The following is a 144179-nucleotide window of genomic DNA, read 5'->3' on the forward strand; positions in this document are numbered from 1 at the left end:
ATAGATACTTTGTTTGATCAGTTAGCTGGTGCCAAGGTGTTCTCGAAGATAGATCTCCGATCGGGCTACCATCAGATCAAGATCAGGCTACAGGATATACCAAGGACAGCTTTCTCTACTAGGTATGGGTTGTATGAGTACCTAGTGATGTCTTTCGGTCTCACCAATGCCCCGGCTTTCTTCATGTACCTGATGAACTCAGTCTTCATGTCGGAGTTGGATAAGTTTGTGGTAGTGTTCATTGATGACATTTTGATCTACTCCAAGAATGATGAAGAGCATACCTACCACCTCCGGATAGTCCTGACTCGACTCAAAGAGCACCAGTTGTATGCTAAATTCAGCAAGTGCGAGTTTTGGCTAGATCGAGTGCAGTTTTTGGGACATGTGTTGACACCTGAGGGCGTTTCTATAGATCCCAGCAAGGTGCAAGATGTGTTAGATTGGAAGTCTCCTAGGTCTGTGCACCAGATCCATCAGTTCCTTGGGCTAGCTGGATACTATCGACGTTTCATCCCCAATTTCTCAAAGATAGCCTAGCCCATGACTAAGCTGCTTTAGAAAGAAGCTAAGTTTGTTTGGGGTCCAGCTTGTGAAGAAGCTTTTCAGTCCCTGAAGACTTTTCTGACCACTGCTCCTGTATTGGCTCAACCTAATATTGAGAGGCCCTTTGATGTTTACTGTGATGCCTCGAAGACGAGATTGGGGTGTGTGCTTATGCAAGAGGGGCATGTGATAGCTTATGCTTCGCGCCAACTGAAGAAGCACGAGGTGAACTACCCTACCCATGATTTAGAGCTAGCTGCTGTAGTTCACTCTCTGAAGATTTGGAGGCATTATTTGTTGGGCAACAAAGTGCATATCTTCACTGACCACAAGAGCCTTAAGTATATTTTCACTCAGTCTGAGTTGAACATGAGGCAAAGGAGATGGTTAGAGTTGATCAAGGATTATAATTTGGAAGTCCACTATCATCCAGGAAAAGCCAATGTGGTAGCTGATGCCTTAAGTCGTAAGTCGCATCAGGTTGAGGATATACCCTTGTCACTTCACCACACAGAGGTGCTAGCTCAGATTGCTTTGACCATAGAGCTACTGGAGCAAATTATTCGGGAATAAAAGGAAGACCCCGAAGAGATTCCTCACGTCAAGAAGTTGCTAGCTGAAGGACGTGGACCTCATTTTAGCATTGATGAGCTGGGAGTCGTGAGATACAAGGATAGGCTGGTGGTTCCATCCAATGAAGAGCTGAAAAGAAAGATTTTAAAAGAAGCCCATCATTCCAAGCTGTCTATCCACCCTGGTAGCAACAAGATGTACCATGATCTACGCCAACTGTACTGGTGGTCTTACATGAAGCAAGATATCACCCAGTTCATTGCGGAGTGTGACACTTGTGGTAGAGTCAAGGCAGATCATATGCGTATTCCTAGATATCTACAGCCCTTGCGCATTCCTGTTTGGAAATGGGAGGATATTTCCCTGGATTTCATTGTGGGTTTACCCCGCACCTCCTCGGGCTTTGATTCTATTTAGGTCATTGTGGACCGTCTCACCAAATCTGCCCACTTCCTTCCGGTGGACACTAGATACAATGCCAAGAAGTATGCGGAGTTATACTTTGATCGGATTGTGACCCTACATGGAGTTCCTCTCACCATCATCTCTGATAGAGGGTCAGTTTTTGTCTCTCGTTTCTGGGAGAAACTCCAGGAGTGTTTGGGTACTCGTCTTCTCAGAAGCTCGGCATACCATCTCTAGACTGATGGTCAAACTAAAAGGGTGAACCAGGTGCTCGAGGATATGCTGCGGGCTTGTACCATCTCTTTTCCTGAGAAGTGGGATCAGTGTTTGAAGCTGGCTGAATTTTCTTATAATAACAGCTATCAGGAGAGTATCCGTATGGCACCATTTGAAGCTTTATATGGACAGAAGTGTAGGACGCCACTAAACTAGGTTGAGGTAGGAGACCGTGGGTACTTCAGGCCGGATTTCATAAAGGAGGCTCGAGAGAAAGTAAATATAATTCGTGAACACTTGAAGTCAGCTCAGAGTCGACAGAAGGCTTACGCCGACAAACGAAGAAGACCTTTAGAATTTGCAGCTGGAGATTATGTGTATCTCAAGGTATCTCCTATGAGAGGGGTACATTGGTTTGGTGTCCATGGCAAGTTAGCCCCTCGGTATGTGGGTCCATAAAAGGTGTTGCAGTAGTGTGGCTCCGTTGCTTATCGTCTCCAACTCCCTGAAATTCTCTCGGCAGTTCACAATGTATTTCACGTCTCGCAACTGAAGAAATGCCTACGAGTTCCTGAAGAATCTGTAGAAATAGAAGGACTCCCGCTCCAACCTGATCTGTCTTATGTGGAGCATCCTATAAAAAATTTGGATGAGAAGGAGAGAGTGACTAGGAACAGGGTGATAAAGTTTTACAAGGTACAATGGCAAAACCATTCAGAGGACGAAGCCACCTGGGAGCAAGAGAGCTACTTATCAAAGCATTACCCCCATCTCCTCTCTGGTTCTGATAGTTAGTTGCTGCATCAAAATGTATTTCCTACTTTATTCTCACACTAGGCACATGAAATCTCGGGTCGAGATTTTGTTTTAGGGGGTAGATTTGTAACACCCTCGGTGTTACGCCTTAATCAAAATACTAAACCATGTCATGAGCATCATGTTTATGTATTATTGCATGTGGTAAATGAGAAATTAAATTTTATTGTACTAATTCTCAAATTGAGCTCTAATTTATTCCTTGTCCAAGTTGTCCTTCCAGCACGTCATCTCTCTCCACGTGAGAGCTCCATAGCCACAAAGTCAAATGATAAATTATTGTCATTCACTAATTATTAGCATACCACTCAGCAAGATTTATATCTCCATCAATCTCACGACGCGCCACTGTCATCTCTCGTTGTTCTAATTATCCCGCCTTTACTTCGCTTGCTAATCACCTTACAAAATTATCAGTGCACGACGTGCTACCACTGCCATAGTGTGTCGCACACGCTACGCATTAATCTCACTCACAAGTTCGACCGACGAGCATGCCGCTCGCTCACTACTCTGCAAACACGGTGCACGCACCCTTTCCTCACGTCAGCTGTAGCAGCGAAGATTTTCCTCACGTCAGAACTGGAGCAGTGAAGATTTTCCATACGTCGACACTACAGCGGTGCAGGAAACACTGTTCACGCGTGGAAAGCACTGTTCACGCGCCGAAGCCACTGTTCACCCGCGGGAAATCACTGAAGCCCGTGGAAGATGCTGTTTATCCATGCAACACGTCGTTCCCCGCTTGACTTTCAGATGTCCATGCTGCATGTAGGCACTATGCATGGCCTGCCAAATACGTTGTGCAGTAGCACATAACTCGTGTGTCTGCGGAACCACGAATAGGACAAAGGCTAAATGCGTGATGCACGGTTGTGGGGATGTACGTGCTGGTAACTTTTCATTCGGAGTGTTTGCTATTCATGCATTTTGGACCATTATTTTGGAGTATTTTATGGTCCAAATAGATATAGCAAACATTACTGCTGCCACCGCACATCACTATTAAACTTTTCTCAGCGAGGCCTATTTTGTTGTCTAGCTTATATCCAGATCGACTTGTCATTTGTGCACAAGTAGCGTTTTGTTACTGGTAAGCAAGCTAGTTAGCCACTAACCTTACGACGCGTCGCTATCGCGCCTTCGCGTCTCCTGTCTTTAAAAGGATACGTCGAGCCGCCGAGCCATCTCGCTCCGCTGCTCACTTATTTCTTCCTCTTAAATCAAGTTCTTCTGTTCTTGCCCGAGAGAGCTGCGTCTATCGATTTCTCCCCGAGCTATAATCAGCTGAGGTAGCTAGTTTACAATTGATCTTCTTATTCTCTAATGTTTCCTTGACCTGTGGTCTCCTCCTCCATTAATTCCTTGACCTGCATGAATGAACCAGCACCCCACCGCCAAGCACGTTCAGCCCAAAGCCCACTCCAGTCCTGACGTGCTCGTAAGTCCAAGACCACTCAAAGTTCATCCTTGAATTAATTCTCTCATGACCAAAGACCACACCACCGCACACGGCACGGAGCCAGAGGACAACCCTGGCAACTCGTTTCGTGCTTCCAGACTACCTAGCTTGTCATAACCACCCACAACCAGTGCTATATATGGTTCTGCTCTGCTCCACGCAGGGCAAGCAATTGCTAAGCTCCCTGGTGTCTCTCATCTTGCATTGCCTCCGCACATCGATCACCGTAGGCGGCACTTCATTCAACTCCGAGGTAGCTAGCCTGCAAGAATTCCTTCATTCTTCTTCTTTATTATTTTCTTGACCCGCGGTCTCATCTAGTAATTCTAGACCCACAGTCATGTGCAAGTCAACAAGTTCAATTGCGTGATTAGCCTCCTCCAATAATATCATTTTCTTCATCTCTAGAGCTCATTTGAATTTATTTATTGATTGTGAAATAAATTTTGTTAGATTCCTAAATTCATGATCTATCTGTTAGTGTAATTAGTTCGTACAGTTTAGTGATACCTTTAGGGTTACTTTATTATTTTGAAATGCTTATTATTATTATGGTTGTTTAGAGAATGAATTTTTGTGATGCATGGTAGCTAGTGCACCTTGTTTTATTATATATATAGTAAATTGATATTAACAATAAGGATGCCTTTAGTTGCTAAGATAATACATGAAATGTTTCATACTTGTTTAGTGGGAATAATAGGTAACTTTGCGTATTAGTCATTAGAGTTAGCTTAGTAGCTTGGTAGATGTATTCTTATTTTAAGAGTTGCGGTTGCCTATATATTAATTATTGCATTATCATCACTGCATGCATATAGAGGACGAGCCACTGGAGATCGTGACCTTCGGCGAGCAGGAGTACGACGAAGTCGTCGAAGAGTACGAGGAGATCCTCGTGCAGGAGGACGTTCTGGAGCCACCCGTCACTGACTTTGCTGACACCGTGCCTGCCCAAGGCAAGCCCCGGTGCATAACCCCTATTTTTAAATGATCACTGAATATATTTATATGATATGCATTTACGTTACAGGCATTTTATGGAAGCTACATGCATAAATATATCCACCATGAGTCCTACTAGTACAGGTCGAGTAGCTGCTATGCTCAGGATGTCGGTAGCGTGAGTAACCTGTCGTTACTCGCAAATAGGTGATTAAACTATGATATCATGATGAAATAATGGAAAAGAAAATGGTGACCGGACAGGGATGTGGATTTGGTACTGGTGGGTGTGAGGGGTTGTGTCCTGCTACCAACAGGGCATAGCCCGGTTACACTTTTTCCCTGTCTGTGTCGATTAAGGACCGGTCGTTGCATATGACTCTAGGCAAGTCACAGATTATTGTCCCGAGCACATACTTGGGTATGGGCGCAGGGAAGGCTTCCTTCTCTCTTGTCGCGGATCCGGCTCTTTCCGGACCGACTAATGGGAAGAGGAGGTGGTGGAGGTCCTTGCACCGCACTGAGTCCGGGACTCAGAGGCGGGGGCTTGGAGTCCAAGTTTGGACGGGGACCTGGACACCCGGGACAGGAGAGTGGTGGGTTAGTCCTGCTTGTGCCTGGGGTACAAGCGGGGCGTGTGTCTTCGGGGCACCCAGCTGGGCACATTGATTCGCGAATCGCCGGGTTATCCGGTACGACTTGTCTGCGGTTTAGCACCGTAGTAAGAACTGGAAGTGGAAAAAGAGAAGGAACAGTATCGATTGCTCAACTCTTGCTTGAAAGTAGAACAAGTGCTTATATAGATTGACTAGATGAAAACTTAATACGGCTGATGATAATAATGTATTAATAAGGACTCACTATTAGTATTGCTTTTTGCTAAAAGAGAACCAGCAAACCATAAATCCTAGCATATTCCTTGGAGTCGGGAAAGTATTCCCACTATCGGATAAGTCTTGCGAGTACATTGTGTACTCAGGGTTTATTTACCCCTGTTGCAGGTGACGCTTGAGGAGTTCCTTGTGTTGAGGATCCATCTGGTGGGCTCAGACGGAATCCTCGTTATCTTATCGCTAGATGTTATCTTTTAATATTCCGTTGTTTATCATTCCACACTCTGTATTTGGTATTGTAATAATGTACTTTTCAAGAAACTCTAATGTATGAGATAGACTTGTGTTGTAACTCGTTTTCATTATTGGATCCTTGGGAAAAATGTGGATCTTTCGGGTTCTCCCTTGGGGTGTGCCCGACGGACACCGCTCGCTGTAGTTACTTTCGGGGTGCTTAGTGTCTGATGGAAGACGAGCGCCTTCGTAAGTACGCTATTTCGGGTGGTTCTGCCACACATATAAACCATAGAATGTTACACCAAATATGACATGAAGTGATCACAAAGGAGAATGAATATGAAATTCATGAAAATATGTAGGCAATGCTGAATCCATGAATCTATTCTGTGACGACACATTCAGTAATAATAATAAGTGCTAAAAATAGTTGACTTAACCACATTGATGCACAAACTCAGGAGGTTTCCTTCTATTAAGCAGCAGTTCCCAATCAATCAAACTACTAGTGTCTTTAGGATAGACTTACAGTGTTGAGGAGGCCTGGAGCTTTTTTCCCTCCCCGAATGAACTACTGAATGTGCTGTGATGCCAATATTTTCCCTACCCAATGAACTCCTAGCTTAGTTGTAGGATCAAATTTGCTTAATAATTAATTCAGAAGGGAGGAGTGGAAGGCCACGCAGATCTAGTAGCAGTACCTGAGCAAAAAAATAGAATACATTGATTTGTACCTCGCTCGTCGCCTCCATGCCATGGACCTGTGTAGAGAATAGACGATGCCATGAGAGAGGGGTAGTGGGAGGAAGGGGATCGGAGCTTGCCTTGCTAGATGCTGGGGATGTTGTGGTAGTGGCATCCGCGGCTCATCGACCTCGACGTCAACAATCCCCAGGGGAGGAGCGGGGTTGCGCAGCAGCGACAGGCACCGCCGAGAGCTGGGGGCCGCACATGCCACCGGGGGCTGGGGGAGTCATGCACGATGCCAGGGGGTAGGGGGCTCGAGATCCGCCTCTTCCGCCATCTCCTCCTGGAGCAGCCTCTGGATCTCGCCGTGGGTAGGCCCGTGCTCCCGATCTGATGGCGGGAAAGGAGGCAGCACGGACAACGTCACAGCCTGGCCGGGGAGTGGCTAGCCCAGCCAGGGCCTCTGTGGCGGAATGGGCAGCTACGGGCGTGTGGCGCATAGCTGCGGCCTGCCCGGCATCCCGACGGTGCGCCCATCCATCCTCAGCCATCGGCGGCGGTGGCTGGCATGGTCAGCGAAGCCGGCTAGGGCATGGCAGCCTGCCTAGTGCGAGGGCGCGCAATGCAGGGAGGAAGAGGAAGGGGTGCCGGTGCTGCACGAGGAGAAGCTGGGAGTAGGGGAGGTCGCCATGGTAGGAGCAGCAAGGAGTGGCGTTGGCGTCGAGAGAGAGGGATCCCGCGAGAGCGAAGACCGAGACTCCGAGAGAGACCATGGGGTATGCACTGTGGTCAAGAGAAACTAGGGTTTAGGAGGGAAACAATGTTCTTAACCATCGGATCGAGAGATGGACGACTGGTATCAACCGAAGTTGCAGCTGGGCCTATGGGAGGTATTGGGCCTATCTCTCATTTTGGCCTAGAATGGAGTCGTCTTTGCCCAAGACTATTTTTCTTTTTTTTCTTTTGTTGGTAGAAATGTATTAAATTCTAAGATATCAAAAATGATTTTAAATAAAAATGCTATCAACAGTAAAGTAGTAGAACTCATCAATATCCACAAGTTTGGTTTGGGTCCTTTTTCCATATGAGTTTGTTTGAACAATTCAAATTTTGAATTTCAAAATATGAGAACAATGACAGAATTTGTGGATAGCAAATGACTTCAGATGAAAAAGTCATAAACCACAAATTTGTAAAACTCATCAAGATCCACAACTTTTATTTTGGTCATTTCTCCGTCGAACTTTGTTTGAACAATTCAAATTTTGAATTTTAAAAAATGACAACTTCAAACAAGATTTTGAAATAGCAAATGATTCCAGCTGCAAAAGTCATAAGCAACAAAGTTGTACAACTAATCAAGGTCTACAACTTTTATTTTGGTCATTGTTTCATCCAACAAAGTGGTAGTAACATTGTTCACAAATTGACATATCTCTCATATAGTTTCATAAACTATGTGAGGGATTTATGGATTTATGAACAACATATACTACCACTTTGTCGGATGAAGAAATGACCAAAATAAAAGTTGTAGATCTTAATGAGTTCAACAACTTTTGTGTTCATAACTTTTTTAGCTGAAATCATTTACTATTTCAAAATGTTGTTTGAAGTTGTCATTTTTGGAAATTCAAATTTCGAATTGATAAAACAAAGTCACATGAAAAGATGACAAAAAATAATAGTTGTAAGAACACAATAAATTGATAGAGCATGATTTTAGAAAACTTTAGGAAAAAAATCATCAAATTTGAAGTTAGTATGAGGACGAAAGACTAGTTATAAGTTTTAGAGGGAGATTAAAAAGAAAAATTGTGCTTGTTCATATGAAGTTAGTATGAGGACGCTTGTTCTATTTTTCTGAGTGTGTTTACTTTTTTCTGTGCAATTTATAGAAACCCACAGAATAATTGTAATTTTCTATGTGTATTGGCACACACAGAAAAATCATGCAATTATTCTGTCGGTTTTTGTATTTTTCTGTCGGTATTTTTGGAACCCACAGAATAATTACTTGTTTTTCTGTGTATACTGGAAAAAACACACAGAAAATTTCATCACACACAGGAGTATTCGAGTTTCTAGTAGTGCATAATCTGAAAGCCAATGCAAACTTTGATTGTAATTATGCATCGGTACTAAATTTATCTGTAGTGCTAAGTTTCAGCCTGAGAAAACATCATTTCTGAATTCTATGTGTTTTTCTGATTATTCTCAATATTTTTTGTCGTCCGGGATTTGTATCCTCATGTTTCCCAAACGGTAACCGGTAATTTTTCCCCCAAGAAGATTCCGTCTCCTAGGGGGACAGGGGTGGCAAGTGCAGTAGAGAATTCCCCTTGGGGGCTTAAACACACGTGGTTTGAGGGGGCCTGCATCCAAAGGAGCCCTTAGAGTGCATCATAGTTCCTACTAGTTTGCACAATCTATATAATCGTTGGGTTTATCCCTGGGTCAATTCCAATGATATGAAGTTGTTTATTCTTTTTTATTTGGACAGTGAGAAACAAGATGGCAATTGAGCATAAGTTCCCTATTTACATAACGCCATCTCTTCTGCAAAAATGGGGCATACTGCTGAAGGGAGAGGACCAACAGAAGATGGCTGACTACATCAAGGAAATCGATCAAATATTGGACTGAAGACTAGCTTTGCCTAGAGTGGTTAACCCTTCTTTCCGTTTGCTCGGCTCTTGTAAACTGGTACCCTAACAGGATCTGTATCAAACCCTATTGTCTTTCTTTAAAATCTAGAAAAAAAAAATCCGTTAACTAAAAAAAAGGAATTAACTTCACTTCTAAAAAGTTGTATTGGTATACACATTAATTGTTCCATAGCATGTAACTGAGGCAAAGTAATATCTATGACCCATTAATCACAATCCAATCTTAGACAAAAACCATCGACTAAAAATGTAATTTCCTGAAGTGTTGGAGGTGCTAAGAAATAATGTAAGATACAAGGCATCAACCTTTTAAAAGGAATCGCTGGAGTGGCAATACTTTTTCAAAAGACCGAGCGCAAATTTTTGGATTGCACGGCGATACAAACCAAGTAGAAAAGATTATACATGCTTCCGATGACCAGCTCAAATTTCAACATTTGCTTGTAATCGGTACTCGTGATTCTCTGGTTAGTACTGAATTTCTGCTGGTAAATGATGGTATTTTTTCAGGTACCAGAAGTCATCGTTATCGGTGAACTGGACGACTGACAGCAGCTTTTTGGTGTTGATGTTGAGCTGAACCATCCATACCTTCTCGTCGTCCCTGGTGAAGTGATAATTGGAGACCAAAAAGCAGACGACGTTGGGTTTGTCCAAGCACACGACGGGCCACCCGGGAATTGCTTGCGGGAGGCCCTCGTATCCCGGAAGCTCCCAGATCTCCTCGCCATCGATCTCCCCGGCTTCCGCCCACTCCAATGGCTCGTCCATGCTGAGGTTCATCGTCCAGGTCTTGATGGTGAAGACGAAGCCGGAGTGCCAACGTGTCGTCCTGTCGGGAACACCGCACCAGCAGTCGGGGTCGTCACTGCTGCACCAGTCGGGGTCGTCACGGATGCAGCAGTGTGGGTGGATGCTGACGAACCTCACACTGCTGTCGCCGGAGGCGCCCATGCGTCCGACCTTCACGGGGTTGTCATTGCCGTGGCTGCAGCCGCTCACCTCCGGAGGCAGAGGTACATAGCGGACCTTGGGGGCTCGCCTCGTCCGCCATGTCGCACAGCAAGAAGTCGTACCCGTAGTTAACCCAGCATAGGAACCGGTCACCGACGCAGATGACGTCTTTGGGTGACCCCAGCATTATCCGCCAATGGCCTTTGCCACCTTCGTCTTCGTCGTGAAGAATTGGCACTGGCTCCATGAGCTCCCACTGGCGCATGCCTGGGCGGAGCACAAAAAACTCGGCCGTTTGCTGTCGCATGGTAATCGTTCTGCAGTATATTTTTCCATTTGGCACTAACGCGATGGGCCGGCCCAGGCACGTCCCGGCCCGGTCAGCATTGTGCCTGTGCCTGGCACGGCCCGGGCGTAGTGTCGTCCCTGGGTCGCCATTTTGGCCCAGGCACGGCACGGTTAACAGGCCGGCATGGCTCAAAGCTGTTGATCTGCCTCCCTTGCTCCTCTTGACCGTTGGATTTGCCGGTTGGAGGGGGAGTGGTATACAAACCGCCTCGCCCCCGTTGCCCCGTATCCCACCTAAACCCTAAATCATTTTCCCCGCTGCTCTCTCTCTCTCTCCTGTCTCACTCTCCTCTCTAGTTCTCTCCGTTGCGACGGTGACTCTCCTCTTCCGTCTCCAACCTCCTCTCTTCTTCTCCCCCTCTAGTGGCCTCTTGAGGCACCGGTGGCCGGCACGGGCACACGGCATGGCATAGTACCCCCCCCCCTCTTCTTGATCTCGAATCATCGATGTAGCCTCGTCCTCTCCTTGTCGTCCTCCTCTTCGTCTCCATCGACCTCACCAGATGCCGGCTGCTCTGGTGCTCTGGATTCGAATCCGTTGAGGAACCAGGAGGTTGGATCTGTGTTTCGTCGACGTCGCCGACGATTCTGGTGCTCTGGCTGCGAAGGTAACACTAACTCTAACCCTAACTTGCTAACCCTAACCCTAGATCTGTATTGACTCGGTGTTCTTGTGAAGCTGTTGAGGAACCGGGGCACCGGCGAGTGACGATGCCTGGCTCCGACGACGAAACGGTTGAGGTCGGCGCCAACGAAGAGAGGCGGTTGTGCGGGTTGGCTGGAGATGATGATGAGGACGACCTGCGCGGGGACGTCGAGGAGCTGTTCAGCCGTAGCGCTTAGGCTCCCATTGATGTCGTGATGATCAAGAAGGCAGGGTAGCAAACGACGAGGAAGATGAAGAGGACGAGAACAGCGCCAAGCGCTCTTGTCCCTCTACCTCGGCAGTGTAGCTGGATTTTAAGAAGCTCTTCAAAAAAGTCAATGGTAAGAAGGTCAGGTATGCCGCTAAGTGCATTCATTGCTCTAAGCAATATTCTGCTCTCTCTAGGGGTGGCACTGGTCACCTCATCCGACATAGGGATAAATGCCCCAGGAGGCGTGAAAAGAATCGCATGTCTCAGTCTCAGATCTCTTTTAATCCTGATGGTAGTATGCGTAATTGGGAGTACTATCCTATGATTGCACGTACTGAACTTGTTCGATTGCTTGCTAGGCTAGATGTTCCTATCAGTATGGGTGAAACTGATGCATTTGAAGAGTACATTAGAACTGCTCATAATCCTAAATATATTCCTGTCTCTAGGCAAACCACCACTAGAGACATGGTTAAATTTTTCACTGATCGCAAGGCTAAACTTGTTGAGAATCTTAGTTCTTCTGCTGTTAATTGTGTATGTGACCTCTGATATTTGGTATGGTAATGCCAAAGAGGACTACCTTAGTGTTGTTGCTCATTACATAAACTCTGATTGGCAACTAGAGAAGATGGTGCTTGATCTTGTGCTTATTGATGTGTCCCACAATGAACAAAACATTGTTGACCGTATTGTATCTATGCTTACTGATTATGGTTTGACTAAAAAGGTATTTGCTATTACTTTAGACAATGCATCATCTAATATTTCTGCCATGCATAAACTTAGACCTGTGCTGTCTAAATATCTTGGTATTGAGATTGTAGATGATCCTGTTGAATCATAATTAGACAATGCATCATCTCTTACTGCAGTTAATTCATTGTTCTTGCATCAGCGTTGTGCATGTCATATTATCAATCTGATTGTTAAGGAGACCTTTGAGGCTCTTAAGCCTTTGATTGGAACATTTAGAACTGCAATATTATTTTTAAACTCATCTAACCAGAGAATTGCTGCATATAAAAGTTACTGCATTACCACTGGTATTAGACCTAGAAAATTTCAGGTAGACATGGAGGTAAGGTGGAATTCTACATATCTGATGCTTAAACATTTGTTTCCTCATAAGGTGTCATTCACTACTTTCATGCATGCTCATTATCCTAGGATTGAAGGTGGTCCATTGCTTTTAACTGATGAACATTGGGCTATGGCAGAAAAAGTGCTTAAATTTCTTGAACTGTTTTATGATTCTATAGTTGCATTATCTGGTGTGTACTATCCTACATCTTCACTTATGATTCATTATCTTGTTAAGATTGCTATACACCTAAGGAATTATGCTAATGACAGTCACATGAGACGTGTGGTTCAACCTATGATAGACAAATACAATAAATACTGGAGGGACATACCCTTGCTTTATTCTTTTGCATTCATCCTGGACTCTAGAGCTAAAATGAAAGGTTTCAATAGAGTGCTTAAGAGTGAAAGCATCTAGGCCCCTAGTTGGGTTTCGGTGATTAATGACAATACGTGATTACTATGACTAACGTGTGTTTTGCAGAGGCAATTAAGTTAGGTCATGGTAATGGAGATCGATTGGGCTATCATGGTGGTCATGCCCCTACGATGGAAATCATTTCAGTTTTCAAAGGATGGACGACAAGGTTAAGGATGGACTAGTTCTAAGTGTCGTTTGATGTTGAAGAGACACTTAGAGTAGTTTAGGACTTTGTTTTTCCTTTGGCCGTACTATTAAGGGGGGTATGAACGGGTAGCATGACCTAGGTGAGTCTAGTGGGTTAGGTGTGGTGCACACTTGCTAAACCTAGCACTAGGTAGCTCCTAAAAAGCCCTTAGATCCATTGGAGCAAACTTTATTCACGTATGATCGAAAGTTGAAAGTGAATGAAGGGTCAAATGCTGACCGGACGCTGGCTTCGGTTTGACCGGACGCTGACGCAGAGTCCGGTCAGTTCATTTGATCAAGGTGAAGTCGTCTGGAAGTGACCGGACGCTGAGAGATGAAGTGACCGGACGTTGAGTCCCAGCATCCGGTCAACTACAGTAACGTTCCAGAGAGGGAAAATCAAGATCGGACGCGTCCGGTCAGTGTTGACCGGACGCTGAGTCCTAGTGTCCGGTCGACTCCAGTAAGGTTCCAGAGAGGGGAAATCACGACCGGACGCTGCCTAGCATCCGATCATCACTTAAACACTGGAGTTCGGGGAGAACTGACCGGTGCGTCCGGTCAATATGACCGGAGCGTCCGGTCACCCCATAGAGGCACATAACAGTTTGTTTTTTCAGCCATGCTTATAAATACTTTCTTTATTCGTGTGTGGGGGTACTTTTGCTTATTCCAACAGCTGAGAAACACCTTTGTGAGTGCCAAGAAGAGCAAGGTCCTAGTGAGGTGATTGAGATTTGAGAATCCCAAAGAGAGCCCTCATTAGTGAGATCAAGAGTAGCAAAATATGTATCCACCCTTCTCATTAGGCTTGTCGTGGTCAAGTGAGAGTTTGTGCTTGTTACTCTTGGCGATCGCCATCACCTAGACGGCTTGGTGGTGATTGGGAGTTTGGTGATCATCCGGCGGAGCTTGTGGATGACCCAACTCAAGTTGTGAGCGGTTGTGGGTGATTCACCGCGACGGAGTGTCAAAGAATTAACCCGTAGAGAGCACTTGATCCTTGCGCCGATCAAGGGGGAGCTACACCCTTGCACGGGTGCTCCAACGAGGACTAGTGGGGAGTGGCGACTCTCCGATACCTCAGCAAAACATCGCCGCGTTCCTCCTTCTCTCTTTACTTTGAGCATTTACTTTGAGCAATTCAATACTTATCTTTACATTCATAGAATTGCCATGCTAGAGTAGGATTGGAACTTAGGTTGCAAGACTTTTTGTGCGGTAGAACATTAGAAACACTTTCTAGGCACAAGGGGTTAATTGGGCTAACCGTAGGAGTTAATTATTGTAAAGAAATTTAGAATTAGCCCAATTCACCCCCCCCCTCTTGGGCATCTTGATCCTTTCAATTGGTATCAGAGCCTCGCGCTCATGTATTTAGGCTTAACCGCCTAGAGAAAGATGTCTCACGGGGATGGACCGCATCCTATCTTTGAGGGCGATGATTTTTCATATTGGAAAATTCGCATGGAGGCATACTTAGAAGCTCTAGATGTTGGAATACTTAGAGCCGCCTCACAAGGCTTCCCAAAACCTCGGGATGCTACAAACCTACAAGGTGATGAGGTGAATTACGAGAAATAAAATGCAAAGGCTGGAAACACCATCTTTAGATGCCTTTGCAAAGATGTGTTTAACCGGATGAGGAACCACAAAGACGCCCATGCACTATGGTCGAACGTTTGTGCGCTCCATGAGGGAACAAAGAGTGAGCGTGAGGAACGCTATCATCTTTTCATGAAAAAGCTTAACTCTTTTGAGATGCTTCCTAAAGAATGTGCTAATGAGATGTACTCACGTTTGAATGTTCTTGTAGAGGAAGTCAATGGGCTTGGACTCACTCAAATGCAACCATCCGATGTTGTAAGAAAGATTTTGAGTGTCCTCCCCATTGACAAATATGGGCATATTATGACCGTGCTTCATCAAGGTGATCTTTCCACTGCTACACCGACACAAATCTTGGGAAAGATCAATGCTCATGAGATGTATATGCACATCACGCTACAAGATGGCTCATCCTCTACCAAGAAGAAAGACAAGGACTTAGCATTCAAAGCTAGCCAAGAGAAGGGCAAAGCAAGACTTGAGTATGAGAGCTCAAGTGATGATGAAGTTGATGATGAAAGTCTTGCTCTCATGGTGAGAAAAACCGCCAAGATGCTAAAGAAGCTCAACAAGAGTGGCATCAAGTTCGATGGCAAGAAGAAGAAGTTCTTCACTAGCTCTAGAAGGAAGCCAATCTCTGAGATGGATTGCTACAATTGTGGAGAACTTGGTCATCTAGCACACCAATGCACCAAGCCCAAGAAAGATAAGTTCAAGAACAAGTACAAGGGCAAGAAAGATGACTCAAGTAATGAAGAAGAAAATGAGAAGAAGAAAAACAAGCCATACAAGAAGAGAGATGGCAAGAAGAAGGACTTCCACAAGAAGAAGAAGAGTGGAAAGGCATACATTATCGGTGATTGGCTCACGGACATTGATTCATCTAGTGGCTCATCAAATGATGATAGTGACAATAAGAAGGTGGCCGCCATTATTATTGACTCTTCATCATCTTCACTGCCACCACCGCCATTATTCTCTATACACCTATGCCTTATGGCCAAGGGTGAACGCAAGGTATCAAATGATGATGATAGTAGTGGTGATGAACATGCTAGTAATGATGATAGCGATAGTGATGATGATGAATATGAATCACCTTCTTATGATGATCTTGCTAGATTGCTAAAACAATACACTAAGATCATTATAAAGACTAGAGCTAAGAATGAAAAGCTAGAAGCTAAGAATGATTCACTTTTAGCAAAATGTGATATGACGAAAAAGGCTAGTATTGAGCTTAGAGAAGCAAATGATATTATATCATCCAAACTCAAGGAGCTCAAATCTTCTAAGAAAGAGCTTAAAGATAAACATAATAAACTTGAGGGGATGCGCAGAGAGCTCATCACTAGCCACAACAAGCTAAAAGAAGAATATACTACTCTTAAGATTAATCATGATAATTTTATCATTGCTCAAGAATTTCTATTCAATGAGCCACATGATGCTACTAACGATGTTGTTAAGATTGATATAGCTACATCATGTGATGATTTGAACATTGAGAGCATTGAGCAAAGTTCTAGTAGCAAGGGCAAGCAAGTGGTTGAGGCCGATGATTATGATGAGTTTGTCAAGCTCAAGAAAGATCTTGAAGAAATCAAAAGCCACAACACTATTGTGCTAGAAACTCTTAATCATGATGGTGATTTGATGCTTGAGAACGAGAAGCTAAAAGAAGAGAACAAAAAGCTTAAGGAAGAGAAAAACAATGATGCTCTCAAGGAAGAGAACAAGAAGCTTAAGTTGGAGAAAGAGCATCTCAAGATTGGTTTGAGCAAGTTCATAAGAGGCAAGCATCTTCAAAGTGAGCTACTAATGAACACCATCATGAAGATGGATAGAAGTGGCATTGGGTACTTGGCAAACCAAGAGAAGAAGGCTCAAGCTCAACAACAACACAAACCAAAGCCGAAGCCAAAGAGATGCTTTGAGTGTGGACAAGAAGGTCACTTTACCCATGAGTGCCAAACTCTACCACCACAACCCTTGCCCAAGCATGCTAGACCTTTTGCCTTCAATGCTCATTATATGCTTAGAAAGGATTCTAGTGGGAAGATGAAAGTCATGTTCTTAGGACCTCCCAACAAGAATAGGCCTAAGAAAATTTGGGTAGCAAAGTCACTTGTTGAGAAGGTGAAGGGCCCTCAATAAGTTTGGGTTTCTAAAGCTTGATCTCTTGTGTGTAGGTGAACTACAAGACCGGTGGAAGTCATTGGGTTATTGATAGTGGTTGCACACAACACATAACCGATGATCCTCGTATGTTCACCTCACTAGATGAAGAAGTAGATGGATAAGAAAGAATCACATTTGGAGATAATTCAAAGGGCAAGGTTAAAGGATTGGACAAAGTGGCAATATCAAATAATCATTCTATCTCAAATGTGTTATATGTTGCTTCATTAAGCTTCAACTTGCTATCCGTTGGACAATTGTGTGATCTTGGCTTCTAATGCTTGTTCACCAAGAAGGAAGTTGTTGTATCTAAGAAGAATGATGATCAAGTGATATTCAAAGGATTTAGATACAACAACCTATACTTAGTGGATTTCACCTCCGAAGATGCTAACTTGAAAACATGCCTATTCACCAAAACAACATTTAGGTGGCTATGGCATAGAAGACTTGCTCATATTGGGATGAGCTCACTCAAGAAGCTAATGAAGAATGATTTGGTGAGAGGGTTAAAGGGTGTGAAGTTTGAGAAGGACAAGCTTTGTAGTGCATGTTAAGCCGGCAAGCAAGTTGCAAATACTCATCCAACAAAAGTTTTTATGTCAACCACAAGAGTGCTAGAACTCCTTCATATGGACTTATTTGGATCAACAACATATAAGAGTTTGGGAGAAAATCTTTATTGTCTTGTGATTGTTGCTAACTATTTAAGATACACATGGGTATTCTTCCTTCATGACAAATCTGAAGTTGCATCTTGCTTTAAGAAGTTTGCTAAGAGAGCACAAAATGAATTTAAAGTGAAGCTCAAGAAGATTAGAAGTGACAATGGGAAAGAATTTGACAACACAAACATAGAAGCCTATTGTGATGAAGTTGGGATCAAGCATGAGGTCTCCGCAATATATACTACTCAACAAAATGGTGTAGTTGAGAGAAAGAATCGGACATTGATCACTCTTGCAAGAACGATGCTAGATGAGTACAACACCCCCGAAGCTCTATGGGTGGAAGCTATCAACACCGCATGCTATGCATCCAACCGCCTATTCCTTCAAAAGTTCCTTAGCAAGACACCTTATGAGTTGCTCAATGGGAAGAAGCCGGACATCTCCTTCTTTAGGGTGTTTGGATGCAAATGCTACATCTATAAGAAGCAGCAACACCTAGGGAAGTTTTAAAGACGTTGTGATATTGATTTTCTTGTTGGTTACTCATCAAAGTCCAAAGCATATAGAGTATTTAATCATGCCACCGGCTTGGTTGAAGAAACATATGATGTGGAATTTGATGAATCTAATGACTCCCAATGAGCACATAAGAATCTTGATGATGTAGGTGATGAACCATTGAGGAAGGCTATGAAGAACATTCCGGTTGGAGACATCAAGCCTAAAAATGATGAAGATGATGTACAAGTGATTGATCCACATTCTTCATCAAGTGTGCCACAAGATGGTGATAAAGATGGGAGAGTAGAAAATGAAGAGACTCATATCTCCCATGATCAAATGGTGGTACAAGCACAAGATGTTGATGCTCTACAACCTCCTCCTCAAGTGGTCAATAGAAGAAATACACCTCTACTATAAGATCATCCACAAGATCTCATCATAGGAAGTTTATCAAAGGGTGTAATGACTCGCTCACAAAAACTTGCTTCATTTATTGCTCATCACTCTTTTGTCTCTTGCTATGAGCCTACTAAGATAGAAGAAGCTCTTCAAGATTCGGATTGTATAAATGTCATGCATGAAGAGTTGAACAACTTCACCCACAATGAAGTTTGGACTCTTGAAGAGCGGCCAAAAGGTGCAAGAGTCATTAGAACAAAGTGGGTGTTCCGCAACAAGCAAGATGATCAAGGCGTAGTTGTGAGGAACAAGGCAAGACTAGTTGCAAAGGGGTCTCTCAAGTTGAAGGTTTAGATTTTAGAGAGACTTTTACACTGGTTGCAAGACTAGAAGCCATTCGTATCCTTCTTGTATATGCATCACATCATGACATGAAACTATATCAAATGGATGTGAAGAGTGCATTCTTAAATGGCTTTATTAATGAACTAGTCTATGTTGATCAACCTCCCGGGTTTGAAGACCCTAGATATCCTAATCATGTTTATAGGTTGTCCAAGGCGTTATATGGGCTTAAGCAAGCTCTAAGAGCTTGGTATGAGCGTCTTCGGGACTTCCTCATTAAGAAGGACTTCACCATTGGGAAGGTCGACACCATACTATTCACCAAGAAGCTTGATGGACATATCTTCATTTGTCAAGTGTATGTTGATGATATCAACTTTGGATCATCAAATGAAGATTCTTGCAAAGAGTTTGGTGAATTGATGTCGAAGGAGTTCGAGATGTCAATGATTGGAGAGCCTACATTCTTTCTTGGTTTTCAAGTCAAGCAAATGAGAGAAGGGATTTTCATCTCTCAAGAGAAATATACAAATGATCTTCTCAAAAGATTCAAGATGGATGAATGTAAGCCAATCAAGGCACCAATGCCAACTAATGGACATCTCGACCTAGATGAGGGAGGTAACATGGTTGATCAAACTCTCTACCACTCTATGATTGGTAGCTTGTTATATTTAACTACATCTACGCCCGACATCATGTTTAGTGTGTGTATGTGTGCTAGATTTCAAGCTAATCCTAAAGAAACTCATTTGATTGCCGTTAAAAGAATTATTAGGTATCTTAAGCACACACCAAGCATTGGCCTTTGGTATCCCAAAGGAGCTATATTTGAATTAGTTGGCTATTCCGATTCGGATTATGCCAGTTGCAAAGTTGATAGAAAAAACACATCCGGAGGGTGCCATTTGCTTGGTAGATCACTTGTGTCTTGGTCCTCCAAGAAATAAAATAGTGTGGCTTTGTCCACCGCCGAAGCGGAATACATTGCCGCGGGTGCTTGTTGTGCACAAATTCATTACATGAAACAAACTTTGCTAGACTATGGTGTAGTTCTAGAAAAGTACCTCTTTTGTGCGACAATGAAAGTGCGATAAAATTTATAAATAATCTGGTTCAACACTCTCACACCAAGCACATAGATATCTTTCATCACTTTTTTAGAGATCATGTTGCAAAGAATGATATTTCACTAGAAGGTGTAAGGACCGAAGATCAATTGACGAATATCTTCACTAAACCGCTAGATGAGGCGACTTTTTGTCGATTGCGGAATGAGCTCAATGTTCTTGATTTTAGTAACTTCACTAAAAAATGAGCTTGTGTTGTCCCTTGCATTGCATTATAATATACAACATGTTTAGTCTTTATGGTAATGCACATAGGGCTTGTCTAACATGGTTAAGATAACCGCCGTAAAGTGTGTGAAGAAGCTTAACCTTGGATCAAACTTGACAAGCAACTAGATTTACTTTCAAGTATTGCATTGCATATGCATGAATGCTGCTTTGTCGTTTATCTTCAATTGCCCTCTTATTGCCTATTTTCTTAAAAGGAATTATAGCCTAAGGCAAAATATTTTAAATTTTTTTTGAGGGTTTGAGAGAGGTCACTCACATCAGTCACAATTGGTGTTTATTTGGATCTTATTGAAGTTGGGACTTGATTGGGAACAGGCAGCACGAAGGACTTTGAAGATTTGCTGAAAAAAGAGTGACCGGACGCTGCATCGGACTCTAAAGTCTAGCGTCCAGTCAGTTCACAGGAGGTGAACTGCTGCTGAGAAGGAGTGACTGGACGCCGAAACAGTACTTTCCTAGCGTCCGGTCAGATGGTGGCCCAGCGTTTGGTCGATCAAAGACGAAGGAGATTGCTTGCACCGGACTCTGGCTATGTCCGGTCAGGGTTCACTGGACGTGTCCGATCACGATTCCAGGGGTTTTAGACCTATATGAAATCAACCGGACGCTGGGTGGCAGCGTCTGGTCGCTGCCACCGGAGCATCCGGTCAGTAGAAAACGTGCGGGATTCCAACTCTTCTTTATTTCCTTTCCCGTCACGTTGGGGGCCACCATAAATTGCGCCGTACCTTGACCTAATCATCTCATCATGCCGACATCGCCGTTCCCGAGCCTCCATGCTGCGCCAAAGCTCGCCCGTGCCCTAACCCTAGCACCGCCAAGCTCGCCTCCGTCACCGCACAGCCATGCCGCGCCGCTCCTGTGCGCCACTACGCCCACGCCTTCGCAGCTCGCCCGCGCTGCTCCTGCGCAAATAGGAAATTGCCACGATCTCTTAGAGCATCTTCAATGACAACTTGTAAATAGCTAGCTAGATGAAGCTCAAAAATAATAATAAAAAAGAACACTATAGTGGAGGGTTATGCGAGTTGCGAGAGAGTTATTTTTAGAAGTTCGTATTAGACTAACTATTTAGGAGTCGCTCCTTAATAGCCAATAAATTTTTTTAACTAGCTATTTGGGAACCAACTAAGGAAGACCTTAGAGGTTCAAAGATTGTTATTTTTTTTAGAATCTCAGAGATTGTTAATGACAGATGAATGCTGTTTAATTGTGGCCCATTATCCCCTCAAACAAAAATGTGGCCCATTTTGTTCGTTGGGCCCTTTCGGAGCCCATATGACTAGGCGAAGCAACCCGTTCAACTCGCCCCAATTTTGCGGCACGGGTCACTCCCCCCGATAAATCTTACGAATTCGTCTTCCTCCTGCAGTCCTGCCCCCCAGATCCGATCCCCCTCCCTTCCCTCCCTCGAGGAGGCCAGGCCAGATCCACGGGCCTCGCAGATCTGGCGGCCATGGAGAAGCCGTGCACATTCCTAGTGCACTTCGATAAGGGCTCGCCGTCAATGGCGAACGAGATCAAGGCGGAGCTCGAGTCCGGCGACGGGCCCGCCAAGGCCGACGCGATGCGGCGCGCCATCTCGCTGCTCCTCAACGGCGAGCCCCTCCCGCACCTCTTCATCACCGTCGTCCGCTACGTGCAGTCCTGCGACGACCACGCCGTCCAGAAGCTGCTCCTCCTCTACCTCGAGACCGTCGACAAGCGCGACGCCGCCACCGGGAAGGCCCTCCCGGAGATGATCCTCATCTGCCAGAACCTCCGCAACAGCCTGCAGAGCCCCAACGAGTACATCCGCGGCGTCACGCTGCGGTTCCTCTGCCGCCTCACCGAGTCCGAGCTGCTGGAGCCGCTCGTCCCCTCCGTCCTCGCCAACCTCGAGCACCGCCACCAGTTCGTGCGCCGCCACGCGCTCTCCGCGGTCTCCGCCATCTACAGCCTCCAGCACGGGGACCAGCTCATCCCGGACGCGCCGGAGCTCGTCGAGCGCGCGCTCGCCTCCGAGCAGGACCCCGCCGCGCGCAGGAACGCCTTCCTCATGCTCCTCGCGGCGGGGCAGGACCGCGCCGTCGCCTACCTTTTCAGCAACGCCGACCGCGTCGCGGAGTGGCCCGATCTGCTGCAGATGGCCGCCGTCGACCTCATCCGCAAGGTCTGCCGCTCCAAGGGCCGTGCCGACAAGGGCAGGTATATCACGGTCATCATCTCCCTCCTCTCAGCGTCCAGCGCGGCTGTCGTGTACGAGTGCGCGGGGGCGCTCGTGTCCCTCTCATCTGCGCCCACGGCTGTGCGGGCCGCCGCCAATACATACTGCCAGCTGCTATCCTCGCAGAGCGACAACAATGTGAAGCTCATCATCCTGGACCGCCTGCACGAGCTGCGCTCCTCTCACAGGGAGGTGATGGTGGATATGGTCATGGATGAGCTGCGTGCGCTGGCTAGCCCCAATGTGGATGTTAGGAGGAAGGTGCTGGATTTGGTCCTGGATCTGCTCACCCCCAGAAATGTTGAGGAGGTGGTGCTCTACCTCAAGAAGGAGGTGGTTAAGACACAGGCCACTGAGGTGGAGAAGGGTGGTGAATACCGCCAGATGCTAGTGCAGGCCATCCATAACTGTGCCAAGAAGTACCCGGAGGTGGCTGCATTGGTTGTACACCTTCTCATGGACTTCCTTGGGGATCCTAATGTTGCTGCAGCACTTGATGTCGTTCTATTTATGCGCGAGATTATAGAGACTAATCCCAAGCTCCGTGTGTCCATGATCCAGAGGCTGATCGACATATTCTATCAGATCCGGGCATCCCGTGTCTGCTCCTGTGCTCTCTGGATCCTTGGAGAGTATTCCCTGTCTCTCTCTGAGGTTGAGAGTGCCATTTCCACCATCAAGCAATGCCTTGGGGATCTTCCATTCTACACTGTCTCTGAGGGAGGTGAGACAACTGATTCCTCTAAGCCATCCCAGCCAGCGGTGAACTCTGTCACTGTGTCTTCGAGGAGGCCTGCTGTTCTTGCAGATGGAACTTATGCCACACAGAGTGCTGCCACTGAGACTGCTATTTGGGCTCCTGCTTCAGCTCTTGGGTCGTTGGCTTCCAGCCAGAATCTCAGATCTCTCATTCTGTCTGGTGATTTCTTCTTGGCTGCTGTTGTTGCCTGTAACCTGACCAAGCTTGTGTTGAGGCTGGAGGAGATTCAGCCAGCAAAGGTTGAAGTAAACAAGGCTAGTACTGAAGCCTTGTTGATCATGGTGTCCATCTTGCAGTTGGGACAGTCATCTTACCTCCCGCACCCTATTGACAATGACTCGTATGATCGTATTGTTCTCTGTGTGAGGCTGCTTTGCAATACTGGTGATGATGTTAGGAAGGTCTGGTTGCAGTCTTGCCGCCAGAGCTTTGTCAACATGCTTGCTGAGAAGCAATGTAGGGAGACTGAGGAGATGAAGGCCAAGGCACAGATAACTTATGCCCAACCAGATGATCTTATTGATTTCTATCACCTAAAGAGCAGGAAGGTGAGACTGATCTACTTTTCTCTTTTTTTTTTTAAAAAAATCTGAAACAATATTAGTTCTCTATGAGTACTGATTGCTAGTTCATATTTTTCTCCTGTTCCATTAGTTCTTAAATTTAGTCTCACTTAGTGAAGTCATGGACTCATGATTATAGAAGTATTGTGTTTGCTCTGTTTTTCTGGTTCATATGTTCTCTAGCCTATGTTGAAACATATTTCTATTGTATGAAGATAGTAAAGTTAAAAAAATGTCTTTATTGGGTCAAGGAATAACCAGATGTGCATATTTGAACAGAATTTCTATAGAAACTGAAATCAGTCAACATTTTTTTCCTTCCAATGGTCCATAATGTGTAAACGTTTTTTTATTAATTCATAAAGAAAAGTGTCATTGTCTTCAATTCGAGGCTAATTATTGGTAACATATTTTTCTTAAGGATAGCAAAGCTATATTTTTTAAACATAGTTATATTTTTTCATGTTTGTTGTTCAAAACTGCATTATTATCATAGAAAATGAACTGACTTGTGTTGACATAAAGATTTGAACTTCATCAATGTTTAATGACAGCAATTGCATAATCACCATCTTTTTGAAAGCATGATAATTTTCTGTTTTTTGTTTCTTCCATACTAGTAGTTCACTTCCCTACATCCAACCTTGCATGGGAGCTTTCAGCATTGGGCATGCCCTTTTTCTTTGTGTTTCTTTCATACACTGCTAAATTTGGCATTTTTCTCACAGGGAATGAGCCAGCTTGAGCTGGAAGATGCAGTTCAAGATGATTTGAAGGCTGCAACCGGTCAATTTACTAAGGATGCAGATGATACCAACAAGCTAAATCGTATTCTTCAATTGACAGGATTCAGTGACCCTGTGTATGCCGAAGCATTTGTAACTGTCCATCATTATGATATTGTACTTGATGTTACAGTCATAAACCGAACAAAAGAAACACTCCAGAACTTATGCTTGGAGTTAGCAACAATGGGCGACCTAAAACTTGTTGACCGTCCTCAAAACTATACATTAGCTCCTGAATCAAGCAAGCAAATTCGAGCCAATATCAAGGTCTCATCAACAGAGACTGGAGTCATATTTGGTAACATAGTTTATGAAACTTCAAATGTGATGGAACGATCTGTGGTGGTCCTAAATGACATTCACATTGATATCATGGATTACATCTCACCTGCTACATGTGCTGATGTTGCATTCCGGAACATGTGGGCAGAATTTGAGTGGGAAAATAAGGTAATAAAACTCTTCTGATTTTTTTTTTTTCTTTCAAGATGGTTTCTGTAGTTTATGCCACAGACACTATCGCTTACACTTCTATCATATAGTTGTAACCTATGCTGAAGTTGTGCCATATAGGTTTCCACAAATGAGTTAATATCCTCTACCGGTTTAGTTTTTATTCTTTTTAAAAGTTCTTGATTAATAACAAGCATCTACATGGTAAAAACTTCTGGGTGTTTTGGTGAGGGACTAAGAAATTTCAGGACAAGGAACTTCCCAATCATCTCCCCTCATCAGACATGTCATCAATGTTCAAGCTAACCAATTTCATTGGTAGCTTTACTCTGTTTATATATGGTTGACATCAAACAATGCACACATGTAGTCCTCCTGGGTTTTTATGACTCTTTTGTCTTATTGAGTAACTATTCTTATGACTATTGTTTCATTGTTTATCAGGTGGCGGTGAATACTGTGATTCAGGATGAGAAGGAATTCTTGAATCATATTATTAAGTCCACGAATATGAAGTGTCTAACACCACCGTAAGTTCCAACAAATCCAGACCATACACATTTATCTGCATACTGGAATTGTGTCTGCTTTTGTATATTAATGCTAGAGATATCTGTAGTGTCATTAGTCATTCAGACACATGTAGGGCTTGTTTGGATGTCCATGTATCCAAACCACTCCAACACACATGGATTGAGGTCATGGGCATCCAAACAAGGCCGTAAAGTACAAAACATTGAAATAGAGGCATAAATTTCTCTCAATAGTACAGTCTTGAGGCATGTGGAAATTTATGGCCTTTTTCTGTGTTCAAAATAAACTAGTGTAATGTCTATTTGTTCACATGTCTGTTCTACATCATACAGGAGTGATCTATTTAGGTCAATCTGGTTTTTACTCAGTTTCCTAGGTTGCAAGGCCAGTCATGTTTGCTTGAGTCATATGATTATATGTTAGAAAGATCAAATTTCCTTTCTTTGTTACAAGAGCTGAGCAGAAATTGCATAAAGTAGAAGAAATGTACCTAGTCCTTTACCAAGCCAACCATGCATGGACAGAGATCCAAATACCCCTTAATATTGATCATTCTACGTATAATTACTCCTTGTAGTGGAAGTACATGGCTGCTTAATTTGGTGTACCAAAACCGAGAACCCTCCCATTTGTTTTCACTTAGAAAAGCTCTGTTTAGTTATTAAATTGGTTGGAAAACTGGGGGAATTGTTACACTGACCATCGTGAATTGTTGAACGAGTGCTGGTTGGTATGTGGTATATTTGAAGTTCTATTAGGCTAGAAAGATGATAAATGCTTTGTTTGCTAACGCAATGCTCATTTTCTACTTACATCAGATCTGCACTCGATGGAGAATGTGGGTTCCTTGCTGCAAATCTCTATGCCAAGAGTGTGTTTGGTGAGGACGCTCTGGTGAATATCAGTGTTGAGAAGCAGGCTGATGGCAAGTTGAGTGGCTACATCAGGATAAGAAGCAAGACCCAAGGAATCGCGCTCAGCTTAGGAGATAAGATCACCTTCAAACAGAAGGGAGGCAACAGCTAGCTCAGCCATGAGTCGTTGATCACTGTGGCAGGCACATGTCACCCGTGTTGCCATAATGGCCTCACTGGAACTCAAAATTTGCTAGTTGCCCACCAATTTTCAGGATAGCCAATTATTTTTGGATGCGCGGGAGTCGTTTGGTAGGTGGTTGTAGAGATTTCCATCCTGTGTGTACAGGATTGTGTAGCCTTGTTGTTCTAGCTTACAGAATGAAGACTATATGAATCCTTGTACTGAACTGTCTTCCAAATTCATGCCATATTGCAAATAATAAAATTATCATAGATTCTTTTATCTCGTCCAAGCACTACATTCAGCGGCAAGGTATACACTCATGTGCTAGATTCTTTATCAGTTGACGACTGACAATATCAGGATACTAACTGTTACTGATTTACTGTGACCCTGTCGTTGCTGAAGTATAGTAGAAATGATGCCTTAAAATTTGTGAATCATACATAGAACATTTTCGAAGGGTAGGCTTGGTGCAGTGGTGAGAGCTGCCTTACTGAGTCACTAGGTCGCGGGTTCGAAGTAGTCTTTCCGTAGATTTTGTGGGGAGAAGGCTTGCCTCGGTTTTTCTCTTCCCAAGACCCCACTCATGTGGAAGCTTTTGGTACTGGGTCTGCCCTTTTTTTATACATAGAACATTTTCATTTGAAAAGACCAACAGAACTAGACATTGTACATGAGAATTGAGAAATGAAAATTCATTTATTGAGTTGTTCGTTCAGAACCTATGCTACTTAGCTCATCCATAAGTTTCGGCTAAGATATGCATCCCTGATCCCATGCAGCTTGGCAGCCACTTCCTGCATGCTGATGCGCTCGTTGGGGGACGTCTTGGTGCAGCAGAGTCCAATGTTGATTACAGACCGCAAGATCTGAGCTTCACTGTCCCTGTCCCTGATGGCCATTGGCGTCTCCATGCTGAGGTGCAGTCCTTGCAGCAGCAGTGGGTCAACAATCTGCAACACGTTGTCAGGGACGTTGATCTCTGCGAACTTTACAATGCTCATCCCATCCTTGAACATGTCGTCTGTTGGCCGCCTCCGGATGAATATCTCTAGGAGAACCACTCCGAAGCTGTAGACATCCGAGGAAGTTGAAACCTGACCACCTCCTGCACATTCTATAGATCACATGTAGAAAGATTTTAGCTAAAATAGATATAGTTATTATCAGGTTACCTAGAGAGAAATACAAGGTGGAAAGGGACAATATAATACCTGGAGCAACATATCCAATGGTTCCCTTGATGGCAACTGAAGAGGTCGAATTTATGTCACTAGTAGAAGCTGATGTTGTGGAATCAAATTTGAACATTGCTAGGCCAAAGTCTCCAACATGAGCTACCATGTCACCATCCAGAAGAATGCTGCTTGGTTTCAGATCACAGTGCACAATGGTTCCTTGGTGCTCGTGGTGCAGATACGCCAAAGCGTCTGATACATCCGCAACGATGCTTAACCTCTGAGCCAGTGAAACATTGTTCAAAACTGGAGAGTCCTCATCCTCACCGCCTCGAGCTGAGTACAATAAGTTATGCAGGTCTCCTCGTGGCATGAACTCATATACAAGGGCCTTGAAATCATTCCCAGTAGAATCGATGGTTGAGCATGCAGTTAAGATAGGAACCAGATTGTGGTGTCGCACATTTCTCAAAGAACTACATTCTGCAATAAAGCTCTTTTGTGCTCCTCTTGTCTCCAGAGTGAAGACCTTGATGGCAACCACATTTCTGTCACGGAACAACTGTCCTTTATAAACAGAACCGTATCTTCCCTGACCAATTAGATTGGATGCTGCAAAACCCCCTGCTGCTCTGACAATATCACTGTAAGAAATTATCTGGAATTCTCTCCCGATAGAGGAGAAATGGATTCTGTCTTCTGTTTTGGCCTCCGGAGGAAGAACAAAACAGAAATGACTACAGACAGTGCCACCACTATGGCTACTGGGATCACTACTTTCTGTACAACTGATAGCCTGTTCTTAGTTGCTGAATCTGAAGGCATGGCGTGGCATGCAAGCAAGTGTAGCTCCAGCGGTCCACCACAAAGCTCCTGATTTCCTTCAATCAGTATATCAGTTGCATTCTTGAAGATTCCTTCTGGTGGCACCTCACCGTTAAGATTATTGAATGATAGATCAAGTTGCTCAAGAAGCGGTAGGCTGCCAAGAGACACCGGTATTGGACCAGTCAAGTTATTGTGAGACATGTTGAGAATCTGTAGGCTTCTTATATTGCCTAGTGAAGTGGGGATACTTCCGCTGTAACACCCAAATTTTTTTTTTCATTCTTTTAAATAAGTAAATTTGATTTAATTATGTTATTAAGTGTGCATTCAATTATAGGAAATTAATAATTTTTGAGGAATTAAAATCAATTATAAGATTTGAAACTTTTGAATGCATACATGCTGCTGCAATATTTATTCATGTGATGATTGTTCTTGAATTAGAGTTCAAATGAATTCAAAAATTATTTGAAAATGCCTTTGGGAAAATTTGTTTGGAAAATAAAAAGGAAAAATGATTATCTCCTCCCCTCCCTCACTTTCGGCCCACATGGCCTTTTTCCCGCGCGGCCCGTTCACCCTCCTCTCCCCTTCCCCGCTCAGCCCGGCACCGCAGCCCAGCCGCGCGCCTCGGCGTCGCCAGCCCAGCATCCGCGCCAGGCAACCGCCCACGCCCCCGCGCCCAGCCGCTGACCGCCCGGGCCCGCTTGTCGGCGCCGTCTTCACCCCCGCGCTCCTCGGAACCGCCCGGCCTGGCCGCATGCCGCAACCGCCCCACTCCGCGCCGTGGGAGCGTGCCCCCCTCGCGCCCCGGCCGCTTTAAATCGGCACCGAGCCGTCTCCGCCTCTCCCTGCTGCCTCCACGCCCTATTTTTCTTTCACCCGCGCGCGAGGAAGCTTCAACCGCCGCCCCGAAGGTCGCCGGAAATCCGCCGCCCGCCCTTGCACGGACCGTCGCCGTCGGGCATCGCCGTCCCCTTTCTTCCCCGCGGTGAGCACCCCCCGGCCTCCCTCTATCTCCCGGTATCTTTATTTCTCGTTTTCTTGGCTTCCCGAGCCTTGGCCGCGAGCTCCGCGAGCCATGGTCGCCGGCCATGGTGGCCACCGTGCTAGCCGCCATTCCCGGCCGCCGAAACGGCATGGCCGCGACCCCCCATCTTTCCCCGCGCTCACTGGTGCCCTAGGTTTGGAAAACCGTGGCCGTAGGCCCCTAACCGAGCGCTCCGGCGAGTCCACTGCCGCCGGCCATGGAGCTTGCCGCCGGAAGCACTGTTCCGGCCGGCCTTCCCCCCCAGGCCGATCCTAGCCGCCCATCGCGAGATCAACGGCCAGGATTAGAAGTTACCCCTTCGCGGGTAATTTTGCTAAAGAGTCCCTGGACTTTTCTAAGTCCTAACCCGCAGCCCAAAGCGTATTTCCCGAATGTGCAATCCCGTTTGGAAAGCGTAAACTCCACGGCTTAAGTCAAAAATACGTTTTCAGTATTTACAGAAATGCCATTTGAACTGTTTCGCTTATAAAATTGTCGTTTTAGCTCCGAATTGATCCATTCAAATCGCGTTAGCTTCGTAATTTCATAAGCTACATGTTGGAGCTACTGTTAGTCAAGTTTAGAACTTTTTAATTTCATGATTAGATTTAATTAAATATATGGCTATAGGAAAACCCGTTTAAATCATAACTTTCGCATTTTAGCTCCGTTTTTTGTGAACTTCGCGTTGACGTGATCGTAGCGAGACGTAGATTAGTTTTACAAATATTTTATCTTGATTTCAATACTGTTGGTGTACTGTTCTAATGATAGGAATGTTTGCTTTGCATGAATGCTTTTGGAATGTTGTATGTTGCCGTGTTGGTCGCGTTCAGACGGTGAGGAAAACGTTGGAGACCAAGAACTCTTCGACGACCAGCAGGACCAGCACGAGTTTGTGAACCAAGGCAAGTATAACATGGGCCTTCCTTGATGTCCTATTTCACTTTAATCAATTACTCATTTGTATGTGTCTAATTTTGATACCCGTAAGGATATCCTAGTGATTGTTTATCCGGTTCCTTGTCTCCTATGGGTTAAATGCATATGGGTAGATTGCTAGTGCTCTAAGTGAACTTGATATACATGTCGATGAATGATACTATGGAACAAAGTGAGTAACATGACTTATAACAACTGTTCCATAGGGCGAAAGTGCAACTGACCTTTGTTCATGTTGCTCCCGGCCCTCCATAAGGACTTATCTGTCGGCAAAAGCTGGGACTGACAGTGCAACCGGGAGAGTCATATGGCTCTGACTTTAGCTCAGTAATAGGACCTTTCCTAGCTGGTTAGAGGTTACCTTTTTGGCGTAAATGGGGCTTGCCACTTTGGGTATAGGGATGCCTCTGTTCCTATGAGTATAGCCGCGATGGATTTGTGCTATAGGAAAGGGGGGTTCCTACATCTGCCTACCAAGGAAACCTAGCGGCCCTAACTTGTTAGGAAAACCTATGAAATGACTTCATAGTGTACCCTGCCTGCTCACCTTGGTAGTGACATGGGAGTAATTAACCCGGGCATATGGGGATCACGACTCACGGTGAATGTGCACCACCTCTGTAGAGGGTAACAAACTGTTATAACAGCTGTGCTCACGATTACGAGCGGCCCAGAAAACTCACAGAATAACTGGTTAATTGTTGCTGATCATTTAAAGTTGTTCAACGATGATATATGGTACACCTGACCCTGATATTTGTTCTTATGGGAATTAAATGGGAGCTTAAGCATAACTTGATAATACTTGAGAATAAAAGCTTGACCTATTAAAAATGCTAACTGCAGTAAACCAGAGTCTATCCTCTTTGAGCTTCATAACCCCATGTTAGCTTGCTAAGTACGGAATGTACTTACACTTGTTTATTTTTCTTTACTTGGATAAAAATCCCGGATGGGTAACAGATGACAACGGGTATGAGGATTTCCCAGAGGATTATTAGGCTTGTGGTCAACCAGTTGACCTTCCCTGTGATGATGGCCACGAGAGTTTTATTATCTTTTCATTATTCCGCTATGATGTATAAGACTAAGTTTTATTATAACTCTGATGTATGAGACACCGTGATGATACTATATATAATTTGTCAGCTTGTGTGTGTGATTGATTCCTAGGCACACACGAGTTTTGTGCATTCAATTTTATCCTTGAAATTGGGTGTGACAAATTGGTATCAGAGCCGTGTTGACTGTAGGACGCAAGCCTAGTTAGAAAATGGTCATTTTAGCATCTTTGCTCCTCTGGTTTCTTGCTTACTGACTTATTCTTGTTATTTTATTAAAACATTTATGCTTTTCATACCTTAATCTATTATTTAAAATTGCTGATTCTAATTTCTATCTCACTTTAAATCTATAGATGTCTCATAATCCGAAGACTGCTCGACTCAGCACCGCCGGATATCGTGCCATGTTCACCCCGCGTGCCCCACCGGCGGAGAGGGAGATTGTGATCATCTCCGACGACGAGGAGATGGCTACACCGACGCCTACACCTACTCCTACACCAGTCGCCGTGCCAGTCTATCCTGTTGTAGCTACACCTGAGGAGTCGACGGCTACTTCCCCTACACCTGCACCCTCCCCAGCTGTCCCCGTGGAGGACGAGGAGATTGGCTGGAAGTGCAAGTACTACTTCAAGCCAGCTCCAGAGACAGCCTACTACCACACTCTCCTCACCCACGTGCTGGACGACTACTTCCCCGACTTGCACGCCTCCATCAGCTACCACTGCGCCGAGTACAAGCACCCACTGGAGGCTACCTTCTGGAAGGTAGAGCTGGTGGTCACCGCATGGAACGATATCATTAATGGACATGATGTGGAGACTGTCCACTGTGCCCCTGCCAGGAGAGCCCATGCTTTGGATGGCATGGAGGATGCAGCACAGAATGCCTACATCCACTACCATGGTCGTCGCTTTGAGGCCATGAGGAAGGATCGCTTCAGGTTCCTTCCTCGAAATGATCATGAGGGTGTTTGGCAGGTTTTGGCTCCACCAGAGAATGACCCAACTCTGGAGGCAACGGTGCAGCATGTCCACGCTATGCAGGGAGTGGATGATGAGGTCAAAGGAGAACTGCGTGCATCTCAGAGGGCGCAGAGACGTCTTCAGAAACAAGTGGATGAACTTCGAGCGCAACTGGGACAACCTTCCATCTACAAGAAGAAGCGCCGTTCTTTCACCATGATTGACACCGCTCCATAGGTGTTAGGTGCCTTGATCTAGATTACCACGTCGATAGATTCGTGTTCTTAATTAGTCTTGTTGGTCTTGTGAACTTGGTTGATTAGATGTTTAATTTGTGAACTTGGTTGATTTGGTATTTTGCTTGATTGCTGGGAGTTTGTGGGCATGTCCACAACTTCCTTAGATTGGAACTTTTAGTTTAGAATGAAATCTTAATACAGATGTTTCGTTTTATCTTATCTCTGCTGTGCTGATTTCTGGAGCAGCCTGTGTTCTTTATCTGGTATCTCAAAATCTGGGATGATAAAAATTCTGAAATTTTTGTGGAGATAACTAGACCTCTGTATCTTTCAAGTGTCTTTGGAATCACGTCAATAGCTGTTCAGGTTTGGGAGATCTAGCTGATACAAGTTGATGTTCCTGCGCTGTCTGGAACTCAGAACAGTTTCGGTTTAGCTCTATTTTTGACTATGTGCGAGTTCGAATCTGTAAAAGTGGTCTAAATGAAAGTTGTAGCTGATGTCCTAAGCTTTCTAACGAATCTTGGTGCACCTCTGTTGGATCTCTGAAACTCGAGTTATAACAGTTTTACTGAACTGCTGAATTTGAACCTTGTCCAGAAAATTCTCAGCATTGTTTCTTATCTTTTGTAAGCTCTCTATAATTGGAAAAATCTCTAAATTTTGCACATTTGTCGGAAAACAGATGGCCACAAGAGGAGGAAGAGGCAGAGGCCGTGGTCATGGGCGTGATGCTCTTATAAATCCACCACCGCCACCTGTGACCATGGAACAGATATTGGGAATGCAAGCGCAGCTGATGCAAGCTATGATGCAGCGCTTGGACAATGAACCTGCAAGAGGGCCACCGCCTGTTCAGGTTAGAGATAAGCGTGGAGAGTTTATGAAAGGTCGTCCTCCAGTGTTCACCCATGCCACAGACCCTATGGAGGCCGATGATTGGTTGCATGCTGTGGAGAAACAACTAAACATAGCACAATGCAACGACCTTGAGAAGGTGTTGTACGCTTCCGGGCAACTCCAAGGAGCTGCTCAGGATTGGTGGGAATCATTCCAGTTTGGACGTCCCAACAATGCTCCTGCTATCACTTGGCAGGAATTCAAGGACAGTTTCCGGTCATACCATATTCCTGATGGACTAGTGGAACTGAAGCAGAAAGAATTCAGATCTCTCAAGCAAGGATCAATGACTGTGGCAGAGTATCGGGACAAGTTCGCACAACTATCACGCTACGCTCCTAATGATGTAGCGGATGACAAGGATAAGCAACGCCGTTTCCTCAAGGGACTCTATGATGGACTACAGCTCCAGCTGATGTCTAATACTTATCCTAACTTCCAGTCTTTGGTGAATCGCGCAATCGTGATTGATGATAAGCGTAAGGAGATGGAAGCTAAGAAGAGAAGGCTCCAAGGGCAAGCTTTTGGAAGCAACACTCGCCCACGTGCTTATCCCCAGCAAGGTTTCCAGCAGAGGAATCAAGGACCAACTCACCAGGGAAACCATGGTCAGTATCCCCAGTGGAACCAGTTCCAACAACGCCCTCAGTACCAGCAACAGTTTGGAAATCAGCGTCCCCCGCAACAGACTAGCAATCCTGCAACACGTCAGGGAGTGCCTAACAATGCTCCTGTGAAGAGTGGTGCACCCAACAATCCCAATGCCTGTTACCGATGTGGAGAAGTAGGTCACTATGCTCATCAGTGTCCTAAGAAGCAGAACCAACAAGCACCTCAGAACCAGACCAACAATCAGAAGTTCAACACCCGACCACCTCTCACAGCGAAGGTGAACTATGTGTCATCTGATGCAGCTCAGGAGAAGCCTGAGGTCATGTTGGGTACGTTCAGCGTCAACTCTATTTCTGCTACCGTACTTTTTGATTCTGGTGCTTTGCATTCTTTTATCTCCCAAGCTTTTGTTAGAATGCATAGCATACCTTTGTGTGCCATGAAAAATCCTATACTAGTGAATTCCCCGGGAGGTAGTATGCATGCTTCTTATTGGAGCCCCTCGACTAGCATTTCCTTAAGGGGGGTAGACTTTAAGGTGAAGCCTATTGTGTTGAGAACAGTGGGAATTGATCTTATCCTGGGAATGGATTGGATGAAACAACACCGGGCAGTGATTCAGTGTCAGGAGAAATCTGTGGTTGTGACATCACTCAATGGGGATAGAATCTGTGTAGAAGTAGTAGTGCAAGCTCAGCCTACAGCCACAGTGAACCAGCTAGATGGTGAAGTCAATGAACAAGATCGTGTCGTGGAGGAGTTCCCGGATGTCTTCCCCGATGACTTGCCAGGTATGCCACCTGACCGAGACATTGAATTCATTATTGAATTATTACCTGGAACTGCACCGAATAGCTAAACGTTCCATATAGAATGGGAGTTAATGAATTAGAAGAGCTTAAGAAACAACTAAAAGAGTTGCAAGAAAAAGGTTTCATATGCCCTAGTTCTTCCCCATGGGGGGCACCTGTGATCTTTGTGGATAAGAAGGATGGTAGTCAACAGATGTGTGTGGATTACCGCTCACTTAATGAGGTTACCATCAAGAATAAATACCCTTTGCCTAGGATTGATGATTTGTTTGATCAGTTGAGAGGAGCCCATGTGTTCTCCAAGATTGATCTCCGATCTGGTTATCATCAGCTTAAGATTCGGAACTCGAACATACCCAAGACAACATTCACTACACGGTATGGACTATATGAGTACACCGTTATGTCTTTTGGATTGACCAATGCACCTGCATACTTCATGTATCTGATGAATAAGGTGTTCATGGAGTTTCTGGATAAATTTGTGGTAGTATTCATAGATGACATACTAATATTCTCCAAGACTGAAGAAGAACATGCGGAACACATAAGGATGGTCTTGCAAAAGCTTAGAGAACATAAGTTGTACGCTAAGCGGAGCAAGTGTGAGTTTTGGTTAAAGGAAGTCTCTTTTCTGGGTCATGTTGTCTCCAATGGTGGAATAGCAGTGGATCCAGGCAAAGTGCAAGATGTACTGAATTGGAAACCACCAACTAACTGTAAGTGAGATTCGTAGCTTTTTGGGATTAGCTGGTTATTACCGAAGGTTCATTGAAGGTTTTTCCAAGCTAGCCAAGCCCATGACAGCTCTGTTGGAAAAGAGTGCTAAGTATGTATGGTCGGATAAATGCCAGGCAAACTTTGAAGAGTTAAAGAAGAGATTGACTACAGCTCCAGTATTAATTTTGCCCGATTTAAACAAGAACTTCTCTATATATTGTGATGCATCCCGTTTGGGTCTTGGATGTGTGCTTATGCAAGAAGGAAGAGTGGTTGCATATGCATCTAGACAACTAAGGAATCATGAGTTGAATTATCCTACTCATGACTTGGAATTGGCAGCTGTGGTTCATGCTTTGAAGATCTGGAGACATTATCTGATTGGACATAAGAGTGATATCTATACTTGATCATAAGAGTTTGAAAGTATATCTTTACCCAATCAGATCTGAATTTAAGACAACGTCGTTGGTTGGAATTGATCAAAGACTATGATTTGGAAGTGCATTATCACCCGGGAAAGGCAAACGTTGTAGCTGATGCACTTAGCAGAAAGAGCTATGCCAATGGAATTCAGATAACATCTATGTCAGCAGAGTTGTGTGCTGAAATGGAGTATCTCAACTTGAAGCCTGGTCACTAATGCAATGGAATTGGTGATAGAGCCTACATTGGAGCAGGAGATACGCAAAGGACAATTGGAGGATGAAAAACTTAAGGAGATAGCAGAGAATGTAGTGCTTGGAAAGGCACCCGGATTCAGAATGGATGAGAATAGAACTCTTTGGTTCGAAAAAAGGATATGTGTACCTGAAGTGAAAGCTATCCGAGATGCAATTCTGCAAGAGGCCCATGAGTCTACTTATTCTATACATCCCGGAAGTACCAAGATGTACTTGGATCTCAAAGAAAAGTATTGGTGGTATGGTTTGAAGAGAGATGTGGCAGAATATGTGGCTTTGTGTGACACTTGTCAAAGAGTGAAAGCTGAGCATCAAAGACCTGCAGGGTTACTACAACCAATGAAGATTCCTGAATGGAAATGGGAAGAAGTTGGTATGGATTTTATTGTAGGACTGCCCCGCACTCAAAGAGGTTATGATTCAATATGGGTAATAGTGGATCGACTCACCAAGGTTGCTCACTTTTTACCAGTCAAGACTACCTATAATGGTGCAAGATTAGCAGAGTTGTACATGGAAAGAATAGTGTGCTTATATGGAGTTCCCAAAAAAATTGTGTCGGATAGAGGCACCCAATTTACATTGCAATTCTGGCATAAAGTACATAGATCTTTGGGAACAAAGTTGAATTTCAGTTCTGCTTACCACCCGCAAACTGATGGACAGACGGAAAGGATCAACCAGATTTTGGAAGATATGTTGAGAGCCTGTGCACTTCAGTATGGTGATAGTTGGGATAAGAGTCTGCCTTACACAGAGTTCTCGTACAACAACAGTTATCAAAAGAGCCTCAAGATGGCACCTTTCGAGGCATTGTATGGACGTAAGTGTAGAACACCTTTGTTCTGGAATCAGACTGGAGAAACTCAAGTGTTTGGTCCCGATGTCCTTAGAGACGCGGAAGAACAAGTGAGAATGATTAGAGACAATTTGAGAGTAGCTCAGTCCCGACAGAAGAGTTACGCTGATACCCGCAGAAGAGAGCTGACTTTCGAGATTGGTGATTATGTGTACCTGAAAGTGTCACCAATGAGAAGTGTGAGAAGATTCATTATGAAGGGAAAATTAGCACCAAGGTATATAGGACCTTTTAAGATCCTAGAGAGACGTGGAGAAGTAGCTTATCAGTTGGAACTGCCTGAGAGCTTGTCCGGTGTGCACGACGTGTTCCATGGTTCCCAGTTGAAAAAGTGTCTGAGGGTACCAGAAGAACAAATTCCTTTGGAAGAACTTGTTGTCAAGGAAGATCTTACTTATGAAGAGTATCCGATAAAGATTTTGGAAACTGTCCGAAAGAGTTACGAGAAGCCGAACAGTAAAGATATGCAAGGTGCAGTGGAATCGTTATATAGAGGATGAGGCTACTTGGGAAAGAGAAGATGATCTGAGAAAGACTTATCCCCAACTGTTTGAGTAAGCAATCACCCGAATCTTGAGGACGAGATTCATCTTAAGGGGGGTAGAATTGTAACACCCAAATTTTTTTTCATTCTTTTAAATAAGTAAATTTGATTTAATTATGTTATTAAGTGTGCATTCAATTATAGGAAATTAATAATTTTTGGGGAATTAAAATCAATTATAAGATTTGAAACTTTTGAATGCATACATGCTGCTGCAATATTTATTCATGTGATGATTGTTCTTGAATTAGAGTTCAAATGAATTCAAAAATTATTTGAAAATGCCTTTGGGAAAATTTGTTTGGAAAATAAAAAGGAAAAATGATTATCTCCTCCCCTCCTTCACTTTCGGCCCACATGGCCTTTTTCCCGCGCGGCCCGTTCACCCTCCTCTCCCCTTCCCCGCTCAGCCCGGCACCGCAGCCCAGCCGCGCGCCTCGGCGTCGCCAGCCCAGCAGCCGCGCCAGGCAACCGCCCACGCCCCCGTGCCCAGCCGCTGACCGCCCGAGCCCACTTGTCGGCGCCGTCTTCACCCCCGCGCTCCTCGGAACCGCCCGGCCTGGCCGCATGCCGCAACCGCCCCACTCCGCGCTGTGGGAGCGTGCCCCCCTCGCGCCCCGGCCGCTTTAAATCGGCACCGAGCCGTCTCCGCCTCTCCCTGCTGCCTCCACGCCCTATTTTTCTTTCACCCGCGCGCGAGGAAGCTTCAACCGCCGCCCCGAAGGTCGCCGGAAATCCGCCGCCCGCCCTTGCACGGACCGTCGCCGTCGGGCATCGCCGTCCCCTTTCTTCCCCGCGGTGAGCACCCCCCGGCCTCCCTCTATCTCCCGGTATCTTTATTTCTCATTTTCTTGGCTTCCCGAGCCTTGGCCGCGAGCTCCGTGAGCCATGGTCGCCGGCCATGGCGGCCACCGTGCTAGCCGCCGTTCCCGACCGCCGAAACGGCATGGCCGTGACCCCCCATCTTTCCCCGCGCTCACTGGTGCCCTAGGTTTGGAAAACCATGGCCGTAGGCCCCTAACCGAGCGCTCTGGCGAGTCCACTGCCGCCGGCCATGGAGCTTGCTGCCGGAAGCACTGTTCCGGCCGGCCGTCCCCCCCAGGCCGATCCTAGCCGCCCATCGCGAGATCAACGGCCAGGATTAGAAGTTACCCCTTCGCAGGTAATTTTGCTAAAGAGTCCCTGGACTTTTCTAAGTCCTAACCCGCAGCCCAAAGCGTATTTCCCGAATGCGCAATCCCGTTTGGAAAGCGTAAACTCCACGGCTTAAGTCAAAAATACGTTTTCAGTATTTACAGAAATGCCATTTGAACTGTTTCGCTTATAAAATTGTCGTTTTAGCTCCGAATTGATCCATTCAAATCGCGTTAGCTTCGTAATTTCATAAGCTACATGTTGGAGCTACTGTTAGTCAAGTTTAGAACTTTTTAATTTCAAGATTAGATTTAATTAAATATATGGCTATAGGAAAACCCGTTTAAATCATAACTTTCACATTTTAGCTCCGTTTTTCGTGAACTTCGCGTTGACGTGATCGTAGCGAGACGTAGATTAGTTTTACAAATATTTTATCTTGATTTCAATACTATTGGTGTACTGTTCTAATGATAGGAATGTTTGCTTTGCATGAATGCTTTTGGAATGTTGTATGTTGCCGTGTTGGTCGCGTTCAGACGGTGAGGAAAACGTTGGAGACCAAGAACTCTTCGACGACCAGCAGGACCAGCATGAGTTTGTGAACCAAGGCAAGTATAACATGGGCCTTCCTTGATGTCCTATTTCACTTTAATCAATTACTCATTTGCATGTGTCTAATTTTGATACCCGTAAGGACATCCTAGTGATTGTTTATCCGGTTCCTTGTCTCCTATGGGTTAAATGCATATGGGTAGATTGCTAGTGCTCTAACTGAACTTGATATACATGTCGATGAATGATACTATGGAACAAAGTGAGTAACATAACTTATAACAACTGTTCCATAGGGCGAAAGTGCAACTAACCTTTGTTCATGTTGCTCCCGGCCCTCCATAAGGACTTATCTGTCGGCAAAAGCTGGGACTGACAATGCAACTGGGAGAGTCATATGGCTCTGACTTTAGCTCAGTAATAGGACCTTTCCTAGCTGGTTAGAGGTTACCTTTTTGGCGCAAATGGGGCTTGCCACTTTGGGTATAGGGCTGCCTCTGTTCCTATGAGTATAGCCGCGATGGATTTGTGCCATAGGAAAGGGGGGGTCCCTACATCTGCCTGCCAAGGAAACCTAGCGGCCCTAACTTGTTAGGGAAACCTATGAAATGGCTTCATAGTGTACCCTGCCCGCTCACCTTGGTAGTGACATGGGAGTAATTAACCCGGGCATATGGGGATCACGACTCGCGGTGAATGTGCACCACCTCTGCAGAGGGTAACAAACTGTTATAACAGCCGTGCTCACGGTTACGAGCGGCCCGGAAAACTCACAGAATAACTGGTTAATTGTTGCTGATCATTTAAAGTTGTTCAACGATGATATATGGTACACCTGACCCTGATATTTGTTCTTATGGGAATTAAATGGGAGCTTAAGCATAACTTGATAATACTTGAGAATAAAAGCTTGACCTATTAAAAATGCTAACTGCAGTAAACCAGAGTCTATCCTCTTTGAGCTTCATAACCCCATGTTAGCTTGCTAAGTACGGAATGTACTTACACTTGTTTATTTTTCTTTACTTGGATAAAAATCCCGGATGGGTAACAGATGACAACGGGTATGAGGATTTCCCGGAGGATTATTAGGCTTGTGGTCATCTAGTTGACCTTCCCTGTGATGACGGCCACGAGAGTTTTATTATCTTTTCATTATTCCGCTGTGATGTATAAGACTAAGTTTTATTATAACTCTGATGTATGAGACACCGTGATGATACTATATGTAATTTGTCAGCTTGTGTGTGTGATTGATTCCTGGGCACACACGAGTTTTGTGCATTCAATTTTATCCTTGAAATTGGGTGTGACATCCGCTGAAAGCATTATGTCCCATCTCGATATCTTCTAAACTTTCACAATTACCAAGAGTGCTAGGAATGTTTCCAGATAGATTATTTGATGAAATATCCAAATATGTGAGTTGTTTTGCATTGCCGATGTCAGCATGTATGGTGCATAATTATTTTTCCCATCTATTTCGGTCTGAATTGCAGGAGTTTGATGAGTCGGTTTTGGACTCAGTGAAGGTTAAGGTGACGCCTGATATGAACCAGAGTTTGTTACCTCTGTTTTCTGCAGAAGAGGTAAAAAAGGATTTGTTTGATATTGGAGATTTGAAAGCCCCAGGACCGGATGGATTGCACGCAATTTTGTTCAAACGGTTCTGGCCGATGTTAGGGGATGATTTGACAAAGGAAGTTTTGGAGGCAGTTAATATAACAACTATTCCGGAGGGATGGAAGGACACCACTATTGTTATGATTCCAAAGGTGGACAACCAAGACAAAGTGGCTCAATTTCGCCCTATCAACCTCTTTAATGTGGGTTACAAGGTTATTTCTAAAATGCTCTCTCATAGGATGAAGAGCATTCTGCCTAAAATTATCATAGTGCTTTTGTGCCAGGCAAACTTATCACAGATAGACCTCTCGCCCCCGCGTCGCTCCCCCACGTGGGCGACACGGGCGGCCGCGCCCCCCCAAACCCTAGCAGCCGCCCCTTCCCTCCCCTCCCCCTGCCACGCCGCCACCGGAGCTGGCCGCTGGCATGGCCACGCGGCTCGCCGGGATGGCGGTGGCGGGGCTCCTCTCCTCGCAATTTGGTGGCGCAGGTGACAGCGAGCCGGCGGCTCTCCTCCCACATGGGCTACATGGAGCCCGGCGGGGGCATCCACCGCGGCTGTTGGCGGCGCCGGCTGGTGCTCGGCTAGCGCGTGGGGACGGCGGCGGATCCCCTTCTCCCTCGCCCGTCCCTTCCTCCAGTCTTGGCGGCAGCGGCAGCGTTGGCTCAGATCGCTGGATCTAGTCCTAGGCGGCTGGATCTAGTGTCCACGCGGCCGGATCTAGAGCTTCGGTACCTAGACCCGGCACTCTCTCAGAGGGCTGGCGAGGGCGGTGGTTGGCCAAGGCGGAGGCGGCGGCGACAGCAAAGGGTGTCGGCACCGGCGCTCTACTGCCGGTTCTGACGCCTCTGGGCAGGGGGCAGCGCCCACGGGGGTGGGGCGTGTGTCTGGTGATGGTTGACGTTGGGTCGCAGCGTCGGCAGCACGTGCCATGAGTCGGCGACAGCGGCCGGCTAGGGCGTTGGTCGTGTGGCGGTGTTTCGCGAGCAGCGGAGTTAGGTCCAGCTCCACGTTGCCTGGCCGGAGGGGGTGACGGCTTACGCAGCTATGCGGCTGCTGCGTGCAGCCGGTGCGTCGAGGCCCCTCTGAAGGGGTTACTGTGGAGCGGCAGGACAACGGCGAATGCAGTGACGGATGGCAAGGGGCCTTGCTTCTTGGCCCGACAATCGTGCTTGAGGACTCCTTGGGCGAAAGCCTAGCGACGGCGACACCTGTGGGTGCCGCTTTCCCTATTGGGGGCGTTGTGTATCCCCTCTAGCACTTTCATCCAAGGGTGAAAGCCCGGTCCACTTTGGACGTGCGACGGTGGCACCATCGGCGTCGCTACCTACCTGAAGGCGTCGCGTTTGGATTTCGTCGTGGCCTCGATGTCTCCTCGGTGATTGTTCTTCACTTCTTAGCGCCTCGATGACGCGTGGAGGTGTGTCTTGCTGCGAGAAATCGAAGCTGCTGCGTCAGGGACGTGGCTCGGCAATGATGACACGCGGTGAGCCCCCACCTTCATCGTTGGCTGGGGTCTGCTAGGGGTCGACAAGCGCTGGAGGCGAGGCGTGTGGCTGTGATTGGAAGTCGGAGTTGCTCTTTGCGGGGTGCTTGAGCTTGGCAACGATGACCAGTTGCGGCCGCTTGCTTCGGGCTCATTGGTGGGTGGCTTGTGTGTGGACTACCATGTGAAGTCGGAGCTACTGCAGCCATGCTCGGCAACGATAACCCATGGTAGTATGCCGTGTTAGTGTTCAGCTGCGTCGTGTGGGTTGGTTAGCCTATCAGGTGCCCTTTTCGACATCCCGTTGGCTAGCCCTCTTGTACATAAATTCTTTCGTCTTAATTGAGCGGCAGAGCTCCTGCCTTTGTTTCAAAAAAAAACTTATCACAGATAATATATTAATTTCCTATGAATGTATCCATGCTATCAAGAAGAAACAAGGGAAGTGTGGTCTATGTGCAGTGAAATTGGACATGCATAAGGCATATGATAGGTTGAATTGGTGTTTCTGGAAAAGATGATGTTAAAGATGGGTTTTGATGGTCAGTGGGTGGTCCTTATTATGTCTTGTGTGACCTATGTCAGGTATACAGCTCGGTTTAATTCAATGGAGATAGACATATTTTCACCTACCAGGCAGGGGGATTAGACAAGGGGATCCCTTGTCCCCTTATCTTTTCCGTTTTGTTGCAGAGGGCTTATCATGTATGATCAATCGGGCTGAGGAAAGTGGAGAGCTGCAAGGGATCAGAGTATGTAAAGATGCACCAATGGTTTCTCATCTTTTATTTGCTGATGATTCCTTAATCCTTATGCATGCTGATAAAAGTAATGCTGATTCCCTGAGGAATTTGTTAGACAGATATTGTCAAAATTCTGGTCAATTGTTGAGCGAGAACAAGTCAAGTATTTTTTTGTCTGGAAACACAGAAACTGATGTGAATTTAGAGGTATGTGAAACACTGAATATTATGAGTGAATCACTTAATGACAAATATCTAGGCTTACCTGCATTGGTAGGAGCAGACAGAAGTGATTGTTTTCGCCGTCTCATCGATAGAATTGTTCAGAGTTGGCAGATGGAAGGAGAAACTGCTAAGTATGGGTGGAAAGGAGGTTTTAATTAAATCTATCGCCCAAGCCGTGCCAACATATGCGATGATGGTCTTCAAAATCACGAAAAAAATATGAAAAGGGATGACGGATGCTGTATCGCATTTTTGGTGGGGTGATGACGATGAAAAGAGAAGGATTCATTGGCAAGCTTGGTGGAAATTATGTGTTCCGAAGGGTAAAGGAGGCATGGGCTTTAGGGATTTCCATAGCTTCAATTTAGCCATGCTTGCGAAACAAGTCTGGAGATTGTTGTGTGATCTAGACTCCCTATGTGCAAGGGTCTTGAGAGCAAAATACTACCCGGATGGTAAATTTCTTCAAGCAAGGATGAGGAGTGGGAGTTCGTTTACATGGCAAAGTATATTAGCAGGCCTAGAATGCTTCAAACTTGGATATATTTGGCGAGTCGGAGATGGTACACAAATAAACATATGGAACGATAACTAGATTCCAAGTAGCCACAACATGAAAGTGTTGACTCCTAGAGGCAACATTTTACTCTCCACAGTGGATGAACTTATTAATCAGATTGATGGTCGGTGGGATGAAGAGCTTATCATATCTCTTTTCTGGTCTGTGGATGTGCATCGTATCCTCCAAATACCAATTGCCCCTGGGCGTGAGGATTTGATTGCATGGCACTTCAACTGGAACGGCTTATTTTCAATGAAATCAGCCTATCATTGTCAATGGAATCATAGTTTTGGAAATAATATCCAGCAGGTGGATCGGGGGTGACACCAGTTTGGAGGCAGCTATGGAACCTAGTGCTACCTAGTAAAATCAAAATCTTTGCCTAGCCTGTGCTTCATGGGTGTATCTCGTGCTTTGTTACTTTGTCAAACAAGCATATCATGAATTCAGGAACATGTCCTATGTGTCAATAGGAAGCTGAAGACATATAAGGCATGTGCTGTTTGCTTGTCCTCGGGCTAGAGAGGTGTGGAGTGCACTTGGTATTGGTCAACAAATTCAAGCGCTAATGGCAGAGGATAGATCTAGCTCGGTTGTGTTACAAGAAGCAATCAGAAGGGGAGGACGAGCTATGCAGTGGAGTAATGTTGGCCTGTCCGAGATTATTTTGATAGGATGCTAGTATATCTGGTGGCAGCGAAGACAAGTAGTTCATGGAGAAGATATTCAATCGCCGCCAAGGTTAGCCCTGTCCATCGTAGCGATCACGTCAAACTATAACTTGGCGACCAAACAAAGTGTTGTGATTAACAAGCACTACTATAGATTGATATTTCACTGTTGCCACTTTCACTGCCGTAGCGATAGAAGCGATTGTGTCATACTTACACCGCCGGTTGGAATGATAGGGAGGCCTCTTTGGACTGAAACCGACAGTTCAGACTTCTACCACCGACGGGTTAACGATAGATGCGGCAGTGGTATTGGGGTTGCATTTCCTCCATCACATGAAAAGCCAGGCCGACTGGGATACGCATTTTGCCTGCCGGCCCTAAAGTAGTGTTTGGTCAACTAGCGGTAAATTCAGCATGAGTGTTGAATTGCCTCAACTTCCAAGACCGTCAAATCACCATTACTTCCACCGCCTGAAGCCTAAGAGCCGCGTACCCACTGCTCTACATATACTTCAAGCCCGGTGCCCTCTGAAATGACTCCTCTTCTTCATCCATCATCCCCTTCTCTTTCAATCTACAAAGAAAATGTGGGATAGCTCCATCAAGTTTCCAAGCAACCTGTCGTCCAACGAGGACAAATTGCCTTCCCACCACTCCTCCGAGGAGAACGTCTCCTCCGACGATGGGATGTCTGATTATAGTCCTCTGTGGAGCTCCAAGAAGGAGGACCCGGAGGAGCATGATGACGAGGACGAGGACGAGAACGATGCTAACGCCAACGCCGACGACAACAATGATGACTCTGATGACTTCGACTTCGACTTGCCTGCTCCCAAGCGAGCGAGGCTTAAGTAGTTTATAGGTAGTATAAGTAGTTTTAATAGTTTAGGTTAGTTATTATGCTTTCAGACGAGTACAATCATATACTCGTACAAATTATATCTATATGTTAGATATATATAATGAATCAATGAAAAAAATTCTATTCGCGCAGATTTGATCTCTTTAATGCCACCTATTTTATATAAAATGCAAAGCAAGTTCTTTCCAATACTACTTCCAAAATGACAGTGCACATATTTGATATCTCGACGAATGTTTTTTGATTTTCTGAATATATATGAATGAATGAAAAGAAAAAACTATCATGTACGGTTGCGGTTGTTTCTAGGAGAATCTAAAAGCAGTTTAACCGCTTACAATCGCTGTATTATAGCGTTGGATTACTATGGCAATGGTCGGCTCAATACGGACACTGTTTAACTTATCTCGTGCCGTCCGTTCTCGCTGTCGATCAATCTGGATCGCCCATTTGGCAACAAACCTAGAAGCGCCCGATCCGTTCCCAACTCCCCACGGGCCCTGTAGGCGCCTTGGCGGTGGTTCGACCAACTAAAATACCCCAATACGAATCCATTAGTTCTCCCCACCCGTTGTTGCTTCATCTTCATTCTCCCCACCTATTGCTTCATCTTCATTTTGACCCGTCGCCTGTACTTGCCATGCCTTGACCACCTTGCATTGTCGTTGTGGACAACGCCCCGTGAAGGTTAGATGGATTCGGTCAACCCCTGTTTGCATTTGGTTCCAATTGGTTTTGGGTTCGGTATCAGTTTTGTTCATATTAGGAATTTCTTCATTGCAATAGATGTCTTACTTTGGAAGAAGCCATTTCAATGCGAGCAACCTTGCGTTTCGGCGGCTAGGGGTGGCACCAGGACCCCAGATGATGTTGTTTGCTACTTGGGGACAGAGCATTCACCCAGACCGACTGTTGATTGTTGAAGCCGTTGTTCGTCACCTTTGCGGACCACAAAATTTGACAAGAATCGTTCAAGACCCAGTTTGTGAAGAGATTTTTATGCTTTGCATGAGTGGACAGAAAGTTGACATACTTTATAGATACAATGTTAACGTGGATGGAGATGCTATCATCTTCGCTACGGTTCACTACCTCTGGCTTCCAGGACCGCATCAACCAATTGAGTACCTTAGCAACTGCCTACCCATCCGACATTAAGTCTTAAAATTTGTGAAACTTTTATATTAACTAGTATAGTGCCCGTGCTAATGCTACGGCTTCATTTCAAGGATGGGTGATATTTTTTTTCCAGAGTCAACTTTGACACAATTGTATATGACCATGTCCACCCGTAGTATGATTGATCCTATCCACCTCCAGACGAATGTGTCTGCATCACGCGTACCTATTTTTTGACTCAAATATATTAACTGAAGATATGATTTTCCTCTGCATTAGCAACCCAGGAGAAAGAACAGAGGACACTTGTTCCACCATAAACAGAGTATGCCATTGCCATGTATCAGATCATCTGTCTTATAATATTATTATGTTGAGAAGGCTTCACAAGCAAAATACACAAGATCAGTTCCCACAAATTAGCATCTCATTTCACAGTGAACGACAGAAGCAAAGGATATATTTATATATAAAAAATAAAATATGAATTCCAAAAATAAAATAAGACAGGGCTGGAATAGCATACTTATATTTTTATTTAAAAAATTTGTACCTAGTATTGTTTTGATTGGTCCGTTATAATAGAGATGCAAACGAAATAAAATAAAATATGAAGCCCAAAAAACAAAATGGTTCGGCAATATGGCCAAAAAAATATCAAGTTCCTGCCCAGCGATATATGTTCACATGAGGACTAATGAAATGGTTTGAGTATACCTACCGCTATTCACCAGTTCAGGACGTCTTTGTAAACAATATACTTGGTACTCTTCCCTATAGGATTCAATTCGTCTTTTGGTTTAGCCAAAATTCTTGTTGTTGATCTTGATACCCCCTTGATAAACCAACATAAAGCTCAACATTTTCGTTGTTGCCGGTTCCTTTCCTCCCTTTACTGCGCTGCCTCGTCTAAAGTGGGCATTTGGGCATATATATAGGAAATCAGTAAGCTATCGTGAGAAGTGTTGCATACATCTCGATAATTAAAAACATAACTGTGATGTTGGTGATATCACTTAGCACATCGTGTATCTCTCGGCGTAGACATTGTCAACTACCTGCGACGACATTTATCATTTTTGCTGAATGTTTTTTTATGAAACAAAGATTTATGACACTGCTAATGCTACAGGCCACATCAAAAGTCCAAAGCTAATTAACTATACTGAACAACTTGCAAGAGGCATGTAATACTAACAAATTAATTAATTAATAATACAAAAGCATCTGTAACAAAGACCAAATCACTGGTTTCTTTTTTGCTTCTTCTTTGTACAGTCCTTTGCAAATATTTCTGTACAGCTTTGGTCTCTAGACAGCTTTGGTCTCTATATAAATAAATTTCCTATCCTGTTTGTCAACAGAAAAAAATAAGAACAAATCAGCTGACAAATGAAGTGCCAAATCATATTCTTTCAAGCTGAATATTGGTATTCCAAGCACAAATTACTGAGTTTACACTCATGGCAAACATTTCGCGGTCTCTGTGGGCTTCATATTTTAGGACTCTGCATATTGATTATCATTATTTCATCATGGGATTTCAGGGAAACTCTTACTGAACCAACATGCACTATGTAGGTGATGCCTCTGCTGACGGAGGCTGGAGCCATTGCCGGTTTTACTCACAACTAACCATCACTGCTTGACATGTGTGTTACCATTCCCGTGCTTAAAATAAAGATTGTATGTATGTGCATTTTCGACGAAATTGCATAGTTTGCATTAGTTGTAGGTTTGAAATGCATTGCAGGAATAAGTTGGATTTTATGTTTTATCTCTGAACCCGCCTGACTTAGTTCAATAAGATAGTTATGTTCCTGTCAAATATATTTAATTTATGGATCTTTTGGTTGTAATATCCAAAATAAATTTAATAGGTGTATGAGCCGTCAATGAAGATAGAAGCAGAGCTCCGGGCAGTACATGAAATGAGAGTGGAGCTTGCACAAGTTCGTCTAGTCTCAACTGAAATTCATGTCGTCGTCAGGCAACTAAATTCAGAAGTTTGAAATCCATGTATATGCATGGCTCGAAATTAAAAGCTAGAAAGTGACCCGACCTGGAACCGGAAGAGTCTCGCACTGAGCGATACCTGTGGTGGCATCACATGATGAAGAAGATTGTGCTGGATATCGCCTGGGTCGGTTGAGCATGACGGCAGCGCTGCGGAGGGGTTGAGCATGACGGCAGCGCTACGGAGGTTGTGCTCGCTCCTGGCCTAGTTGCAGTCACCGATCGAGTGCTGACGGCGCCGCCGCCGAGGGCGCTACGATTGCGGCGCGGGGGCTTTGGATTGCGATCATCACGGTGCCCGTCGCTTGAGGCCCGGTGCCGGACTACCAGCGATGTGCGCGCGGAGATCGTGGCTTGCACGCGGAGATCGTGGTGGCGCGAAGAAAGAGGTCTCGTTGGCGGCGTCGACGGCAGTGTCCTCTGCGGTGGGTACGACAGCGACTCTGTCGCCGCGGCGGAGGCAGCAGCCGAGCAAGTGGAGGGCGCAGGGCCTGTGGCCTGCGCACAGAGATCATGGAGGGCGCGGAGATCATGGAATCGCGACGATAGCGGCCAGTGTCCTCGGCGGTTTCCTTTTTTTTCTTCGGCGATACCAGGCTATGGTGTTTTCTCTTTTTTCGGCAACACCAGGTCTCGAACGCGGCTAGTTTTGGGTTGACCGCGCTCAAGCCTATGCGACGCGCGCGTTGAAGCCTCATTGCTGTTGATACGATCAACCATGGCCGTAGGATTGTGATGAAGCCTGTAAGGTGTGGATCTTAGCCCTTGATTTTAATGAAGATGATTTTCTTGGTACAATATGGTTGGTGTATAGTGGTTGGGCTCCTCAACGGTGGACGCTTTTTTGGGTGTACCTAGAATAGTTTGGATTGTTCCCTTATAGTAGAGATGAAGTTTATATGTACTGATGAAGCCTCTAGATTAGTATGTATGAGTACTGCATAATCATTGAACTATTACTTCGGTTGAAATGTTAATTGAATTAGTTGGTCTTGATTGTGATCCACGTGTACACCTCTATGTAAGCACAGATGATCCAAAATAGATCTTCTTCTACAGGAGAATAGTACCCTAATCCATCAGTGACACAACATTTCATCTTGGCGGGAATGCGAGGGTTTTCAAAGATGTTTTGGCGCCTTGGTGGGAGGCAAAAACATACACAAAAGACCTAGGCTGACCTCTTCACTCAGAGTGTGCAACACTTTGAACCCTGACTGCTACATGGCTGCATCTAGCTCCAACTCCTCTAAGTGGTCGGCACCATCCCAGGGCGTCGTCGCGAGAAGAACACCGGCTTCCAGCGGAGGAGACTATAATGGGAGGGGGCTGCCCATCCCATGCCGTGTTGAGAACCACCCCTACGCATACCAGCCACCACTTTTGTGTCGCTACGGCTTGAAGACGCCTCAATGGATTTCGTGGAGTGATGGAAACCCAGGACGTCGGTATCACATATGCTGCAGGGCAAATAATGTAACTCGATTTCTTTCTTGTTCATTCTGTTTTTGCAATGCAAATGCTAAAATCCCGTTGTACTTATGGTAATTTGGTTTTTTCGTAGTCCGACTTAGATTGTGGGTTTTATGAGTGGTATGATCCCCTATATGGAAAATATCTGAGGACTTTGAATTTGGATTTACGTAACAAGATTTGGGAGCTGAAGGCAGAGGCCAATGTTAGAACAAATGAAGAATAGCTGCAGGAGGTGGAAGAGATTATGGCATAGATTGAAGTAATGGCCAGGGTTTCAACGAAGATGATAGAAGATTTTGTACCTTTGAGAAAGAAATGTGATTCCTGTTCTTCTTTCACCTATTTTGTACTTACCTTAGTTCTTAGCATGTTCATTAGCAAGTTGCTTAGTTCATCACTGCAATAGATTCAAGTATCAATTTATGTATCGGACTGAAATCTATCACTTTTGTACAACTATTGTTGAACTAAATGCAAGGTGATTAACCAAGTGTTCAATTTATTGAACTGTAAATGCTAGTACATCTAAGTATCAATGGATGTGTTGGAAGCATCCTACTTCCCTAGACGCTGGGCCCTGGTATAGGGGCAACCAATTTATCGAACTGTATATACACTCTCCTATGGTCCTACCACACCTTCCTCCCATCCATTCCCCACTCTGCTCCCTTGCTCTGTTTCACCCTGCTAGCATTGAACGAAAGGCAACCTCTCTTGCTCACTACTCCTTCACCTCCACCCTCGCCGGTGCACAAATCTTCACCGCGCCATCCCTGCTTCTCTGCTCCATCTGGATCTAAGGTAACTGCACTGGATCTGCTCCTTCACCGGATTCTGTTCCTCTATATTGCTCTCCCGTGCTCTCTACTCCTTCACCTCCAACCTAGCTATAGTAATTTTCTTGGATCTACAGATGAAAATACATCTTATCATTCTGGAGTTTGTGGCCTTTTATCTCCGTGGAGTGCAGCTTATGAGCCTTATTGTCCTAAGTATTGGTTCACCGAATCAGTGCTTTGTGAACAAAGTCGATGAGCTAAATGAAAATGTACCAATGGATGTGGATAGGGTTGTAGTGTTCAAGGCTTGGGATGACATGGAGATTAACAACGATCCCGTGGGGGCCGACAACGATCTTATGGAGATTCACAATGATCCCATGGAGGTCGACTAGGATCTGCATGGAGAATGATTAATTATGCAACCAATGATGTACATATGAAGGCCTTTTAACTTTTGCATAGTGTTAGCCTAATTAGTATCTGCATTTTAGCTTTTAGCAAGCTTGTTAGCTTGGTAGTGTCGACCTACTTATTCTGTATGAATGTATGGAACTCAAGTTGGATTCCTTTCAATCCGAGAGTACTAGCATTGTGCTTTCCTTAAGTTTTCTAAGTGCATAGTTTGGCTATCTTTCAATGTAAATCTATGTGCCTTATTATTCACCATCAAACTCAAGTTGGCTTTCTTTCAATCTAAGTACTAGAATTGTGCTTTTCTTAGTTTTATAAGTGCGCAGTTTCGCTTTGTTTCAATGCCAAATGTAAAAATTGTGTGCCTTACTATTCATCACTGTATCATACGGAGGTCTCCGGGTGGTACTAGGAACCAACCACCGGTGATGGTACTGTGCATTTACCATCACTTAGTTGCAAAATTTCCAATCCCATGTTTGAAGCCTCCCATGCGGAACTGATGAAAGTTCGATTCCCGCGTGTTGTAGAAGTTACGCAGAGAGCAAACAACCCCTACCCCAACATCCCCCCCCCCCGCCACCCCCTCCCCCCCACATAAATAGTTTTTCTTGTGCTCATTGCTGCTCTTCGTCATCGCCGCTCCTGCTCATCACCACTGCTCAGCTCTTGCTCTGCGCCGGTGCACATCGCCGGCTTGCCCTCACAGATCCATCGGTGAACGAGTTGCTACTATCACCGGCGTTGCCACTCGTGCTCACCGTCGCTAAATCCAAAGGCAAGTGTAATTAGGCCTTGCATCACCGTCCCTTCTCCTCGGAACTCATCTCCTTAGGCCTTGTTTGGATGCATGTGTATCCACTTCAATCCACATGTATTGGAGTGGATTGGAATGAAACTTAGTTTAATTCCACTTCAACACATGTGGATTGAGATGGATACATGTGCATCCAAACAAGGCCTTACTAATGTTATTGATGCAATTCCACGGCAGGAGGCCTCATCTCTTCGGCTGGTGGTGTCCTTCCAGATGAAGGAGGCCCCCAACATGAGGAACTCTTCTGCTACCTCCTGCCCGGTCCCTGTGCTGCTGTAAGTGTGTCTGTCACTCCTGGAAGCATGTCATCTCTGACTCCTATCACCATAAGAAGCTTTCATAGACTGTCGTTGGCTTCTTCTATGGTAGCTGGTGGAAGGGCAATCGCCAGTTCACCAGCTTCACCGGTGAACAGCCCTCCTTGTCCTTCTTGTCTTTCCCCTTCAAAAAGTCCTAGTCTCAGATTGTTGCGCAGCGGCCTTGTCCTTTGCTGGTATGCTAGGCCTGATGGATTACGGCGCTATGTTGTTTGCAATCCGGCGACCCACAAATGGCATGTACTACCACGTAGCATCCGTTCTGTTGGTCAGGCTCGCTTAGGTTTCGACCCAACGTCCTCGCACTTCCATGTGATTGAATTTGTTGAGGTGGAGGGTCCGTGCGTAGGTGTGGAGATCTACTCATCTAAAACTGTAGCATGGATCTTTAAGGAATCTAAATGGGGCGAGGGTATTGTTCTACGTTCAAAATCGAGAAGTGTTTTTCTTAATGGTTTTATGCACATGCTTGAGTACTCTATGATAGTTGCTATGGATATGGAGGGAAAGACATGGAGGACAATTCGTAAACCACGTGGTGCTGAAATGTCCATCCATCAAGCTCAGGGTCACCTGTGTGTGCTGTGCTGATTTTCACAATATGTCTTGGCTTTTAGTGTGGATACTTGAAGACTATGGTACTGATAACTAGAGATTGAAGCATGTTGTGGACACAGAGGAACTGTTTGGACACATGAATATTAAAGTTGGTTCTAAACTTTGTGATGAGAAGTACAGAGTGATTACAGTCCACCCAGAATGGAATTTCATTTTCCTTGTTGGGAAGGATAGAACACTGATTGCATATAACATGGACCGTAGAAAGTTTCATGTCATCCATGCCCATGTCATCCGCTTTTGTAGATCAAGAGGGTGTTTCCATACGAACAGGCCTTACTATCTTCCTTATATTCCCTTGTTCATGAAGTCATTAGCAGAGCAATAAAGGTGCATTTGTTGTATTTCGTCATCATGACAGTCTTTGTTTAGGTTGGGAGTTATTTTCATTCTATGTATGTATAGGCCAATTTTGACTTGTTAACTAAAGGAATGGTATGTTTAATATTATTAATTTTGCTGCTTTGTTCATGTTGTGGATCAGAGATGAACAAGAGGGGTTCCATGGTGCATTGGCTATCAATCCGAATGATGCACTAATTATATTCATTTGTGCCTAGCAAGCAGGAGTGCCACATGGGAGGAGCATAGCTACATCGTTTCGTTATGTAAGTCTGTAGAGAGCAGTACCGCTAGTTTGCAATCTATAAACCGCTTGTGTTAGGACATCAGTGGAGAAAGATATTATGGTAAGCATCCAGTGTTATTGCAAGAATATGGTTTATGGATGCAATGATTATATCTGTACGCTTTGTGTTCAGTAAGCAATTAAGGGTCATTTATTGTTTTGTTATCACCGCCGCGTTGGTGGTGCAAACGTCCAACACCGTCGCTATACGTATTATGCGGCAAGGATCAAAAGTGCATCATCACTGAATCGTTTAGTAACCCAACACCGAATAAATGATCATCAAAGGCGGATCATGGTGCAAGGTGACAGTGACCATGACCTTTGTACTGGCGGTTCATGCGCTGAAGCGATGGTGGTGTTAACCTCTACACAGATGTCTCGGTCGTCGAAGCGACAGCGAAGCTACACCGTAGACAGTTGGGTTGAAGTACAAGGCGACGGTGCTGGTGACCACTACACAGGCGGTTGATGTGCCCACACGACGGTGATGATAGCCTTGACATAGGCGGATCGTTTGCTAATGTGGCGGTGTTAGTGTATACCCACAGACGGGTCATACTCCATTGCGACGGAAGTAAGGACCTTATCACGAACGGATGATAAGCCAATACGACGGTGTAGTCTACACCACAGTCAGTCTCAGATGACGACGGTGATGGTTATGACTATCACTGTCGACAGCTTACTGCCGAGGCCAAAATTGAACTGCGATGGGGTTACGACGCGGCTGTGATAGGTCTGAGTGTAGTAGTGAAGGGCTGGCATAAACCCCTGAGGGTATCTTGATGATCAATGTCGATGCTGGTCATGATGAGATCTCAGGATCGGGAAGCACGGGTGCTGTAATTAGAGACTCCATAGGTGGTTTTATCGCTGCTTTACATAGCTACAGTGCACATGTCGTGGATGCGGCCACGGCGGAAGCTGCAGCTCGGAGAGATGGAATCCTATTGGCGCAACAGATTGGTTGTAGTCGCGTGGAGTTACAATCAGATTGTATGGAAGTCGTCACAACAATGCAAGAGGGAGGTTTCTCGGCCACGGCAGTAGGGACAATATATGATGAATGCGAGCAATATTGGAAGGATTTTAATGTTATCTCTATTAGTCATTGTATTAGAGAGTGTAATTCTGTTGCTCATGAGTTAGCTAGCCAAGCTTTGGCTGGCAAAAGCTCTCTTGTTTGGATAGATGATCCCCCTACCTTCATTCTGCAAATGCTTGTAAGAGAGTAACCATTTTGTCGAATGAATAAAGCTGGCCGTAAGAATTTTTAAAAAAAGAGCAAACTGGTTTACTAATTACGTAGACGACCACACTACTAGAAATACTCCTCTATAGTGACACTTTATTTATATGTTGGGCACGTTTTATTTTGTCTCTACAAGGTTGTAGGCACATTTTTATAAAGCGTGTTCAAAGCGTCTTTGCAATGACCGTGTCAGGACTTGTAGAGACGAGTTCTCTAAGCGTGTCAAGGTGATAAAGAGACGTTTTGTAGAGACGTTACTTGCATGCCTACACGTATTGATACACTTTTATAGATACATTTATATAACGTGTCTTTTTGTGTAGTTATGTGATGTAGCAATGCCTTGTTACGTGTTAAGAAATGTAGACGTGTTCTCATAGATACATTCATATTATGTGTATACTAATGTAGTGACATTGTGTAATGACGTTGTACTATACTGCATGCTAAGAAGTATAGAGACGTTCTCATAGATACATTTATATATATTATGTGTGTACTAATGTAGTCACGTTGTGTAATGATGTCGTATTGTGTATTAAGAAGTATAAAAATGTTTCAGTAGATATATTTATATTCCATGTCTAACAATATAGATACATTATCTAGTAACAATATAGATACATGCATTTATTTCGTGTCTTTAAATAGTAATGTTTTATAACATCATATAAAAAATAGGGATATTTATGCATCTATATAGTGTGTCTATTAATATAGGCACATTATAGTAATGCCTTCTTACTTACCAGAAGTAAAGAGACATCTTTACAAATTTGGACACAAATTAAATGACACTACTACACAAAACTTAACTGAGGCGGGCATTTTTTATTTACCGAGGCGGGCATCACAACCGCCTCGCACCAAAGGTCATGGTAAATCAATCTTTACCGAGACGGTTGAAATGCCCGCCTCGATAAATCAAACAAAAAAACAAAAAAAGGAAAACCCATGGACAAACCCAGCGAGCCCACCCACGGGCCCACTGAGCCCATACACGGGCCGCCGCCATCATTGCTCGCCGGATTGGGGCGCCGTCATCATTGTCGTCAGATCCGCCGTCAGGAGGCGCTTCTGCTGCAAGGGCCACACCGAATCCGCACGGATCTGCGTGAAGTAGCCGCCGCCGCTCAGGGTCCCGCCGCCACTGGCGAAGCCGCCACCGCGCGCGGAGAAGGCCAGATCCGGGAGGAGGGGGCCGAATCTGGGCCACTGCCGTCGGATCTGCCCACCGCCACCATGGATCTGAGCACCGACGAGGGAGAGAGGCCGCGAGCACCAGCCGCTCCCACAGCAGGCGCCGGCAATGTCGGTGTACCCCGACATCCCCCGGGTCGGCGAAGAAGTGGCCCGAGCGTGTCGATCGTCGAAGCCGGCAGCAAGCTGGTTGAGGCTGTTGGTGCACACGCCCGCCGCGTCCAGCACCCACACCGCTGGCACGCACCCGACAAGCCTCACGTCCAGCACCAGCACTGCACCGCCATGCCGCACCCCGCCCACGAGGCATGGCGACTGCCCCGTCGTGCCCGTGAGGGTGAGAACTGAGGGAGAGAAGAGTGTGAGAGAGGTGAGGAAGAGAACTGAGGGAGAGAAGAGAGTGAGAGAGGTGAGGGAGAGGAGAGAGGGGAGGGAGGGAGTTGCGGCCGCACGCCTAGGAGACGCGATGGCGCGAGGGACGGTGCGAGGGAGAAGTGAGAGGGGGAGAGAAGTGAGGCACGAAACCCTAAGTGTTGGTTTTATATGTGACTGAGGTAATGGCCCTTCTGGGTTTATTTGGGGTTTGGGCCAATTTTCCGAGGCGGTCAGGAAAATAACTGCATCCGTAAATCGACTTATGGAGGCAGGCAACTTAAAATGACCTCCTCCGAAAATGGCCATTTTTGAGCCCGTTGTCTTAAGATGATCGCCTCGGTTAATAGATTTTACAAGACGGTTATTTTTTGACCGCCTCCGTAAATCTATTTTGCGAGGCGGTTGAATGTGACCGCCTCGGTTAATAAAAATGACCGCGTTCGTTAATCAAAGGCATTAACGGAGGCAATTAAAATGCCCGCCCGCCTCCGAGCCCCTTTGCCAAACGCCTCGGTTAAGTTTTATTGTAGTAGTGTGAATTTGGATGATTAGATAATGAGAAAGTGAATCATGAAGAAGGCATTGCATTGAAAACTATATTGTCTTTACAAAAACAAGATACTTAATAACTCATTAAAGTGCACTCTCAAAGACAAACCATATTCGTAAACAAGCATAGGAAAAGTGACAATATCATACAAATATTTATATTTTTTCACTAACATCTAAAATCTATCTTGTTTACTCCGAAACTTGTAGCTTGTCTTTCCACCCACATCAGGTTATATGTTGCCGTCATCCTACAAAGTAAGAGGAGATTAAGTGGACAGACATGAATTCTAATCAAACGGATCTAGCAAGAACAAAACATACCAAGGTTTGAGTTGAACTATCAAGTCTTTTAACCTACAATGAGACATATGTTTAGAGGGACAGTATAATTCTAGGAAATTACAAAATTGTAAAGCATTTGTTAATATAAGAGAAAACTTACATGTGAATAGGGCCAAGCAACAACAAAGCCAATAGCATCTCTCATAGTTTTTGATAGAATAAATGGTCTAGGTAATATCTCATTTCCATTGTTTCCATTGCCATTATTTTCAAGGGCATCAACTTGAACCCCAACTCAGAGAATATAAGGAACTTGATATCGTGGAATAGGACACCATTTGAGGCCAAATCTAGCGCAGAGGAAGTCATCGCCATTTTTAGCATAGAGGCATAGGATTTTCTAGAGCTGTAGGTGATCAGCTCTAGGAAATCCAAAGCTAGAGCTCTGCCAAACTATATATGGCAAACTTCTCTTGTTTAGCTCAAGTTTTCAAGAAAAATATATATTGACATGTGTACAAACAAAAATAGATACAATGTCAAGACACGTTTTGTAGAATTGTCGATGGTGGTGTATTTATTGCTGTATATACTACATGGCGCTATGGCCCTGTTCTCTTGTCTTATAATCCGTACTTTTCAGCTTGTTTTTTTAGTCAGAACAATATTTCTCTCTCATAACAAATCAACACACAGTACTTTCAGCCAAACGAACAGGGCCTATGTCGGAAATTTCTTCCTGTTTAAGGCATTGGTCAAGACTCAAAGACCTGACTCCACCTTCAAATACAAAACTTCATTAGGCCCACAATGACCATCGGTAGTCTTCTGCTGCATCTTTCCAGTGAGCCCCATGTCATGTGGCATCCGTCAAGCTTCTGTTGCTCCTCTAGATCTGCCTTCGTCCGCTGCATGCGGCGCTTCTATTCTGGTCAAGCTGCCGTGTCTGCTGGATTATCCGTAAGGGCTCAGGGAAATGTCGCGTGTCAAGTCAATGTCCTATGTCCTATACATGGTCAAGCCAGGACAAGGTACAGAGGAGAGGAGACCACAAATATATGCAGTAAATGCTATCAATTTACAAAATATAAATGCTATCATTTTTTTCCCAAAACTTGTTAGTTTACACAGATTTAAAATATATGCAGTAAATTGTGTTAAATTTTTCTGCCAAAATCCTTGTCAAATCTGCAAAAATAATATCTAAGCCTTTGAATCTAAAACAGGGTTAAAATCACAAAGAACCAACAAAAGCGAGGGCAAATTCGCATGGGCAAAATTGTCATTTTATCTCAGAATTAACACAATTACAATGACTTAATACAGTAGGGGCAAAGCCTCCTTTCGATTTGAAATAGCAGGGGCGAAAAAACAAAGTTAAAAAAATAAGGGCAAAATCATCGTAAGCCCTGAAAGTAGGGATATACATGCAAAGCCCTCTAATTGTTGCTAGATGTGTAATTTTCTAGACTGAATATTCCTCTGCGTAATTTTCTGGACTGAATATTCCTCTAGACTGAAAGTACGTGTAGAGGCGAGCCCAAATGGCAAGGAGGCCTTCTTCCCCATCGCACGTGACCTTAGGGGCCGGGAAGGTGAACCGAGAGCGGAGCTTGGCTGAGATGGGTTGTCGCTAGTTGGAGCGATAGTGGCGGGAGATGTGGCCAGAGCCCTTGCACCGGAGGTAGCGAACAAGGTCCCTGCATTATGCAACTTGGTGGTCAATGCCGAGGCACCGGAAGCAGCCCCCAGCGAGGCGCTTTTTAAAAAAACTCCCAGCTGTTCCATGCATGGTTTCCGAGGCCGAAATCTCATGATATTTTCGATATATTCTATTTATCCGTAGGTGTCGATAAAAAAATATTTATTTTTTTCGTACAAATTTTATTTAATTTTATTTAAATTTACTTAAATTCAAATTAAATTTTATTTAAATTTGGTCCGATATATCCTGTTTATCTTTTTTATCTGTGACCCTCGACGAATTTTAATTTCTGAAAATAAAAACCTTGGTTCCATGGTGGGCCCCAGGGCAGCATCCTGCGCAGCTCGGCTAGCTAGTCTTGCCAGAGCCATCCTCCTGTCGAGATCCGCACTTGCGCCACCAGTACTTCTTCCTTGCTGTTTGCCATCTCGGCAAAGGCGGAGGCTCCAGGTGAGCATTAGCTCCCGAAGACTCCCCGAGCTCCCAGCAGCCGGCAGGCGGAGTGCTGGAAAGCTGCTTGGAACTTTGATTCTTTTGCTCTGGCAGCCACGCAGCGGAGTCTTCCGTCAGCTTCAGTCTCATCCACACCGTCTTGCGACGGCAAGCGACCGCAGCAGAGGACGTCGGCACGCGCGTTGGCCTGACTATAATGGATTTCAGCCTGGCCGGTGCCGGAGCTCTAGGAGGTGCAGACGGGATGGACCCCCGCCAGTCGCTGTCCACAGATCAGCCTAGCTCCGGAGGGTGGGCAGATGGCACACCAGGGCTCAGCCATGGCTGCGGCTTCAACGAGGATGGTATGGTCGGAGCCCTCGAGCTGCTCGCCCCAGCCGCGTCATGGGCATCCGCTCGCGCAGGGCCGCCCCGCACCAGGGATCTGCCAGATCTTGGGGTGCAGGGGGCAGGGGCCGATGGAGCTTCGGAGGGAGGCGCGTCGAGCCCGGACACCAGGTCCGCCAGCAGCACCTCATCCTCGTCCGCGTCGTCGTCGTCGCCCCAGTCCACCAGTTCCACTTCATCAGCTTCGTCATGCGACTTCACTTACAGTGTCCTTTAACGAATTTTTCTCTTTCACATTCGAACACATATGTAAACGCCGTTTGGATTCTTTCATTTTGGAGAATTAGAATCTACTTAATGGACTAAGCTATTTGGTTTGGAATTTGATATTCCACAAATTTCTAAAGTTCAGGAATAAGTCTGTCTTAGATTCATAGGGTGGGAGATGAAAATTGATTCTACAGATCAACTTTTAGGACGCTCTTCGACGCGCTTCCCTACAGCACAAATGCAGCACAAAATTATCTCCCTCATATGGCCAATAGTACTATACAAATATAATCCACGTACAAACATACTAGCTTAATTCATGTGTCTAAATTATAATTATTAGAATAGATTTTAACTCTAAGATCCAAAAGGGACCTAAAAGAAATTACTAACATTTATGACACAAAATATATGTTACATAATACCATTTTATAGTGAAGATATTCGGAGGAATATTTTCTATGAATTCAGTTAAGTTTCATAAAATTTGCCTTATTTCAAAGAATGGGGTCTTTTTTTTTTTGGACGCGGTCCGGCAATCTGATTTTCTTTCTTGGGCTATTCTGGTGATGAAAGGCGCTCATCACCAGAGCCAGCCCAGGCCAGTCCGCGTGCGGGGGCGTATCCTATTTTACTCGCCACGGCGCATGAGGCCCAACACTGACGGCCCACGGTGTGCCCTTCGAATTTCTCGGCCCACTAGAGAGAGATGCACACGCCGCTTCCAATTAGTGCCCACGGACCTGAAGGTTCCACAATCCAAATCCGCTGCCCGGCTCCAACGATTTTTTTTAATTTTAACCTTTTTTAATATAATTTTAAATCTAACTCTGGCAGTTTTTTTTTTTTAACTAACACTTTTAGCCGCGCCTATTGCTCTGGCGCGGCCAAATGCCTATGCCGCGTCATGCATGGTGGCGTGGCACAGGGCTGACGTGGCGTGGGCCGGCTTGGGGGTCGATGACGTGGCGGGTCCTGCCGCGCCACCGACCCTGGCGCGGCAGTGTCGCGCCCTGTTGCGTGGCGTGGCTAGACAAAATATACCGCACGAGCAGCCACACCACCTGGCCGCTGCACCTGCCGCCGGCCAGGGCTACCTGGATGGTAGAATCGAAACACGTTGCGCCCGTATTTTGTTGAGTTTTTTTCACGGCCGAATAGAAAATTTGATAAGCCAATGATTAGTTTTTCGTCTTTCATAATACGGTTATGCACCATTTTAACTAATCAATTACGAAAAATTACCACCGGTGTCCAGATACGCCGAGACTGCCGGTTCCCGAACGCAGGGTACTTAATCTCGCCAGCAGTGCTACCGCGACTCAAAGAAACGAATAAGAAGCAAGTTGACAAGCTGCCACATAATATATTCATTGTTTTGACATAAGTTTGAGATAACATAACCAAATAACCCCACAAGTTTCGGATGCCAATATTCGTTTGACCTAACAAACTAAGACTCAGGAGTGTAAGGATCACTCAAACGCCTCTATCTCTTCGGATTTGTTGGCAACACATTGGGAGTGTAGCCAACGTCGGTATATAATACGCACGATTACTTATAATTCTTTATGATCGTTAGTTCATGGAGCATACGTATTGAAACAAACTATCTTTGTTAGTACCTGTGAGGCTTCTTGGGTGCCAAACGGGGCACCACCTAGCTGAGACATGCCGATCTCGTCCTGCGGCCATTCATCCCACTGGTCGTGCTGTCCGCGGAAGCCCGGGGGTTCGTCGTCGTCGTCATCGTCCTCCTCCTCGTCCTTGGTTGTAGGGTCCTTCCCAGCGCTATGATATGGTGGTGTACGCACCGCGGAAGTGGCACCCTACGTCATCGGCTGAGAAGAGTCGGCTGGTGTCCTCAAAGAGGCTGAAGACGTGCCACCTGACCGCGCGGGGAGTGGCGGTTCCTCATAAGGAGTGTCCATGCAGCTCAACTTCTGAGCTAGCTTCCTGCAGCTCTTCTTTACCTTCTGCATAAATAGATGTTAAAGTTAGTTCATTACCCAAACGCATATTTTCGAAACGTACAAGTTTATGTTTACCTCCACAAAAGCCGCGAAAACGCCTGGCCCCTGCCCTCTAGACTCGTGAAGCCGGAACGCTGCTTCGTTGGACAGCCTAGACAATTGTGTCGCTTGGGTACAGAAACACGGTTAGACAGTTTTAGTACACATACTTAATACCAAAAGGATAACAAATTATACTATTCAAGTATCTTACCACGTATCTTTGAAGCGGGGCTCTCTGTAGCTGTGTGTCCTCCCTAGTGGTAACGTCGTACACATCCTCGATGACATCTTCCTCTGAGTCCTCGTCAATCGCCACGTCAGTGTACGGGGGCTTGATGTGTGTCCTCGTAGACCTGTGAAGCCACCGTAGGTACTCGTCGAAGATGTGCTATTCGTGTGGAGGACCCGCAAGGACCGCATGTGGTACCCTAGTCTGCCACAAATGGATGTACGAGCTGTGTGTCACGCGCCAATCCTTGGTCTTGTACCTCTTCCTGCGGTCAAACCTACAACAAAATGATGTTAGTTGTACCAAACACACCACTGAATTATAGCATTGTTATTAATCGATAACGCACCCGTGGAATGCTTGATTGGTGGTGTAAAGCGGTGGTGGGCAGCCTGTCATTCTTCCAAACTGTTTGTAGACTCGGATAGGCAAGTGAATCTCGACCACATAGAAGAAAATAAGAGGGACATCGCAGCGATACTCGTGTGACTCGTCCCTAGTGACAGGACTCAGATAGCCCTAGAGCTTCGAAGAATCCTAAGGACACCAAAACACCTGAAATTTCATAATTGTGTTAGGTTGTGATATAGTGTACATCGAAGAAGACACTGCTATGATAGTATAGAGAGCGTAACCTGGTGCTGTGTCAGGACGTCGAGACTGTCCATATACTCCCTGTACTTGCGCCACGCATTCCCTCTAACTAACTGTGCTTCCGTCCAGATATACAGAGCTGTAGGGAGTGTATCATGCATGTTCCATTGCTGCATTGAACACGATAACGAATTAGTAACAAATAATCTCATCATATCTAACTACCTGGAAGAATATAATGAACCAAAATACTTACCGGTAAACTATTATTAAAGGGCCTCCCAACGGGCAATCGTTCCCAATACCAAACCTGGAGTAGGTAGGAGCGACCCCCAAGGTTCGCATGTCCTGAGGTGCGACGGCAAGCAACGCATAGCTGTCGATACATCCATGCCAGGACTACGTTGCCCCAGCTGTACCCCGCTACGTTCTCCCACAGCTGGTGAAGTATGTCAAGGAAGATCCAGCTGATGGTGTTGCCCGAGGCGTCTGGGAAAAGGAAAGCATCAAGAAAGTGCCAAAGCCACACTCGAGCGAACCTGTCGATCTGTGCCTCCTCAACTTGTGGGTCCAAGTACTTAAAGCGCTCTGTGATCCAGGACGACGAAACACCAGAACTTTTTCTGTAATTGATCAAAGAAAATGAGACCCGATGCCAGCTATAAAGCAATACAAGTATTAAATATGCTTGAATTACTCACTTATTTTTCTTGGAAGCATCGTCGTCCGGTGGAAGAAAACCAGTAAACTGAGCCACCAGCCCCCTCCAGTGATCGTTGTCAACTATCCCTGTCACTGGAAGTCCCCCAACCGAAGGCCTAAAATAGCCTTCACGTTCTGCAATGTCAAGGTCATCTCGCCACAAGGTAGGTGGAACGTGTGGGTCTCAGGCCTCCACTTGTTATAAGAATAGAACGACTGTTAGTTGCCTCCAATTTGTTACAAGAAAGTTTACGTACAAAGAATGCACTCGCACATATCTACAGCTGCAGTAAGTAGTACTGGGTCAAGGGACGGAAGACCGTGGTTGACAACACAGATAAGCTCGAGGAAGCCGGCACGCCGTATGTACGGCGTATAACGCTCGTCCCACTGATGCGCCCTGGTGTGAGTGCGGGGCCTCAAAGGAGGCAAGGACACCTCTGCGTCGTTGTCACTCAAGATGTGTCCTCGGTGCTGGTCATCGTACCCCACCTCAAGAATGGGGTACAACGGGTGCTGCGTGGGAGGGACCATCCTGTTACAAATTGATAAACAAAGCGTTAGAGTATTCAAATTAACAAAATTCAAATTAACATTAGTAAGTTCACAAACAAATTCACTAACCTAACTAGCCTAAATCCCTAAACCCAAAATGCTAACTATACTAGATAATACATAAATAATCAATCCATATAAAACTTTGGTTCTAAAATTACAAGTAATCTCTCCGTCTCAAAATAAATACACATCTTGCTTCTCGAGTAGTCAAATATGTTTAAGTTTGATCAAAACTAAAAAAAACGGTATCAATATTTGTATCTCCTAATAAGTTTATTACGAAAGTATATTCCATGCTTAACATAATAGTACCTATTATGTATTATAAATATTAGTACGCTATTATATAAATTTGGTTAAATTTTTTAAAAAAATTAACTTCAGGAAGCGAGATGTGCATTTATTTAAGACGGAAGGGGTACGTCCTCCGTCACATAACAATAGTCGTTCTAAGATATCGCAAAGACACTAATACTCAATGAAAATAGCCTCGATGCCCCTACATGCTCCTAGAAATGCTAGCACTAGCAGACCATCATCAACTCTTTTGCTTCTGCGCCGACCGCTTGAGGATTGCGAGGGCACGTGGGGGTACCGTAGGGATACAAAAAATACTAACTATACTAGATAATAAAAATATATAAAATCGAGAGGGATGTACCTTAGGAGCGGGCGGCCTTGACGCGCCGGCGTTCGTGGCGCGGCCGGCTAGGGCGCTGCGCGGCGGGCGTGGCCGGGCGCGGCGTGGGCGAGCGGTCGAGGCCGGGCCGTGTGGCCGTAGGCAGGGGCGCTGGCGGTGGGGCGCGTGCGGCTGGCGGCGTTCGGGCGGGCGGGCAGGGCAGGGTGCGTGCGGGCGGCCGGGCTCACACGTGGTAAATATCTGGTCCAGCCGCGCCACGGATCAGGGTGCGGCACTGCCGCGCCAAGGTCGGTAGCGCGGCAGGACCCGCCACGTCATCGGCCCCCCAGGCCGGCCCACGCCATGTCAGCCCTGTGCCGCGTCACCTTGCATGGCGCGGCACAGGCATTTGGCCACGCCAGGGCAATAGGCGCGGCCAAAAGTGTTAGTTTAAAAAAAACGCCAGCGTTAGATTTAAAATTATATTAAAAAAAAGGTTAAAATTAAAAAAAAAATCGCTCCAACCCACCCCAGCATCAGCCGCTTCCACCTCCATCTACGGTGCCGACGTCGACAGAGACTCATCACCGCCAGCGACCTCGACACCGGCCGCTCTGTTTCCTTTCCCCCCTTCCTTTGCATCCGCGTGTTGACCTCGTGATCCCCGTGCGTGGCTCGATGAATCCGATTCCGCACACTGGGCTGGTCTGTAGTCTTCGTTTCAATTGAGTCGTGCTCGTTCATTTGATGAAGTGCACGGGACATGGGTGTCGGGGTGACGGATGCCACCCAACACGCCGGTGGATCTGGCCACCGGTGACGGTGAGATGGACGATCTGCTGTATATGCCATCGCTGCCTGAGGAGCCCCATGCTTAGGTAGCAACTACTTAATTCTCCTTTATATGCTCGTAGAAAAAACTTTCTTGTTGTTTTGGCACTAGCTGTTGATTCCTTGTCGTCTAAATGTTTGATAAAATGCGCAGGAAGTCAGGACCTCAACAGCCAGTTAGTGCCCGGGCACAGGGATTCAGTGGATATCGAGATCCATCAGGTTTGTTTCACAGCAAATCTGTATTACTGAGTACCGGACACATTGTATGAAATGCTTATCAGTATCTTTAGATCTACAATCCATGTTTATTGATTTGGTAGCCTGAAACTGCATATGGTTGAAACAGTGTATGAACCTACTTAACGGTCACCCACTTTAAACCTGCAGCTCCACATGTGGGCATTTTCCTTGCATGCCAAAGCGAGTCACTTGTACGAGGGGTTCATCGTCGACAAGGACCAGGAGTCAGCAGTGATGGGAGCTCTGCAACACCAATACAAAGGTTATTTTCATCAAAACCTATATAAACTACCATCAGAAATCAACTTGGCACTGAACTGTCTAGTGTTACCTCAGGTTCCTCTCAGATAAGCCTCCTTTATTCCGTGCAGCCTTGCAGCCACTCCCTGCATGTCCATGCGCTCATTTGGGGATGGGTTGGCGCAGCAAAGTCCAATCTGAAGCAGTGAGAGTAAACACTCCAAGCTTTTCTCTTTCATGGCTACTGAAGTTTCTTGTGAGACATCATGCTCATCTTCTAGTAGGTCAGGATCTATAATCCTTAATATACTTTCAGGAACGTTCGTCTCGACAAATTTAACAATATTCAGTCCATCCTTGAACATGTCATCCGTTGGCCTCCTCCGTAAGATTATTTCAAGGATAACAATTCCAAAGCTGTAAACATCCCGAGCGATTGTAACTTCTGTGCCTGTTGCACACTCTGCAGATTGCATATTGTCAGAGAAACAAGCATGTGAAAGCAACTATTTAATCTCGCAACCATTGTTAGAACAGATGATACATTGATTATTTTTAACCATTGTTGGAACAGATAATATTTTCTTCCAAGTGAACATAGACAATATAATTAAGAATTCCATGGCCTGTAGAAAGTATAACCTCAATGAAATGTGGTACTGTAATCTCCTTTTAATTGTCGGTGTTAAACTATTCTGGGTAATTTTGGACTTTATGATGTTTGCAAGATGTTATTAGTCTGCTCAACATATTGTTCTTTCCCTTATCAAAACAAAACATATTGTTCTTTCTATATATTGGCTCTTATACTCATGCTATTAAGAAGAACATATACAAAGATAGACCAGCCTAGCCTTGAATATGGCCATATGGGAACCACCACTATTCTTCCCCCTATGAATCTATCCCTAAGACGTCACGGTTACAATGTTAGACATGCTCATATTTATGAGAAGCATAGTTACATGGGTCCAACACAAACTCTGCACCCTATTGGTTATACAGCTCTAGGTCCAAACTTAATCAACAAGTTCACAATTGAAGATGCAGTATATATATCGGAGTAACATTACCTGGAGCAACGTAGCCAATTGTTCCCTTTATAACCATTGAAGAAGCCGAAAGTGAATCGCCAAAAGACGGACACTGCAGAATCAACTTTAAACATTGCAAGACCAAAGTCTCCAACATGTGCTATCATATTGTCATCCAAAAGAATGTTGCTAGGCTTCAGATCACAATGAACAATAGTTCCTTGGTTGTTATGATGGAGATATTCCATTGCATCTGCGATATCCACTACAATGCTTAACCTTTGAGCCAATGTAATGTGGCTCAGAGTTGAAGTGCTCCCATCACCAGGAACCGAGTGCAACAAAGTATACAAATCACCTTGTGGCATGAACTTATAAACTAAAGCTTTGAAATCATTTCCCTTTGAATCAATACTCGAGCATGCAGTTAGGATAGGGACTAGATTGCGATGCCGTACATTTCTTAAAGCGTTACATTCTGCAATGAAGCTCTTTTGTGCTCCTTTTATCTCTAGGCTGAAAACTTTGACAGCAACAACGATTCTGTCTTCAAACAAACTTCCTTGGTATACAGAAGAATATCTTCCTTTGCCAATTAATTTGGATGTGGAGAACCCCTCTGTTGATCTTGCAAGATCATTGTAAGAAACTTTGGGGAACTTTCTATCAAATGAGGGCAAAGGTACATTTTCTTTCTTTCGTTTTCCTCTCCAGAACAACATTACAGATATGACTATCACAAGTGATGCAATGCTGGTTAATGGGATCAAGACTTTCAGAACAATAAAATGCTTGTGCTTTGCTGAATTCAAATGCATTGCAGGACACGGGCGTAGGTGCATGGCCGGTTCCCCTCCACAGAGGCCTATGTTTCCATCAATCCACAGTGAAGTTAAATTGCTGAATATTCCAGCTGTTGGGACCTCACCCTCTAGTTGGTTGAATGACAAATCTAGTTGCTGAAGAAATTTTAGGCTTCCAAAAGACACTGGTATTGATCCAACCAGGTGGTTGTGAGACAAGTTGAGAATTTGTAGGTTATTTATATTGCCTAATGAAGTGGGTATGCTTCCACTGAAAGCATTATCGTCCATCTTGATATCTTCCAAACTTTCACAGTTACCCAAAGTGTTAGGGATTTCTCCAGATAGACTGTTTGATGAAATATCCAAATATGTGAGCTGTTTGGCATTGCCAATATCAGGATGAAGTGGTCCATCTAGGTTGTTGGAATATAATTTAATCTTCAGCAAGGTTGGAATTCTGAAGAGCTCCTTTGGCATGGTGCCATGAAGATTATTGTTGGAAATATACAACTTTTCAAGTGTTTGGAGGTTTCCCAGGCTTGAGGGTATGTGCCCATCCAGCTGGTTCGATGCTAGTTGGAGTAAATTTAAATTGGACAAATTAGAAAGCGATGCTGGAATGGGTCCTGTAAAGATGTTGTAACCTAATGTTAATCTCTGCAAGTATTTCAGGGATCCAAGCCATTCTGGAATCACACCTGTAAATCGATTCACACCCAATTCTATACTGACCAGATGACGAAACTTTGCTACACCAGAAGGAAAATCTCCTGACAGTTGGTTTTTCGACAAGTACAGGAACCGGAGTTGGCTGGAAAGGTTAGCTAATGAATTTGGCACATTGCCTTCGAGATGATTACTCAGAACTGTGAATACTTGTAGCTCGGTGGAATTAGCCAAGCTGTCCATAAACTTCCAGTCTTCCTTGTTCCTTGCTTGGAGTTTGTTGAACTCGAGACTTAGTGCATACAGCTTCTGAAGTTTGCCGATTGAGCTAGGAATCACCCCAGTGAGCTTATTCCTTGACATATCAAGAATGATCAGCTCGGAAGCATTTGTTATTGATGGTGGAATGTGCCCATGAAAGAAGTTGCCGCCTAGAGACATATATTTCAGGTTGGGCAGAGAGAGACCGAGGTTTGCTGGTAAATCTCCGCTTAGGCTGTTGGAAGCAACGCTAAACACAACTAGTTTAGAGAGATTCAGAACGATCTGTGGGAAATCACCTGACAACTTATTGTCGCCGAGCTGCAGCTGTTGCAGCCCACTTAGGCTTGCAAACTCATTTGGGATGTTTCCCTCGATATTATTATTCATGCAAGTAAAATTCTTTAGCATTGTGATATTGGCAAAAGAAGCAGGGATGGTTCCAGTAAGATTATTAGCAGCGAGAATCACCTTTTGGAGGCTATTAGGCAAGTCTGCAGGAATCTGTCCAGCTAGTTTGTTCTTACTCAGCCATAGCTCCTTGAGTTTTGAACAATTTGCAAGGCTGGGCACCCCTCCCTGTAGCGTGTTGTCATTCAGTTTGAGAATTTGGAGGTGATGAAGGTGACCAAGGTATTCAGGGATCTCCCCAAAAAATGAATTCCCCGACAATATTAGGACTTTTAGGAATGTTAGGTTTCCAAGTGATGGAGATATTTGCCCAATCAAATTTTTGTTTGTGAGATTCAGAGAACTGACACGATGTGGGTGCTTGACACTGCATAAGACACCTTCCCAGCTACAGAAGTTGGTGCTGTCATTCCAAGAAATTAAGGCTTCGTTTGGATCACTGATTGTCCTTTTGAACTCCAGTAGTGACAGCCTATCTGTGTAGTTTCCGCTGATTGAACACATGGCAATATGTGTACAACAAGCCATCAGCACTAAGAGAAACTGTACTTGGATTGCAGGAACCATCATATTCATAGGTAGTCTTGTTACGCCGCTTGAATATGGATCCTGATTATATGCACCAATAAAAAGTGCAAGAAGCTCAGATAAGTGTTACTGTTATTAATACTGACTAGTCTATCAACCTGTGCGTGCTCTTGCATAAGCTAAAATCATATGAGAAATAAGTATAAATGTTCGTAGATAAATTTAAATACACACAATTAATCAAAATCCTTTATCTTTGTTTATATTTGTTTGTTCATTTTTCTGACATCATATATCCATATATATTTTATAATCTCTATCTCGTTATGATAAATTGTTTACAGTTCCCCCCTGTGTATTGCACCTTTATGCGTCTTCGATATGTTTTAGTTGAAACATTAACTTAAATTATGTCTGTGTTGTTTGCATACCATGTGTTGTAATGTCATAAATCCTATAAATTCTTAAATAACATATTGCCAATAATTCGGTAGACAGTAATTAATATTAACAATAATGGAAGTTTGATCTAGTTATTCCAAAATACCCACATCAGGCATTGTCTAAAACAAACAAAATTAACGTCCCAAATTTTCATCCAACTTAACGACATTTTCTATTATGACACATAATCTGTAGTGACTCCCAAAATTTACATCTAAATTGCTCATTTCTATCATTAGGAAAGGTTATGTAAAGTTCATATTTTAATTACCACCTCTTCCATTATTAGAAATAAACTAAAAGAGCCCTTTAAATTTTACAACTAAATTATCCACATAAGATATTTTGGAGTATGCATACAAATTGTGTGGCAACATGCATGCCAAGCAATTATACATGCACGAGATATAAGTATATATTTTTCTTAGTACACAAATCATTAAAGTGCTTCCTTAACCAATCACAAGCAATGACACTAACAATATACTTTAATTGAATTATATTAATACTCTATCACATCTAATTTTAAGTTGTACAATAAATTACTTAAGTTGTACCTTTAAGTAAATTTGTACATTTTAAATGAAACGGTTATAACATTTTTTTATAGTTTAATCTACTATTCATATTTTTTGATAGGAGAAAGTTAACATCTTGTGCATTGTGGTATAGGTTGAAATTCATGGTTACGCCATGAAGTAATCAAAGTGTGGTCTAGGATCTAGAATTCATGTTTTACGAAAATTCTAAAAGAAAGTTTCAACTTAACACAACAAAGAGTAAAAAAGTGCAATACCTAAAAAGATCAGAACTAGAAAGCTAAAATATAGATTCATGAAGTCATAGCACATGGGCTGCAACAAGAGCTAAGTTTACTAAAGCTGAAGTTTCAACTAAATACATATTGCAGACACGCGATGGGGTCATGCTAAAGGGGAAACAACAAAGTTTATCATAACAAGATAGGATTACACAATACCTATATGGACACTAACTTTAGTTGAAAGATAGCCTAGCTAATTTTGGTTAGTTGTCTTATAATATTCTAGTCCACTCAGTATCAAGAGTTGATAGTAGTTAACTATCATAAGTTAAAAAATAGAATATTCTAGTCGACTCATCTATCAAAAAATATAACTCTAGCTTTATTATAAATTAAACTATCTTATGTTTAGCAAACTTTATAGAGAAACGTATCAACATTTATCGTAGCAATAGGTATGCAACAAAATATATTTCATGATGAATCTAATGATGCTTATTTGGTGGCATAAATATTGATATGTTTTATATGATGTTGTTAAACTTAAGATGGTTTGACTTAGGACAAAGCTAATTGTTTTTTTCACAAATAGACTAATTTACTTTTGAGAGTGACACAATTTTCGCAATATGCCATAATAATTATTTCACATTTAAAAAATTCTAGATCTTGTTAAGCTCTACAATTTTGATAAAGGTGTGTCTGCATCCAACATAGTTTGAAATTTTCAAAAAAAATGAATCTCAAAATCTGAGAATTTTGAAACCAATATTTGGGACTAATGTTTTCAAATCAAAAATTTGTCAACTGCAAAGATGTAGATTGAGTCGACAAGTACAACTTTGGTATAGATCATGTCAAGGTTCAATGTCGTTTGAAATTTAAATTTCAATAACTTACAACATAAAACAAATATTTAGAAATTTAATACAAATAAAAAACTTCTTAACTAAAGAAAGTGGTAAATCATTTTGTGAAGGATTAAGTCCATTTTTGGCCCCTAAACTCTTGCTTTTGTCTAATTTGGACCTCTTAACTCTTGCTTTTGTCTAATTTTGACCTCTTAACTCTTGCTTTTGCCTAATTTGACCCCTAACTACAAAACCGTTCAACTTTGGCACCTCAAATACAATTTTTGTTTAGATCATATCAACATCTGAGGTTGTTTTAAAATTTTAATTTTTAAATTTCAAAATCTAAGAGCTAAACATGAATTTTTGGGACTTTAAACGATTCCAAGTCAAAAATTTTATCAACCACAAAGGTGTAGATCACATCAATCTCTACAATTTGAATATAAAGTTTGCCTTCATTTGAGTTCATACTAAAAACTTATGAATTTTTTGGAGACAACTATTTAGAGCCCATAGAGGCGGACACTTAGAATGCCTGCCTCGATTTATTATAATTATTATCAGATATGGACATCTTAAGAGCCCCATATATGTAATCGACTGACAGAAACGGACGTCTTTGGCCGCCTACCTCTGTTAATAGTCGATTAATAGATGCGATCATCTTAGAATGTTGGTCTATGAAAATAATTAACAAAGACGAGCATTTATCTAGAGGTTGAAAAAAAATCTGTGGGGATGGTTCTCACGGTGCATCCATGGGCACTACCACGACTTGATGACACGTGTGCATACAAAATCAACCAACACATGTGAGAGAGTAGCTTTTGGAAAGAAAAACTATATCTCTCGTACTCTGGATAATTTTACATGCACACGTGTCATAATTTCCGTGGTAGGTCAGTAGGTGACTACGGATGCCCTATGAGAACCATTCTTATTCTTACTGATTTTTTTTTTCTGTCTAGAGGGCGCCTGACTATTTTCAGAGGCAGCACCACAAAATACCTGTTAATCAGGGGCTGTCTCCTAAAATTCTTTGTGTTGTAATGCAACCAAGGGAACAAGCAGGCGAAGTCGAGAGCTTGAAGAAGAGATGCTTACTGATCGATGGCGCTCGAAGCTGTCCGGTGGGGTTTCTTGGTGGACCACGGGAAGCGCAGCCAGTTGGCCGGCGGCCTAGAGCAGAGATGTATGAGCACGAGACATGTATGAGCACCCTTCCTCAGTTTATACTGCTCTCCACGTCTTGTTCAAACAGTTCTGTTTTAGATGGAGTTCAAAGGTCGACGTTGAACAACAGAATGTCTTGGAGTATACGAGGGGCAGGGCATGGATCCGACCAGTCCCGTCTCTTTCACCATGGTCGCTACTTACATGGGACACTTATATATTGCTCTCTTGGTTACAAATTCCATTTACCAGTTTGTCATTTGCCACTTTATGCAAACGTCACTTATGTACTGCTCTCTTGGTTCCAAATTATAGTATTTTATACTATTGGCCCTTCTTCTTCTTTTTTGCGAATGAATTACACAGACGCAGACGCTCACAACATGCACTCACACTCATCCCTATGAACACACGTATGCAAATCATACCCTTATGAGTACCTTCGAAAGACTGTGCCGACACATCTCGAGATTGACAAAGTCACCGCAGACACTTCACTGTCGACGGGAACGTTGCCTACCGTTTTAAATTATAGTATTTTATACTATTGGCCCATTTGGCACAGCTCTAGTGCCGAGATCTTTGCTAGGTGTGTAGTTTGTAAACTAAATTAAAGTGATTTAAATATTTTTATTTAATAAAATGAGTCATGTCTATGCACATAACATGCCTGCAGGTTCAGATATAGGATTTCCTAGAGCTACAGGTGATTAGCTCTGAGAGCCTGTACAATGCAGGGCACCTAAGGGCCGTTTTGGGCCGTTATTCTGTTTTCCCTCCACGGTGGACACCACCGTGGCTAGATTGGGGCGCTCATGAACAGAGTTGCTGCTCCGCGAGGTAGTGACGCCGGGACCGACGATCGTGCGGTTCCTAGAGCCAGGCGCTCAGAGAAATGGTCTGCGCCTGACAGTTTAAGCGCCCATAAAATAAAATTTCCATTGTAGGTTGAGCTCCCGTAGAGATGCTTGCTGACAAAAAAAAAAGCTCCCTCTCCCTTTAAGCGTCTCTATAGTAGCCCGCCCATTGTACATGACCTAAGAAATCCATAGCTAGAGCTCTGCTAAGCAGAGCCTATTTATGGCAAACTTCTCGTGTCTATCTCAAGTTTTCAAGAAAAATATATATTGACATCTACACACACAAAAATCAAATAGATACAATGTCAAGATGTATTCCGTGTAAAAAACTACACGGCGCTAGGTCAGAAATTTCTTCCTGTTTAAGGCAATTATTGGTCAAGACTCCAAGACCTGGCTCCACCTTCAAACACAAAACTTCACTGTGCCCAGAATATAATGCCCGTTAGTCTTCTGCGGCATCTTTCTCGGCCGTCCTCCTATTCTGGTCAAGCTGCCGTGTCTGCTCTGCTGGATTATCGCGTAGGCGCTCACCGCTCAGGGAAACGTCGCCTGTCAAGTCATGCATCTTGTTCAACCGGTCAGTCAAGCCAGCGCATGACCCCAACCCCAAGTAAACGCCACGGCAGGGGCACTGCATATACGAAGGAAATCAGGAAAGGAACCCAACCCACCGTTCGAATGTTCGATTTGTCAAGTATTCTAGGATTCTATATGTTCAATTTGAACACGCAAACAGGCAGACGTCTCAACAATTCTAAAATCTCAAATTAGAAATTGCTTTTGTATTTTCAATAAGGTGTTAATTTTTTTTATTCAATAAGTACTGGCTATATTGGACATTTGAATTTTCAAATCATATTTTGAATTCTTTTTTGCAAGCTTGAGGCAAATGGAGAATCGATACTATTCATGAATAGTTTAATGCAAGGCACATGGTCCTCAGGTCCGTAATGCTTCATAATCAATTGATCAGAGCTACTAAACTTCCCACTTTCAACAAAAGAAAATCCATGCAACATTGTAGAATTGTAATCCTACGATACTAATTAATTGAAAAGGATCGAACAGCCAAATGAGGGTGGAGGGTGAATGGGAGAGATGGTTTTTTTTTCTCTCAACAAGCAAACAACTTAATTATAGGCTATGCCGCAGTTATCAATCTGGTCCTCTCTTCTAGCAACCTCAACGTTGAGGATGCACAAAATGGGCAACTAATCGAACAACGTAGTTTTTGTTGTGTATTTAGATGTACACTATATCTAGATATATAATAAAAATAATATATTTCGAAAAAAAACCAAAATGTCTTATAATTTGAATCGAATAGAGTACAAAACACAGGCACAACACGAATGTGACAAGTGAGAAACACAAGAAGGTAACTCAATAAAACTTCATCGGATAAAATAGTGAAATATGAAGGAAAACAATAATACTATAGGTGAACGGTCCTATCTATCCAGAGAGCCACTTAGTGAGACTTTTTGTCATTGGATTGGATAGTTAGCTGGTGGAAGAGGACATCACTAGATCAAACGGTTAAAAGCATCAATGAAACCAACGAACAACTAAATGGGAACCAAGCTTCACTAAAAGTTCAGATGCGATGAGCTTGGGACACAAAACAGTGAAGATGTGTGTAGTTTCTAGAAAGCACCCTAGATAAAAACTAGAAGCACCGATGACCCGTTGTTCAAAATGGCATTCAAAGTCAAACAATTTCAAATTAGCTACATCTATAAAAAGTACTAACATTTATGACCATGAATAAGTATCCTAAAATTCATTATAGAATATACTTTTATACATAAACATATTTGGAGACATAAATATTGTGCTATATGAATTTTATCAAATTTAATAAATTGTCTTAAACAAAAAAAAATTCCAATCTTTTGGGAATAGGGAGTATCCAACAATCTATTTTACCTCTCTGAACTATCGTCGTACTTTGATTTACCTCCTCGAACTCCAAAATTAGACATCTTACTGTCTGTACTCTCATAGTCATCTAAATTAATACCTCCATGTCCTAGTTTAGTGTGGTTTTAAAGGGTGTTTTTGTATTTTTAATTAAAAAAATAAATAAATACTTGATAAGGTTCTTAAACCGCAACAAATGTCTCTAAGCTTCAAAAAATTTGAAATCAATTCTATAAATATACTGGGATATGACAAGTCCAAATAAAACATTTAAACCTCATGAAAATATCTCTAGATGCTTGAATGCATCGGTGTTGGTTTCATTTTATGCTTTTTCTTGCAAAATGTTTTCAGAACACATTTACATAACAATTATAATGTTTTAGGAATGTTTTAGATTTTCTCTAGATATTTTTTCATTTTCCTAGAGCTAGATCTATTTGTTTTAAGCATCTACATTTATTTTATGATCTATTAATAATTTATTTTGAATTACCGTATTCTAATCTATTTCTTGATTTATTTTGGAAATTTTAAAAGCTTAGAGACATTTTTTGTGGTTTAAAAACCTTATCAATCATTTACAAAAAAAATTTAAACTTAAAAGGTACATAAACCACCTTTAAAACCACTCCAAAACAAGACAAGGAGATAATATGAATTTTTTTATAAGATTTAAGAGGATATTTGGTTTTAAAGTCTAAAAAAATAATCAGACTATACCAATAATTTAAGAGGTAGAATAGATTTTTCTTCTTCTTCTTTCTCATCACCAAAGCCAGGTCAGCCCAGTCCACGTGCGGGGGCGATCCTCTCTTACTCGCCACGGCACATGAGGCCCAATACTGACGGCCCACGCTGATCATGCCCTTCCAATTCCTTGGCCCACTGGACACACGCTCACACCATCACGCGGCACACGCCAGTTCCAATTCTAGCCATTACGACCCCAAAGCTTCAAAAATCCATGGCGGCGGCGAAACGTGGAAGTCCCGATCGCGGTGGCCAAAGGCCGGCGTCATGCTCAAGCACATCTTCCTCAACGAGCCCCCGCCAGATTCGACGCGTGGAGGCGGAGGAGGAGGATCTCGACGAGATCTACAACATTCTAGTTTTGAGTTTTTTCATTTAAAGTCGTTAAGATGCTAAAAAAAATTAATAACATATTTAAACTTAAGAGCATTTTCGTCTTTTCACACCTGCAGTTTGACGGCGTTAGAGCCTAAACTGACGGAAGTGGCATGGAGGACACGAAAAAGTTGAGTAGTGGCGCTGAAGACCGCTGAATTTTTTCAGGGGCACAAGGAATTGCGAACTTTTATAATGGCACACAGGGAAAAGTCTCTTCCATTTTCCCCCTTCCTCTGCATCCACGTGTTGAGCTCGTGATCGCGGCGCTGACTCGATTGATCCGATTCCGCGGACTGGTCTTGTCTATTAGTCTTTGTTTCAATTGATTCACGCTCGTTCATTTGATTGAGTGCACAGGAATGGGTGTCGGGGTCGGGGTGACGGATCCCACCCAACACGCCGGTGGATCTGGCACGGTGAGATGGACGATCTGTTGTATATGCCGTCGCTGCCTGATGAGGACAAAGAGGAGCCCCATGCTTATTAGGTAGCAACTACCTAATTCTCCTTTATATGCTCGTATAAAACCTTTCTTGTTGTTTTGGCACTAGCTGTTGATTCCTTGTCGTCTAAGTGTTTGATAAAATGCGCAGGAACCCAACAGACAGTTAGTGCCTGGGCACAGGGATTTAGTGGACATGGAGATCCATCAGGTTTGTTCACAGCAATTCAGTATTACTGAGTACCGGACACATTGTATGAAATGCTTATCAGTATCTTTAGATCAACAATCCATGTTTATTGATTTGGTTGCCTGAAACTGCATACGGTGGAAACAGTGTATGAACCTACTTATCGGTCACCCACTTTAAACCTGCAGCTCCACATGTGGGCATTTTCCTTGCATGCCAAAGCGAGTCACTTGTAGGAGGGGTTCATCGTCGACAAGGACTGGGAGTCAGCAGTGATGGGAGCTCTGCAACACCGACATAAAGGTTATTTTCATAAAACCTATATAAACTACATTACTACAATCAGATGTCAACTTGACACTGAACTGTCTAGTGTTACCTCAGGTTCCTCTCAGATAAGCCTCCTTTATTCCGTGCAGCCTTGCAGCCACTCCCTGCATGTCCATGCGCTCATTTGGGGATGGGTTGGCGCAGCAAAGTCCAATCTGAAGCAGTGAGAGTAAACACTCCAAGCTTTTCTCCTTCGTGGCTACTGAAGTTTCTTGTGAGACATCACGCTCATCTTCTAGCACTAGGTCAGGATCCGTAATATGTAATACCCTGTCAGGAAAGTTCATCTCAACAAATCTTACAATATTCAGTCCATCCTTGAACATGTCATCTGTTGGCCTCTTCCTTATAAATAGTTCCAGGACAATGATTCCAAAACTGTAAACATCTCCAGCGGTTGAAACTTTGCCTCCTGCTGCACACTCTGTAGATTGCACAGAAGAGTTGTTTAGTCCAAAGATAACACAGCACACGATGACACAAATAACAACACAGTATGAAAATTGGCATTACCAGGAGCAATATATCCTATTGTCCCCTTGATAGCAGTTGAAGAAGTTGAGATCGAATCAGCAAAATATGATGCGGCAGAATCAAATTTGAACCTTGTAAGGCCAAAGTCTCCAATATGTGCTGTCATGTTGTCATTCAAAAGAATGTTGCTGGGCTTTAGATCACAATGAATAATAGTTCCTTGGTTATTATGGTGGAGGTATTCCAAAGCATCTGTGACATCCACCACAATGCATAACTGTTAGAATAGGCGCCCTAATGGGTTGGCCTTGGGCCTGGCGCCTAGCCTGTTAGGCTGGCTGCCTTAGGGGTTAAGATAGATAGATTACTTTGATAAGGCAAGGATCACCGTTGATTGGGTGTTTCTATAAACCCTACTGATCCTTGCCTATATATTGTACCCTGTACTACTGCTAATCTATCATTCAATTCCCGAGACATATTCGCTCTCATGGTATCAGCCGCCTAGGTTTAGGTCTCCTCTTCCGCTGCCCACTCCACGGGCGCCGGCCCCTCGCCGCGCTGCGCCCCTCCGCGCGCAGGTCCACACCGTGCTGCGCCACCATGCCCTCCACCCCTCCAGCAACCCCCAGGGCTGGGGCTGCTCTGGAAGCCTCCTCTGCCACCATCCAGGCAGACGCCGTCACTCAACGCCTTGCCGCGGAGAAGGCCAACGACGCGGCTGTCGCTGCTCAGCGTCTCGAGCGCGAGCGTCAGGATGCGCGTGATACTGCCCTAGCACGCGCCCTACAGGCCGAGGAGGAGGCTGCAGCAGCGACTAAGGATCGTGACGCTGCCGCCCAGCGCGCTACCGAGGCCCTGGCGCGCGCTGCCCAGGAGCGGGCGGCCTCTGCCGCCGCCATTGCTCCGGAATCCTCTGGCGCCGCACCTGGAGGCCCTTCAGCGCCACCACCCGATCTTCGGGCCTCCATGCTGCATCACGAGGCCGTTGCCCTCCTGCAGCTCCATGCTCAGGCTGTTGCGGTCAGCAACATCCGGAACCACGTCACTACCATCCTCGACGTTGATTCCGGTAACTTCAACCGTTGGCGTGATCAGTTTCTTCTCATCCTCGGCAAGTTCTCTCTCCAGGACCACGTTCGAGAGGACCCTCCAGCCCCAATTTCTCCTGATTGGGCCCGGATGGACTGCGTCGTCAAGTCCTGGATCGTCACCACGCTCACCGACGACCTTGGCGAGATCATCTCTGCCCAGGGCTCCACCGCTCGGCATGCCTGGCTCGCCGTCGAGTCGCAGTTCCTTGGCAACCGCGAGGCCCGCTCCATCCACCTCGAGACGCGGCTTCGCAACTTCGTCCAGGGCGACCTCTCCGTCACCGACTACTGCCGCAAGCTGAAAAAGATGGCCGATGATCTCACGGCCCTTGGCGAGGTTGTCACCGACCGCACACTTGTCCTCAACGTGATTCGTGGCCTCAACGAGCGCTTCAGCCACGTCGGGACGCTCCTTCGTCGCGCTCGACCGTTCCCCACCTTCCTGGAGGCTCGTGACGACCTCATCCTCGAGGAACTCACCATGGAGACCCGCAAGGACGCACCTGCCACTGCACTCACCGCCTCCACCACTCCCAGCCCTGCCCCTGCGTCCTCCGGCACGGGCGCTGGTGGGAACTCCAAGCCGCCCAACAACCGTCGCAGCAAACGCGGTGGGGGCGGCAAAGGCACCAACGGCGGTGGCCCTCCTGGACAGGGGCCACGCCACCACCAACAACAGTCGACCGGCGGGCGGCCATGGCCCAGCGTCTACAACCCCTGGACCGGGACCATTCAGATGTGGCCAGGGGGACCTCGTCCACCGCTGGCACCCATCCCGGTGCCTCCTCACTTGCAAGCGCAGCAGCAGGCACAGCAGCAGGCCCAACAACAAGCGCAGCAGCAGGCGCAGCAGCAGGCCTTCCTCGCCCAACAGCAGCAGCACGCCCTCGCTGCTCACCAGCAGGGCGCTGCCCTCCCTGCTCCTGATGGCACTGGACAGTGGGTCGCCCCCGGGTATTATAACCCGGTGGCTGGCCTCACCTCTTGGGACCCGACGGCCCTCGCCTCCGCTTTCAGTACCACGTCGCTGACCTCTCCTACGTCCAACGACTGGTACTTCGACTCAGGTGCTACTTCACATATGACATCTCAGTCCTCTTCTCTTTCACATGTTCTTCTTCCGCGGTACCCCTCTCCCTCATCCATTGTTGTCGGTAATGGCTCTCTTCTTCCTGTCACTGCCACTGGCTCTACAGACTTGTCCCGTAATTTACGTCTTAATAATGTCCTTGTGTCGCCACAAATTATTAAGAATCTTATCTCTGTTCGCCAATTTACTACCGACAATAATTGTTCTATTGAGTTTGACCCCGCTGGTTGTTCTGTGAAGGTTCTTCCATCTCGGACCGAGATCGTCAGGTGCAATAGCTCTGGGCCGCTATACCCTCTACGCCTACCACCAGCACACTCCCTTGTCGCCCAGGCTTCCTCCCCGCTGTGGCATCGGCGTCTTGGCCACCCCGGTCATGAGGCGTTGTCGAAGCTCGTGTCTAGTGTCTCCTGTCATATTCTGGATTGCTCCGAGTTATGTCATGCTTGTCAGTTAGGGCGTCATGTTCGATTACCCTTTCATGAGTCCACCTCTCGTGCGTCTATCAAGTTTGATCTTATACATTGTGATTTATGGACCTCTCCAGTTGTCAGCATTTCTGGTTATAAATACTACTTGGTCATCCTTGATGATTGCACTCATTATTTGTGGACGTTTCCTTTGCGACTCAAATCTGACACTTTCAGCACGCTTGCTCACTTCATCGCTCACGTCTCCACCCAGTTTGGCGCCCGGGTCAAGGCTGTTCAGTGCGACAACGGGAAAGAGTTTGACAACTCTAGCTCCCGTCAGTTTTTTCTCGCTCAGGGCATCCACCTTCGCATGTCCTGTCTCTACACATCGTCTCAAAACGGTAAAGCTGAACGCATTATTCGCTTCATCAATAATGTTGTTCGCTCACTCCTCTTTCAGGCGTCCATGCCTCCATCCTACTGGGTAGAGGCCCTCTCTACAGCCACTGTTCTGCTTAACATACTGCCCACCAAGACTCTCCAGTTTTCCACGCCGCACATTGCCCTATTCGGCAAGCCACCAGCATATGATCATCTACGAGTCTTCGGTTGCAAATGTTACCCAAACACGTCGGCTACTGCACCCCACAAACTTGCTCCTAGGTCTGTCCTGTGTGTCTTCCTCGGCTATTCCGCTCATCACAAAGGGTACCGCTGCCTTGACCTCTCCTCTAATAGAGTCATCGTCTCTCGGCACGTCATCTTCGATGAAACGGTCTTTCCCTTTGCTGAGCGCCATGGTCCTAGTGCTCCAGCGGACCTACAGTTCCTTGATGACGATACCTCTGACCGTGTGCTCCCTCCTATTGGATCGATGCACAAGTTTTTGTCTGTAGGAACACCGCCCAGCACCGCCGATGTCTCCAGCGCCCCTGCCGGTCCCACTACGACTGTGCCTGGGGCGCCCCTCCCTGCTCTGCTCGAGTGGTCTGGCAGGGCCGACCACGACCAGTGGTCGGACAGGACCGACCACAGGGCCGACCACGACCAGTGGTCTGGCAGGGCCGACCACGACCAGTGGTCTGGCAGGGCCGACCACGACCAGTGGTCGGGCAGGGCCGACCACAACCAGTGGTCTGGCAGGGCCGACCACTCCCATTGCCCACGTGACCACGACATCGCAACTGGATGAGCTGCTCCAGGGCTTCTCCGACCTCCAGGACCCCTACCCGGGTTCCCACCTCTCCGATCGGATCGGGCCTTCATGAACCACTACACGCGTCGACCCCAACCGCTGACTTCTCCTGCACCAGCCGCACCGACACCGCCTGCTCCGGCTGCTCCTGCACCGGCCACCCTGCTACCTAAGGGCGCCGTTGCTGTCCCTCCGGTGACGAACTAGCATGCTATGGCCACGCGGTCGAAGAGTGGCTATCGGATGCCTGCCGCCTACCATGCCGCCCCCCTCTCTACAATGCCAAAGACCTTTCGTAGCGCTCTCGCTGACCCCAATTGGCGAGCGGCTATGGAAGACGAACACCGTGCTCTCTTGCAGAATCACACTTGGGACCTCATGCCTTGACCTTCTCGGGCCAACGTCGTCACTGGCAAGTGGATTTTCAAGCACAAGTTTCAGTCCGATGGCTCCCTTGAGCGGTACAAGGCCCGCTGGGTTCTTCGCGGCTTTACCCAGCGGCCTGGTGTTGACTTCGATGAAACGTTCAGTCCTGTGGTGAAGCCCGCTACTGTCCGCACGGTGCTCTCCTTGGCGCTCTCTCGCACCTGGCCTATCCACCAGCTAGATGTGAAGAACGCCTTTCTTCATGGCCATCTGTCTGAGACTGTGTATTGTCAGCAACCGTCTGGGTTCGAAGATCCAGCTCACCCGGATTTTGTCTGCCTTCTGCGGAAATCCTTATACGGCCTGAAGCAGGCTCCTCGCGCATGGTACAACCGGATGGCCTCATTCCTGCTGACTATTGGGTTTGTTGAAGCCAAGTCAGACACTTCCCTTTTCATTTACCACCGTGGATCAGATACAGCATACCTGTTGCTCTATGTGGATGACATTGTCCTCACAGCTTCCTCACCTGGTCTCCTTCGACGGATTATCTCTGCACTTCAGCAGGAGTTTGCCATGAAGGACCTCGGTGCATTGCATCACTTCCTTGGTATGCAGGTTCAGCGAAGTGGTGATGGCCTCCTCCTCTCACAGCGACAGTATATGTTGGACATTCTGGACCGTGCAGGGATGACAGAGTGCAAGCCGTGCTCCACTCCAGTTGACACCAATCCAAAGGTTGCTGCAGCTGATGGGGCCCCTGTGTCTGATGCTACAGACTTCCGCAGCCTTGCCGGAGCTCTCCAGTACCTGACGTTCACCCGACCAGACATTGCATATGCAGTTCAGCAGGTCTGCCTCCACATGCATGATCCTCGAGAGCCTCACCTTGCTGCCCTGAAAAGGATTCTTCGCTACGTTCGAGGCACTCTTCACCTTGGTCTCCTGCTGCGACCGTCTACTTCGACTGATCTTGTCGTCTACACTGACGCTGACTGGGCTAGTTGTCCGGACACTCGCAGGTCCACCTCAGGCTATGCGGTGTTCCTTGGCGACAACCTTGTTTCCTGGTCCTCGAAGCGCCAAAACACAGTGTCAAGATCCAATGCTGAAGCCGAGTATCGCGCGGTGGCCAACGGAGTTGTAGAGGCTACTTGGCTCCGCCAGCTACTTCTAGAGCTGCATGCCCCTCTACGACGCGCCACACTGGTGTATTGTGACAACATCAGTGCCGTCTACATGACCTCCAACCCGGTTCAGCATCAGCGCACCAAGCACATTGAGATCGATCTTCACTTCGTCCGGGAGCGAGTCGCCGTTGGTGATCTTCGTGTTCTGCATGTTCCCACCTCTTCACAATATGCAGATATCTTCACCAAAGGGCTGCCTACTTCAGTTTTCACGGAGTTTAGGTCCAGTCTAAACGTGCAGAGTGGCTGACGATTCGACTGCGGGGGCGTGTTAGAATAGGCGCCCTAATGGGCTGGCCTTGGGCCTGGCGCCTAGCCTGTTAGGCTGGCTGCCTTAGGGGTTAAGATAGATAGATTACTTTGATAAGGCAAGGATCACCGTTGATTGGGTGTTTCTATAAACCCTACTGATCCTTGCCTATATATTGTACCCTGTACTACTGCTAATCTATCAATCAATTCCCGAGACCTATTCGCTCTCAATAACCTTTGAGCAAGCGGAATGCTGCTAGGAGTTGGAGTGCTTGCGTCATTTTGAGTTGAGTATAGTAATGCATGCAAGTCACCTCGTGGCATGAACTTGTAGACTAAGGCTTTGAAATCATTTCCCTTTGGGTCACTACTTGAGCATGCAGTCAGTATAGGGACTAGATTGCGATGCCGCAAGTTTCTTAGAGCATTACATTCTGCAATGAAGCTCTTTTGTGCTCCACTTGTCTCTAGACTGAACACTTTGACAGCAACCATGGTTCTGTCTTGAAACAATTTTCCTTGATATACAGAAGAATATCTTCCTCTACCAATCAAATTGGATTCTGAGAATCCCTCTGTTGCTCTGGCAAGATCAGTGTAAGAAACTTTGGCGAATTTGCTATCGAATGAGGGCGAAGATGGAATATTTGCCTTTTGTTTTCCCCTCCAGAACACCACTACAGATACGACTACAACAAGTGACACAATGGAGGCTAACAATGGAACCACCACTTTTGTTACAAAAGAATGCTTCTGCTGCTTGCTAGATTTTACAGGCATGACAGGACATGCAAGTAGGTGTAACTCTAATGCCCCACCACACAGCTCCTGATTTCCATCAATCCTCATGGCTGTTACATTTCTGAAGATTCCTTTTGTGGGGACCTGACCCATAAGGTGGTTGTATGACAAATCGAGTTGGTCAAGATGTTGTAGGCTGCCAAGAGACACAGGTATTGGTCCGGTCAAGTTATTGTGAGACAAGTTAAGAACTTGCAGAGCACTTATGTTGCCTAGGGAAACAGGAATGCTTCCATTGAAACTATTCTGATCCAACTGTACATATTCTAAACTTTCACAGTCACCCAGAGTGTTTGGGATATCTCCAGATAGTTTATTGGATGACAGTAGAAAATTTACAAGTTGTTTGGCTTTGCCAACTTCTCTAGGGAGTTGCCCCTCTAGATTGTTTGAAGATAAACCAATTTGTCTTATTGTTGGAATTTCAAAAATCTCCTTTGGTATCATACCGCTGATAAGATTATTGGAAATGCTAAATGTATCGAGCATCCGAAGGTTTCCCAAACTTGCATGTAAATGACCATAAAATTGGTTAGAATCAAGAAAGAGAGTGCCCAATTGGGACAGGTTAGAAAGAGATTCTGGAATAAAGCCTGAAAAGTTGTTGTCGTGCAAAGCTATAATCTGTAAACTTTTCAGAGACCCAAGCCATTCTGGAACTCCACCTGTAAATCGATTGTCATGGAGACCTAATCCGATCAGGTTGGGGAGGTTTGATATGCCCGAAGGAAAAACCCCTGATAAATGATTGAATCCCAGAAATAATTTGTGAAGCTGCACCGAAAGGTTACCTAATGAGTCCGGCACATTGCCCTCCAGATCGTTCACAGCCATTGACAAAACCTGTAGCTCAGTGCAATTGGCTAAGCTGTACACAAACTCCCAATCTTTCTTGTTGACAGCTTTGAGTTTATTGGATTCAAGATTCAATTCCACGAGTTTGGTAAGTTTACCAATGGAGCTCGGTACAAACCCAGTGAAATTGTTCCACGACATGTCGAGACGGAGTAAGCCAGAAGCATTAGAAAATATTGAAGATGGAATATGTCCGTCAAAGAAGTTTCCGCCTAAAAGGAGTTGCTGGAGATTAGGTAGAGAAATACCAAGATAGGATGGTATCTCTCCCCATAGATCATTGAGACCAAGGGACAGGCCAGTAATTGAAGAAATATTCAATAAGGCATTTGGAAAACTACCTGCCAACTTATTGCCAGCCATACTAAAGGAATGCATCATGGATAACTTCCCTAATTCATTCGGGATGGTTCCCTTGATGCTATTAAACATATACAATCAAGCAATCTTAGCATTGTGATATTGGCAAGAGAAGAAGGGACAGTTCCAGTAAAATTGTTGTAAAAAAGTGACAATTTTTGAAGGCCATAAGGCAAATCTTTAGGGATTTGTCCACTTAGATGATTTTTATCCAGCTGTAGTACCATGAGATTGGATAAATTTGCAAAATCAGGTATAATTCCATGTAGCTTGTTGTTACTCAGCTGGAGGGATTCGAGGTGATGCAAGTGATCACCAAGGGACTGAGGGATGTGACCAGTGAATGCATTTCCTGATAGGACCAAATGTTTCAGGAATGTAAGGTTCCCGAGCGAAGGACAGATTTGCCCTTCCAAACCTCGATCTGTAAGATTAAGAGAAGTGACACGAGGAGGAGCCTTCCGTCGGCACAGGACACCGACCCAATTGCAGAAATGGTTGCTATCATTCCAAGAAATCAAGGCTTGCTGTGGATCGAGACTGATTGCCTTCTTGAATTCAAGCAGCGACAAGTGGTCAGTCTCATTCCCGTAAATGTTGCTGCAGAGAATGAGTTGTGCACCAAAAGCCACGAGTGCCAAGAAACGAAATTGCCAAGCCACAGTAGTAGCCTTCATGGTTTCTTAGCTACCTTCAACAAAACAAGTGATTTTTTTTTTTGGGGGGGGGGGGGGGGGGGGGGGGGGTTTAAATCGTAAATGCTAATAAATTTACATTTAGAAAACCAAAGAAAAAAAGAAATCCCTGCGAAGTACCTGGATGACTTGATTTTCAGACCTTCTGCTCGATTGTTCAGCCAACCGCACAATTGCAGTACACAAGGATCACAATGCGGTCAAAAGTCTACTTCTCGCGTAGAACGAACAGGCCTGCACATAGAAACTGTCTTACACTTTCACCATTGCTTTGAGTAAAAAATTTAAACTAAAGTTGTTCACCAACCACCTAAACTTAATTATAAGATGGTACTAAACACACCAACTACAACCACATACTATTTTGGGACGGAGGGAGTATGGCTCAACTGCACAACTATTATAGGCTTCTTACAGACCGAGGTATTACATTAGTTTCCTTGTGTTGAATTCAGATCAAACTGATGAAAACAATCTATGTAAAAAGTTTCAGATAAATATTCAACAACTATTGCCATCAAGCACATATATTCAGATTATTTGGATGTGGAAGTACCCAGCGACATTTCTTTTATCTTCTGCTACTTGAGATTTTCCTTGTCTGAAGACGTTTTCGTTCAACAAGAATAAACAAGCATAGACGGGTTTTTTTTTTTTGTGTTAGCATAGACGTTTTATCTTCTGCTGATGGTCGACATCTTTAATTCTAGATCTAGTAATTTTGGCGTATATGCAAATATCACCGATGAAAAATAATAGGTTAAAGCTAGATGAACAAAAAGATTAGCCAGAGAGCGAAATCGACAAAGCCGTGTTATCTCCTCAACAAATGAAAAAGGCCGGGTACAAGGAGTAAACAAGAGGTGCATACTTACATCTAGTACACAGCTGGAGTATGCAACGGCGATCTGTGGCGCCGTGGCTCCGGCAAAGGCACCAGCGGAGTCACGGAGAGTGAAGGTGTTCGACAAGGCACCGTGCCGGGAATGAGGCAGTTGCGCATTAGTAGCACCTGGTTGTTAAAGAACAAAATCAGATACACACTATATGTGAGTCTAGAAAATCAAATTTTACATATAGCTACAAATAAGGGTAATATCAATAGACAATGCTCAATATATAACATACTTAGTATAGAGCATATAACCTTAGATAGCAAATAGCGGAAAGACAACTCCGATCTTCGGGTGAAGACTTCAATCCACAGGGACAACATCACAAGGCTAACTCCTCAAGACTAGCAATCTGATACTCATCCAGGATTTTTATCCAAATCATTGAAAAATAAAGCAAGCGTAAGTACATGTCATACTCAACAAATATAACATAGGGTTCATGAGGCTTAAAAGGCTGACACTGATTTAACTGCGATTAACTTTTAATTATCACAATTTTAGCATAGGAGTAGCAACAAGTTTATCACAAGCCCACATAAACACATGATCAGGTAAACATGAATAATGAATAGCATAAACAGTAATCATTAATGGGCATCTTTATCATTAGTAGCATCAGTGTTCATCATCTATTCCGTAAATGTTCCAAGGCCGCTCGTGACTGTGAGCACGACTGATATACCAATTTTACACTCTGCAGAGGTTGTACACTTTCACTGTGAGTCGTGATTTACCCTTTCGTCCGAGGTGATCGGCCTCTTGACCCACAACCAAGGAAGGTCGGCAGGGTTCACTATAAAGCCTTTCAAAGATTCGTCTAATAAGTTAGGGTCATTAGATGCACTCGACAAACAGATGTAGAGCCCCCTCTTCTCGATGGCACAATGATGCGCAACCTATACATAAGGGGACAGAGGCCGCACTATATCCGATTCAACAAGCCATTCTTACGCCAATAAAGGTAACCTCTAACAAACTAGAAAATGTCCTCATACTGAGCTAAAGCCAGAGCTATGTAGCCCTCACAGCTGTACTGTAAGTTTCGGATGATCACTTACAGATAAGTCCTTAGGGAGAGAAATCTAGAGCACCTTAAAAACAGTCCAATGCTCTAGCCCCTTGTTCCATGTTGCTAAAAAGCATCTTTTAGTGTTTATTGCATATACCATTAGTCAAGTTACAATATTATAGTTTCAGTTGAGCACTAGCATCATACTACCAAATGCAATACCTCATAGATATCAAGGCACAAGGTATAAAGCACTAGAAAATCCTTAGTGGCAGTCAAGATACACTCATGCAGTATGAATTAAATGATTAAAGATGTATAGGACAATAAGGAAGATCATATGCTATACTTGTCTTAAACTTAGATCCTTCTTCTAGTCCAAACCTTTAATAGAACTCCTTGATCAACACGTAAAGCTCACCGACTGGACATGATCATAAAGCACCACACAAGCATCCATGCAATCATACACGAAGCAAACAATAGAACTAAATTAGAACAATACACCAAACATAATAAACAGCAAGTAAAAAGGTTTTAAAGATGTTCTAGATGTCGCTACGAACACACAGACACGAAAAGCACGCTAATCAGAACTACGGTTGTAAAAAACGACTACAGAATTTTATATTATAAAAGAAAAGTGAAGTCTATAAGCTTGATTTATGTTAATTAGGAAAAACTATGAGTAGAATTAATTTAGATTAAACAAATCATATTTATACTTAAAAACTGAGTTGAAGCTAATCATATTTTATTTATAAATATTTTGATATCATTTATGTCAATTCAACTTTAACTTGCAAATACAAACTGACATATGAGAACATCTAATCAAATTTGATACGTGTGTTTAGAATAAACATATTGGCCCTGTTCGGCTTGCTGAATTTTGACTGAAACTGGCTGAAAACATTGTTCTGGCTGAATTATTGTGAGAGAAAAACATTGTTCCGGCTGAAAAAAGAAGCCAAATAAGCCGGATATGGGGTAAGCCGAACGGGGCAATTATAATTTAGAAACATATTTATGTTAGCAACTAGTCATGTTAAAACTTCTTTACAAAAGAGCATTGTATATAATTATGTTGCTTTTATTTATAAAAACTAGTTGCATGCATATTAATCAAATTAATATTTAAGCATATATATAAAAGTCACTTGACATGAAAAACGATGACACTAGCATGTAGATCACATCGATACGCAATTGGAACGACTCGAAACGGACTTAAAATGAATATACGACGACGATATTACGAACTGGTGGTAATTTTGTAATTACCTCGTCTTCATCCTTTGGTCTCCTGTACAGCCACCACACGGTCATGACAACAGCAGCTGCGCAGGGGTGGGCTTGACTTGTTGCACGAAGGAGAGGATGGTCGGGCTAGGCAGCACGGCGGCGACGGCGATGGCCAGAGGAGGGAAAAAATCTAATTTACTACACGAGGGATTTTTCAAACTAGGGGCTCTTCTTACGGTAGTTTTGGTGTGTTTTACCCAAGGAGTTGGTACATATTTATAGGGAGAAAGACTCCCTACATCTACATCAACTAGCAATATGGTACTAATTGATGTTGCACCCTCCATATTTACTAATGGGCCTAAATAATCATTAAAGCCCATTAGTAAATAAATGCATAGGCCTTTAGAATTTATTAGGATTATTGCACGTGGGCTTTGAGAGTTGGTTGGAAAATGAGATATATTATTTATTTTCGGAATTAATTAATTTCGCAAATAAAATAATTCTAGAAAAATCCAGAATTGATATTTAAGCCACGAAAAATACTCCGAGACCTCTGAAAATTTGAGAAAAAATTCAGAGACACTTTGGAACATGATGAATCCAAATAAAGTATTTGAAGCTCATGAAAAATTGTTGGGAACTTAGAACATAAAGATTAAGGTGAAGGATGTAGGAATTAAATTCTAGAAAGAAGCTGAAAATTCCTAGAGATATATATTTGTCTCATAAACGTATTTAAAAAAACATATTTTGCACATAGAAACATAAGGTGCGATCGGCATTGAATGCAACAAACACGTTTCTACCTTAAAATAAATTTTAATCTAATGAAAATTTATTATTTCCCTATGTTTTTTAGCATAAAAATACAAAATTAAATCATTTTAGCTCTATTTCAAGAGAAGCAAATTTTAGAGTGTTACAGCATAAATGATATGTATGTAGGAAGCCAGTATTTCTTTACTTTAACTCCTTTGCATACAACTGGTCAAAGATGGATGCGTTGGTGGCCGCATGTTCTTGCATAAATGATATGTATGTAGGAAGTCAGTGGCCCTGTTCGTTTCTCTTATAATCCGTCTTTTTCAGTTTATTATTTTAGGTGAAATAATATTTTTCTCTCACAACAAATCAGTCGGAACAATGTTTTGACTTATTTTTTCAGCGAAGCGAACGGGGCCCGTATTTCTTTACTTTAACTCCTTTGCATACAACTGGTCAAAGATGGCTGCGTTGGTGGCCGCATGTTCAGGAAGAAAAGAGAGAAAGTGCCATCCCATGAAGAAAAGGTGAAAGCGGCATCCATAAGTTAACCCTGTTACACTTGTACTAGTCCAGTAACCCGCTCTATCGCATGAGATAGAATTTTAGAAGTCATAAGCATCAGATGATGTTAATGTTTAATGTCTCTGGCTAATGATAATTACTTATACTAATCTTTATGTTTTTTCTCTCTCTTTGTTCATTTTATAACCCAATACGCGTATAGACGCTCTTTAATCTTTATATAGTTGTAAGAATCTTACCGATTACTAATCTATATGTTCTGTCATCCATATCAAAAAAAATTCCTCTTTGTATAGCATCTCTATGTATTTTCAATATACATTTAGTTAAAACCTTAATTTAAATTATGGTGACTCTTGTTGCAGCCCATATCACAGGATATCATGAACCTAGACTTCAATTTTTCGAATATCAATTATATTAGTTGCTATGAAATTTTTATCCTCAAGTTGACTCAATACTTTTGGACTTACTGTATATTTTATTAACTCTCATTTTTTTATTTTATTAAAAATAAGGATTTTATGTCTAGACTTCACTTTTAAGTATTGCATTGTCATAAACGATCATTTAAACTGGCACCACGATGTTGCTAGAGCTTGAAATGAGACTTCACTTTTAAGTATTGCATTGCCATAAACGATCATTTAAACTAGCACCACGATGTTGCTAGAGCTTGAAATAAGATCTAAGATGGGGGTGAGATGCTAGAATCAAGATGGTATCAATACGCCTTTTAATCATTGTTTACTCCAAAGAAAACTCAAAACTAGGAAGATATAGTCACCTTTGCTCTACATTAACCTCACTACTTTTTAAGATATTTGAATTTCTTATCAAAGAATTATATGTGTAGTAATATTGCTTCATTATAAAAAAGGTTCCTATGATTATAAATAGAGATATATGTTTGTGCTTTGTATGCTGTGTTTAATTTGCAAACATAGAATTCAAATTCAAATTCAAATTCGAAAAAGTATTTTTTTAATCTGAAAATCATTAACCGAGGCGAGCAAGTAATAAAAGCCGCCTCTGTTAATACTTTAATGGAGGCGGGCTACTTTAAACACCCGCCTGTGTTAATCCATTAATGGAGGCAGACGGGTAAGGGTGACCGCCTCGGTTAATATGTATTAACCGAAGCGGACGAACCAACTGCCTTCGTAGGTCTGGATTAACCATGACCTTTGGATGGAGGCGGTTCCGTTGCCGCCTCCATTAATCCAAAACGCCCGTTGTCGGTGTTTTATAAACAGGACAAGTAAATTTATACGATTACCGCGTTGCTCTAGGAAGACAATGGTAGCATCCAAAAGACACGAGGAGTTATACTGGTTCAGGCCGGCGCCCTACGTCCAGTCTCAGAGATGATCGAGTGCGTGTTCCTCGCTTGAATGCTCTGAAGTTCTTACAATGGGGGATGCAAGAATAGTGAAAGAGGTTGGAAAGCTAGAGCTAGGAGATGGACTGCCTAAAGAGAAGCTCCAGGAGCCCTACTACGATGGAGAATGAGTGAAATGGAAGAGGATGATCGGAGATGGTGCGCTGGTAGCCTTATATAGAGTTTGGGGCCAGGGCATGTACAAAGATGAAGGTTCTCTTGACCGAAGGGTCGTGAGCCTGAGGGAAGTCCTAGCTAACTTGGCTTGCAAGCTACGCCGTCTTGTAGAGCACGTCTGGGCATGATTGTCGTCATGGTCTTGTGGCCACGTCGCAGCATGGTATGATGTGGTGCTACTATGTGGTGGCACTGTAGGCACGGTGGTGGTTTGCCAGCCATCCTGTGCAACGTGGTCCTTGCCATGGTCTTCATCATCGCCTCTTGGTTTCCTAGGGCATCGTATAGGAGTTGGTAGCTGCCCCCGAGTCGTTGGTCGTCCTGTTAGCTGGAGGAGCTGAGGGCCACCATCCCGATCATTAGGGTCATAGCTCTCATCGGTCTAGGTGTCCTCTAAGTCAAGGCCTTCGTCATGGATCTCATCCCGTAGTGGGTGGAGTCATACATGCATCTTGTTTGGCCGTATTTGGCCGGTGGTTAATGTACCGGTCGTCACCGCCGTGTAATGTTGTCTTGTTTGAACTGCGTGGTGCAGGGGTGATGTCTGACCGGGCTGAGGTGACCACTGTCCCCCTCGGTCCTTACGGGGTTAGTGTGGCATGGTTGTTCTCGTCAGAGCAGGCATGCCCGGCTGTGCTCAACCTCTCCCCGTTCCTCCCAGGGGTCGGAACATTGAAGAGGTCATGAGTTTCGATCGCGTCATGTGGATAAGGCAGAGGGAGAGCTCATGGCCGACACTGGCCTTATCATTGGGCCTATTCTGCTTAGCTTAGCTAGGCCTCAGTCGTTTGGGCCTTCGCTGATTAATGCGTTCGTGCGCCGCTTGGCCTACTAACTAGTCGGTGCCTTGAGACACCCCGGTGTTATAACCGTGACAGTAGCCCCCGAGCATTTTTGCGATCATGGAGTGATCGTGAAAACGCTGTGTTGCCTGCATATCAAATGTGGGTTCGTAGTTCGCGGCTTATTCGAGCTTTACCACTCGACCCCTCGCGGGCTGGTTTGTTCAATGCGGTAGGTGGCCATTGTGTCCTACCCCATCAGGGCGCCCTGATGTAGTATGTGGCCGCCGAGCCCTATTATGTGTCGTGTCAGTGTGCTGCGTGTTGGGGCTTATGACCCAGGCAGGACCGAGTAGTCTCGTTGATGTCGTACCAGTCCGCCTTTGTGAGGGTCTCGATTTTCCTGACCTTAAGCGAGCATCTGACGATGGCTGCGACCTCCCATGGTTCGCCATGCAGCGTGGGGGTTTCGAGCTATTTGGTCTGCCCTTCGGCTTATAAATATGGGCTTCCCTTCCGTTTGAGCCACTCATGGCTGTAACTACAAACCATCCCCTTCCTTCCTGCTGAGAGAGTGTGGAAATGGGAGGAATTTGTAGAGCACCGAGGCCGATGGTCGGCAGCGTCCTTCCCAACGGCTGGTGCTAGAAGGTGACTTGCGAGCAGGGGAGGACGAGATGTCGTGGAGGCTAGCTCCGTGATCATGCGGCCTTGGTTTTACCGGTGCCTGAGTGGCACAGGTATTCGTGATGGCCGTTGATCAGGGGAAGTCTCGCCCCACCACCGCGGGCCATCAGAGTGTGCAGGCAGTGAGTCAGTTCTCCAATGAGAATGCTCGTCACTCACTGGCCGTTGAATGATGGACCTAAGGCGTCGTTCGTCACTATGCCCAGTCGTGGCATCGTGACGATGCGGCAAGATGTTCTGCGTTGGGGGATGCTTCACCCTTCTTTCCTCCCTGCGTTCTTTAATCTCTGAAAGTGCAATCAAGCCATAATTGTGGGTTTTGGTGATAATGACCATGCAATTAGAGGACTAATGGGATTTATCAAGATGACAAGCGAGGAATCAATATTTGAGGATGTTATACGAAATGTAGGAGCCTCCAATTACAAAAGTTGATGGATTTAAGCTCAAAGGAGTTTAAGTTCTTTTATATTTCAAATTTGAGTATATAAAAAGCCATACTATAAAGGGGGACACAATGCTTAAGCTAACATGTGCTACCAAGTGCTCAATATTTCACATACATCCTCAGTTACTCAGCCAGCACTTCACTCTTACTCTAGCTGTCTTGCCTGGTGCGGCAGTGTCGCACCTGGAGAGAGGCACTGCCACTGAGCGGCACTGCCATGACTTAACTGACTGTTGGGCCTGGGGGGTATTTATACCTTTCCCTTTCCCTTCCAACGGCTCTCTCCTTCTTCCCAACCATTCAGTTCGTACAGAAATAGAAGAATGCTCTTCTCTCTCTCCTCCATTGGTGACCTTAAGCTCCAAAGCTTCTCCATTGATTTCCCCATCAATCCTTGTGGGAAAAAGGTCTCAAACTCGATTAGAGAGCAGATCCTTTGATTCCTCAACTCTAAATAGCACTTGGTTCACGTTTTAGCCAGCAGTTATGTTTTTTACTCTTGGAGCTTGGCTCCTAGCCGGCTAGAGCGTCACCCGTGGAGATTACCAACTTGTGTGGCAACCTCGGGAGGTTTGTAACCATCTCTTAAAGCTAGTAACTCACCCCTCATCTCAAGAGTTAACCCTCTTGACTTGAGAACGAGGAAGGGTTGCAAAGCCCAAAGCCTTAGTGGCTAACCTCAACAACGTGGACTTAGGCAAGCTTTGGTGGCGAGCTGAACCACAGGATAAATCCTTGTGTCACCTTGTGCTCGATTTACTTTACTTGCATTTTATATTATTGTTGAGGTGATTTCTAGGGTTTGAGGCCGATCTACTTGTGTGTGGTGTTCCTACCATTTCTAGTTGTTGATGTGTGATCCATACACCTGCAGGAAGCTCAGTAATTTCTTCGATCTAAGTTTCCATTGACATATTTTGAATTGTGCCTTGAAGTTGTCTACATGTGCAGTAGTGCCACTGTTCTGGCCCGGTAGTGCCGCAGAGTGGCGGTGCCGCGGGCTCAGAACGACAGTGCCACGGGTGGAATTTGACGTTTGGTTAAGTTGTTTTAACATGCCTATTCACCCCCTCTAGGCTAACGAGAGATCCTACAAGTGATATCAGAGCAAGGTTACCTCGTAAGCGCTTTACAGCATGAGGTATGGAGCTCGAAGGTGATACTAGTGGTGTGAAGCCCATTGATGTCGATCTGGAGGATGTGGAGCTGCATGACACTAACAACAGCGAGTTAAGTGCTTCTACAGCAACCAATACCACACTCCTGTAGCTTAAGGCTACCGATGCCAAGAAAGCTCTAAATGATGAAGAAAGAAGAAAAAGGAAGGCAGCTAGAAAGACAAAAAGAGTAGCAAGAGAAAAGAAGAAGAAGGGGCAGCAAAGGTTAGAAGACAAGAAGCAAAGAAAAGAAGAAAGAAAGTTCAAGAGAGAAGCAAGAAGAAAAAGAAGAGAAACTAGGAAGAAGAACAAAGAAGAAGAGAAGGCAACAAATGCATCATCAGTCACACGGCGGCTGTCGTGGCATCGGCTTGGCCCGCGCATGGCCTGGGCGGCAGCGTGCACGCGACGGCCATGCCACAGTAGCCCTACGGTGCAGTCCGGGCCCGCGGAGGCGGCTGAGGCCAAACTCAGCCTGACGCGCGGCCGGTAGCCCACAAGGCCGGCCACGGGCACGACCATGACCAAGAACGGCCAGGTAGCGACAGCGCACGCGCGCGTGGTGACTGCAAACACAGGCTGCACAACGATGAGCGTTGACGTGCACGAATTATGAAGCATAGCAAAAGTTACTAACGATCACAGTTGAGGTTCAACTAACTCCCCTATCGTAAGGTCCACATTGCCAACGACCTAGCAACACCATCGCCATGACCAGAGAGCAACCAGGGAAGGAGATAGATGGATGCCAATATGAGCTCGTCGCGCGGAACGCTGGTTCACGGACAGAGCGCCAACACGTGGTTTACCCGCGCGTTCCAACCAAGTTGGGGAATTTTTACGAGAGCAACGTGACACCCAACACAACAACCACCTATGCCATGCTCAAGTACTCACTTTGATGCAATCAACAATACCAAAGCATGCAGCTAGTGTTTAAACATTTTTGTTAGAAATTAAATGTCAAAATAGCATTGTCTTACTACTTTTCCATACTTAGGAAGTTAAGGATTTCAATTGAGGCTAAGTAACCATTAACTCTTTTGTCCTAATTTTTAATAGATCTAACCTTGTTAACTTCAACCAACAAATACTTTATGCAATAGTCCATACCTTATACTAACCCATAGGAGCAAAATATTTAAGCACCATTTAACTATTTTGCTCAATATAATTCGCAAAAAATGGTATTTTAACAATAGTTCAAGTGTTTGCCGACTTAACGAAAAGAGCTTATCTTAACGTCAAATTTGATTTTTGAGCTCCCAAAACACTAGTTAACAACATCTATTTTCCAAAAGTTAAAGTTGCATTTCCATCTACTAAACTTATACTTCAATTTTTATTTAAGTACTAAATACAAGTTATGTTCGATCCTTGTTCCTAGAAATTGTTTTTCGCCTCACGTGCGTTATAAATTTTTAAAATCCGAAAACTTGTTAGGCTAATCCTTCTCGGACCTAAATTTTGGTGCTAAGCAAACTCGTAACACCAGGGGTGTTACAGTTCGCCAGCCGTCCTGTGCGACGTGGAATAAGTGCAACCATGATTTATCATTGACAATACTTTTCTATTTATTTTTTATCTTCAAACATCCTTTATAAAACATCAACCTTCTGTTGTGCTATCAAATTAGCAAGATTGCACAGCTATATCGTCACACGAGTTTCTAACACAAAGCCCTATATTTCTAACTCTATAAATTATTATGCTAAAAGCACTATATAATATATAGAATTACCGTAGCAATGCACCGGATATATCTCTGTGTTCAGACTTCAGAGACTCAGAGAGCAACTTGACGAGTGTCAAGAACGACGATAGTCACCCTGACACATGGCACGTAGCCGGCAACAGGGACGAAGCTAGGAAAAAATTTAGGAGGGGCTAAACAACGGCAATTAGCAAGAAAAGAGGTTCAGCAAATCTCAGCTCCTCCTACCTGTACATCTACAGCTGAAATTTCAGACGGCGGCTCTACGGGGCTTCGCTTGCTCGCGAGCGGTAGGGAGGGCTGGAGCCCCCCTAGCCCCGCCGCTGGCTCCGTGCCTGGCCGGCAAACTATCTCTGTGTTTCATTTGAATGAGGATCGCTCGTCATGAAATCCAGCCCAGCCCAGTCCTTTCTCGCCACAACGCATGAGGCCCAACACTTACGACCCACGCCGATTAGGCCCTTCCATTCGACGAGCAGATGACAACGTGCGTACAGGACGCCATGAGTAAAAGGACGAACTGTCCCATTGCAGTAATCTTCATGTCCAGTTTTGCTGTTTTGGTTGAATTCATAACATGGAGAAAAGAACAAGATGGAAATAAAACTTCAGGTAACAGTTGATGAATGAATATATATACATGGAGACAAAAATATATGTAAGTCTTGTCCGCTTATGTTGAGCATCTCCCATAGCTCCTTAAAACAACTCACTAATTCGGTTTTCTGGTAAAAAAAATAAAGAAAAAAAAACAGTCCAACAACAATTTTGAACATAAGCACTTGGTAAATCTTCCATCAACTAACAGATACCCGTGTAATTTTCTGTACCATCATGTGAGGTGATTGCGATGACTTCGCCGATCTCAAGTTTTGCTTGTGCAGCTCAAGCTCTCGGATGTGCTCATCAAAAAGGTAATGTGTGGGTGCGTGTGTTCCACGTTGGTATCCGACTAAGCACCTCCTGCAACGGTTTTGCATGGTTTTCCCCCTCTCTTTCCTAGTTTTATTTCCCTCCACCCACCCAGTTTCCAATTTTATAAGTAGCATAAACCATTGAAAACTAGGGAAAGGCAAAAACATGGCTAACTATTTATTTTGTTCATTTGACATATAATTATTAGTATAGCAGGCAAGCAATTTTTAAGGAGCTTTTGGAGATGTTGAGTCCTATTCTATCATCTATAATTCATAGCTGCATATTCACTTTTCGGGATGTCGTTGATGGATAGGAACTCGAATGGTCACAAAAATGTCTTGGCTTGCAATTTCAGGGTCTATACATCTGTCAATGTTTTCTAGCTTGCAGATGCGTGTACCGATATTGTTTTATGTTAATGTCAATTAGCTGACGATCGATGACCTCAATTTCTTCTGTATCACCAGAAGCATGCTACGTGTGTGTGTGTGTGTGTGTGTGTATAGCGTATTTGTAAAACAAAGTATGATGATAGCCAGACGAATAAGAGAGAGACAGCTCCAGCAAGTTTGGGACGATGAGTTGATGCTTACCTCTCGATGGCAAATATGGCATACACCTTGCAAGTTGGAAGTCGTCCGAAGAAGTCATGATGCACCCTTCCACAAATCCCACTGCTTGCTGCTCTTCTGTCCATGGTCAAGCCATTAAAGAGGTCCGCTTCCAGTGGCAGTGGCTCTTATCAGCCTGACATGATTACTCCCCCAGCCACCGGTTGACAAGCAGTCTGTTCGCTTGCTCGAGCTGGAACAGTATTTTTCTCTCACACCAAATCAGCCAGCAGTAAATAATCCACGATCGTTTACGACGAAACGAACAAACCGAAGGACTTTGAACTTTTCAAGAAGAAATGGAGTCACCCGTGGGGTCAAGCCACTGAATACAAAACCGGCTGTAGGCCTGTAGCCAGTAGCCACCGGCTCACCGGTTGTTGGCAAAGATGTCTTCGTGCTCGTGCCTAACATTTTCATGCCACAAGTTTGTTATGATATCTTTTTTTCAGCTGTTTAGTTTACTGCCGTCTATGGCAGGCCATACTTTGAGTATCATGTCCCACATGTTGTAGATTCATTTTCTTGCCAAACTTTACCACAAGTGTAGCTTGAATTTTATTTGCCATACTTAATTAGGTTTGGGTGTGTGGCAAGGTTAGTCACCAACCAACCAAGCAGTAGTGCACAATATGCTTGGGTGCGGCTGTGCGGCTCAAGCTTACCTCCTCTAATCACTCCCCCCTAAAAGCACTTGTGACTAAAGGACAGAAACATTCTTCTCATATTCACTTTATTGGATTTTGAAATTAACATTTGGGATCCTAAATGAATTCAAATGAAAAAGATCTGAACTATAAAGTTATATAGGTATTATCAAGCAGTACAACCTTGGTTTTGGTCGTCTTTGCATGTGATGTCGTTTGAAATTTTTATATTTTTAAAACGTGAAAAATTCAAACATAATTTTCCTGGGATACATGGTTTCAAATGAAAGATTGTTAAATACAAATTGTATAGCTCTTTGAGATCTACAACTTTGGCTTTTGTCGTTTCTCCATCCGTGGTTGTTTAAAAATTTTGAGGAATTCAAAGATGATTTTTCTTGGACAAACAATTCCAAATAAAAAAAGTTGTCAGCTACATAGTTGTATAGCTCTTTGAGATCTACATCTTTGGATTTTGTCGTTTCTCGATCCGATGTCATTCAAAATTCAAATTTCAAAATGTGAGCACTTAAAACTGAATTTTAGGACAATATATTATTTCAAATGAAAAAGGTTATAACCTGCAATGTTTTAGATATTTTTTAGATCTATATATATTGGCCACCCTGACACGTGGCACGTAGCCGGCAAACTCACTCTCTCTCGGTTTGAATGAAGGCCGCTCGTCATGAAATCCAGCCCAGCCCAATCCTTTCTCGCCACAAACGCATGAGGCCCAACATTTACTACCCACGACGATTCGCCCCCGTTCTATTTCTCGGCCCACCACGCTCACGCGTCACACGCCGGTTCAATTTCTGACCGTTGCGACCCGAGCGGAAGGTTCCAAAATCCAAATCCGCCGCCCGGCTCCCCAGCCGCCTCCAACGTCTCTCCTCCGCCGGCGCTCATCCCCTACACATCCCCCCTCCCCTTCCCCTCCCCCAAGCCTTCAAACTCGCAGAGATCCGCAGCCCGCGCCCCGTCTCCTCGACCTCACACTAGCGGTGGGCACACAGCCACGGGCACCTAGATCGAGAAGTGATAGAGATCATTCCCCACGGCATGGCGGCGGCGACGGACGGGGACGCCCCGATCGCGGCGTTCGCGGTGGCCAAGGGCGGCGTCGTGCTCAAGCACATCTTCCTCAACGCGCCCCCGCCGGAGGCGAAGACGACGCTCGGGGCCGCTGGCGGACGAGGGGTGGAGGACGGGGACGGCGAGGGGGAGGACCCGCCGGTGATGGTGGGGCGGCACCCCGACTGCCACGTGCTCGTCGACCACCCCAGCGTCAGCCGCTTCCACCTCGAACTGCGGTGCCGGCGTCGGCAGAGGCACATCACCGTCACCGACCTCTGCTCCGGTGAGACGCCGGCCGCTCTGTTTCCTTTTCCCCCTTCCTCTGCATCCGCGTGTTGAGCTCGTGATCGCGGCGCTGGCACGGTTGATCCGATTCCGCGGACTGGGCTGGGCTGTTAGTCTTCTTTTCAATTGATTCCTGCTCGTTCGACTGTGGCGTGTGGTATTTGGGGGTTTCACTAGGACTTTAATACCCTATTGCACTTGGATCATCTCGGGATAGGACCAACGCTGCCTTGTTTGTTGCGGATTTGGGTTCAGATTTCCCTTTCAAAATTTCGTACAGAATTCTAGTGTCACAGTCTTCCAATTTTCGATTGAAACGATGTGGAAGTTAACTCGGCGTTTTCCCATCGTTGGGGTTTTCATTTGATGCAGTGCACGGGACATGGGTGTCGGGGCGACGGATCCCACCCAACACGCCGGTGGATCTGGCCACCGGTGACACGCTACGCCTCGGGGCTTCTAAGAGGGAGTATAGGCTGCTCTGGCTATCGCTGCGTGAGGCATTTGAGATGGACGATCTGCTGTATATGCCATCGCTCCCTGAGGAGGACAAAGAGGAGCCCCATGCTAAGGTAGCAACTAGCTAATTCTCGTTTATATGCTCGTAGAATAAGTTGCTTTTTTGTTTTGGCGCTAGCTGTTGATTCCTTGTGGTCTAAGTGTTTGATGAAATGCGCAGGAACCAAGCAGCCAGTTAGTGCCTGGGCACAGGGATTCAGTGGACATGGAGACCCATCAGGTTTGTTCACAGCAAATCCGTATTACTGAATACCTGAAACTTTGTATGAAATGCTTATCAGTATGTTTAGAGCGGCAATCCTTGTTTATTGATTTGATAGCCTGAAACTGCAAAGTGGCAACTGATGTATTTTTTATTTTTTGGTATTAGTATGGTTATGTATGCTCTTCTTTGCATCTAAGTAATGGACCTGCTAGGTTGCAAATTCAAATGCAGCAATTTGGATTGCCTCAATTGTTTCCAATATTTGATGCGTTGACTAGTTCCTCCACTGTAGTAATCCTTGTATGCGTGTTCTATGAATATATAAAAAAAAACTCGACCTGCGGGGGGTTATGACGGCCCCCGGGTTTTCTGTTTAAGAAGAAAGATCTTCTCACACAGATCGAGAAAACCCCCGAACCCCCGCCCCCATCCTGACGCAGGAGGTGCCGTTAACCCTGTGAGAACCGGGCCGGAGCCTTCCACTGCGCTTTGGCACATGGGGACGGGCGAGGGGATTTTTTTAACCTCAGCCTGAAATCCTCTCCCACGGGGAGTCGAACCCAGGACCTGAGGAGTGCCGCTGGGTCACCTAACCGTTTGAGCTAGGCGCCCTTTGGCTTCTATGAATATATAGCGTCTTATTTTCAGATCCACTTTGTGCTACAGGATTTCCTACATGCCACTTGAACTAGATTTGTTCTGTTAATCATCACTGTTCAATCAACATTCTCTTCTTAGTTGTTTACTGCATTGACGGTACCCGGTTGCCTAATTCCTATAAATATTATCAACTTTTTTCCATGCCTTGTGAATGCTGCATGCCTGCCTAGTGCTAAATTTGATTGGAAATAATTCTGTTGCCTAAATGAAATTTGTCATGCTGTACTGCCGTAGATTTGTTATTATTTGGGCACTTCATGCCAGTCGAAACACATTGTGCATTGCATAGAGCCATAGAATAAGTGCGAACCTCTATTTGGTACATATTATTTTCTATGCTCCTGATTCTGTTGTAGTGTTGTGCTAAGTTAGCCTAGTGCTAAATTTGATTGGAAATAATTCTGTTGCCTAAATGAAATTTGTCATGCTGTACTGCCGTAGATTTGTTATTATTTGGGCACTTCATGCCAGTCGAAACACATTGTGCATGTGCATAGAGCCATAGAATAAGTGCGAACCTCTATTTGGTACATATTATTTTCTATGCTCCTGATTCTGTTGTAGTTAAATTTCTATGTGCTAAGTTAAATTTCTCTGAGATGACATTCCAGTTGTTTGTTTGCTTAGTTTGACAAATGATTTTTTTAAAAAGCCTGGGGGTGGTTTACCCCCGAGTTTTTCTTTCTAGCTTAACAAATGGCTTTTTTAATGGTAGGTGTGCGTAATTTTCAGCTTGTGTCAAGCGACCGTTTGTGCACATATGAATTCGCTTGTCTGCTTCTCTGAATGTTGTATTTCACAAGTTAAAACACTCTGTTCTTGCATTTATTTTGTACTCCCTCCATTCCAAATTATAAGACATTTTGGCTTTTCGAGATTCATAGCTTTTGCTATGCACTTAGATATACACTATGTCTAGATGCATAGTAAAAGCAATGTATCTAGAAAAGACAAAACGTCTTATAATTTGGAACGGAGGGAGTATGTTGAAGTCAATGCATATCAACACTTAAAAGGGCTATCCATTATATAAACCAAATTTTGTGACCTTAATTTAGTGTAAACCAAGTCAACTATGTATGTGATGAGCTGACAATATATATCCATTACCCAATTCCACTTGTAAACATGTATGTCAGTTCTTTGGTTTTCAATATCTTTGGGTGTTACTGTTCCTTCCATGTCTTCAATTGTTTACATGAGTTATATTGTTCTGTTGTTTTCTTCCTTTTTTTGTCATAGAGATTTTCAATTTTGGATCCATTTTCTGGAATTGATTGCTAACTGTCTTATCTAATATCCAGAATACAAGTGAACAAATTGTGTCAGAAGACATTACATTTCCAGGCAAAGTGGCCCCCTCAGCACCTCCATTGTCTGACTTTGTTGATCCCTTTTTTGCGGAAGAGCCTTCACTTTCCCAATTTCATGAGAAAAGAGACGGAGTGACAGAGGAAAAGTTGGTTGACAAGAATCAAATTTCAGAATCTTTTGGTTCATTGATCATACAGGAAATGGCAGGCACACTGACAAATGCTGGAAAATCAATCCAGTCAGACAAGCAGGATGCCTCAAACAAAATGTCCAAGAGGTCCAAGTTGAAGTCAGTCAAATCACTTCGTGTTGACACAGGCAGGAGCAGGGATAGAAGCAGCACTCTGAGCCATAGCATTCAGAAGGGAGACCAAAATGAGATTATTGTATGTTCTCAGAGCTGTGGGACAGAATGCGCTGCCTGTATAGCTTTATTTGGTATTTCTGAAGTTGAAAGAGCTGAACAAAAGGAAGAGTTGATTGCTGAAGATAAGGTTGACATGAATCCCCCAGCCAGCATGATCATGGAGGGAAGTATGAAAGAGAGAGAAACTGAGAATTATATCCCACAAGATCCAGTTGATGCAAAGCTGCAGAAGAAACTAGGATTGTTAGATTCTGCTCTCCCTTTGCATTTCAAAGATGATGCATTAACTGACAAAGTAATTCCGCAATGGAATGGTGCTACTGTTCATACAGAATCTGAGCTTGTTTCAGAAAATCTTATAATGCCAGAAATGAATCACGATGGTTTGAACCATCTTAACATGGAGGGAGGTCTCTCAGAAAACGAGAGTATGGACCCAAATAACAGTGCTGAGGGTCCTGGGAACTGTCCGCTTGAAGGCACCATTTGTGGGAATCTATTTGACAATTTGGATACTGAAGGAATTGAAGAAGATGAAGAGATCTGCCCACGGGACAAGGATGAAATCACCCCCAATGTATCAGGTAACATAATAATGGAGAGGAGCCATAGAGATAGAGGTCTGAAGCCTACCATTTCCCAACAGTTGATGGATTCCATTTCCCCTCTCAATTTAGATCATGACGACTTTTCTGAAAATGAGAACTCCAAGCTGAACACTGGAGATCAGATGAAATCAAATGAACCTGTCTCTGAGAATCTTAACGCATTAATGCCCATTTCACATCTGGAATTCAAAGATGACATCCTTCTGGATATGGAAAACTCGGTGCCGGCTCTGGGAAAGTCTGAGGCTATGTTCCCTGTGAGGCCGGAAAATCTGTTCTCAGACAAGGAGAATGTGACTCCAGCCTCTAAGGTGAAGACCAATGTTAGGAGAGTTCTTGGTACAAGGATGGATAATTCACTGTCAGCAGCAGATGCTTCAAATAAGAAAAAAGTTCTTGGGTCGAGGGTGGATAATTCAGTGTCAACAGAGAATAGTTCAAATAAGAAACAATGCAGTGAATTATCATCAAAGTCTGAAAAATTCCACACAGTAGACTTTGAAGTTTTCTATTCAGATAAGGAGAATTTGACCCCTATAGCTTCAGGAGGCATGAAAGCAAGGAAGTGTTTTCCCAAGGACCTCTCAGTCGACTTAGATCAACATCAGGAAGCATTCTGCTCAGACAAGGAGAATTTGACACCACTATCTTCTGCAGCTCTGAAAACAAGGGATATGTCTGAAAACCGTACACGTCTTGAAAGTGCAATCACGAAGAAAAGGGTTGCTGATAGGTCGCATGATTGTACCTGTGCTGTTGCTAGGCCAGCTGACATTGCTGTTGGTGACTTGGTGATCAAGTTGGAAGATAAATTCAACAATCTTTCAGTAAGTTATTGGAGTGATTATATCTGTATGCTCCATATGAATGCCTTTTTGTTTTAGTATCGCATCTGACATGACCAAATCTTTATGCTGGGCAGTGTAATAACCAAGAATCAGGTAGTGCTGGACAAGGTATGAAAACCTGGACCATGGTGGCTAATACAGACAGTCTTCTTGATGACGAATCTAGGAAGGCTATTATGCTGTTAAGAGGCCTAAAAGGAACTCATCTGTTCATACCGAGGATTGGTAAGTTCATTGCCAATCACCAAATGTTTTGAAGCTTGAATAAATGCTTGCTTGCATGTATCATTATTCTGTTGTTTGCTTGCTTACTGTTGATTATGATACTCACTAGTTTGTGCTACTTCCAGTTGCTAACTGAAGTACTACGTTTCTCTTGACTGCCTCCACAGTGATCAGGGAGTTGGATTCCATGAAGCAGCGGGAGGGCCTGTTCCGACGGTCAACGAAGGCGACCTCCATCCTGCAATGGATCGAGGAGTGCATGGCAATGGAGAGCTGGTGGATCCATGTCCAGAGCTCGGCCGACATGTGCCCGGTGGCGCCAACCCCGCCCGCGACCCCTTCGGCGCAGCGCATCGACGAGGAGATCGAGATCGGCTCCGGCTCCTTCAACCCGATGGCGTCGTTCTTCTCCCCGCGAAGCTCCGCGCTCGCGGACATCGCCTCTCCCAGGCCCGAGGGCCGCGTCCTCGACTGCGCCCTCCAGTTCAGCAGGCTCCGGAGCGGCGAGAAGGTCGTCGTCCTGTCCAACAGCGTCACGCTCAAGATCAAAGCCATGGCAGAGGTACGGTACCATCATAGTAGGATGCATTCTGATAGCCATGTCTGTCTGCTGTGCGTTCGGACTGAAACTGGTTGTGTTTGTTGCGTTGCGCACGCGCAGGGCTTGCCTTGCGAGGGGGCGAAGGAGTTCCGCGAGTCCCTGATGGACCCGTCGTCCAGGCGGTTCATGTGGGCGGCCAGCGCGCCGCGGGGGTCGGCCTGGTCGTGCCTGGACGCGTCCGCGCTGGCGGAGAACTACTACAACAGCCACCACCACGCGATGAAGCGGAGGGTGGTCCCGGCGAGGCCCGCCCAGGCCGCCAAGGGCCTGAAGCTCATCCTGCGTCACAACTCCCTGTACGCGCAGGCCACGACGGACGCCGCCGTCAACAAGACGACGCCGCTGGCATCGCTCGCCTCGGTGTGAGAGTGAGACCCTCGGGGCCGCCGGGCCGGGGCCCAGGGGCAGCAGTTTCGCTTGTGGGGAATGACTTGGGTTTTTTTTTAACATGGAGTTATTTTGCCGGTGGTAGCGTTTTTTGCTGGGCATGATTTCCATGCCGAGGGAAACCGTGGGCAGACTTTGAACAGAACATTGTCAGTGGTTTCGTTTGGGCCATCGATGAGTAGAGTTGGGTTGAGTTTTGAGGCTTTTAGATGCGTGCTATTATAAAAAGATGGTCGTGGTTTACGTGTCATTAAAAAATTCGAACGCACCTATATGTCATGACACTCTATCTTTTTTTTCCTCTCAAGCCCTGACACGTGGGGCCGTTAGTAAAAACGTCCAAAATACCCTTCTGTCAAGGCGTAAACTGCTCTCTATATTTTTCCCATTCGGCATCATCATCCGACCGCGCGGCCCTCTCCACGATGCGCCAGCCTCCCGACTCCGGCGAGCCCGGCTCCCTTCTCCCTCTCACATTCGCGATGCGTCGGCCGCGGCCGCGATGGGCCGGCGTCCGCTCGGCCAACGTCCGCCGCCTGCCCCGACCCCGACGCGCCGCCGGGCCCTGAGAAGACGGCGCACGGTCGAGGCCTCGCTCGCAGGTCGTAGCTCACGCAGCGCGGCTCCGGCGACAAGGGGCTGCGCTCCTCCCAAGCAGCCAGGTCGCGCGCCGCCCGCCGAGCCTCCACTGGCGCGCTCGTCGGTGACCACGTCGCGCCCGTGCCTTGTCAACTCCTCCTCCTCGTCGCGCCCGGGCGGGCTTCCTCCCGTTCTACGTGTTCCTCGCCCTCGCCGTCTCCGCCATCTCCACCCGCTCATGGCGCGCCTGGCGCGCCGCGCGGGTTCCGACCGCGCCGCTGCGCTGTTGGCCTCCCCCGGCGCCGTCGTCTTCGTCTTCGGGCTGTCCGTGCCTCGGGAGGCGCGTAGGGTTGGGGCGGCGCGTCCTCGGCTTGAGGCGGCCTTGGCGCATGCAGTCCTGGGCTGGGTCCGGCGAGTTTAGGTGGGCAGGGAGCTTGCAGCCGCGCGGTGCGGCTATGCGGCCCGCGCAGGGGCGAACGCGGCCATACGACCATCGCGTGCGTCGGTCGCGGTGGCCGAGGCGGTGGAATCGTTGGGTGCCGTCGGTGGGCACGCCGGCGATGGAGGCACGAGGCTGCGAGCGGCTAGGCTCTGCCCGACCCTGACGTCCGCGAGGCTGGCTGCGCCCCTGGCCCGGGCGGCCGGCTCCGCCCCGCCCTGGCGCACGCGGGGCTCCCTAGCCCCGGCGCACGGTGGAGGACAGGACGAAGACGACCGGCGGAGGAAACAAAGAAGGGCACGGTGAAGAAGCAACGTGAGGGTATTTTGGACTTTTTTCAACGCAGATTGACACCATTAGATGGGAAAGTGGACGGAATGGCTTGTGAGGCAAAAAAAAAAAAAAGTAAAGTGTCACGACACATAGATGCGTTCGAATTTTTTAATGACACGTATGCCGTGACTATGGCCCTGTTTGGCTCGCTGAAACTTTGCTGAATTAGTTGAAAACACTGTTCTGACTGAATTGTTGTGAGAAAAAATATTGTTTTGACTAAAAAAATAAATTGAATAGTACAAATTATAAGGTAAGCCAAACCGGACCATATTATTTATAATGACGCAAACGTAAAAGGCTCTGGAGTTTTTGCCGGCGCGCTAGGCTGCGGCTGCGGGATTGCAAATTTGCAATGGCAAGAGCTGGCGCGGCGCACGTGGACATGTCTGTACGGTTTGGTTGTGACGAGGACGGGCGGCAGTAGAATAATGCATGGTCCGGATATCGTGTTGCTCCGAGCAGAATCTTACTGTCGAGGAATGTCTTTCCGTGTAGAAAAATTGGCGTGCCATACCCGATGAGCTGTAGCCTGTTGGGGCTTCACGTGAAGCACCGCAAAGCTGGACGCAAATCCGTGCGTGTGCCGGAGATTAGTTAAAAATCGCGTCAAAGAAAGAAGGCGCTGGTAGTGGGGGTATGGATAGCCTAGCCCCGGGCAGGCAGTGTCTTTGTCCTTCGTGTTTTTGGACTGTTTGTTAATGTTGTTGAATGGGCCAGCCGTACTATGGACACCCAGGCCACGCAGCGGCTAGGCTACGGTCTAGCCTCTAGGAGGAGGCTAGTGAGCGTGCAGACATGACGCGAACTAAACCCCTTGATCCGGTCCGCCCCCATCGCATTCGCGTGTGTAGCAGGCTCACAGATCACAGTCACAGGTCACCTTCCGTTGCCCACGGAAGGCAAGCTCCTCTCATGCCCATGCCAGCTTGTGTTCTCCTAAATTTCGCATAGGAAATTAGTGGTACGTTGTCGTTATCAATTGTTCGTTTAAAATGAAGAAGACTGGTAGTTCCATGTGCGCGCCTGTGACCCTGTCTGATATGCTTTACTGCACGCCCATAGCATGAATCTTGTAGCAGTACGAGAGTACCGTGTGTCATCTCCCATGGATATCTGCGTCGTCCCGGTAACAATGTTAAGTTTTACAGCTTGCCTTGCCAGCCCCACGTAAACTCGCGTACTGTTCAGCTGCTCGTAGAGTCGTTTATATTGATTTGTATAGCTAATTTATTAGAAGAGAAAAATATTATACCATATCTTATAAGCCGAATAATAAGATACGGTCAAAGCTACGAGCCCGGGTAATGAGAGAACCACAGTGCCTCCTGGCAGTAATAATTGTACACACGGTTTTGACTGTGACGAGGGACCGGACTGGCGGACGGCACGAATGGAGCTCTCTTGGTCAACGGATCTGACGATGACTTAACCCCCCTCTCTCTCTCTCCGTTTCCCACTCGCAGTTGCTGTTTGACCAAGTCGTGTGTGTAGCGCGACACGGAAATCGTAATCGATAGCTCGGTCAGCCCCGGAAAGCGCGCTAACCCCAAGCCCCGAAGCTTCAGATTGATGACGAAACAAATTGAACCCTTCGTGTTGTACGGACTACAAAATATCTGTGCTACATTTAAGACGGTCGCTGGTACACTTGCCTTTGGTTTCACATCAACTCAATGAAATCAACAAAAAAAAAAAACGCGCGTTTTGCCTCGTCGCTGTATTTTGTCTTTGATTAACGAAAATTTACCCTTTCAAAAATGCAATCAACAAATTATCACAGTTTCGCACGCTCTCTATTCTCTTGTTGCATGCATGCATACGTGCAACAAGTTGTTGCAAGTTGCAACTTTTTTCTCGTAAAAAAGAGGGCACACGGCTAAAAATCTTCATAAGAACTGTAGCACGTAGTCCGCTAGCAGCACATAGTACAAAGTACTATAGTTCAAACGTACTACTAACGGTGGGGTCTTCATTTTTTTTTTCAGCCTGTTCGTTTATTGGTTTCAGCCAGTGTTTATTAGTCAGTCAATAATATTTTTCTCTCACAACAAACCAGCATTAATCGAATTTATTAGTCTAGAAACCAAACAGCGAACAGGCTAACAGCAGATATCACAAACGGTGCTTTTAAGCTCCCCGTGGCTGTCGTCACTCAGCTCCGGCTATGCAAGCCAGGACAGGATGCTCATGGCCTACGAGTGTTACTACTTTTATACCGTATATATAGTTTTATATCTGACTAAAATGGTACGTGTATATTAAAAGGAAAATGCAAATTTCCAAGGAAGGAAGATGCGTGTCTCTCTGTCGAACCAGCGGCCTGTTCGTTTGACTGTGGTTTGTCGTAAATGATCGTAAATTTTTAGTTAAAATAGTATTTTTCTCTCACACAAGTCAGTCAGTAGTACTTCTTCACGAACCAGCAACAATACGAACCACCCAACCGAACAGGCTGCGAAACAAGAGCCAAGACATTACTGTAGCGCCTGTAGAGTGGTTGATTACAAGGACCACCAGTGCAGTGCTACAAAGGGACGCTCGTTGGTCCTCCGCTGGGGCCCAATGGAGCGCCGATATCTCACGCAACTCGCCGCTTGCATTGGTCAACGAGGAAGACAACAGTGCCAAATTCATGCAAGGAAGTCATTAGGGGTTTAAAGATGGATTAAAAACACTACGTCTCACTCGGAGAAGGAACGTTTTATAGGTTTAGTCAAAGTCAAACAGTCGTGAGTCTGACTAAGTTTTAAAAACATATCCATATTTATGATACTAATTAAATTAGCACCATTCAATTATACTATTATATAGTAGTTTCATATACCAGTACCTAGTTGGTGTCGTGAATGTATGTTAATATTTTCCCCTATGAATTCAGTCAAGATAACAACAGTTTAACCTTGACAATAATTTTAAGGTCTTTCTTTGTGGGAAAATGCACCTATGAGTTATGTGTTGTTTCTAGTTTTCAAGAGCTACGGAGGCTAAACTGTTAGACGATGGAGGAGTTGATTTCGGTTCCTTTGCTAGATACCCCTGTATCACCTCTCATCAAGCATCATGTTCGCTTGTTGGTTTCAGCTAGGACTTATCAACCATGGTACAATATTTTTCTCTCACAATAAACTAGTACTAGCCGGGCTTATCAGCCCAGAAACCAACCAGCGAACGGGCTGAAGGACTAAACGTGCCCTTAGCGTACTTGAGCCACATTAAATGTTCAAATTATTTTAAGTTTGACCAAATTTATAGAAAAGTATTCCGGTATTTGTGACACCAAATTAGTATCATATATTTCCATAATATACTTATTTTGGTGTCATAGATGATGTTACCTTTTTAATGCAAACTTAATCAAAGATAAGATAGTTTGACTTTATGTGATTCTCGAATTGATTTATTTTGTGATGGAGGTACTAGTTTGTGTTTCTTTTTTACTAGTTACCCATCCTTAGTTTCATAGATGGGTGACATGATTAGCCTTTTCTAAGCTTCACACATTTTAAAATGTGGGGAACAGTATGCTTGTCTCCTTAACCATCATTACTGAAGTCTGGCTATGCAAAACAGGGTGCTCATGTGCTGAAAAAAGGTGGTATATTAAAAAGTGCAAGTCCCAAGGAATATGCCTCGCTCTAATTTGTCCAATGGAATGAGTCACTGCATGAACAAACAAAGCCCACAAGGTACGTAGAAAACAACCAAGTGTGCTTGACAGTTCCAAACAAAACGTTTGTATTCATCGCTCACTTCTTCTCACTGCCGTCCTCGTCATCCGCTGCCTCTTTATGAATGAAACGGTGAAACACACACCCGTGAATCCATATGTTTTCTCGCCATTGTTCAGCTGTTACTAGGATGAGATCATAGAAGGCCAAAAGAATCTTCAGTAAATCGCTTTGCCTTTTGAGAGAAATTTTGTTTTCAGCATTTTAGGAGCTGTACGTAAGAATTCTTAATTATAACTAGGGTGGTTAATTTCTGTTGTCCTGTAAGTGCCCTTCTGACTAGCTAGTCTCCCCCGAGGAAAAAAAAGGTACCAACTTTGTTTTTATGTGAAGACAATGTCAATGTACACGTAAAAGGTGTCATGTCTCATCTGGCCAAACTTTATCTAAGCCAAAAAGTTAGGTGGTGTTTGGATCTAAAATTTAGGAGGTTGGAAGGATATTGTATGGGGTGTTTGATATTAATAAAAAAATAAATTACATAATCCGTCAGTACTCCACGAGACGATTTTTTAAGCCTAATTAATCAGCCATTAGCATATATTTACTGTAGCACAACATTGTCAAATCATGGACTAATTAGGCTTAAAAGATCCGTCTCGCAAATTAGTCGCAAACTATATAATTAGTTTCGTAATTAATCTATATTTAATACTCCATATATGTGTCCAAATATTCGATAGGACAACGACTAAAATTTAGGAGGGGCAACCAAACACCACTCTACCCCGTACAAAGACCGTTTTTTTTTTTTGCCCTTGAACTAAATCCAACGTATACGTTACGAACACCATTTTATTTTTAAGAAGCAAAGAGTATATATCCTAGGGTGTTTTAAAGTTTTATTAGAACATTATCATGAAGTCTCCTGGGATTATAGAAGCTGCCACTCTTGAAGACTTCAAGTAAGAGTTAGGGTTTGTTTAGAGCACGGGAATTTATCATTTTTTCTGTCTGATTAGTGTGAAACTGCGCAGTTCCTATAAAATTCATGTGTACCCTTAAAGTTTTTTTTTAATTTTTTTAATTTCCTTGCAACTTAACTTGGTGTGTTTCGTGTTAAAAAAACAACTTGGTGTGTTTCAATTTCACTGGTCACTATACATAATTTTTACCAGAAATGGACCGTTGCCTGATTTACATTTTACAAAAGGAGAAAAGTATATAAAAATATATAGAAAAAGAAAAACAATGGTGACAGCGTCGTCGTCTCCTTCCTCCCTCCTTCCTGGGCACCCATGGAGAATTCCTTAGATACGACCTAGCTGCACTGCGACCAGCGCCCGCATTTCCCTTCCCCCAAATCCCTCCTCCACCTTGCCCTCCCTTTTGCCCGTTCCCAACCTTGAAACGCAAATCAAAACGCAGATATTTGAGCTCTCACCGTCATCATCTCCTCACCCCATTGGAAGCCTCCGCCTCCGAAATTCCTATAAAAAATATGGGTGGAGTCATCACCCACGCCGCCAAGATCCTGTCCTCTTGCGCGGCCAGCTTGTAGCTCCACGGCGGATCGATAGATAGAAGAGGCTGCAATCTCCCCCCCGCCCCCCCCCCCCCCCCCCCCCCCCCCCCCCCCCCCCCCCCGGCTTGCCCCCCTTTTCTTTTGGGAGGATTGCACATCTTCCCCCATGTGACACCTGAGAAAGTGAGAGCACAGATTTCTTCTTCCCCTTGCTGCTGCTGCCGTTTCTCGTTCCCGTTCTGCTCTGCTCGTGGGTTTGTCGCAGATAAACCTCGCATAAAGCTTCGTTCGTTCCTCTGCTCTCGATCTCAATCGACAGGGCTCCTCTGTTTCCCCGCTCCAAGATCTCCCCCCTGTTCTTCCGTCTCCAGCCAGCCCGCCGAAATCCTTGGAGGAGTTGCAGAAATTTGTAGCGAGAGGTGGATTTCTCTTCCCGTTTGACCGGTTCGTCATCGCCGTGTCCCCAAATTTCTCACTTTTTATCCGGGTTTTCCGGTTTCTTGTCCAAGAACAGGCTTCCGTTTCCTGCGGCGGCGGCCTCCGTGCGGTTCTTGATCCGCGGAGCTCACCTGGGGCGCGCCAATGCAGCCGGACCCGAGCGGGGACGCCGGCAATGCGAAGGCGAAGCTGCCGCAGCCGCAGCCGGTGACGGCGCCGGCGCCGTCGTCGGGGCGGCCGGCGTCCGTGCTGCCGTACAAGACGGCGAACGTGCGGGACCACTACCGCATCGGCAAGAAGCTCGGGCAGGGGCAGTTCGGCACCACGTACCAGTGCGTGGGCAAGGCCGACGGCGCCGAGTACGCGTGCAAGTCCATCCCCAAGCGCAAGCTGCTGTGCCGGGAGGACTACGAGGACGTGTACCGCGAGATCCAGATCATGCACCACCTCTCCGAGCACCCCAACGTCGTCCGCATCCGCGGCGCCTACGAGGACGCGCTCTTCGTGCACATCGTCATGGAGCTCTGCGCTGGCGGCGAGCTCTTCGACCGCATCGTCGCCAAGGGACACTACAGCGAGCGCGCGGCGGCGAAGCTCATCAAGACCATTGTCGGGGTCGTGGAGGGATGCCACTCGCTCGGCGTCATGCACCGGGACCTCAAGCCGGAGAACTTTCTCTTTGCCAGCACCGCCGAGGAAGCCCCACTCAAGGCCACTGACTTTGGGCTCTCCATGTTCTACAAGCCCGGTATGCGTGTTTCTTTGCTTTTACATTGCTCGATTTGGTTGGTCAACTGCTGCTGTTTGCTTTTACATTGCTGTGTTAGATTGACCATTTTAGTTTGTTATTAAAACAATGACACTTGATATAATGTCGTGGTAAGTCTGATGATTTGGCATTAGTGCTTTCTGCTCGTTTGTTTTCACAGAATGAGAATGCTATCTATCATATCGATGATAAGTCATTGATATTATTATTTGATTTGACGAGAATAGTAAGAGAAAAGATACAAAACCATGTTGAAGCTCCCAGTTTCGTTTTGGAATGGGAATGAGTTACTGAAACTGTTAATAGAAGCTTTACTAGAAGCCATTTGTGGTTTCGAGATAGTGATTTATGAGCTTCTATTTTGATGTGTTGGGTACAATGGTACTTGCATCCTAAATTGTACTCGGTTTGACTCTGGTGTTGCTAGATGTTCTCAGTGCCCCCTTGTGCTAAGATTCTTGATGATGCAAGCGGCTCATTTCCATTTCCTCAGGTGAAAAATTCTCTGATGTCGTTGGAAGCCCTTACTATGTCGCACCAGAGGTACTTCAGAAATGCTATGGTCCAGAAGCTGATGTGTGGAGCGCAGGGGTAATTCTGTACATTTTGCTTTGTGGTGTGCCCCCATTTTGGGCAGGTAATGTGTTTGTCATTCAAACCGTCAAATTCGCTCGTCACTGGAAATTCACATGTTTTCCATTATGTTATATGATTATCTTCTTTCAGAAACTGAGGCTGGAATCTTCAGGCAGATTCTGCGAGGCAAACTTGATTTTGAATCTGAACCCTGGCCTAGTATTTCTGATAGCGCTAAGGATCTGGTCCGCAATATGCTTACTCGGGATCCTAAAAAGAGATTTAGTGCTCATGAGGTTCTCTGTAAGTACATTCCTTCCCTCATCTATCTCATGTAGCTGGGGTGTGGCTACATTTCCTGGGTGCTACATGGGATATCAATTTTTTATTCCCTCAATCCCTCATAATAATAGCATTGTCTATGCCACTATGTCAGGCCACCCATGGATTGTTGACGATGCCGTGGCACCTGATAAGCCTATTGATTCTGCTGTTCTGTCAAGGTTGAAGCATTTTTCGGCAATGAACAAGCTCAAGAAGATGGCATTAAGGGTTTGTATATTTACTTTTCCTTATCTGATGTGATATCTGATTCTATACCATTTGGTTTTATGTGGACCCTAATAGTTTTTTTAGGGAAAGTGGACCCTAATAGTTAAGGCATCGTTTACGTTACTGTTAGCATGATCTCTATTTCTTGATACACCAAGGCCAGCTCCATATGGCTCTATTTTCCCATTCTGTCTGATTGAATCTTACTGTTTAACTGTAGTGGGTCCTCTATCGTAATCACTCTGAAGGTGGTGCTTTATTCTCTAACCAAATACAATCTAGTAGAGCTCAGACAGATTGATAGTGATACTCATATGTCTGATCTCATGCTTATTTCCACCCCTGCTTTCTTGTCTGTGTCACAATGCTCACTATGTTCCATCCAGGTTTTCTGATTCATGCTATCAAAGCAAAACATTATAGATATTGGATATGATGTTCTGCATTGCCTTTGCTTTTCCGCCATTTTACTTCGTAATTAGTAGCTACAAATTTATTAATTTGGACTATTGCATCACGGGAATTGCAGAATGCTTCTAATGTTCAGTACATAACATGAAACCTGCAGTGGTCATCTTAAAAAATTTGACATACTGTAGGCATATTTTCAATATTCAGGTTATTGCTGATAGCCTGTCTGAGGAAGAGATTGGGGGCCTCAAGGAGTTGTTCAAGATGATTGATACTGACAATAGTGGGACTATAACATTTGATGAGCTGAAAGATGGCTTGAAAAGGGTAGGCTCTGAATTAACGGAGAACGAAATCCAGGCTCTAATGGAAGCAGTAAGTGCTCCTCCAGCCTTTTACTAGTTCAACCATAATTCCTTGCAGATATGCTCTGTGGATATTGATTTTCATTTTGGTACATTTGTTTCAGGCTGATATTGATAACAGCGGAACCATTGACTACGGTGAATTCATTGCAGCTACGTTGCACATGAATAAGCTGGAGAGGGAGGAAAACTTGGTTTCAGCATTCTCGTTTTTTGACAAAGATGGAAGTGGCTTTATAACCATTGATGAGCTGTCACAAGCATGTCGTGAATTTGGTCTTGATGACGTCCACCTTGAGGATATGATTAAAGATATTGACCAGAACAATGTTAGTCCCTTTTATATTCAATCTATTTCCCTGTCTCTATGTTTTAATTGCATTCATAAATCTTGGTTTTGATTGTTCGCCACATAATTTTGATATGGTTTTTCACTTCAGGATGGTCAAATCGACTACAGCGAGTTCACGGCGATGATGAGGAAGGGCAATGCTGGTGCAACAGGAAGGAGAACCATGAGGAACAGCTTGCACTTGAATCTCGGCGAACTCTTGAATCCCAGCAAAACCTAGCGCGTATTGGAAGTCCTTGTCGGGTACATTCTCATGGCATCTGAAGTTTTTGGATGCGTTGTCGATCTGCTGGCCTATTCTGAGATGTTGAGTGGTTGTCCTGTGGTAGTACTAAGATGCTGGAGAGGCTCGTAGTACTGGTGGTATCAGCTAGAGAAGAGGGATGGTACAATGTGGTTACTATGATCAACTGGTTATTATATATGTATGACTGTCTATGTAGATTGAACATGGTCTAAACATTACTTCCCTAGAAGTACAACTTCTCTGCTGTTAAGTGTCAGTTTAGTTTATATTAAATGACAATTTCTTTCTCTAAATTCCTCGATAGTAACTGCTTTTTACACCGTTCATTTTCTGTATGGTACGACCTATATACTTTTTAACTTTCGCCATCAATATCTATAATTAATGGATAACAATCAATATCTATAACTAATATCGGTAGATAACACAGTATTAACATTTCTAGAATTATTTATTGTAAAAACTACTACGATGTACAACTCTTTTAATTTAGATAACATATTTTTATAGATATGTTGGTCAAAGGACTCAAAGTTAAATGAAATTTATTTTAGGACAAATTTAGATAGACTTTTACTTGTGATGGGAGGAACTATATATCTATATTGATCAGAAAATTAGAAGAACGGGTAAAAAAAATGTGACACCGATATCTATATTGATCAGAAAATTAGAAGAATGGGTATAAAAATGTGACACCGAGAACAATAACCAGTAAGGAAAAATGGTATGCCTAGATGAATCAGATATATCATATAAAATAATTAATTAAATTGTAATCTGCATTTTTTTTTGAAGATGGGGCTGGTGACCAGACGTCCGATGGGGAAGGATTTTGTCGGACGGTAACCTGGGCACACTGCCACCGAACGGCCTAGCAGAACGGTCCATCAGAAAACGCCATCGCGCGCACCCCGCTTTGTTCGCCAGCCTGTCGCTGCGCCGTTCACTGCTGCGCGTCTGTCCCCGTCCGCCTCGTCCCACCCCGCACGCGTACCTCGCCCCTGTCCGCCTCGCTCCACCCCGCACGCGCCACTCCTTCCCCTTGACCCCTCCTCTCTCTCCGCTCGGGCGGGACCCGGGAGCCGGGATGAGGATGAGCACGCCCCACAGGCAGAACCCCAGGCGCGTTGCGCCCCATCCACCGTCCCTCGGCTCGCCACACCCCTTCCCTCGGCGCCGGGCCATACCCCAATGACTCTCAACATACTTCTAAACACACGAAACACTGTAATATAAAACACTTGAATGCAACGTACGTCTAAAGCAGATGAAACATTTGAAACATACACTTACAAACATGTGTGTGTAACATATGCAACATCTAGATAAAACACCTACAACTTGTAACATGAAAACACTTATTGCAACATAAGAATGAAACAACTGAAACATTTCGAACATACTCTTGCAACATGTGCAACATCCAAATAAAAAACGCTTAAAACATGTCTCTAAAACACTTGCAACATGCATCTGGAACACTTGCAACAAATGCAACATCCCAATCTACTTTTTGCAAAATCCATATGTAACACTTGCAACATACCTCAATAACATCTGAAACACTTGAAAAGATACATTTGCAACGTAGGGGAGGGAGAGACTAGGGTCGGTTGATTTTGGGCTTTGGAGTGGGAGCCGGTGCTGAGCGGCAGCGCGCGAGCACCACCAGCACGGGGCGGGCTCACGGGTGCCCTTGGCTCAGTAGGGACGGACCCTAGTCGCGCGACGGCACCACCAGCACCAACAAAAGCGGGCGGCGCGCCCGATGGCGCGGGTAGACATGCGGTGGGTGGGATTGCGGGAGCAAGGAGCGAGAGCGCGTGGGTGGGGCGCGCGACGGGCAGGAGCGAGGAGCGAGCAGCGCAGGATGACGGTGCGCGGGGGGAGATGGCCGCTACGGCGACTTGGGGAGTGGGGGCGAGCAAACGGCTGCACGGCGTTGTGAAGCGTGCGATGGACGAGCGAGGAAAGATATATTTTTGAGAGGGATGGGGGAGATGTACAGAGGAGGAGACAGGCATGTTGGGCCGGTAGCGCGCACAGGCTACAACTTTTTTACGGTTGGTAAAAAAAATACAACTGATATGTGTGTTGGCTGTATAAATACAGTAGGCGTGCCGTTATGGGCCTCCACCGAGGCCTACTAAGACATTTGGTTCGTTATCAGACCTTTCTAACCTTTTCTCTCTTTTTTTCCTTTCTTGTGCTGGAAGGGTGCTTTAAGCCGATGTTATAAAGCACGTTCTGAGGAGTGTTTAGCTTTTAGCATGCTGATGAGAAGCTAAAAATGTATTACAAAAGCTAATAGCAAAAATCCAATAACCAGAAGCCAAATGTCAAAAAATCAACTTTTAAACCAAAAGCCCAAAAACCGCAGCTCAAATAAATGGACCCTAAGTTAAACGAGCATGCGCCTAAACCATATGCACAGTTGTACTATAGCAAGGATCATCCATATGAATATTGCGACAAATAGCTCCACCTTTTAAATCATATACTGGATCATGATCGTGTGTTGCAAGGGGAACAAAAGAATGTCACGATAATTCAGATATGTGTTCTATTATTGCCAAAAATGATTTTAGAGTGTGATGTTCGTAACATTTCGTTTGTAGTCAATTACTAGAAAACTCAGATCGCCGCGACAAATAGCTTGGATTTTTATGTTACCTTTCTGTTGCTACTTGATTTAAATATGTATGTTTTAGAGCATGATTAACATTAGTAATGTTTGAAATTAGCCCATAGCTGTTTGGAAGATTCACTGCTGCTCTTCACTGTACTCGCTGCTCTTCACTGTGCACTGTGTTATACCGCTAGTTGTTACGTTGCTCTGAATATAAAATGCTTGTGGCCACAGGAATCAGAGCGTTAAAGGAGTTTGGATTTACGACCCTTCAAGTGGCTTGCCGTGTAGCTCCAGATAGATCCTGAAGGTGGCCCTGAGCTAAGTCGTCGATGGCGCGCGTGCAGGCGACCTCGACGAGGATGTGGGGCGGCTGCGCCAATGTGCAGGACGTGGTGTGTGCCTGGGTAGATGCGGTGGCAGCTGGCGAGATGTGGAGGTGGCGTCGGCAGGTGGGATGGAGCCATGGAAGCGGGCGAAGCTACGAAGGGGTACAGGTGGGGCGGACGGAGGAGTAAGACGATGTATACGCTTTTAGCTCAAAATAGCTGGTGGTTTCTCAGCTAGTTGGCTAGTGACTAGTCGAGAGTTTGACCAAAAATTAGCCCACCAATTAATTTCCTATTTGAATGGACTAGAGTTAATTTGGGCTAGCTTTTAGCTGGCTAGTGATTAGCCATAGGATCAAATAGGACCTAAGCCATATGCTACGCATTCTATTCGAAGCAAAAACAATTCGCAAGATGGTGCATTAACCGTTGCTAAGTGCTAATCAAGGAACTGAGAAAGCAGGGCAGAGCGCACTGAGAGGACGTTCCCCAGAGCTTTACCTGTCCTTGTCGCGCGCTGCACGTGCGTTCTGATCAGCCGCTGCCCCTGTCTCGGTGATTTTTGGACGGCCGCTGCATTACCGGTGATGGCTTGGTCCACTGGCTTGTTCCCAGCCGTCGCGGCCATGCATGGCCTCCAGCGCGTGGTCGATCGTGACGACGTCCTTGGTCCAGCACGCTGCACGCGGCCGATTTGTCCATTGCGACGACCCCGGCGCCGGGGTCACGAGGGAGTACTCCCTCCATCCCATTGAGTTTGTCGTTGGAAAACCATGCCCCCCTCACAATCCCGGTTCCCGAGCGACAAACTCAATGGAACGGAGGGTGTACCTCCTATCGCAATTCCTTTCGGCATCTGTCGGTTTATTTCGTCTTCATTCATGTCCTCAGTTGGAGTCCTTTTCTGTGGTTGCGTTCTGCATGCGGATTTTTTTTTGTTTTTCTTGAGTCCATTTTTTGTTTCCGCATGTTGGGTTCATTTTGTTTTTTCTTTTCCGCTCATCTATTTTTTTTCGTTTTTCTTGCGTTCGTCTTTTCACGGGCGCCGTTGCACCTACCTCTTTTTTTTTTTTTTTTTGCATTTTTTAGTATTTCTCTTTTTTCGACATAAAAATAAGAATAAATAATAAATACAATATCATAGGCACTTGAGCCATTCTTTTCATAAATACATATGTGCACCACTAAATTATTCATGTGTTTTTTTATTAGGAATACAACTTATTTTTGTTAGAAACTGGATCAGCAGATGATCCAACTAATCAAATCGCGAACTGAAAGTACTTTGTTATACAAAATGTTTTCCTAAACGGTAAACGGTCTTTACACTGTCGTCATTCGTTTAGCGTTTAGGCTATATATGTGCATGTAAAAAATCAAGTATTCTAGCATTTATACATATTTATCCGAGTAAACATCAATTATTTTGGTATGTATATATATTTATGCATGTGAAAAGAACCAAATATAAATATTTTTGCATGTAACATATCAAGTGTACACATTTATAAATATAATAAACTTAAGTATACAAATTTATCCATACAAAACTGAACTAGATTTACCTCGTGTTCGCCTAAACAGCTGTTTAAACAGCTGTTTAGCCCGTTTAATACAGTTTATCTCCGTTCCGTTTAGACCATTTTTTGACCGTTTAAACGGTCAACCGTTTAATTTCCGTTTACCCTCTAAACAAAACAGTTTACCACCGTTTACCGTTTAGTGGTCGTTTAATCAGCCGTTTAGGCCGTTTAGACGAACACTGTTATACAATATATAATATACTCCAAGCTGTTCACATATAAATTAAAGTATGTTGAACCGAGCCCAACTAATATCTCATGTCGCAATTCATTTCGACGTCCGTACGTTTATTCCTCTTCATGTCTCGTTCGTTTGAGTCCTTTTCTGTGGTCATGTTCCGCATGTGGGATTTTTCGTTTTTCTTGAATCCATTTTTTGTTTTCGCATGTTGGCTCCATTTTTTTCTTTTCGGTCCATCTGTTTTTTTTTTTGTTTTTCTTGCGCCCATTTTTCACGGGCACCCTTCCACCTACCTCTTTCAGTATTTTTAGTATTTCTCATTTTTCTTATATAGACATAAAAACCAATAATAAAGGTAATATCATAGGTACTCGAACCTTTGACATTTTTATCATAAATAAATATTCATACCACTAAATTATTGATGCAGTTTTGATTAGGAACACAACTTAATTTTTGTTAGAAACGAACCATGAACTGAAATATTGAGTACTTTGTTATGCAATATATAATGTAAATAAATATACTCCAAGCTGTTCACATACAATAGTGCTATCCTCGACGAAAGATGCCATGTGAAGAATCGAAAGAGGTCTTCATCATAATCATCAACAAACAGACCAGTCTCTAACATGTCAGCAGTTCACTCCTTACCGCTTGAATATATATTAGAATTATAGATTTTCATGGGTTTTCAAAGTAAGTCAAGGAACTTAATATTTATTTATACCAATTGTCGGATACCACAAGAAGGGGTACCCTAAGCAAGAACCGAAAATATTGCTTAAGCCTTGCAAAAATCAAAGCCAAAGGACAACCACGAGGTCTCGGCAGATTCTCCGACTCGCCCAAGGCTTGCGCCGAGGCCTCAGACGAAAGGCCAAAGCCCTCCGCCCCGCCTCCGCCCTCTCGCCGAGGCCCCCTCGCCGAGGCCCCGCCCCGCAAGGCCTCGGATGGGATATCAATTCTCCGATTCGCCCGAGGCTGGGCTCGGCAACAACCTCGTCACCTCCGTCCCGACCGACTCCCCTGACAAAACGTCACGTCCAGTTAATGCGCCCCACTACTCCCGCAACGTCAGCCGCACGTCGGCACTGTACAGGCAGAATGACCGACGGGACAGGGGACCGGGCGCAGCAGGGGTTACCTACCACTGTGCTCATCACTGTGCCCCCTGCTGACACCCGTACTACCTTGTGCTGCCTAACTCCTGCGCCAAGGACAAAGTGGCGTGGAGGGTCAAGTCCGGGTCCCAGTAGTCTCGGAATCAGCATGAAAGACCAACCGTTCGTCCTCCGCCTCGTCCGAGACCCCCCGGCAGGGCCTCGGACGTACTATTCCTTCTCCGCCTCGTCCGAGACCCCCCGGCAGGGCCTCGGACGTACTATTCCTTCTCCGCCTCGTCCGAGACCCCCCGGCTGGGCCTTGGACGTACTATTCCTTCTCCGCCTCGGCCGAGGCCGGGCTCGTCCCGCATCCCCGTCGCCTCCGCCTCAACCGTCCCTCTGGCGAGCCGTCACATCCGTTTAAGTGCGCCTGGTCACACCTACTACGTCAGCCACGACTGACAGGGTACAGCAACAGGGGCGATGGGACAACGGTCAAATCTCCTTTTTACCATCCCCTACTAACGGTGCAAGGGTTACCATGCCCTGTGGACACACGCTCCGCACTTCTCCACCTGAATCGGGTACGACGCTGACCACCGAGACCCCCGCATCATACACGAGTCACCTCCGAGGCCTCGGCAAAGCAGGCCTCGGCACGATCAGCTACAGCACCCGCCAGGCCTCGGCACACCACCAAGTCAAGAACACACAAGGCACGGCATGTCTCCTACAGTGGAAGCCATACTGACTAGACGTCAACAAGGACTCCCACGACCTCAACAACCTCGGGCCTAGCCAGCACGGCACGCCAGTCAAGTACCAATCGCCATCCCCAACACCATGCTGCTACAGGACTGACCTACAGTAGGCTCCACGTATGGCTCACTCATGTACTCCTGGCTCCCTCCTTGCGGTTATAAAAGGAAGCAGCCAGGGATAGCTCTAGGGGGGCGAAAAAGGAGAAATAGGAAGAACATCTGGTAGCTCACACACATACACATCCCAGCCGCCTGAGAGCAACGTCTCAAGCAGCCCACACGACACCTCGCCGAGACCTGGGATTAGCTCCCTCTCTCCCTGTGCTTGTAACCTCCTACTACCAGCACTTCGGTGCAAGGAATACAAGATCGATCTCTCAGACTGGACGTAGGGCATCGATTGCCTGAACCAGTATAAACCTTGTGTCTCTTTGCATCACCATCCGGGATTAGGGACACGCAGTTCAAATTCACTAGTTGGTAGAGGACCCCCGGTCCGAAACACCGACAGTTGGCGCGCCAGGTAGGGGACTCTGCGTGTCAGTTTCGTCATCCCAACAAGTTCCGGATGGCAGACCCCGTACGACCATTACGTCTCGGCATGGTGATCTGGTTCAGGGGCCTAGAGTTCATGTCTCTGGGGCATGAGTACGACATGGTACTCCTCACGCCCCGAGCCCCACCAACCGACGGTGACGTCACACACCGGCAGCCCAGGCGCGGGCGGCGCCCGGGCGGCCACTCTCGCCGTGCTCGCCAGGCACGACGCGAGCAAGACCACCCCAATGCTACTCGAATCCAGGACGGCACGCCGCTCCCCGCTGACATCCTACGACCAGCTATTGGCACAGGCTCCCTGGCTGGGGACCTGTCTAGCGTGAGCTTGGACAAAGGAAAAACGCCGGTGGCACATGGCGATGCCCAGTCACCAAGCTCCGCTCCACCACTCCCTGAAGAGCCAGTTTCGGCAGAGCAAAGTCCGGCGACGGCACCATCCTCATACCCCTTTGGGTTGAGAAATGCCGCCACCTCTTATGCTTACGCTTACGCCGCCGCTCACAAGGATCCCCCAGAACGCCGCCAGCGCTTCACTCTCGACCTGGGCACCCACGTCGACTCCTCGGAGGAGGACGAGGCATGGCTCGGAGTGGATTTCTCTGGACTCCACGACCCCGAGGCTATGCGCCGTTTCCTGGCCGCAAGCGACTACTGCTTTGGCTACTCCGACTCCGACAACGAGGGCACCTACGACCCCGCTCGTGAGTGTTTCCACGTCGGGCTCGGGATGCCGAGGGCGGGCGAGGAAGACGAGGGGGCGGGTAGTCGTTCCCCGCTTCGCCCAGGTACAGGCGCCGCCACACCTCCACGCATCGTCCTACCGGCAGCACGGAACGAGAACCCTGCTCTTGCGCGACCTCAACGTCCAGACCTGGAATAGCTCCATGAGCTCCAGGCCAAGGTCGAACAGGACCGACTCCTTCTACAGCAGCTTCGAGACTCTCTCGAACAGGAGCAGCGAGGTCGCGGCGAAGGCGAAGGAGCCCGACGAAGGGCCCGCGATGTACATCATCGCATCCACGACGACGACGAAGGGAGCGAGCAACCCCCAGTCTTCAATCGCGCCAGCCAGAACGTCGCGGCCGCGGCAATGCTGGTCCGCGCGATGCCCGAGCCTTCTACCACGGAGGGGCGGCGGATCCATGGCGAGCTTCGAGAGCTCCTAGAGACCGCCACGGTTCAGCAGGCCGAGAGTTCCGCCTCCCGACGGCACGGGGGCGTCTTGAACCTGCCCGTGGCACCGCCTCGGCAAGACAGGGAAGCCTCGGCTCATCCCGAGCCCGCTCAAGCACCGATAGCCCATAGGGCCCCCGTGCTTCTGGACCACCTCGGCAACCGACGTGAGGTACAGGGAAACCATGAGGTGGTCAGCAGGCGACGACACCACGACAGCGAGGGGCCCGCTCGGGGCTACCACCCACACCGAGGCGGCTGCTATGACAGCGGGGAGGACCGCAGTCCTTCCCCTGAACCACCAGGCCCTCAGGTCTTCAGCAGGGCCATCCACGCTGCTCTTTTCCCCGCCTGATTTTGGCAACTAGCTAATCTCGCAAAGTACAACGGCGAGACCAACCCCGAACTCTGGCTTGCCGATTACCGCCTGGCCTGCCAGCTAGGTGGCGCGGATGATGACCTGCTCATCATCCGCAACCTCCCCTTGCTCTTGTCAGACTCGGCGCAAGCCTGGCTCGAGCACCTCCCTCCCTCACAAATCCACGACTAGCGCGACTTGGTTAGGATCTTCGTCGGGAACTTTTAGGGCACATACGTGCGCCCTGGGAACTCCTGGGATCTTAAGAGCTACCGCCAGAAGCTGGACGAGTCTCTCCGAGACTTCATCCGGTGCTTCTCCAAGCAATGCACCGAGTTGCCTAGTGTCGGTGACTCGGAGATCGTCCAGGCTTTCCTCTCCGGCACCAACTGCCGAGACTTGGTTCGAGAGTTAGGTCGAAACGTGTCGCGCTCCGCTGCCGCGCTCCTCGACATCGCTACCAACTTCGCCTTGGGTGAGGAGGCTATCGGAGCCATCTTCCCCGACAGCGACACCAAGGGTAAGCGGAGGGACGAGGCCCCCGAGGCCTCAGCCTCCCACCTCCCCAAGAGAAAGAAAAAGGGGCGCCTAGGGAAGCAGGAGGTCCTGGAGGCCGATCTGGTCACGGCCATAGAACGCAAGAATCCCCGAGGCCCCAAAGGCCCTAGGCCTTTCGACGACATGCTTAAGAAACCCTGCCCTTACCACCAAGGCCCGGTCAAGCACGCCCTCGAGGATTGCTCCATGGTGCAGCATTACTACGCCAGGCTTGGGCTCCCCGATGACACCGCCAAGCAGAAGGGCGCCGACGACCGGGACGACGACAAGGACGACGGGTTCCCCGAGGTACGCAATGTGGCAGAACCACCTGATCTAATGCCTCACAGGAGTGCTTGTCTTCCATTAGACACTAAGCACTCAGGGGAGAACACTAGATTACTTGGTTCCGTCGGGCACACCCCAGGGGAGAACCCGAAAATCCACATTTTTGCCACCAGAATCACAAATGAGAGAATAAAGCTTACATCATTCGTAACCATTTCTTACATCACTTTTATTACAACATCAGAGTATAATATTTATTAATGTAACAGCGGAATGATATCATGTTATCAGAGTTATAAATAATTTAATTGAACAGCGGAATAGAAACATGTGAACAGAGTTACAGCGGAAATAAACATCTATTAATGACATGGTGAAGTATTGATATATATAGACTACGACAACAGATTATGAAACTTTCGTTTATAAAAGTATTTGGTGAGAGTTATAAATAACAACTACGATCGTAGCGTAAAGGAAATCCTCTCTGAGCCCACCAGGAGGAATCCACACACAAAGGTCAGCTCAAGCCTCCACCTGTTACCTGCAACAGGGGGAATAAAACCCTGAGTACTCAATTGTACTCAGCAAGACTTACCCGATAGGAGAAAAGAAAAGACTCCAAGGATATGCAAGGCTATCTGGTTTGTGGGTTGCATTTGCAGAAAGCATTACTAAGCGTGCGTCCTTATATTCGATTTTTATTAATAGCCGCATTGGTTCATTAACTAACCATTCTATGTAAGCACCTGTGCTACTTTCAAGCAGGTGGTAAGCAATCATATTTCCTTTGTCCACCTTCCATCTTTCATCTTTCATTTCTTACTACGATGCTAAACCGTAGACAAGCCGTACCGGATAGCCCGGCGATTCGTGAATCAATGCCCCCAGCTGGGTACCCCGAAAACACACGCCCCGCTTGTACCCCAGGCACAAGCAGGACCAACCCATCACTCTCCTGTCCCAGGTGTCCAGGTCCCCGTCCAAACTGGGACTCCAAGCCCCCGCCCCTAAGTCCCGGACTCAGCGCGGTGCAAGGACCTCCTCCACCAAAATAAAACCCTGACAGTCGGTCCGGAAAGAGCCGGATCCGCGACAAGAGAGCAACAAGTCTTCCAAGCGCCCATACACAAGTATGTGCTCGAGATAATAAGTCTGTGACCTGCCTAGAGTCATATGCACGATCGGTCCTTAATCGACCAGACAGGGAAAAACGGTGTAACCAAGCTATGACCCGCCTCCACGGCGACACAACTCTTACACCCACCAATACCCAAACCATATCCCTGCCCGGTCACCATTTTCCTTTCCACCATTTTATATATTCCAAGTGATAGTAATCCAATAATATATTTCCTATCTCTCGCGAGTGACAGACAATCACTCGACTTCTACCGGAGTCCTGTAGCATAGCATTCTACACGATCCTGTCATACTAGTAAGACTTATAGGAATAAAGATATATATGCAAGTGGGTTTCATTCAACTCCTTAACTTAATGCACAAATATTATTTAAACTGCAGAAAGTAGGGGTTATGCACCGGGGCTTGCCTGGGTAAAATATAATCAGAAGTTAGCTTTCCATCATGGCGACATGATCTCCAAAAGCACCATTCCTCCAGCAACTCCCGATGACTCCGTGATCCACCGACGTACCTATATGCTATGCATGCGATGAAATGCAAAGATATAATTAATCAACTGAAATCGTGACTCGTATAAATACGCTTTACGCCGCTCAAGTTAACGAGCTAGATCTAACGACGACTGTACTTAGGCTACATACCCATGTTGTCACATAAGACGTTATTTCTCACAATTCTTTTAGTTGTACAAACCCAAGTCGTTTCTTTATTTCATTCTATCGATTTAATCGTTATTCGAAATAGAGCATCATTATCTACCTAGCAACTAATTTTTATTGAGCTACAAAAATTACAGTGAGTAGATAATAATATTAGTAGTTTACTGTCAACTTTTTAGAGTGAACACTATTACCGATTTATCCCGGAAATTCCTACAAGCTCATCTTTTAACAATATTAAGCATTTTAAAATAATTAGAGCAACCCTAAAAACTTTCCGAGTCTATGTGAACAAAATACACTACTAGGTAGATTATGATTTTAGGAGACTAACAAAACTAGTTTCACCATTTTTGGATACCTACACAATTTTATATTAATTTTACAAATTTATTTCCGAAACTTAATTAGAAAATATCTATATAACGAAAAGGGCCAGCGGCTGTCTATTCGGCCCAACACGAAATCCGCGCACGCCTGGCCCAGGCGCGGCGGCAGCAAGCGTGGGCGGTACAGCCGGCCTAGCGCGCGGCGGACGGCCCAGTCGGGCAGGAACCGACCGGCCCAAAGGGGCACAACGGCCCAGCGAAACGCCCAGCCGGCGGCCCACCAACGCGCACGCGGCAGCGGCCCAAGCGGCATGGCCCAGCCGAAGCAGGCCGGCCCAGGCGGTTGATGGCGCGGCACAAATGCAAAACGACCCCTGTACATTCCCTAAATCAACCCGCGGTACGCTGGACACTATTCAAACGAGCCACGTATTTTGCAAAAACAACCGTGTACAAAGCTTGCTCTTGGATTCATACCCTTCTTCCCCTCCTCCAAAACAGAGGATAGACGGGAGCATTGGCCGGCGGCAGAAAAATCGGTCGCGGGGCAGCGGCGGGCGGATCAGCGATGCGCTGCGACACGGCACCAGCAACGCCGGCGCGACCTGAACACGGGAAGCAGGCCACCACGACGCGACGGCGTGTGACCCCGGCAGATGCACGGTCGGCAGCGCCTCGGCACGGTGAAGCAGTAGCCAGCGCGGGGATGAAATGGGTGGTGACGTGCGCGGAACAACAGGGAGCACCGGCACTGGAGGAAGGAACGGCGGCGCTCGCGCGCTGTGCACGGCAGCTCGGCGCCGTGGAGCTGCAGGCCCGGCGCGGATGACGGCATGGCGCGGACGCTGGGAGGAGAGGCGGCTGACCGCCTGGCCACAGCGGCGTGGGACGAGCAGCGCGGAGAAGGAGAGGAGGGCGTCGGCGAACGGGAAGACGGAAGGAGCCGCGGCGTCACGGGCGCGCTGCGAGGAAGGCGAGGCCAGGCGATTGTGGTGGTGAGGCATGGCTTCAAGGCAGCGGACGGTTCGTGTCCAATTCTCGGTGGCTCGACGAGGACAGGGGCGCGGCGACCGGATAGCGCCGGAGGCTCAGGCGCGCTGCACGGAGAATGCGGTGGTGCTGCGGGGCACGGGTGGCGACGGTGCAGCAGCGGCCGAGACGGCGTCGAGGTGCAGCAGGCTCAGCGCAAGGCAAGGCAGTACCGAGTTCAGTGCGTGTCGCAGAGAGGGAAAAAGGAGGGCGGCCCGGCCCGCAGCGGCGTGGGTGAGAAGGCAAGCAGGCACAGGCGCGCGGGCGGCCGGAGATGGAGCGGTCCAGCGCGGTGGTGGTGGGCTCGTGCTCGCGACGGATGGCAGGGGCAAACCGGCTCGGCGCGGTGGGAGCAGCGCTGGGAGTGAGGTGGAGGCGCTCGCGCGGCCGGGGAGATAGGGCGACGGTGGCGTGGCAGTAGCGTAGAAAAAGAAGGAAAAAGCAACGCCAAGGAGGCAATGTCGTACGCGAACGCATGACAGACAATCAAGGCAGACACGACAATCTACGGAGACACGGAAGGCAGACGTGAGAGGGGGAGACATCACCTTCATCGGCGCGATGCGGGACAGAACCACGTGCAGGCAGTGCCCGGCAGCAGCAGCTTGACCTTGGTACCGAGACGACAGCAGCGCAGGCTTCAAGGACAATCAAAGGCAGACAGAGACACTGAATGATGCGACGGAGCAGCCAGATACAAGCAAAGCAGGCAACGAAGCAAGGAAACAGAGCGGACAGCGACTCGGCAAATCCCATTAAGGCGCTCCGAATAAAGTCATGCGAAAGTAGGCACACGTGGCTTACTACGCGTCTAGTACAACCGCAATGCCAATCAGAGACAGAGGCAGTGCGATAAGGTTAGCAGTTAGATGGGACAACGAAGGTAGTGGTTACTCGGCGCTGCACGGCAGAGCGAGGACACGACGTGATTTAACTTAAGCGTTTAATTGAGTCCACAAAACTAAAGCACACCGGACTCGCTTATCGCCTCGAGTACGTTTTAAATAAATAAATAAAAAAAAACGAGAAAACTTGATTCAAAAATTTTCTTAGGCCTAAATTGCAGTGCTAAACGAGATCGTAACACCGGGGTGTTACACGCAACGCCTTCATGATCTTTGGGGGACCCTCGGCGTGCCTTACGGTGCGGCAGCGCAAGAGGGAACGCCGAGAGGTCTTCTCGATCAAGGTGGCCACCCCCCAGTACCTCGACTGGTCTCGGGAGGCGATCACCTTCGATCGGGACGACCACCCTGACCATGTTCCAAACCCCGGATAGTACCCACTGGTCGTCGACCCGATCATCGACAACACCCGACTCTCCAAGGTGTTGATGGACGGAGGCAGCGGCCTCAATATCCTCTACGTCAATACCCTAGAGCTCTTGGAGATCGACCGGTCGAGGCTCCGAGGCGACGTCGCATCCTTCCACGGCATCGTGCCAGGGAAGCGCACACGACCCCTCGGGTGCATCGACCTTCCCGTCTGCTTCGGCACTCCCTCCAACTACCGCAAAGAAGTCCTTACCTTCGAAGTAGTCGGGTTTAGGGGAGCCTACCACGCTATCCTAGGGCGGCCGTGCTACGCCAAGTTCATGGCAGTCCCCAACTATACCTACCTCAAGCTCAAGATGCCAGGCCCCAGCGGTATCATCATGATTGAGTCCACGTACGAGCATGCATACGACTGCGACGTCGAGTGCATCGAGTACACCGAGGCTCTTGTGGAGGCTGAGACCCTCATCGCCCACCTCGACCAACTCAGTGGCGAGGCGCCTGACTCCAAGCGTTGCGCAGGGGCGTTCGAGCCTGTAGAGGCCATCAAACTCGTCCCGGTCGACTCCGCCTGCCCCGATGACCGAGCGCTGAGGGTCAGCGCCACCCTCGACATCAAATAGGAAGCCATGCTCGTCGACTTTCTCCGTGCGAATGCCGACATATTCGCATGGAGTCCCTCGGACATGTCGGGCATACCGAAGGAGGTCGCCGAGCACGCCCTAGACATCCGGGCCAGATCTAGACCGGCGAGGCAACGCCTGCGCCGCTTCGACGAGGAAAAGCGTAGAGCCATCGGTGAGGAGATACAGAAACTCTTGGCGACCGGATTCATCAAAGAAGTGTCCCACCCAGAGTGGTTGGCCAACCCCGTGCTAGTCAAGAAGAAAAATGGGAAATGGAGGATGTGCGTAGACTACACCGGTTTGAACAAAGCCTGTCCGAAGGTTCCCTTTCCATTACCCCGAATCGATCAAATCGTTGATTCCACTGTAGGGTGCGAGACCCTGTCTTTCCTTGATGCGTATTCTGGTTACCATCAAATCAAGATGAAAGAGTCAGACCAGCTCACGACTTCTTTCATCACACCATTCGGCATGTACTGCTACATGACTATGCCTTTCGGCCTCAGAAACGCAGGTGCCACGTATCAGCGGTGCATGACCTAGGTCTTTGGCGACAACATTGGGCGGACCATCGAGGCCTATGTAGACGACATCGTGGTCAAGACCAGAAAAGCCGAGGATCTCATCGACGACTTGAGGATAACCTTCAAATGTCTTAGAGAGAAAGGCATCAAGCTCAACCCCGAGAAGTGTGTGTTCGGGGTCCCCCGAGGCATGCTCTTAGGGTTCATAGTCTCAGAACATGGCATTGAGGACAACCCAGAGAAGGTCTCGGCCATAGCCAGCATGGGACCAATCAGAGACCTCAAGGGAGTACAGAGGGTCATGGGATGCCTTGCGGCCCTGAGCCGCTTCATCTCGCGCCTCGGCGAAAAAGGTTTGCCTCTGTACCGACTCTTGAGAAAATCCGAGCATTTTTCTTGGACCCCCGAGGCCGAAGAAGCCCTCGACAGACTCAAAACGTTGCTCACAAATCCTCCCCTCCTGGTACCCCCAGCCAGGGACGAGACCCTCTTACTCTACGTCGCCGCAATGACCCAAGTGGTCAGCGCTGCCGTAGTGGTAGAGAGGCAGGAAGGGGGGCATGCTCTACCCACCCAACATCCTGTTTATTTCATCAGCGAGGTACTCTCCGAGACCAAAACACGCTACCCCCACATCCAGAAGCTGGTCTACGCCGTGGTCCTGGCCCGGCGCAAATTACGTCATTACTTCGAGTCTCACCCAGTGATTGTGGTATCATCTTTCCCCCTGGGAGAGATAGTTCATAACCGGGAGGCCTCGAGCAGGATAGCCAAGTGGGCCGTCGAGCTTATGGGGGAAACCTTGACTTTTGCGCCTCGAAAAGCGATCAAGTCTCAGGTCTTGGCCGATTTCGTGGCTGAGTGGACAGACACCCAACTACCACCTGCTCAAATTCAGACGGAGTGCTGGACCCTGTACTTCGACGGGTCCCTGATGAAGACCGGGGCAGGCGCGGGTCTGCTCTTTATCTCGCCCCTCGGAGTACACATGCGCTACATGGTGCGGCTCCACTTCACCGCCTCCAACAACGTGGCCGAGTACGAGGCTCTCATCAACGGCTTGCAAGTCGCCATCGAACTTGGGGCACGGCGTCTCGACGCCCGAGGCGACTCGCAGCTCGTCGTGGATCAGGTGATGAAGGAGTCAAATTGCCTCGACCCCAAAATGGAGGCTTACTGCAAATTAGTACATTGCCTGGAAGACAAGTTCGACGGCCTCGAACTAAACCACGTCGCGTGGAAGTACAACGAGGCCGCCGACGAGCTGGCAAAGATGGCCTCGGCACGGGCCCCGGTCCCCCCAAACGTCTTCGCCAGAGACCTCCACAAACCTTCCATTGACTACACCTCGACGATAGAGGAGGGCCCACTTGTGGGACCCACGGCAAAGATCGACGACCCTTCTGCTGCCAAGACCCCCTCAACCGAGCCCGAGGTCATGGAAGTCAACACCGAGCCTCCGCAGACTGATCAGGACGCGGATTGGCGAATCCCGTTCCTAGATTGGCTTGATCGTGGGGAGCTTCCTGGAGACAGGACCGAAGCACGACGGCTCGCGCGCCGAGCCAAGACCTACGTCCTCTACAATGACGAATTGTACAGGCGAAGTCCCTCAGGTGTCCTCCAACGATGTATCACTTCTGAGACAGGCCGAGCCCTGCTTTGGGACTTGCACGCAGGTGCTTGCGGGCACCATGCGGCACCTCGGACGCTCGTGGGGAACGCTTTCCGCCAAGGGTTCTACTGGCCGACGGCGGTCGCCGACGCTACCCAGCTGGTACGCTCCTGCGAAGGATGCCAGTACTATGCTCGACAGACACATCTCCCGGCCCTGGCCCTGCAAACCATCCCCATCACGTGGTCGTTCGCCGTGTGGGGGCTCGACATGGTTGGGCCTCTGCAAAAGGCCCCCGGGGGCTACACCCATCTACTGGTATCAATCGACAAGTTCTCCAAATGAATTGAGGCTCGTCCGATCAATCGAATCAAATCCGAGCAGGCAGTGCTGTTCTTCACTGACATTATCCACAGATTTGGAGTCCCCAACACCATCATCACCGACAACAGGACACAGTTCACCGGCAAAAACTTCCTGACGTTTTGCGATGACCACCACATCCGTGTGGCCTGGTCGGCCGTAGGACACCCAAGGACCAACGGCCAAGTAGAGCGTGCCAATGGCATGATCCTACAAGGCCTCAAGCCAAGGATTCACAACCGGTTGAAAAAGTTTGGCAAGAAATGGCTCGCCGAACTCCCATCGGTCATCTGGAGCCTGAGGAACACTCCAAGCCGAGCCACGGGGTTCACGCCTTTCTTCCTGGTCTATGGGGCCGAGGCCATCCTCTCCACTGACTTGGAATATGGTTCCCCGAGGCTACAAGCCTATAACGAACAAAGTAACCGCACCACCCGAGAGGACGCCCTCGATCAACTGGAGGAAGCCCGAGACGTCGTGCTACTACACTCAGCCAAATACCAGCAGAGCCTACGGCGTTATCAGGCCTGACGCATCTGAAGCCGAGACTTGAAGGTAGGCGACCTGGTGTTGAGGCTAGCACAGAGCAACAAGGGCCGCCACAAGCTAACCCCGCCAAGGGAAGGGCCGTACATCATCGCCCAAGTACTGAAGCCCGACACCTACAAGCTGGCCAACGAGAAGGGCGAAGTCTTCACCAACGCTTTGGAACATAGAACAGCTACGTCGCTTTTATCCCTAAATTTTCAAGCATTGTATATGTCGTTTCTCGAAATACAATTAAAAAGCGTTCTTTAGTTGGTCTAATATTTCGAGAAACCCCCCGATCCTATCATAGGTCTCGGCAATACAGTAACACGACAAGGGAGGCTCGGCTCTGCCTCGGTAGAACCAAGCCTCCCTCGGGGGCTAGATGGGGGACTCCCCCTAGGTCCCACGCACCATTCTTCAGTCGTTTTTCGCAAAAATTCCTACGCCAAGACTCTAGCATGCTCTGACAAATCGGTTGTAAAAACCCCTCGAACCAAGGTCTGTTTCCTAAGCAAGAGGCCGGTAGAGTCGCGAGACGGCCTACGCCTCTGGGCTATGGCACTCCCTCACTACCTCTCGCCCAAGGGACGGCTTAGGCCCTAAGGGGGTGTTTTGCAAAGCGAAATCTGATCAGGAGCAACAGAGGGCAGAGGCTCGGAAACATGAGAAAAACAACTAAGAAACACAAATACTTCAAAAATAAGGGCCTCGACGGCCACAAGCGTTACGATACAAAAATAACTCCTACTCTATTTTTACATAGCCCTCAGGGCCCAGATCAAGGCTTAGGGCCTTCAGCACCGGCAGATGGTAGGGGAGGAACCACCTCCTCTTCGAAGAGCATCGCCAGCGCCGTGCCAGGGCCTTCCGCCGCCTCCATCAGCTTCGTTACCGCCGCGTCAGCCTCCTCGTCATCATCAGGTAGGACATACCCATCACTAATGGCCGGGAGGTTGACGCCGATGTAGTGAGAAGAGATGACGGCCAGCGCGCGCTTGACACCCGTGTGCAGCGCTCCTCGGAGCCGCTCGCGCATCTGGTTGCTCAGCGCGATCAAACGGCTTCCTAGGGAGCTGCCTGACTGAATCCCTTCAACCTCCAAGGCCTCGCAGGCAAAAAGGGCAGCACGTTTCAGCGCCTCATGCTCCCCGATCTCGTTATCGAGCACCGTCTGCACTGCGCTGGAAGCCTCAGCTGCCCGAGTAACCTCCGCCTCTGACTCTGCACCATGGGGAATAGAGTAAGGTTGAGCGAGGGAAAAAACAACCTAAACTAGGAGAGGAAGCCCACGGAACCCACCCTTGGCCTTCAGCTCCCAGTGTCGAGTCTCGACCTGACAGGCCTCGGCTTTCTCCTTCCAGCGTAGGGCCTCGGCCCTGGAAGCCTCGGCCTCCTCCTTCAAGCACCGGGCCTCGACCCGAGAAGCCTCGGCCGCCCTGAAAGCTTCACTCCCTAGCTCTGCGTCACACAAGGGAGTTAGGGAGCGAACATAAGGAAAAGAAAACAAAATGAGGGCACTAAGACTCACCCTCGACCGTCCCCCTCCAAACCACAGCCTCGGTTCACGAGGCCTTAGCTACAGCAAGGGCCTCGTCCAAGGCACCTTTCGTCAGCTGGTGCGCCCTCCGTTCCGCCCCCAGCTGCCCCACGAGAGCCACGGCCGAGGCCGTAACATCAGTGGCTCGGCCCCTGAAGGCATCCCGATCGCTGACCGCACGGGTGAGCTCCTCCTCCAACTCCTTGACCCGCGCCGCCAGAGGGGCGAGCTACGTCTGGGCCGTGGCCGCCTCGACCTTCGCGTCGGCACAACAAAGGCGGAGGTCCTCTACCTCTGCGCTCCGCGCCGACAGGAGCTCATTGGCGCCGGCGAGAAGGCCCTCCTGCCGCTGAAGCTGGTCCTAGATGCCCCTCTCCCGCTGGAGAAAGACCGACTTCCTAAGGGACCAGGTCTCGAGCTCCTGGGGAAGCAGAACAGGGGTCATTGATTGTAACAAAACCAGAAAAGGACAACGTCACGCGAGAAAGGAAAACGCAAACCTGGGCGACTCTGGGCGGGTCGTCGGCCACCACGGACAGGGCCGTCCATAGCGACCGCTCTGCCAGCTGACGGTATTGCTCGAAGGTGCCCCAGCGCCTACCCTCGACTGCGTCCTCGAGGGCGAACAGAGGCTCCCCCTCAGGGTCATCCTGGCTTCGCCACAATACCCACAGGTGATCCCACCCGCGAGGCTCGGGTCGCACCCGCACGAGGGCCGAGTTTCCCTCGTCCAAGATCGGTGCCGGCTGTCCCACGGCACCGGCATCCTCGGCGTTGACCACCTCCCGCGCCCGGGAAGTATCGTCGGAGGAGATCGGATAGACCTCCGTCTCCCGGGCGCGCTCTCGCAACAACGGCGGCCCTTGAAGCAAGGGCGCCTCCAAGGCTTCAGCCGCCTTCATCTCCGCCTCCTGGACAGACGGCCTCACCGCCATCACGACGGCCTTGGTGGTCTCGGGGGCTCCGGCCTCCGCCATCGTGGCCTCAGAGGATGCAGAAACACCGACCACAGCCACTGCGGTCTCGGCGGTCTTGGATGCCCTAGCCTCCGTCGCCTCAGCCCCGGAGACCCCGGGGGCCTCGGCAACCAAGGGCACGCCGGCCCCATCCAACTCGTGAGCCTCGCCCTCACGGGGCGGAGGCACTCCCTCCCTCGTCTGTGTAGGGGCCGCCTCGGCAGCCCCTCCTTGGGCGGCCGGCTCCTTCAGATCGACCCTCGCCGACGCCGCGCCGCGTTGGATAGCGGCTTGTGCCTCCGCCACCCAGCGGGTGGAGGAGCTGGGGCTCGCCTTGAGCGCCTTAAGGGGCGCCAAGGGAAGCTCGTCCGCAGGCCGCTTCCGACTAAGGAAAAATAACCGACAGGGTCAGCGCAAGACCAAAAGGCGAACGGAAGGCACTATGACCCTGCCAAAAATACTCTTACCTTGAACGGGGTGGCAACCGTTTCGCCACGGCAAACCTCGTCCGCAACGGCGGAGGCGGCGGCAGAGGAGTCGCCTTCGTGTCCATCAGCGCTGGTTGGTCCTCAATGGACCCCAGCGCCCCTTCGGTCCTCTGTGGGGGCGGTGGTGTCGCCTCCATCGCCACTTGTTCCACCACAGCCGCCGAGCCCACTGGGCTAACGACGCGTTTGCCCAACGCCCGCGCCTCGAGCGTGTCAGCCACGGCCCCGGAGCGGACAACCGCCGACCCCGGGTTCGCTTCTCCTCCTCCCCCCGGGAGTGTCGAGCTGCTTGCCATCGCCCCGGGCACCACCTCCACTATGTCAGGAAGATGGTCCAGGGGACCTCCCCCCACCTCGCTCCCGTCATCCCCGTCCGAGGCCTCCGTCGACAGCGACGTCGATGGGGATTCCTCCAACGGGAGACCATCCTTCCGTTGTTGACGGCGGCGCTTATCCAGCTCCTCGCGCTCGAGGATTTGCTTCGTGCGCTTCGCCGCCTTGGCGTCTTTCCGCTTTTTCTACGCATCGGTGTGCGCGCGGTTGATCGCCCGCCGCCTCACGTCCTCGGGAACGGGCGGCGGAGATGAGCGTACGTCCCTCATCCCCTGCAGGAACGATGGACGTGCATAAGGAAACAAGGGGTAAGGGGAGACTGAGGAGGCTCGGAGGCTACAAGCGGCGCATGACTTACCAGCGAAAGGAACCCCCGCGACGGCCGCATAGCGATAGGGGTCAAGTTGCCGCCCCTCAGCTTCGCCTCTACCGTCTCCCCCACCCGACGAAGAATTTCCTCGTCGGAAAGGGCGGAGGAGGACATCCGGGTGCCCTCAATAGGCTCACCTGGCTTCATCTCGAACACCCGCCGCCGCCGAGCCATCAGCGCAGCACCCTCCGGCGGTGGAAGGCGGCCACGACTACAGCCGCGGTGAGACCGTGACCCCGCAGCCTCGCTAGCCCCTCCAGAAGCGGCTGCAGCTTGGGCTAGTCGTCCTTTGGGACGCCGTACTTCCATCTCTCTGGGCAACTCCCCACAATCCGCCCAGTGTAGGGGGGAAGTCCTCCGTCGTCATTGCGAAGGTAGAACCAACTCGTGTACCACCGGCGATTGGATGACGCGAGCTGGGCCGGAATGTAGAGGTGCAGGCGGTCCTGGCGCACTTGGAGAGTGCAGCCGCCGGCCCTTGTCGCCTTCCTCGTACCCGACATGCCCATCGGCTTGGTAGTGTGCCCCGCCCAGAATAGGTGGAGCCACAACTCCCAATGGGGAGCAATCCCCAAGTACCCCTCGTAGATGGCAACAAAGATAGCCGCTTGAGCGATGGAGTTGGGGTTGAAGTTGTGGAGCTCCACGCCGTAGTAATGCAGGAGCGCCCGCATGAACCGATCCGTCGGGATGCCAAGGCCGTGCTCGTGAAAGGAGACGAAGCTTACGACGTAGCTGTCGTGGGGCCTCGGCTCTCGCTCGCCGTACGGAGCAATCCACTCCGCCCTGGTGGGGTCTGTCATCGAGCGAAGGAGTCCGCCGTCGACAAGCAACTGAAGCATCTCCTCAGTGACATCCGATGGATCCCAGGGGTCCGCCTCGACAACGACGATGTCGCCGGCCATGGGTACGATGGAGGAATCGGGTGCGGCGGTGAGTTTTTTCTCTCTCTCCCACGCTCTTGCTTTTTCCTCGCTTTCTCCCTAGGCTCGCTCTTCTCCCCTCTTCTTCCCGGCACCCGCTGCTCTAGCGATGGCTCGACGGAGGCAGTGCTAATGCAGGCAAGGTAAGACAAGGAGGGGCGGGACTCTTCGGGTAGTTATGCAGGGAGGAGGTGAAACGAACGGGTGACGAAATTGGGGAAGTTTCCCCCCGATCCGGCGCAGTTAACCACGAGCCGATTTCGCCGGCCCACGCGCCCATGTCTCCCTCATTAAATGCGAGAACAGTTACGTCCCATCCACCACGTCACGCTCGGCCACTACGGCAGCAGGCGTCGTTTCGCCTCCCCAGGAAACCGCCTCAAAAGGCGCACCACCCGTTGCCAAGCCAATAGGGAAAATATTCCCCATGGCCTATTCCTTTCATATGAAGGAACCAGGCTTTGAGCCTATTACGGTCCAGGGGTTCGAAGGCTGGGCCCCAAGAGGTTTCGATAGCCGCCCTAGGATAACAGAGTCAGGGATGACCACGGGCGAGCCTATACGGGGCCGAGACCCAAGCAAGCGAAACGCTTGGGACGCCCAAAGTCGTGTCCGAGACCGGCAGGAAGGTCTCTGAATGGGATCCCACCGTAGGGAGGCACCGAGCCACCGAGGCCTAGCGAACGGCCTCGGCACCCACTAGAGAAATCCTCTAGTACTCTTGGAGTGTGTCTCTGGACCACTAGCCGTCCCCTAGCAAACGGGGTTCGGGCCTCCACTCGGACTACCCGAAAACAGCTCACCGGAGGTGCCACCGCTCGTGCCCACTGAGGGTAGCGAGGCACATTCCACCCCTCCTTCTGAGCGAAAAGGAAGCATGAGGGTCGTACAAAAAGTCAGGGGAACCCCTGACGGCCTTCTCGCTCTATGCAGGGGCTAAGGGGCTCTTCCTACAACCTTGCCGAGACCCGGCGACCCCGGCTCGCACTCAAAGGGGCTCGACAAAACAAACCCTCCTTCCGAGCGAAAAGGAAGTGTGAGGGTCGTACAAAAAGATAGGGGAGCCCCTGACGGCCCTCTTGCCCTATGCAGAGGCTAGGGGGCTCTTCCTATAGATACGCTGAAAGGGGCCTCGGCAAACAAACCCTCACGCGCGAGGGGTGTATAAAAAGCTAGGGGAACTCCCGATGGCCCTCTCGCTCTGCGCAGAGGCTAGGGGCTCTTCCTGCAACCTTGCCGAGACCAGCGGCTCCGGCTCGCACCAGAGTGGGCTCGGCAAACAAACCCTCCGTCCGAACGAAAAGGATATGTAAGGGTCGGATGAAAAAGCTAGGGGACCCCTGACCGCCCTCCTACTCCTGGCGGAGGCTCGAGGGCTCCTCCTGCGCCCAAGACAAAGACAAACGGTCTAAGTCCACGCTAGAAGTTCCGTTACAAATACGATAAAGGGCACCGAGCCCGTTACGGTCCAGGGGTTTGAAGGCTGGGCCTCCAGAGGTTTCGACAGTCGCCCCAGGGCAACAGAGTCAGGGATGACCTTGGGGCGAGCCTACGAATGGCCGAGGCCCGAGCGAACGATCGCTCGATCGCTCGGGGCGTCCTAAGTCGTGTCCGAGACCGGTAGGGAAGTCTCCGAATGGGATCCCACCGTAGGGAGGCACCGAGCCACCGAGGCCCAGCAAACGGCCTCGGCACCCACTAAAGAAACCCTCTGGTACTCTTGGAGTGTGTCTTCGAACCGCTAGCCGACCCTTAGCGAACGGGGTTCGGGCCTCCACTCGGACTACCCGATAACAGCTCACCGGAAGTGCCCACGCTCGTGCCCATCGAGGGTAGCCTGGCACATTCCACCCCTCCTTCTGAGCGAAAAGGAAGCATGAGGGTCGTACCCAAAGTCAGGGGGATCCCTGATGGACCTCTCGCTCCGTGCGGAGGCTAGAGGGCTTTTCCTGCAGCCTCGCCGAGACCCCTGCAACCCGAACTTGTGCTTGTGGGCTCGGCAAATGCGATAAAAACTCCTCGCTCAAACGCGAAAACGAAAAAGCCCCTGGAGGAGTAACTCCACTCCTCCAGGGCCTCGGGGGCTACACCTAGCGGGTGCGCTTGCGCGCACCCACCGGAACCACCAAGTACAAAACACAATCCCGACGGGAGCTACTACGAGCCAAGTCTCGTCAAAACCTCGGGAGAGTGCCCGCACTCCTCCCGAGGCTCGGGGGCTACTGTCGGATACCACAAGAAGGGGTACCCTAAGCAAGAACCGAAAATATTGCTTAAGCCTTGCAAAAATCAAAGCCAAAGGACAACCACGAGGTCTCGGCAGATTCTCCGACTCGCCCAAGGCTTGCGCCGAGGCCTCAGACGAAAGGCCAAAGCCCTCCGCCCCGCCGAGGCCCTCTCGCCGAGGCCCCCTCACCGAGGCCCCGCCCCGCAAGGCCTCGGATGGGATACCAATTCTCCGATTCGCCCGAGGCTAGGCTCGGCAACAACCTCGTCACCTCTGTCCCGACCGACTCCCCTGACAAAATGTCACGTCCAGTTAATGCGCCCCATTACTCCCGCAACGTCAGCCGCACGTCGGCACTGTATAAGCAGAATGACCGACGGGACAGGGGACCGGGTGCAGCAGGGGTTACCTACCACTGTGCTCATCACTGTGCCCCCTGCTGACACCCGTACTACCCTGTGCTGCCTAACTCCTGCGCCAAGGACAAAGTGGCGTGGAGGGTCAAGTCTGGGTCCCAGTAGTCTCGGAATCAGCATGGAAGACCAACCGTTCGTCCTCCGCCTCGTCCGAGACCCCCCGGCAGGGCCTCGGACGTACTATTCCTTCTCCGCCTCGTCCGAGACCCCCCGGCAGGGCCTCGGACGTACTATTCCTTCTCCGCCTCGTCCGAGACCCCCGGGCTGGGCCTCGGACGTACTATTCCTTCTCCACCTCAGCCGAGGCCGGGCTCGTCCCGCATCCCCGTCGCCTCCGCCTCAACCGTCCCTCTGGCGAGCCGTCACATCCGTTTAAGTGCGCCTGGTCACACCTACTACGTCAGCCACGACTGATAGGGTACAACAACAGGGGCGATGGGACAACGGTCAAATCTCCTTTTTACCATCCCCTACTGACGGTGCAAGGGTTACCATGCCCTGTGGACACACGCTCCACACTTCTCCACCTGAACCGGGTACGACGCTGACCACCGAGACCCCCGCATCATACACGAGTCACCTCCGAGGCCTCGGCAAAGCAGGCCTCGGCACGATCGGCTACAGCACCCGCCAGGCCTCGGCACACCACCAAGTCAAGAACACACAAGGCACGACATGTCTCCTACAGTGGAAGCCATACTGACTAGACGTCAACAAGGACTCCCACGACCTCAACAACCTCGGGCCTGGCCAGCACGGCGCGCCAGTCAAGTACCAATCACCATCCCCAACACCATGCTGCTACAGGACTGAACTACAGTAGGCTCCACGTATGGCTCACTCATGTACTCCTGGCTCCCTCCTTGCGGTTATAAAAGGAAGCAGCCAGGGATAGCTCTAGGGGGGCGAAAAAGGAGAAATAGGAAGAACATCTGGTAGCTCACACACATACACATCACAGCCGTCTGAGAGCAACGTCTCAAGCAGCCCACACGACACCTCGCCGAGACCTGGGATTAGCTCCCTCTCTCCCTGTGCTTGTAACCCCCTACTACCTGCACTTCGGTGCAAGGAATACAAGATCGATCTCTCAGACTGGACGTAGGGCATCGATTGCCTGAACTAGTATAAACCTTGTGTCTCTTTGCATCACCATCCGGGATTAGGGGCACGCAGTTCAAATTCACTAGTTGGTAGAGGACCCCCGGTCCGAAACACCGACATCAATAGTATGAAAATTAAAATTATAATATATCTGCGAGTGATATTTCTGTGATCATGATTGACTTAAATTATGGATGTCGTAGTCATGATTTCAATCAAGGTCTTAAATTATGGATGCCGTAGTCTTAATAGTACATTGTCTTATTATCTTAATATAAAATTTACTCTTTGGTATAATTTGGTGAGTTGCACATGCAGCTTGAATGTTTGACAACTCACTTGTCATCTTCATCTTTTTTTAGGACCACTTGTCATCCACATCCTTTTTTTTTGATTCATTGTCATCCACAATTCTGATCTCTGTCACCTGTGGTAAAAGCCCGTTCAGGAATTAACAGCCAGTTGTCTTGGCGTGCCGTTTGGGCCGGCCCACGAAGAAATTTGGTCCATCGATATGCACGAGGCTTATCTGATCCTCCTGCCGCCTGCCGGGCAATCTTCTTCCTCCCCAATGCCGCCGCCGTTTCCGCCGTCTCCCCCTCCCCCGCGTCTCCTCGCCGGCGGCGACCACCACCCGCCCCCGACCTCCGCCTCCTCCCCGGAACACCCCTTCCTCTCGGCGCACCTCGTCCTCCCCTCCCCGTCTCCGTCCCCCGCCGATCTCTCCTCGCCGCACCTACCCCTCGCCCTCGCCTTCGCCTT

At 46.8% G+C, this 144179-nt stretch overlaps 5 protein-coding genes, 1 long non-coding RNA gene and 3 pseudogenes across 8 annotated transcripts; 6 read left to right on the forward strand and 3 right to left on the reverse strand.

Annotated features, from left to right (window-relative positions):
- The first annotated feature begins 21668 nt into the window (after positions 1-21668).
- Positions 21669-26937, forward strand: LOC136486482 (coatomer subunit beta-1-like). The gene is made up of 4 exons (XM_066483384.1): positions 21669-23827; positions 24571-25080; positions 25528-25613; positions 26436-26937. Exons 1-4 carry the CDS (start codon positions 21770-21772, stop codon positions 26641-26643), a joined length of 2862 nt encoding a protein of 953 aa, XP_066339481.1. The 5' UTR covers positions 21669-21769; the 3' UTR covers positions 26644-26937.
- A 452-nt stretch (positions 26938-27389) lies between these two features.
- On the reverse strand, positions 27390-70347 carry LOC136488394 (probable LRR receptor-like serine/threonine-protein kinase At3g47570; annotated as a pseudogene).
- LOC136486483 (uncharacterized) lies at positions 65803-66971 on the forward strand. Of its 3 annotated transcripts, XR_010766828.1 has the most exons (5): positions 65803-66100; positions 66208-66275; positions 66444-66558; positions 66668-66747; positions 66853-66971. It is a non-coding gene; the product is annotated as an uncharacterized lncRNA (long non-coding RNA). The 3 variants fall into 3 exon arrangements; XR_010766827.1 differs by lacking the exon at positions 66853-66971 and having other exon boundaries at positions 66668-66790; XR_010766829.1 differs by lacking the exon at positions 66853-66971 and having other exon boundaries at positions 66633-66766.
- LOC136487184 (receptor kinase-like protein Xa21) lies at positions 67008-68762 on the reverse strand (annotated as a pseudogene).
- An 8058-nt stretch (positions 70348-78405) lies between the features above and the next one.
- Positions 78406-79497, reverse strand: LOC136488395 (receptor kinase-like protein Xa21). Its single transcript, XM_066485341.1, has 3 exons — positions 79365-79497; positions 78869-79081; positions 78406-78779 (listed from the first exon to the last, which is right to left on the reverse strand). Exons 1-3 carry the CDS (start codon positions 79495-79497, stop codon positions 78406-78408), a joined length of 720 nt encoding a protein of 239 aa, XP_066341438.1.
- Positions 79498-83383: 3886 nt separating this feature from the next.
- On the forward strand, positions 83384-84427 carry LOC136488396 (uncharacterized mitochondrial protein AtMg00810-like). Its single transcript, XM_066485343.1, has one exon. The coding sequence runs from the start codon at positions 83384-83386 to the stop codon at positions 84425-84427; it is 1044 nt and encodes a 347-aa protein (XP_066341440.1).
- Positions 84428-101093: 16666 nt separating this feature from the next.
- Positions 101094-107405, forward strand: LOC136486484 (uncharacterized). The gene is made up of 7 exons (XM_066483386.1): positions 101094-101468; positions 101843-102042; positions 102150-102209; positions 104159-105970; positions 106066-106216; positions 106384-106778; positions 106878-107405. Exons 1-7 carry the CDS (start codon positions 101171-101173, stop codon positions 107181-107183), a joined length of 3222 nt encoding a protein of 1073 aa, XP_066339483.1. The 5' UTR covers positions 101094-101170; the 3' UTR covers positions 107184-107405.
- Positions 107406-113876: 6471 nt separating this feature from the next.
- LOC136486485 (calcium-dependent protein kinase 24-like) lies at positions 113877-117761 on the forward strand. Its single transcript, XM_066483387.1, has 8 exons — positions 113877-114170; positions 114266-114937; positions 115452-115595; positions 115685-115837; positions 115971-116086; positions 116705-116872; positions 116967-117191; positions 117303-117761. Exons 2-8 carry the CDS (start codon positions 114334-114336, stop codon positions 117432-117434), a joined length of 1542 nt encoding a protein of 513 aa, XP_066339484.1. The 5' UTR covers positions 113877-114170; positions 114266-114333; the 3' UTR covers positions 117435-117761.
- A 26227-nt stretch (positions 117762-143988) lies between these two features.
- LOC136490003 (uncharacterized) overlaps positions 143989-144179 on the forward strand; it is a 3330-nt pseudogene continuing 3139 nt past the window's right edge.

The sequence above is a fragment of the Miscanthus floridulus genome, chromosome 10 (assembly GCF_019320115.1).
Source record: "Miscanthus floridulus cultivar M001 chromosome 10, ASM1932011v1, whole genome shotgun sequence".
In the NCBI taxonomy this organism is placed as follows: domain Eukaryota; kingdom Viridiplantae; phylum Streptophyta; class Magnoliopsida; order Poales; family Poaceae; genus Miscanthus; species Miscanthus floridulus.

What these genes read in the sequence shown, in the direction of transcription:
- LOC136486484 (XM_066483386.1), top strand. Translation starts at nt 101,171, where the DNA reads ATGGCGGCGGCGACGGACGGGGACGCCCCGATCGCGGCGTTCGCGGTG. An exon ending in ATAAATTCAACAATCTTTCA is followed by an intron (nt 105,971 to 106,065) that starts GTAAGTTATTGG and finishes TATGCTGGGCAG; the next exon opens with TGTAATAACCAAGAATCAGG. An exon ending in TCTGTTCATACCGAGGATTG is followed by an intron (nt 106,217 to 106,383) that starts GTAAGTTCATTG and finishes CTGCCTCCACAG; the next exon opens with TGATCAGGGAGTTGGATTCC.
- LOC136486485 (XM_066483387.1), top strand. Translation starts at nt 114,334, where the DNA reads ATGCAGCCGGACCCGAGCGGGGACGCCGGCAATGCGAAGGCGAAGCTG. An exon ending in TAGTGCTCATGAGGTTCTCT is followed by an intron (nt 115,838 to 115,970) that starts GTAAGTACATTC and finishes CCACTATGTCAG; the next exon opens with GCCACCCATGGATTGTTGAC. An exon ending in AAGATATTGACCAGAACAAT is followed by an intron (nt 117,192 to 117,302) that starts GTTAGTCCCTTT and finishes TTTTCACTTCAG; the next exon opens with GATGGTCAAATCGACTACAG.
- LOC136486482 (XM_066483384.1), top strand. Translation starts at nt 21,770, where the DNA reads ATGGAGAAGCCGTGCACATTCCTAGTGCACTTCGATAAGGGCTCGCCG. An exon ending in ATCACCTAAAGAGCAGGAAG is followed by an intron (nt 23,828 to 24,570) that starts GTGAGACTGATC and finishes TTTTTCTCACAG; the next exon opens with GGAATGAGCCAGCTTGAGCT. An exon ending in AATTTGAGTGGGAAAATAAG is followed by an intron (nt 25,081 to 25,527) that starts GTAATAAAACTC and finishes ATTGTTTATCAG; the next exon opens with GTGGCGGTGAATACTGTGAT.
- LOC136488396 (XM_066485343.1), top strand. Translation starts at nt 83,384, where the DNA reads ATGGCCTCATTCCTGCTGACTATTGGGTTTGTTGAAGCCAAGTCAGAC.
- LOC136488395 (XM_066485341.1), bottom strand. Translation starts at nt 79,497, where the DNA reads ATGGTGGCAGAGGAGGCTTCCAGAGCAGCCCCAGCCCTGGGGGTTGCT. An exon ending in GAGGGGCCGGCGCCCGTGGA is followed by an intron (nt 79,082 to 79,364) that starts GTGGGCAGCGGA and finishes TGGATGTCACAG; the next exon opens with ATGCTTTGGAATACCTCCAC. An exon ending in AATAGGATATATTGCTCCTG is followed by an intron (nt 78,780 to 78,868) that starts GTAATGCCAATT and finishes TGCAATCTACAG; the next exon opens with AGTGTGCAGCAGGAGGCAAA.